General features: G+C 46.8%; 1 protein-coding gene across 3 annotated transcripts; it reads left to right on the top strand.

Moving 5' to 3' along the window:
• The first annotated feature begins 61,171 nt into the window (after positions 1–61,171).
• Positions 61,172–131,270, top strand: csf2rb (colony stimulating factor 2 receptor subunit beta). 3 transcript variants are annotated; one of them, XM_072588640.1, is made up of 15 exons: positions 61,172–61,861; positions 78,938–79,044; positions 84,386–84,534; positions 88,952–89,096; positions 92,325–92,494; positions 92,628–92,785; positions 101,603–101,801; positions 104,627–104,765; positions 109,592–109,749; positions 112,556–112,692; positions 116,721–116,904; positions 119,028–119,112; positions 121,977–122,046; positions 124,952–125,049; positions 127,837–131,270. In XM_072588640.1, the coding sequence occupies exons 3-15, from the start codon at positions 84,456–84,458 to the stop codon at positions 129,128–129,130; spliced, it is 2,916 nt and encodes a 971-aa protein (XP_072444741.1). In that variant the 5' UTR covers positions 61,172–61,861; positions 78,938–79,044; positions 84,386–84,455; the 3' UTR covers positions 129,131–131,270. The 3 variants fall into 3 exon arrangements, with proteins under 3 accessions (XP_072444741.1, XP_072444743.1, XP_072444742.1); XM_072588641.1 differs by lacking the exon at positions 61,172–61,861 and adding an exon at positions 75,822–75,857; XM_072588642.1 differs by lacking the exon at positions 78,938–79,044.
• The last annotated feature ends 12,594 nt before the right edge of the window (positions 131,271–143,864 follow it).

The raw sequence follows: 143,864 nt of genomic DNA, 5'->3' as shown, positions 1-143,864 counted from the left end.
GCCACGGTATCACCCCACATCATAGTGACGTATCATGTGTATCTCGAAATGGTCCACTAAAACTATCGGTGCATTCATTTCCACGTATGACTGTATTATATTTGTCAGTGGTTTCTCTCCAGGTGGCCAGGACACCAGGAGATGGTGATCTTCCGTTTCTATTTCAGTCAGCGAGAGGGCAGACTGAGTTTGGTTTGGCACATCTTATAGGGAAATAAATGGCACTTCTGACAGTGTAGCACTGCATCCCCCCTCCCCTTCCCCTGCACCCCCCCGCCCCGGCACTGTGCTGAGGTGTCAACCTAGATCATTTACAAAGAACATTTCACCATTAGCTTTTAAAGAGATATGGTCACAATTGCAATGTACCTTAATACAAGCAATGGGGCGGACCAAATATCACACTCACTCATCAGTATCACAATGAAAATGGCCGCTGGTATTCTAGAACAGCTCTCCCTCCACAATGGAGATCAATATCTCTGAGGAACTGCAGTTGAGCGGAGATAGTTAAGCTTCCTGAGACACTTCAACTGATCGATGATGTTATCTTCACCAACTCCCTATTGCAGCCTGACTTCCTGAAGAGCTTTTGTTGCCACATCTCCCATTGTTTTCCCCAGTGGGTGTTTGTATAAACTTGAACATTTGCCAACTGAGTGGTACATCAGAGTCAAGGATAGCTTTAGCAGACTAAAAGCGATTTCTGAATAATTCTGTATCCACACTTAGGTGGTTTCTGCATTTACACAGCCATTTTCTCATAGTTTCTCTTCATCTTCAAATTTACCCTTTTCTAACATCGCTTTCTCTCTCTCAACCCTCCTTCTCTGTCTCTGTAATTCTATTCTGAGGCCCCTTCTATTTCTGAAATCTCGCTCCAAACATTCTATATATCAACTGTCTCTCTCTAAACACTTCCTTTCAACTGTATGTACCCCGATCCCCTCTATCTGTTTATGCCTTCACTCACTTAACTCTTTCTCTAAGTTCTCTCAACTCTTTCTCCAAACAGGCTCTATTTCAATCCTCTGCAAACCAAAGTTGAGCAGAATCGGGGGCAACAGTATATCCCCACCAATCAGCTGGCTGAGTTGTGCTCGCTTTGGACAGAAGACAGTGAAACGATGTCACCTATCCCATCAGCCTCAGGTGCACCTGTACCCACAGTCACCGTCGCTGACATTAGATCGGCCATCTTAAGGGTGAACCCCTGCCCATGCACTCAGATCTTGTGCAGAGCAGCTGATGGGAGTATTCGCTGACATCTTCAAGCTTTCCTTACCACGATCTGAAGTCCCCAGCTGCTTCAAGAATTCCTCCGATATCCCAAATACCAAAGAAAATTCATGCAGTGTACCTCAATGACTACTGCCCAGTGGCTCTGATACTTATCAATATGAAGTGCTTTGAGAGGTTAGTCATGGCTCACATCAACTCCAGCTTCCCAGCCTACCTTAATCCCTGGTTAGAGACAAAATAAAACTGTCGATGCTGGAAGCCAAGATGGACAGGCAGGAGGCTGGGGGAACACAGCAAGGCAGGCAGCATCAGGAGGGACAGGCAGGAGGCTGGAGGAACACAGCAAGGCAGGCAGCATCAGGAGGGACAGGCAGGGGGCTGGAGGAACACAGCAAGCCAGGCAGCATCTGGAGGGACAGGCAGGAGGCTGGAGGAACACAGCAAGCCAGGCAGCATCTGGAGGGACAGGCAGGAGGCTGGAGGAACACAGCAAGCCAGGCAGCATCAGGAGGGACAGGCAGGAGGCTGGGAGAACACAGCAAGGCAGGCAGCATCAGGAGGGACAGGCAGGAGGCTGGAAGAACACAGCAAGGCAGGTAGCATCAGGAGGCGGAGAAGTCAACATTTCGGGTGTAACCCTGGTCCTTTGCAATTCACCTACCAACACAACAGGTCCATGTCAGACACCATCTGCCTAGCCCTACCCTCATCCCTGGAACATTTGGATAACAAGGAATCCTAGGTCAGGCTCTAACCTATTGTCTACAGCTCTGCCTTCAACACCATAATTCCGAACGAACACATCTCCAAGATCCGGGACCTAAGTCTCGGCTCCCCACCTCTGAAACTGAATCCTCGACCTCCTGACCCACAGGCAGCAGTCAGTAAGAATAGGCGACAACACCTCCTCCATTATCTTCAACACTGCACGCCTGCATACTCACTGCCTCTCCATACTCCTTATAATCACACAACTGCCTGGCCAAATTCTGCACTGACTCCATTTACAACTTTGCTGATGACACCACCATTGTAGGATGAGATGGAGTGATTAACGGTGTGGTGTAAAGACAACAATCTCTCCCTCAATGTCAGCAAGACGAAGGAGCTGGTCATTGACTTCAGGAAGTGGAGTGGAAGGGCACGCCCCTTTCTGTATCAGTGGTGCAGAGGTGGAGATGGTGGAGAGCATCAAGAAACCAGAAGTGACCATCAGCAACAGTCTGTCCTGGTCCACCCATGTTGATGCTACGGTCAAGAAAGCACAGCAATGTTTCCGATTCCTCAAAGACTAAGGAAATTTGACATGTTCATAAAAACTCTTACCAATTTTTATTGATGCACCATAGAAAGCATCCCACTTATTTGCATCATGGCTGGACATGGTTACTGCTCTGCCCAGGGCTGACGGAAACTAAAAACAGTTTGCAACACAGCCCAGTCCATCATGCAAACCAGCCTCTCATCCATTCGCCTCAGCTGTACTTCCCACTGCCTCGGGAAAGCAACCAATATCATCAAATCCCCTCCCATCTTGAGGTTATACTCTCTTTCACCCTCTTCCATTGGGCAGAAGATACAAAGGTTTGTATACATGTATAAACAGATTCAAGAACAGCTTCTTGCCCACTGTTATCAGATTTTTGATTGGACCTCTCTAATGTTCTCTAATCTCAAACATTTCAACTCCCCCTCCCACTCCACTGAGGACATGCAGGTCCTGGGCCTCCTCCATCACCACTCCCTTACCACCCAACGCCTGGAGGAAGAATGTCTCATCTTCCACCTCGGAACCCTCCAACCACACAGGATCAATGTGGATGTCACCAGTTTCTTCATCTCCCCTCGCCCAACCTTAGCCCAGTTCCAACTTTCCAGCTCAGCACCATCCTCATGACCTGTCCCACATGTCAATCTTCCTTCCCACCTATCTGCTCCACCCTCCCCTCTGACCTATAACCTTCTCCCCCACCTCCATCCACCTATTGTACTCTTAGCTACCTTCTCCCCAGCTCTACCCCCCTCCCATTTACCTCTCCATCCCTGAGGATCCCTGCCTCATTCCCGAGGAAGAGCCCGAAACATCGATTCTCCTGCTCCTCGGATGCTGCCTGACCTGCTGTGCTTTTCCAGCACCACACTCTCGACTCTGATCTCCAGCAGCTGCGGTCCTCACTTTCTCCTATCTCTAATGTTAAGGTTGATCTCTCTCTCTCTGCACCTACTCGGCAGCTGTAACATTATATTTTGCACTCTGCTCTGTTACCCTGATGCACTTGTATAGTACGATCTGCCTGAATAGCACGTAAAACAACACTTTTCACTGTACCCTGGTACACATGACAGTCCTAAATCAAATCCAATCTCTTTATACCTCTCTCTCAGCACTCTTTCTAAACCCTCCTGCTCTCAACCCTCTCCTCAAACCACCTATCTCTCAATCGTCTCTATTTCAATCCTCTCTCTTAAGACCTCTCTCTATCATAATACATTCTCTCATCCTTCTCTGTGTCTCTTAACTTTCTCCCTCTCAACTCTTTCTACCTCAACATTTTATCTCCCTTAACCTTTTCTCATAAATCTCTCTCCATAGCCTTCTCTACTGCACTGTCCCTGTAATCACTCTGTATCTCAATGCTCTTTATCCAAACCGTCGCTATCTCCACACTTTCTGTCTCCCATTTCTTCTCTCTCAAGTGTGCACCTTGAAGCTATCCCCCTGCCTCTTTAATTCCATTTCCCTTCTTTCTCCATTCCCTTCACACCAATCACCCTCTACAGCCAGTTTTTTCCACCTCACTCATGGGGCCCAAACTTCAAAGGGCCATTTACTCTTACTGTCCTAACTTGCTTTACAAAATAAAGAACAACCAACCCCTAATTGAATTCACTTGTCCACCTTTTATGGTTTAAATCTGCTTTTCATATTAACAAGTTACTATAATGTAAACTGTCCATTCATATCCCTGCAGGCTGAAGGATGACCTTATAGAGGTTTATAATACCAAGAGGGGCATGGGTAGGATAATATAGTCAAAGTCTTTTCCTCAGGGTACAGGAGTCCAAAACTAGAGGACATGAGTTTAAGGTGAGAGGGGAAAGATTGAAAAGGGACCTAAAGGGCAACATTTTCACTCAGAGGGTGGTACGTGTATGGAATGAACTGCCAGAGGAAGTGGCGGAGGCTGGTACAATTACAGCATTTAATAGGCATCTGGATAGGTATATGAGTAGGAAGAGTTTAGACGGATATGGGCCAAGAGCTGGCAAATGGGATTATATTCATTTCGGATATCTGGTCAGCATGGAAGAGTTGGACCAAGGGTCTATATCCGTGCTGTATGACTCTATATCCCTTGATCTATTCAATGATCCTCTCCCAGTTAGAGAGTTTGAGTACTAAGGTTTGATTTATTGTAGTCATGTGTACCTAAATACAGTGAAAACTGCTGTTTGTGAGCAGTACAGACTGATCATAGTGAGCAAGGACAGGCATAGCATAGGATGTTTGGATGGAGTGAGACATGCTAAATTACAACCACACAGGAGGTGTGCAAAGCAAGATTAATATTAACAAGATCAATATTACCTGAAGTTGGAGAGGTCCATTCAGCAGTCTAGTAACAGCAAGGAAGAAGCTGATCTTGAATATTGGCAGCACTAGCTTTCGGAGCGCCGCTCCTCCACCAGGTGGTTGTGACAACTAGCTCCGAAAGCTAGTACTTCCAATTAAACCTGTTGGACTATAACCTGGTGTTGTGTGATTTTTAACTTTATCCATCCGAGTCCAACACCGGCATCTCCAAATCAATCTTGAATATAGTGGTGCATGTGTTCAAACTTCTGTATCTTCTGCCTGATGGAAGAGGTTGGTTGTAGGAGATCATTAGCAGGAGGCGATGGCTCTTTGTTGACGTTGGCAACCTTTCCAGGGGCAGTGAAAAGTATAAATGGAGTCCATGGATGGGAGGTTGGGGTTCTGTGTTGGTCTGGGCTGTGCACACCACCCTCTGTAGTTTCTTCCCAGTCCTGGGCAGAGCAGTTGCCGTACCAGACCATTATCCAGCCGAACAGTATGCTTTCAGGTGCATCTGGTGATTGTGCCAGTAATCTATCCACATTACACAGTACAGGAGAGTGGCTACAGCACCAAGGAAGCCATTCGGCCCACCATATCAGTAGCAGCCCTCAGTCGCTTAGTCTCACACTTCCATAGTGTCGCATCCACTGTAGGTAGGGGTCATTTTGACATTAGGGATAATTATTCCATTTCTCCTGTCCTCTTGTGAGTCCAGTGTGTTAATTGAACAAAAGATAAAATATCTCACACTTTTAAAAATATTCCATGCAGTCCAGCTATAAATATCCAGTTAAGAATGATCATGTATATGTTTTCACACAAAGTTGAGTAGGGGCCCTTTACATCACATTTTCTCCTCAGAGTCATTTCTCCGAAACGTTTGTGTGTTTGTTGGCTGACTTTATTGACAGCACTTTGTAGCTGGATGTGGGTTGAAGAGCAGCAGTTGGCAGACCTCCAGTTTACTCTGAGCTAAGTCACAAAAAGCAGTCGACACTGAAACTGGTAACAGGGAGTCTTTGGTGTTGCTACCTTTGACATTGGTGTTTTTGAGCACAGACCTCGGGATTGCGAGATCAAAAATGCAAGAAGTAGGAGGAGGAATGGGCCATTCAGCCCATCAAATCATGCCATTCTATACGGTCATTGGACTTCAACTCCACCCACTGTCGGTCGACTGCACAAGAAACCAAACATCTGTCCAGTCTGAGCCTTAAATGGATTCAATCATGGACTTTGCCCTGTGCTCCGGGGTAGAGAATTGTAAACGTGCATAATACTCAGGACTTCTGCTTATCTCAACCAGCAGCGAGTGACCTTTAACCTGACATTGGGACCCCTACCCCATCACCACCAGCCCCACCCCACACCCCCATGTGTTAGATCCGTGATCTGCAGAAAGAACCTTCCGGAGTTAATCTCATCCAGCTCCTTCACAGCCTTTAATGTCATAGAATGGAAAGAGGCCATTCCACCCATCGAGTCTGCACTGGTCATCTGAAAAGCATCCTACCAGGCCATGTCTCCTCAACAGCTGGCTGTTTCTTTATCGCTGTTGTTTCCCATTGTTATTTCATTCCCAGTATGAGCTGAATCGTTCCCAGTGACACTCACTGAGAAATTCAACTGAGTTCTTCCATCTCTCCAGACAAGAAACCTTTGAACAGTGGATCTTTCTGGAATGATTTGATTTGATTTATTACTGTCATACATACTGAGATAGGTACTGGTATCCAGACAAGCCATACCTGACATAACTACATCAGGGTAATGGAATAGAGTGCAGAAGGTGCAGCTGCAAAGAAGGTGCAGAGAAAGATCAACTCGAACATATGAAGGGTCCGTTCATAAGTCTATGTGGCACGGCAACTCAGTGGTTAGCACCGCTGCCTCACAGTGCAATGGATGTGGATTCGATTCTAACTTCAGGCGAGTGAGTGTGAAGAGTATGCATATTCTCTCCGCCACGCACCCCCCCCCCCCCCCCACCCCCAACCCCCCCTCCAACATCCCCGTCCCCGGGTGCTCTGGTTTCCTCCCACAGTCCAAAGATGGGCAGGTTAGATGGATTGGCCGTGCTAAATTACCCATGGTGTCCAGGGATCTGTAGGTTAGGTGGAATAGCCATGGGAAATGCAGGGTATAGGGTAGGAAGGTGAGTCCGAGTGGAGGGGTGGCATGGATTTGGTGGGCTGAATGGCCTGCTTCCACACTGTAGGGATTCTATGATAAGTCTAATAACAATGGCGAAGAAGCTGTTCTTGAATCTGTTGGTACGTGTTTTCAAACTTCTGTATCTTCTGCCCAATGGAAGAGGGTGGAAGAGATTAGAACCAGGGGAATGGGGTGGGAGGGGTCTCTGATGATGTTGGCTGCCTTCCCGAGGCAGTGGGAAGTGTAGATGAAGTCAATGGATGGAAGGTTGGTTTGTGTGATGGACTGGGCTATGTTCACAGCTCTCTGGAGGTTCTTACAGTCCTGGGCAGAGCAGTTGCCTTACCAAGCCGTGATGTATCCAGACAGAACGCTTTCTGTGGTCATTTATAAAAATCGGTAACGGTCTCCAGGGACATGCCAAATTCTCTACCCCCTAAGGAAGTAGAGACATTGGTGTGCTTTCATAACCATAGCGTTGATGTGGATGGACCAGGACAGATCCTTGGTGAGATTAGCTACTGTTATGTACAGTGATCGTGTGTTAATTATGTATGTCAATTGTATCTCCATGAGTAGCACTTTTTCGTAAACCTGCCAGGATATACAGAATGGATACAGCATGGAAAGGGGACATTCGGCCCATTGTGTCTTTACTGACTCACTGCACATGTATCCCACATCGTCCTAGTCCCTTGCTGTTCTGCTCTGGCCCTGCAAGTTTCTTCTTTATTGAATTTTCTTTTGAAAGTGGTGACTGAGACAGCTTCCCCACATTCCAGATCCTGACCATCCCCCATGTATACAAAACAGTATTCTCTCATTCCAACTATGGCTCTTTTGGCAACCACATTAAGTCGGTCACCGAGTTACAGAGTCACAGGGTTCATATACAGCACAGAAAGAGGCCTTTCTGCCCATTGTGTGCATGCCAGTCATTGAACATCCATCTGTTCCAATTCCATTTTCCAGCACTTTGCTCATTCTCTTGCATTCTATGGCTTTTCAGGCGCGCATTTAATATTTATAGAGTCGTAGAGTCATACTTCAGTCCAGCTCATCCAAACATCATAATCTGACCTAGTCCCATTTGCCAACACTTGACCTATATCCCTACAAACCCTTCCTATTCATACACCCATCCAAATGCCTTTTAAATGGCGTAATTGCACCAGCCTCCACCACTTCCTCTGGCAGCTCATTCCATACACATACCACAATCCGTGTGTAAAAAAGTTGCCTCTTAGATCCTTTTTTAATCTTTCCCCTCTCACCTTAAACTCATGCCCTCTAGTTCTGGACTCCCCTACCCTGGAGAAAAGACCTTGGCTATCCACTCTATCCATGCCCCTCCTGATTTTATCAACTTCTATAAGGTCACCCCCTCAGCCTCCAACTCTTTAAACATCCTGAGGGTTCCTCTTTCTACCACTTGTTTAGGCCAGACTCAGGATGAAAATGTGCATTCCTCACTAAACCTTTTGCTCCTTACCTTAAAATGCCCCTCTGTTATTGACCCTTCCACAAAGGGGAAACGTTTCTCCTTATCTATGCACCTTCAGAACTTTGTTCTCCTCCATCAGGCCTCCTCGGGACCACAACGCCAGTCTATCTCATCTTCTGTAACACTGTCCTCTCACAGAATCCTTACAGTGTGGACTCAGGCTGCTCTGCCCATCGCGTCCACACTGACTTTCTGGAGAGCAGCCCACCCAGACCCAATCCTTTCATTTCCACAGCTAATCCACCTAGCCTCTGCACCGCAAGTAATTTAGCATGGCCAATCCGCCCTAATCTGCACATCTTTGTACTGTGGGAGGAAACCGGAGCACCTGGAGGAAACCAAGCAGGCATAGGGAGAATGTGCAAACTTCGCACAGACAGTCGCCCGAGGGTGGAATCGAACCCAGCTCCCTGGCACTGTGAGGCACAGTGCTAATCATTGGGCCACCATCCATTTGTTGGATATTCAGGCTCTCTCATAGAAATGTAGAAAACAGGAGCAGCAGTAGGCCATTCAGCCCTTCCAGCTTACTCCACCATTCAATATGATTGCCCAGCTGTTCCAAAACCTTTGATCTCTTTCGCACTACCGGCCAGAGCTAACTGCTTCTTGAAAACATTCAATGTGTCGGTCTCAATCACTTTCTGTGGCAGAGTATTCCACAGGATCACAGCTCTCTGGATAAAGATATTTTCCCCACTCTCTATCCACTTTTTCCTTAGGTTGTCGTGACTTTGAACACTGGCATCTAGTCTCCTCTCATCTCTCGCTTCTCCAAGGAGAACCAGTCCAGTTACATCAGTCTATCCACGTGAGTGAAGTTCCTCATCCCCGGAACCATTCCTGACAATTTTTCCTGCACGGTCTCTGATGGCTTCACTTCCCACTCAAGGAGCTTAATAGATGGCAGGGGGCAAAGTTCATCAGTGGTTCTTCCAGCACCATCAGGGCAAAGGCAGACAGGCACTTGGGTCCCTAACCACCACCCTCCTGCCCCGATTAAATACCCCCCAACCCCTGTCCCCCACCCTGTTCTAACAAACTGTTCATGGCGGATAGAAGAAAGTGAGGACTGCAGATGCTGGAGATCAGAGTCGAGAGTGTGGTGCTGGAAAAGCACAGCAGGTCAAGCAGCATCCATGGAAATCGAGGTTACGGACTTAAGCCCTTCATCAGGAATGAGGCTTGTGGGTTGGGGCTGAGAGATATATGGGAGGAGGGGGGGCGGGGTCGGAGCTGGAGGAGGTAACTGGGAAAGCAATAGGTGGATGAAGGTGAGGGAGAAGGTGATAGGTCAGCGGGGTAGTGATGGATGGGTCCGAAGAGCAGTGCCGAGTTGGAGGCTTGCGGCGAGGATAATGTGGGGGGAGGGGAAATGAGGAAGCTGTTGAAATCCACATTGATCCCGTATGGTTGCAGGGTCCCAAGGCAGAATATGAGACGTTCCTCCTCCAGGCGTTGGGTGCTAACTGTTGGGCGGTGGAGGAGGCCCAGGACCTGCATGTCCTTGGTGGGGAGGGAGGGGGAGTTGAAGTATTCAGCCACGGGGTTCATGGGGGATGGAACAAGAGCAGATTCATACTGGACGGCACGGTGGCACAGTGGTTAGTACTGCTACCTCACAGCGCCAGAGACCTGGGTTCAATTCCCACCTCAGGTGACTGACTGTGTGGAGTTTGCACATTCTCCCCGTGTCTGCGTGGGTTTCCTCCCACAGTCCAAAGATGTGCCGGTCAGTTGAATTGGCCCATGCTAAATTGCCTGTAGTGTCAGGTGAAGGGGTAAATGTATCGGTGGGTTGCGCTTCAGCGGGTCGGTGTGGACCTGTTGGGCTGAAGGGCCTGTTTCCACACTGTAAGTAATCTAATCATAATCTCTGACCCACCTGAAGAAGCTCTGAGTATGACATGAGGGGAAAAGGCGAGGTGAGTGGCAGGTTCTAACGAACTGTGCGCCACAAGGGAGTCAAATTTACATCAGAATCGATGGAGTTGCTCAATAGACATTGGGTAACATGCATTTCACCAACAGTTTTAGACTTCCAAGTAACCATGGGAACACAGCTCTTCGAACAAAGCTGACTAAACAGAACTGAACAATAATTCGGAGTGCGGGCAATTGTTACCTGGAGTTTTGGAGGCAAACAGTAATCAAGGCAATGTGCTGTCAGCCTGAAGCAGGGGTTAAGTATAATTCACCAAGGGAGGGCAACGCACTGACCGAGTTTCAGCTTTGAGCTGACTTGGGGAACAAAGCCAACAATATGTTTCCCAATTTGGTGCAGAAATAAGATTAACTGGCAGGATCTTACTGCACGTAGGTTTAAATTCAGGACACTTCTGAACTCATAAGAACTAGGAGCAGGAGTAGGCCATTCGGCCCATCGAGCCTGCTCCACCACTCAATAAGATCATGGCTGACCTTTTCATGGACTCAGCTCCACTTACCCGTCCGCTCACAGTAACCCTTAATTCCTTTATTGGTCAAAAAAATCTATCTATCTCTGCCGTAAAAACATTCAGTGAGGTAGCCTCAACCAGGCAGGGAACCCTTCGGACTGCAGAACCTCCTGGAACCTCGCTTATATTTATATCTAATCTGACAATTTAGACAAGGAGGTTTCCTCAGGGTAATCCAAAATTGGAGGGCATGGGTTTAAGGTGACAGGGGAACGATTTAAAAGGGACCTGAGGGACACCCTTTTCACCCAGAGGGTGGTGCGTGTATGGAATGGTCATTCCTGATGAAGGACCTTTGCCCGAAACATCGATTTTCCTGCTTCTCGGATGCTGCCTGACCTGCTGTGCTTTTCCAGCATCACACTCTCGACTCTGACCTCCAGCATCTGCAGTGCTCACTTTTGCCTGCCAGAGGAAGTGGCAGAGGCTGGTACAAATACAGCATTTAAAAGGTATTTGAACAGGGACATGAGTAAGAAGAGTTTAGAAGGATATGGGCCAAATGGAGACAATTGGAATCATTTCAGTTTGGGAAACCTGATCAGCTTGGACGAGTTGGGCCAAAGGATCTGTTCTCATGCTATATGACTCTATGATAAGTCAGCGAGAAAGAATAAAGCTCCCTTAATCTGAGCCCCACCTTATGCTTCGATCCCTTTACAAAAAGGGTTTTGTATAATTTTTGTTTTGCTTTCATGAAATTCTCTGACAGAGTGACAAATAGCATGGAATTATGAATAATTAAGTCTGTTGGCCAGGTCCCTGATAAGTAATAAGTTAAAACTGGTTAACGTAACTAAGTATAAGCTGAAAGGAAGGCAGTTCCTGGCAATCAGTCTGTACTGTACGTGAACTCTATCCCCTACAGAGCAGAGTCTTATTGTAGCTTTTGTTATGACAAACGTCATTTTGATATCCAGATACTAAAAGATACTCTTTATAAATAGAGTAATCTCATCAAAACAGATTATGAAGCCTTTATGAAGCAAAAGTTTATCTGAGAATCAGTTAAGGAGGAGAAAGTGGGAATGGCAGATGCTGGAGATCAGAGTCAAGATGAGAGTGGTGCTAGAGAAACACAGCAGGTCAGGCAGCATCCGAGGAGCAGGAGAATAGACGTTTTGGGCATAAGCCCTTCATCAGGAATGGATGGATCGGTAAAAGAGTCTGAGTCTGTACTCAATGGAGTTCAGAATGATGAGGAAGGGATTTGATTGAAACTGACAGGAGACTGAGTGACCTCAATAGAGTGGATGTTGAGAAGATATTTCTGTCAGTAGGAGAGACTAGAACCCCAAGGGTGCAGCCTCGGAGTGAAGGGACAACCCTTTAGAACTGAGAGCTTCGAATCGTGGAATCCCGACTGTGTGGAAACAGGCCATTTGGCCCAATAAGTCCACACCGACTCTTCGAAGAACATCCCACCCAGACTCGCCCCCGCTACCCTATCCCTGTAACATTGCACTTCCCATGGCTAACCCACCCTAAGCTGCAATTCCTGGACACCATGGGGCAATTTAGCAAAGGCCAATCCACCCTAACCTGCACACCTTTGGACCGGAAGTCCCAGCCCTTTCCTGTGATGTGGATAAGGATGTTTTTTTTTTCAGTCTGTGCAAGCAGGCAGTTACAGCCTCCGAATAACGCAAGTGCAGAACAGCACTTCCAACAAAACGGCACACCCTCAATACAGCTCGACAGCAGCCGTCATGTTTTGGCACTGGAATTCTGAAGCGGGGTTTGTACCCAGACCCTCAGGACTCAAAGGGGTCTTCTTAACTGAGCTGTAATCCCATGGTGTGATCTGGATAAGCAGATGTGTCACCCATTAAGTTACCTGTTGATGGGTAACGCTCGTCAGCCGGAGGGCGGAGAATCTCTGGAGCTAATTGCCACAGATGGCTTCGGAGACCAAGTCACTGAGTGTCTGTCCGACAGAGATTTTCTTTTCCTTATCATAATAAAGAAATCAAAGCAACATCTACCTGAAACAAGGGGGAGAGACAAAAAGGATAACTCCCCTCCACAGTAGGAAACACCAACAGCAGTAATAAGACACACTGACTGTGTGGAACACTCCTGATATTTTGTTTCCCCTCCCTAACACAAAATGGAGATTCCTTCATCACTGATCCAGCTCCCTCAGTGGCAGCTCTCAGAGTGAACAGGACATCTGATACTCTCGTTCTGTTATTTTCCTGTTGCTTTTTCTTTATCCCCCCAGCCCCCATGTTGTGTGTGTGCAGGTGTGAGACACAGTGAGAGACACAAGGTGCACAAATCTTTATTCAGTTTCTGTCCGATAGAGATAGCCAGCTTCTTGATTGTTAAGCTAATCTATGATAAAGGAGAAGAGGCAGGAGAATGGGGTTGAGAAACATACCAGCCATAATTGAATGATGAAGCAGAACAGATGAGCCGAATGGCCTAATTCTGCTCCTTTATCATAGAATCCCTACAGTGTGGAAACAGGTCATTTAGGGTGTAGGTTTGCTCGCTGAGCTGTAGGTTTGATATCCAGACGTTTCATTACCTGGTTAGGTAACATCATCAGTGGCGACCTCCAAGTGAAGCGAAGCTGTTGTCTCCTGCTTTCTATTTATATCTTTCTCCTGGATGGGGTTCCTGGGGTTTGTGGTGATGTCATTTCCTGTTGGTTTTCTGAGGGGTTGATAGATGGTATCTAGATCTATGTGTTTGTTTATGGTGTTGTGGTTGGAGTGCTAGGCCTCTAGGAATTCTCTGGCATGTCTTTGCTTAGCCTGTCCCAGGATAGATGTGTTGTCCCAGTCGAAATGGTGGGTCTTTTCCCCTCCATGTGTAGGAGGGCTACGGGGGAGAGAGGGTCGTGTCCTTTTGTGGCTAACTGGTGTTCGTGTATCCTGGTGGCTAACTTTCTTCCTGTTTGTCCCTTGCGTAGAATTTTGTAGATGACGTTGATTTTGTCCATGGCTTGCACTGGGTCAAGTCCACATCGATCCTCTGAAGAACATCTCACCCAGACCCATTGCCCTACCCTATTACTCTACATTTCCCCTGACTAATTTGGAGCATGGGAGGAAGCTGGAGCACCCAGAGGAAACCCATGCAGACACGGGGAGATTGTGCAAACTTCCACAGAGACAGTCACCCAAGGCTGGAATTGAACCCAGGCCCCTAGCACTGTGAGGCAGCAGTGCTAACCACTGAGCCACCGTGCTGCCAGACTTTTAGTCCTCTAGTCCGTTATGATCCATAGTTGATATGTTGTGTTCAACTCTGGGGCCTGCAGTTTAAGAAGGATGTCAAAGGCCTCAGAGATGGTGCAGAGGAGCTTCAGACAGCCCTTGACCTCAAGGCAGCATTCACCTGAGAGTGACATCAAGAAGCCCTGGCAAAACTGGAGGCAATGGAAATCAGGCGAAACTCTCCGCTGGCTAGAGACATAACTTGCTCAAACGTTGTTGTTGTGGTTGTTGGAGGTCAGCCACCTCAGCACCAGGTCATCTCTTCAGGAGTTCCTCAGGGTAGGATGCTAGGCCCAACCATCTTCAGTTGCTTCATCAATGACCTTCCCTCCATCATGAGGTCAGAAGTGGGGATGTTCACTGATGATTACACAATGTTCAGCACCATTTGCGACTCCTTACACAGTGAAGGAGTAGACGTCCAAATGCTGCAAGACCTGGACAACAACCAGGCTAGGTTTGATAAGTAACATTTGGGCCACACAAATGCCAGACAATTACCATCTCCAACAAAAGAAAATTTAATCATAGTCCTTTGAAATTTGATGATATTACCATCACTGAATCTCCCACTATCAACATCCTGGGGGATGCCATTCACCAGAAACTCAATAGGACTCATCACATAAACACAGCGGCTACCAGAGCTGGTCAGGGGCTAGGAATATTAAGGTGAGTAACTCACCTCCCAGTCCCCAAAACCTGTCCACCATCTCCAAGACACGAGTCAGGACTGTAATGGAGTATTCCCCTCTCGTCTGGATGGGTTCAGCTTCAACAGCACTCAAGAAGCTTGACACCATCCAGGACATCTGCTTTATTGGCCCAACATCCATTGTCTTCAACATCCACTTCGTCCGTCACCAACACTCAGTGGCAGCAGTATGGACCAGAATTCAGCAGCTTTCAAACAAGATGGTGGCACAGTAACAAAGCTGTGTACAGGTTCCTGAGCCCAGGGCTTGACCACTCCCCCCGCTTTCTTTCTTTTTTAAAATTTTTACGTCTACTTTTCCTTCTCTTTTGTTCTGTTTTTCTCATTTGTCTTTTCTTTGGTGGCGGGTTAATCGGCAGTATTGGCATGGCAGCGAGAGGGGGACATGCACGGAATAGTGGCACCCTCCTGACGGTCGGAGGCAACGGACACAATGGCAAAGCTCCTCCAGTGACTGGTCGCAGCATCGTCAGGGGCAACAAGAACATGGCTCCTCCCAGCAATTGATGCGAGACCCGCAGGCTGACTGAGGCTTCAGGCCTTGGCTAGGCCTGATGTTCCAGGGAAAAAAAGTCCCATCCTGGCCAACTAGTCCCAGTGATATCCTTGTGGGTGGCACGGTGGTTAGCACTGCTGCCTCCTAGCGCCAGAGACCCGGGTTCGATTCCTGCCTCAGGCAACTGTCTGTGTGGAGTTTGCACATTCTCCCCGTGTCTGCGTGGGTTTCTTCTGGGTGCTCCGGTTTCCTCCCACAGTCCAAACATGTGCAGGTCAGGTGAATTGGCCATGCTAAATTGCCTGTAGTGTTAGGTGCATCATTCAGAGGAAAATGGGTCTGGGTGGGTTGCTCTTCAGAGGGTTGGCATGGACTTGTTGGGCCGAAGGGCCTGTTTCCACACTGTAAGTAATTTAATCTAAATCATCTTTGCACTCTTTCCAGTTTAACTATGTATTTCCTATAACAGAGTGGCCAAAACCGTACATAATACTTCAAGTACATGGGACAATAAAATCAACAATGAGATGCTCTGCCATAATTCACACATGCCTTTCCAATAGCACCTCTCAAATCTGCAATATCCACCACTTGGAATGTCAAGGGGCAGAAGACTCATGGGAATATCAACGCCTATAAGTTTCTTCCCCCACTCCCCTCCAGCCACACATCACCCTGACTTGGAAAGACACTGTCACTCCTTCATTGTCAATAGGTCAAAATCCTAGAATTCCAGGCGGCATGATGGCTCAGTAGTTAGCACTGCTGCCTCACAGTGCCAGGGGCCTGGGTTTGATTCCTGTCTCAGGCGACTGTGTGGAGTTTGCACATTCTCCCCGTGTCTGTGTGGGTTTCCTCCGAGTGCTCAGTTTCCTCCCACAGACCAAAGATGTGCAGGTCAGGTGAATTGGCCTGCTGTGCTTTTCATGGACTCAGCACCGCCTTCTTGACCTGCAATCTTCTTCCTGACCTCTCCACCCCCACCCCACCCCGGCCTATCACCCTCACCTTAACCTCCCTCCACCTATCGCATTCCCAACGCCCCCTCCCCCAAGTCCCTCCTCCCTACCTTTTATCTTACCCTGCTTGGCACACTCTCCTCATTCCTGAAGAAGGGCTTATGCCTGAAACGTTGATTCTCCTGCTCCTTTGATGTTGCCTGACCTGCTGCGCTTTTCCAGCAACACATTTTTCAGCTCTGATCTCCAGCAATTGCAGTCCTCACTTTCTCCAAGTTAAATTGTCCATCGTGTTCAGGGTAAATGTAGGGGAATGGTTCTGGGTGGGTTACTCTTCTGAGGGTCAGTGTTGGGCCGAAGGGCCTGTTTCCATACTGTAGGGAATCTAATCTCCAAATTCTCCTCCTAACAGCACCGTGGGTATACCAAAATTCCAAAGTCTGCAAAATGGTTCACCACCACTTTCTCCAGAGTGACTAGGGCAAAAGATACTGGTCCAGCATCGAATGAATTAAACCCATACCCGTACATAGTTGTGTGAAAGTCAAACCTTTTAGACTATTTTTTAAGGTTGAATTTATGGGGTTGACTATTACATGAATGCTACTTTTGAGGAACTGAAATTCATGCTTCAGTCCAAAATACCGTATCATTAGCAGAAGCTCAATTGATCGCTAAACGAATAAAGAAAACACAACAAATTATGGTAATTGCTGGATAAAGACAATAGAAGCAAAAATGAATTAGTAAGCTTTTACTTAACATGCAAAAAGTGAAATAGAAATATAATACGGCTTTAAATTGCAATTACATGGTACATCTTAAATTAAACATGTCAATTACAGAAGTTCATCTTTCTCCAGTCTCTCCCCAGTTTCCCAGAAACACAAAATTTTGCCTTCTCTGCAAATTCAGTAACTTTCAGTTTAAACGTTGCTGAATATTTTTTGTTCTTTTTTTCTGGAGGGCATTTTTACACAACAGAATGAAGAAATTTCAAAACTTCAACTAGGTATAAGACAGCTACAGGGGTGCTGAGCTCAGCTGAGTTGCACACAAAGGGAGGTTTTCACCTGACTCTGACCTGATGCACCTTAAATGTTTGTGCCAAATTGTTGTGAATTGTATATCAAAACACATAATAGCATGAAAAAAAATTAGTTTCTTCCTCATAACATTTATGCAAAGGACAATACCTTGACTCATAGCGTGGCACGGTGGCTCAGTGGTTACCACTGCTACCTCACAGCACCAGGGTCCCAGGTTTGATTCCAACCTTGAACGACTGTCTGTGTGTAGTTTGTACACTCACCCCGTGTCTGCATGGGTTTCCACCAGGTGCTCTGCTTTCCTCTCACAGGCCAGGTGAATTGGCCAGGCTAAATTGCCCATAGTGTTAGGCGCATTAGTCAAAGGGAAATGGGTCTGGGTGGGTTGCTCTTCGGAGGGTCAGTGTGGACTTGTTGGGCCGAAGGGCCTGTTTCCACACTGTAGGGAATCTAATCTAATCATAAGCATTGATTTGTTACCTGTGAAGAACTAAGGTTGACTTTTACATGAGCTTTATGGAAAATTCCAGATTTTCTTGGCCAAAAATAAGGGGTCAACTTTTGCACGAGATCGACTTTTACTCGAGTACTTATGGTATTATCATAACTGAGGCTGGTCGTGAATGAAGGGGACATTTCAGCTGAGCAGGGACACTGGAGAGGCGTTTCTTTATCACTGAGAGAGTTCAAAGGAGATTTGATTTAAAAGTTCAAAATCGTGAGGGGTTTTGCCAGAGTAAGTAAGCCGAAGTAAATTCCAGTAGCAGGAAGTGTGGGCAGCCAAACACAAAAGGAGAAACTCAGGGAGTTGCTGCAACCTGGAAGTTTTCTGATTATTTCTTCACGGGACTTTTTAAAAAATTTATTTGCAGCAGCCAAGTCCCAACTGCTTTGCAGAGCGTCTGGAGTCACATGTAGTCTGGAGTGAGTAAAGATGACAATTCCCTTCCCTAAAGTGAACCAGATAGCTTTTCTGACAATATTTTCATGGTCATCACACAGCACCAGGCTATCGTCCAACAGGTTTATTTGGAAGCACTAGCTTTCTGAGCACTGCTCCTTCATTAGGTGGTTGAGCAGCGCTCTGAAAGCAAGTGCTTGCAAATAAACCTGTTGGACGATGACCTGGTGTTGTGTGATTTTTAACTTTGTACACTCCAGTCCAATACCAGCATCCCCAATTCATGGTCAACATAATCCCAGAGTTCTTTTTATCATTGAATTCAAATTTCACCACATGCCATGCGGGGATTCGTACACAGGTCCCCAAAGTTCTAGCTGTGAGTTAATATTCCAGTGATAACACCAGTGGACCAGTACCTGCAGACTGGGCTCAGATTCTACAGAAACATCTCAAAAAGAATTTAGTAATTGTTTGAGAGGAAACATTTGCAGTGTTATTTTGTGTGAACGTTCAGAATTAATGGACCTTTTAATCCAACCGCAAGCAAAGATGGACACAGATGAACCACACCGTGCCCCTGTCCTCACCCTCTAGCTACCTATTGTAACATCCTGGGTGAAACCAAAAGGTTGAAATGTCCCGGGATTATTCAGGGAAATAAAACTCGAGGAAATTTCTCGCAACTTCCCTCAGTCAATCGAAACCAAGTTTTTTTTTAAAAAAAGGCATATTCATGAATGTCAATTGTCTTATGCGTTAGTTGCTCTCCGCCCTAGTCAAGAACTCCAGACCAAAACAATATGGTGAACTTTTAACTACCCTCTGGCCAGGCTAGTAATCATCCATCCCTAATTGCCCAGTGGGCAGTTAAGAGTTGACCATCTTTTTGTGGGTCTGGAGTCACATGTATCATAGAATCCCTACAATGTGGAAAGAGGCTATTCGGCCCGACAAGTCCACACTGACCCTCCAAAGAGTAACTCACCCAGACTCATTCCCCTACCTTACAGTTATCCCTGATGAATGCACCTAACCTACACATCCCTGTGCACTATGGGCAATTAGTATGGCTGATTCATCTAACCTGCAAATCTTTGGACTGCGGGAGGAAACTGGAGCACCCAGAGGAAACCCACGCAGACATGGGGAGAATGTGCAAACTCCACACAGACGGTCACCTGAGGCTGGAATTGAACCTGGATCCCTGGCATGTGTGAGGCAGCAGTGCTAACCACTGAGCCACCTAGCCAGGTAAGGATGACAGTCCTGTTCCCTCAAGGGAACTAGATGGGTTTTCAAAGAATCATCTGACTTCATGCCCACAACTTCGCTGAGTGCATTCCTCTGTGGAGATTCAATGGCGATAGACTGTGGCTGGGGTACAGCCGTCCATTGGATTGGTGGTATATGGGCAACATATCACATCGGTTTGACGGTGCTTTCTGCACGATGGCTAATCAGGGGACTCTCTCACTTCATCCCCAACCCACCCCCCTATGTGGATTCATGGGCTGACCAACCAAACTATTGGTTTCCATTTTATAACTCAGTTTTGGGCGGTGAATGAGCTGATCAGCACTGACAGGACCGGGAAAAGAACACAGTCACAAACAGTGAGTCCATTGTGAGGCAAGCGTGCACTGTTCAAAATTGCTCTCAAATAATTTTACAGCGCTCTCCTTCATTAACCTTGTCTCTTTTTCTCACCCTTTCAGTCTCTTTGGAAGAATTTGTTATTTACTGAGGAACAACAGTAGGCCATTCAGCCCTTCGAGCCCATTCCAGCCTTCAATGAGATCACAGCTGATCTGATTTTAACCCCAATCCTACATTCCTGCAATTGTTTTTGTTTTATTCATTCACAGGTTGAGGATGTTGTTGGCTGGGCCAGAATTTATTGTCCATCCCTAAGTGCCTAGAGGGCAGTTAAGAATCGGCCATATTGTTTTGGTCTGGAGTCACGAATAGGCCAAACCAGCTGTGGATGACAGTTTTGTTCCTGGAGGGGAACCAGATGGAATTTTCCAACGATGGTTTCATAAAAGCTTGATTCCAGATTTTTTTTTTGAAAAGATGATTCAAGTTCCACCCTGGTGGGGTTTCAACCCCTAATCCCAAGGCCAATGCGCAAGTCTCTAGAGTAAGAGTTAACACATTGCTATGAGCCTGGAGTCACACATAGGCCAGACTGGTACATGCAGCAGATTCCCTTCCCTGTAGAATGTGAGTGAACAGATGAGGTTTTAATGAGATTTGACAATGTCATCATCAAACGCCCGTTTCCAGGTTTTTACCCAATTCAAATCCCCACCACCTGCCATGGACCCAGATAGCCAGACCATTATACAATTATTAAACATTCCTGATAAAGGGCTTATGCCTGAAACGTTGACTCTCCTGCTCCTCGGATGCTACCTGAACAGCTGTGCTTTTCCAGCACCACACTTTTCGACTAGCAATGAAACCAGTCAGCTATCATCTCCCTTAAATGTCCCCCAATCATTTCCATTGATGTGCGGGAGTCATAGAGACGTACAGCACGGAAACAGACCCTTCAGTCCAACTCGTCCATGCTGACCAGATATCTCAACCCAATCTAGTCCCACCTGCACCTGGCCCATATCCCTCCAAACCCTTCCTATTCATATACCCATCCAGATGCCTTTTAAATGTTGTAATTGTACTAGCCTCCACCACTTCCTCTGGCAGCTCATTCCATACACATACCACCTTCTGCATGAAAAAATTGCCCCATAGGTCTCTTTTATATCTTTCCCCTCTCACCCTAAACCCATGCCCTCTAGTTCCCCAGGGAAAATACTTTGTCTGTTTATCCTATCCATGCCCCTCATGATTTTATAAACCTCTATAAGGTCACTCCTCAGCCTCCGACGCTCCAGGGAAAACAGCCCCAGCCTGTTCAGCCTCTCCCTATAGCTCAAATCCTCCAACCCTGGCAGCATCCTTGTAAATCTTTTCTGAACCCTTTCAAGTTTCACAACATCTTTCCGATAGGAAGGAGACCAGAATTGCACACAATATTCCAACAGTGTCAGGTTTCCTCATTGGGTAAATGCACTGCCCAGCCTGGACTGAGTCATAGACACTGTCAGTTGCCCCTCAGTTAAAGGAGGGTGGGAAATCAGGGTAATTGGCTTCTGCCCTGGGTCTTTTACTGACCATGCCAATTCTCGCCCCCCTCAGGGTCAATGGGTACATGGGGCAGGACATTCCCAAGGGATAATTGCGGGTCCTGAGGGCAGGACTTCACTCGTCGCTGCTGTCTACAGCATGAAGACTTGGTTTGGACCAACTCATTGCCGCCATCTTGAACAGCCTGAAGCAAGCTCTGGCTGTGATTCAGTGAAGAAAGAATGGCTGCACTGAAGCCTTTAGATTCAACGGGACGGACATCAGACCTGTAATCATTCTACTCTGGGTTTTCCCACACAAGAGCCTGATCTCTCTACCCCCCTGCATTGGACTCGATCACTCTCTCTCCCCCCGCACTGGGCTCGATCTCTCTCTCCCCCCGCACCGGGCTTAATCTCTCTCTCTCCCCCTGCACTGGGCTCGATCTCTCTCTCCCCCTGCACTGGGCTCGATCTCTCTCTCCCCCAGCACTGGGCTCGATCTCTCTCTCCCCCCGCACGGGGCTCGATCTCTCTCTCCCCCCGCACTGGGCTCGATCTCTCTCTCCCCCCGCACTGGGCTCAATATTCTCTCCCCACGCACTGGGCTCGATCTCTCTCTCCCCCCGCACTGGGCTCGATCTCTCTCTCCCCCCGCACCGGGCTTAATCTCTCTCTCTCCCCCTGCACTGGGCTCGATCTCTCTCTCCCCCTGCACTGGGCTCGATCTCTCTCTCCCCCAGCACTGGGCTCGATCTCTCTCTCCCCCCGCACGGGGCTCGATCTCTCTCTCCCCCCGCACTGGGCTCGATCTCTCTCTCCCCCCGCACTGGGCTCAATATTCTCTCCCCACGCACTGGGCTCGATCTCTCTCCCCCCCGCACTGGGCTCGATCTCTCTCTCCCCCAGCACTGGGCTCGATCTCTCTCTCCCCCTGCACTGGGCTCGATCTCTCTCTCCCCCCGCACGGGGCTCGATCTCTCTCTCCCCCCGCACTGGGCTCAATCTTCTCTCCCCCCGCACTGGGCTCGATCTTTTCTCGCCCCGCACTGGGCTCGATCTCTCTCTCCCCCCGCACTGGGCTCGATCTCTCTCTCCCCCCGCACTGGGCTCGATTTCTCTCTCCCCCCACACTGGGCTCAATCTCACTCTCTCCTCTCTGCACTGGGCTCGATCTCTCTCCCCCCGCACAGGGCTCGATCTCACTCTCTCCCCACACTGGGCTTGATCTCTCTCTCCCCGCACTGGGCTCGATCTCTCTCCCCTCGCACTGGGCTCGATCTCTCTCTCCCCCCACACTGTGCTCGATCTCACTCTCTCCCCTCTGCACTGGGCTCGATCACACTCTCTCCCCTCTGCACTGGGCTTGATCTCTCTCCCCCCGCACTGGGCTCGATCTCACTCTCTCCCCACACTGGGCTCGATCTCACTCTCTCCCCCCGCACTGGGCTCGATCTTTTCTCGCCCCGCACTGGGCTCGATCTCTCTCTCTCCCCCCGCACTGGATTCGATCTCTCTCTCCCCCCGCACTGGGCTCGATCTCTCTCTCCCCCCGCACTGGGCTCGATCTCTCTCCCCCCCCGCACTGGGCTCGATCTCTCTCTCCCCCCGCACTGGGCTCGATCTCTCTCTCCCCCCGCACTGGGCTCGATCTCACTCTCTCCCCTCTGCACTGGGCTCGATCTCTCTCCCCCCGCACGGGGCTCGATCTCACTCTCTCCCCACACTGGGCTCGATCTCACTCTCTCCCCTCTGCACTGGGCTCGATCTCACTCTCTCCACCCGCACGGGGCTCGATTTCTCTCTCCCCCCACACTGGGCTCGATCTCACTCTCTCCCCTCTGCACTGGGCTCGATCTCTCTCCCCCCGCACGGGGCTCGATCTCACTCTCTCCCCTCACTGGGCTTGATCTCTCTCTCCCCGCACTGGGCTCGATCTCTCTCCCCTCGCACTAGGCTCGATCTCTCTCTCCCCCCACACTGGGCTCGATCTCACTCTCTCCCCTCTGCAATGGGCTCGATCTCACTCTCTCCCCTCTGCACTGGGCTTGATCTCTCTCCCCCCGCACTGGGCTCGATCTCACTCTCTCCCCACACTGGGCTCGATCTCACTCTCTCCCCACAATGGGCTCAATCTCACTCTCTCCCCTCTGCACTGGGCTCAATCTTCTCTCCCCCCGCACTGGGCTCGATCTTTTCTCGCCCCGCACTGGGCTCGATCTCTCTCTCTCCGCCCGCACTGGGTTCGATCTCTCTCTCCCCCCGGACTGGGCTTGATCTCTCTCCCCCTGCACTGGGCTCAATCTTCTCTCTCCCCGCACTGGGTTCGATCTCTCTCTACCCCCGCACTGGGCTTGATCTCTCTCCCCCCGCACTGGGCTCGACCTGTCTCTCCCCGCACTGGGCTCGACCTGTCTCTCCCCCCGCACTGGGCTCGATCTCTCTCTCCCCCCGCACTGGGCTCGATCTCTCCCCCCCCGCACTGGGCTCGATCTCTCTCTCTCCCCGCACTGGGCTCGATCTCTCTCTCTCCCCGCACTGGGCTTGATCTCTCTCTCCCCGCACTGGGCTCGATCTCTCTCCCCTCGCACTGGGCTCGATCTCTCTCTCCCCCCACACTGGGCTCGATCTCACTCTCTCCCCTCTGCACTGGGCTCGATCACACTCTCTCCCCTCTGCACTGGGCTTGATCTCTCTCTCCCCCGCACTGGGCTCGATCTCACTCTCTCCCCACACTGGGCTCGACCTGTCTCTCCCCCCGCACTGGGCTCGATCTCTCTCTCCCCCCGCACTGGGCTCGATCTCTCTCCCCCCGCACTGGGCTCGATCTCTCTCTCTCCCCGCACTGGGCTCGATCTCTCTCTCTCCCCGCACTGGGCTCGATCGCTCTCTCCCCCCGCACTGGGCTCGATCTCCCTCCCCCCGCACTGGGCTCGAAATCTCTCTCTCCCCGCACTGGGCTCGATCTCTCTCTCTCCCCGCACTGGGCTCGATCTCTCTCTGCCCCCGCACTGGGCTCGATCTCTCTCCCCCTCCCCGCAATGGGCTCAATCTCTCTCTCCCCCCCCGCAATGGGCTCAATCTCTCTCTCCCCCCACACTGGGCTCGATCTCTCTCCCCCCGCACTGGGCTTGATCTCTCTCTCTGCCCCCGCACTGGGCTCGATCTCTCTCCCCCCCCTCCGCAATGGGCTCAATCTCTCTCTCCCCTCACACTGGGCTCGATCTCTCTCTCTCCCCCAGCACTGGGCTCGATCTCTCTCTCTCCCCCTGCACTGGGCTCGATCTCACTCTCTCCCCGCACTGGGCTCAATCTCTCTCCCCCCGCACTGGGCTCAATCTTCTCTCTCCCCACACTGGGCTCGATCTCTCTCCCCTCTGCACTGGGCTCAATCTTCTCTCCCCCCGCACTGGGCTCGATTTTTTCTTGCCCCCCACACTGGCTCGATCTCTCTCCCCCCCGCACTGGGCTTGATCTCACTCTCTCCCCAAGCTGGGCTTGATCTCTCTCTCCCCCTGCATTGGGCTTGATCTCTCTCCTCCCTGCACTGGGCTTGATCTCTCTCCCCCTGCACTGGGCTCAATCTTCTTTCTCCCCGCACTGGGCTTGATCTCTCTCCCCCTGCACTGGGCTCAATCTTCTCTCTCCCTGCACTGGGCTTGATCTCTCTCCCCCTGCACTGGGCTCAATCTTCTCTCTCCCTGCACTGGGCTTGATCTCTCTCTCCCTGCACTGGGCTTGATCTCTCTCCCCCTGCACTGGGCTCAGTCTTCTCTCTCCCCGCACTGGGCTCGATCTCTTTCCTCCTGCACTCAGCTCAATCTCTCTCTCCTCCTGCACTCGGCTCAATCTCTCTCTCCCCGCTCTAGGCTCTATCTCTCTCTCCTCCTGCACTGGGATTGATGTCCTCTGCACTGCTACATCGCTGCTGACTGCTCTAGAACGTATCCACACCCCTGCACTGCTGCCTCACAGCACCAGAGACCTGGGTTCAATTCCCGCCTCAGGCGACTGACTGTGTGGAGTTTGCACATTCTCCCCGTGTCTGCGTGGGTTTCCTCCGGGTGCTCCGGTTTCCTCCCACAGTCCAAAGATGTGCAGGTCAGGTGAATTGGCCATGCTAAATTGCCCGTAGTGTTAGGTAAGGGGTAGATGTAGGGGTATGGGTGGGTTGCGCTTCGGCGGGGCAGTGTGGACTTGTTGGGCCGAAGGGCCTGTTTCCACACTGTAAGTAATCTAATAAACTGCCCCCCAACTTCCTATGTTCCAGTGAATTAGTTCCAGCCTGACCAGCCTTCATTATAATTCAAACCCTCGGTTCTCTGGAACAGCCATTAAAATCTTTTGTTACGCCCTTTCGAGTTTAATAACGTCCAACAGCAATGAAAACTCTTGAGACTTCAGAGTTCGAATTTTACTCTGCAGGTTAAAAAAATTATGAGGGGCATAGATTTATAGAAATGATTTAGATGAGAATATAGATGATATGGTTAGTGAGTTTGTAGTTGACACCAAAATTAGATATCATCGACAGTGAAGAAGGATATCTAAGATTACAAAGAGATCTTGATCCATTGGGTCAATGGGCTGAGGAAAAATTTCGATGAATGTGAGGTATTGCATTCTAGTAAAACAAACATGGACAGGACTTATACAGCCAAAGGTAGTACTCTGGATTGTGTTGTGGAACAGAGTGAGTTAAGAGTTCAGGTACTTAATTCTTTGAAATTTGCCTCACATGTAGACAGGGTGGTTAAGAAGGCATTTAGCATGCTTGCCTTCATTGCTCAGGCCTTTGAGTACAGGAGTTGGGGCGTCGTGGTGAGGTTGTACAGGACATTGGTGAGGCCTCTTCTGGAGTACTGTGTCCAGTCCTGGTCGCCCTGTTATAGGAAGGACATTATTAAACTGGAGAATCGTCAGAAAGTTTTACGAGGGAATGGAGGGTCTGAGATGTAAAAATAGACTGAAAAGGCTGGGACTTTTTTCACTGGAGTGTAGAAGGTCGAGGGGTGACCTTACAGAGATTTATCCAATCATGAGGGGCATTGTTAAGCTGAATGACAAGATCTTTTCCCTAGGGTACGGGGAGTTCAAAACTAGGAGGCTTATTTTTAAGGTGAGAGGGAGAAAGATATTAAAAGGACATGGGGGGGGGGGGGGGCGATGTTTTTACACAGAGAGGGGTTCTTGTGTGTGGAATGAACTGCCACAGAAAGTGATGGATGTGGTACAGTTACAATGTTTAAAAAACATTTGGATAAATACATGAACAGGAAAAGGTTTGGAGATATGGGCCAGGAGCAGGCAGATGGGACTAGATTAGTTTGGGATTATGGCCGGCATGGACAAGTTGGGCCGAAGGGTCCATTTCCTGTATGACTCTATAAGGTGAATGGCCAAGGTGCTATTGCCAGGCCGAATATTGACTCAGCGACAACTAGCTACAACAGAAGCAGTGTTGCTTGGGGTATGTGTGTTCAAAAGCTCAGCGGGGAATAGGAAGTCAAGTGGAAGGTTTGACTAAAACGGAAAACAAGTATTTCACTGGAATGATCTCAGCATTTCAAAGAACCACAAGCAGAGAGCTGTTTCGAGAGCAGAAGGGAGCTGTCCTATCCATTGTGTCTGCGACAGCCCACTGAAGAGTGATGAGTTTGCACCAGTGTTACCACTACCCCTGCCCTGTAACCCTGGCCATTGTTTCTCTGTCAATAATTGCCCATCTTATACCTTCCTGAATACCTCAATGGTCACACTTCTTCCAGGGCAGTGTGTTCCCAGGCACTGTGTTTTTTTCCTCTCTGACATCCTGTTTGCTTTCTTTTGTGGACCAATCCAATCCCATGCCCCCTCATCCTCGATCCATTCATGGGCTGCCCCCTGTCTACACTTTCCAGACACCACCTGGTTTTGAAACCTTCAATCAAATCTCCTCTCCAACCTTCGCCAACATTCCCAAACTCTGATTGGATCATCCTATGCGATATCCCTGGCCCCTGGGCCATTGGTTTCTGCGCTCTCTCTCTCCCTCTCTCTCCCTCTCTCTCCCTCCCTCTCTCTGTCTCCCTCCTTCTCTCTGTCTCCCTCTCTCCCTCTCTCTCTCTTTCTTGCTCCCTCTCTCTCAGTCTCTCTCTCCCTCTCCTTCCCTCTCCCTGTCTCCCTCCTTCTCTCTGTCTCCCTCCCTCTCTCTCACTCTCTCTCTTCCTCCCTCCCCTCTCTCTTCCCTTCTCTCCCTCTCTCTCCTTCTCTCTCCCTCCCTCCCCCTCGCTCTCTCCCTCTCTCCCTCGCTATCCCTCTCTCTCCCTCTCTCCATCCCTCTCTCTCCCTCGCTCTCACTCTCTCCTCCCTCCCTCTCGCGCTCTCCCTCCCTCACTCTCTCCCTTGCCCTCCCTTCTCTCCCTCCCTCTATCTCCCTCTCTCTCCCTCTCTCTCCCTTGCTCTCTCTCTCCCTTCCTCTCTCTCTCCCTCTCGCTCTCTCCCTCCCTTCCTCTCACTCTCTCCCTCCCTCTCTCTCCCTCTCCCCACTCCCCTGTCTCTCTCTCTCTCCTCATCTCTCTCTCCCTCCCTCCCCCTCTCTCCCTCCCTCTCTCTGTCCCTCTCTCCCCCTCTCTCTCCGTCTCCCCACTCCCCCTATCTCTCTCCCTCTCTCCCTCCCTTTCCCTCTCCCCCTACCCCTCTCTCTCTCCCTCCCTCCCTCCTTCTCTCTCCCCCCTCCCTCTCCCCTCCCTCTCCCCACTCCCCCTCTCTCTCTCTCTCCCCCTCCCTCCCTCTCTCTCTCTTCTCCCCTCTCTCTCTCCCTCCCTCTCTGTCTCCCTCGCTCTTTCCCTCTCCCCCTCTCTCTCCCTCTCCCCCGCTCCCCTCTCACTATCTCCCCATCTCTCTCTCTCCCTCTCTCCCCCTCTCTCCCTCCCTCTCTCTCTCCCTCTCTCCTCCTCTCTCTCCCTCTCCCCATTCCTCTCTCTCTCTCTCCCTCTCTCCCTCCCTCTCTCTCTCTGCTCTCCCTCTCTCTCTTTCTCTCCCTCCCTCCTTCTCTCTCCCTCCCTCCCTCTCTCTCCCTCTCCCCACTCCCCCCTTCTCTCTCTCTCCCTCTCTCCCTCCCTCTCTCTCTCTCCGCTCCCCCCCTCTCTCTTTCTCTCCCTCCCTCCTTCTCTCTCCCTCCCTCCCTCTCCCTCCCTCTCCCCACCCCCCCTTTCTCTCCTCCCTCTCTACCCCCCTCTCTCTCCCTCTCCCCACCCCCCTCTCTCTCTCCCTCTCTACCCCCCTCTCTCTCCCTCTCCCCATTCCCCCTCTCTCCCCCTCCCTCCCTCTCTCTCTCTTTCTCCCCCTCTCTCTCTCCCTCCTTCTCTGTCTCCCTCGCTCTTTCCCTATCTCCCCCTCTCTCTCTCCCTCTCCCCGCTCCCCCTCTCTCACTATCTCCCCATCTCTCTCTCTCCCTCCCTCCCTCTCTCTCCCTCCCTCCCTCTCTCCCTCTCTCCCCCCTCTCCCTCCCTCTCCCCACTCCCCCCCCTCTCTCTCTCTCTCCCCCCCCACTCTCCCTCTCCCCACTCTCCCCCTCTCCCTCTCTCTCTCTCCCCTCCCTCTCCCCACTCCCCCCCTCTCCCTCTCTCCCTCTCTCCCCCCTCCCTCCCTCTCTCCACTCCCCCCTCCTCTCTCTCTCTCTCCCTCTCTCTCCCCCCTCTCTCTCTCCCTCTCCCCCACCTCTTTCTCTCCCTCCCTCCTTCTCTTTCCCTCCCTCCCTCTCTCCCCACTTCCCCCTCTCTCTCCCTCTCTCCCCCCTCTCTCTCTCCCTCTCCCCACTCCCTCTCTCTCTCTCTCTCTCTCTCTCTCTCTCCCTCTCTCCACTCCCCCCCTCTCCCCTCTCTCTCCCTCTCTCTCTCTCTCCCTCTCTCTGCTGAGTTCACATCCTTCTGACTTCACAATTTCTTCACTTTGTTTTGAGGTGTTTGTCTCCCTTCATCACCCACAAGTGAAGTAAAGGAAATCTGAGGTTCTGATAGGACAGTGACAGGTCAAAAAATAAAGTCGAGAAAGGAGAAGTTGAGGTTTCTCGAGTTGGACGCGTTACATCCTTGTGTGTCTTGAAATTTCTGACAAAGTCGGCAGTGGAGGGTCCACAGGAAGTAAACAGACTGTTGTACAAAACTGCAGAACTGCACAAACAAAGCCAAGTCACCAGCTGCTTGAGGAAGGCTTTGTGTCTCATTAATGACACAGAGATGCTATTTGGCCCATCATGGCCAATCTCTCCCTCTCTATCCTTCCAAATGATGGTTTCGAGGGACCTCAGCCAAAGGCAGCTAGTTTAGATTCCCTACAGTGTGGAAACAGGCCCTTCGGCCCAACAAGTCCACACCAACCCTCCAAAGAGTATCCCACCCAGACCCATTCCCCTACCGTATTATTCTACATTTACATCTGACTAATGCAGCTAACCTACACACCCATGGACACTTTGGGCAATTTAGCATGGCCAATCCACCTAACCTGCACATCTTTGGATCATGGGAGGGAGCCGGAGCACTCGGAGGAAACCTATGCAGACACGGGGAGAATGTGCAAACTCCACACAGACAGTCACCCGAGGCTGGATTGAACCCAGGGCCCTGGTGTGGGAAGGCAGCAGTGCTAACCACTGAGCTACCTGTGCCACCACTGTGTTTAGCTTGGGAAACTCGGTTGGTATGAACAGGTTAGACCAAAGGGCCTGTTTCTGTGCTGTGTGACTCCATGAGTCTTATGTCTGTGACAGCCCTGCATCGATTAATCCCAGCCCTTGCTCTTTTCTCATTACCCCATCAACCCTTCTGCCTAAAAACACCAGGCCAAATGGAAACCCTCTACCCAGAGGTCGAAATAGTCTGGATCATGCTTCTGTCTTCCGGTGAGCTCTTTCAACAGATTGAAGAACTTGCCAGACCAAAGGAGGTCAAGTCCAGGCAACACACAAAATCTTTAAAGGTCAAGAGGTCACCTTGTCGTGCATCAATCACAGACCTAATGGGTGGATGATTTTCCTACTGGATGCCAAGAAAAACAGGATTTCGGGATTGCAAACTGGACTAAGTGCAACAGGAAAGCAATGTGAATCAAGAGCCACTGTATGGAAAACTGGAAATCCTACAGGGAGCAGATTGCAGAGGTCACTGGATTAGAGAGAGCCTGACTAGGGAGCTAGCTTATAAACTATACAGTAGGAACAGGAGTAGGCCATTCAACCCTTCAAGTCTGCTCAGTCACTCAATATGATCATGAATGGTCATCCAACTCAGTGACCTCTTTTAGCCCGATATTCATTGATCCTAAAATCTACGTCTAACTCTTTCTTGGAGATGTTCAATGTTTTGGCCTCCATTGTTTTCTGTGGGAAAGAATTACACAGGTTCACCACTCGCTGGTTGAAGAAATTTCTCCTCATCTCAGTCCCAAATGTCTACCCTTTATCCTAAGACTGTGACCCCCCCAGTTCTGGACTCCCTGATCCTTAGGAACATCCTTCCTGCATCTATCCTGTCTGGTCCTGTCAGAGTTTTATTGGTTCCAATCCAGTAGATGTGGAACTGTAAGAGAACATGCTTCTGGTATTATCCACATATCACAGTATGAGATCTAACAGCATAAAACTCTCATCCTCCATCTTACTGAGCCTACTTGAGGCATGTCATGCTGAGTGAAGTGTGCGTCAACACATTGCAGTTGCTTTGATTAAAATTGGACATGAAAGTGCCTGGGATTGTAATGGATGCACACAGATACCATATAATCACAACTTATTGATTATCTCAGCACTATGTTACCCCTGTCACATTCATGTAGAGTTATAGAGATGTACAGCATGGAAGCAGACCCTTGCCAAACAGAAATTCTAAATTAATTTGGTCCCATTTGCCAACATCACTCTAAACCCTTCCTATTCATATACCCATCGAGACAAGACCAAGCAAAGATATCAGATCGCAGCAGCTGAAGATCTCCAATCACTTTGGGGGTAGTAAAGGGTCAACCACATGGTTATAGGAATTGCATGTTGGCTAGACCAAGCAAGGACAGCTGTTTCCTTGACTATATAACATAGGTTTCTCTACCCCTGACAATCACCATTACTCGAATCTTAAATCCAGAACTTCTACCAAGCATGGCAGGGATTTGAACATGGGTCCCCAGAACTTTAAGTGGGTCTCTGGATGAGACAGCAGCTCCCCCAGTGGCTCAAAGGCAAATTGCATTGGGACGAAGCCTGAGAATGAGGCATTTGGATTGCAGTGATACCCAGGTAGTTCCTGAAACAGTAACAAGACAATCCAGGGCTGGGTTGGGGGTAGCTGGAAAGCAAGGGGAAAGGAGCTATCTTGGGTTTTCAACCAATCTCTGATGTAGGGGCCAAGCATCCTGACTTTGAGTTAAGGTGAGGGAAGCTGGGTATCAATGCGCACACACAAATGGTGAGATAGCACTTGTCCTTAGGGTGACTGTAGTAGAATGGAGCAGTGGTAATGAGCTCCCACTGAGCTAGGAGTCCTGCCCCACCTACTCCAGCTGAGTGTCTGCTTCAGTTTGAATCATAGAATCCTTACAGTGTGGAAACAGGCCCTTTGGCCCAGAAGGTCCATACTGACCCTCCGATGAGTATCCCATCCAGACACAGTCTCCTTCCCTGTTATTCTACATTTACCTCCTGACTAATGCGCTAAGCTACACATCCCTAAGGACATTATGGGCAATTGAGCATGGCCAATTTACTTAACCTGCACGTAGGATCTCGACAGTGTGGAGACAGGCAATTCAGCCCAACAACTCCACACTGACCCTCCAAAGAGTAACCCACCCAGACCCATTCCCTTACGTTTACCCCTGACCAATGCCCTAACCTACGCATCCCTGAACACAACAGGCAATTTAGCATGGCCAATTTATCTAACCTGTACAGCTTTGGACTGTGGGAGGAAACCCACGCAGACACAGGGAGAATGTGCAAACTCCACACAGACAGTTGCCCGTGACTGGAATCGAACCTGGATCCCTGGCACTATGAGGCAGCAGTGCTAACCACTGAGCCACCATGCCATCTCATTGATTGAGAATATCGAGAAGGATGGAAAGCCATGAGCTTTGCTGCCTAGAAAGACAAAGGGAGCGCATAAGAAGACCAGCTCCTGCCTTTAGTTGACTTGACCTTAATACATAGTGCTGTTCTCTCACTCCCACTGGGCAAGAATTCTGGAACTTGCCTGGCAACTTGGCAGACCCACAAGGTGGGCTGAATCCCCAGCTCTCCAGCAGTGACCAGGGATAGCCATTAAGTATGAAAATTGCCAACAATGACCAAAACTATTATTAAATTGGAGAGGGTTCAGAAAATATTCACCAGGATAGCGCCAGGACTGGAGGGTTTGAGTTATGAGGGGAGGCTGGGGATGTTTTCCCTGGAGCATCTGAGGGGTGACCCCATAGAGGTTTATAAAATCATGAGGGGCATGGACAAAATGAATAGTCAACATCTTTTTCCCAGGGTAGAGGAGTCCAAAACGAGAGGGCATGAGTTTATGGCGAGAGGGGGAGGGGAGATAGAAAGTTCCGAGGGGCATTGTTTTCACACAGAGGGTGACTCGTGTGTGGAATGAGCTGCTGGAGGAGATGATGGATGTGGGTCCACTCACAATGTTTAAAAGGCATTTAGATTAGTAATGAACAGGAAAGGTTGGGAGAGATTTGGGGCACACATGGGACTAATTTAATTTGGGAACATGATCGACATGGACGAGTTGGACTGAAGGGTCTGTTTCCGTGCTGTATGACTCTGTGAGAAACTGGAAACAAACATATGAACAAAAGTGGAGTGCTGGAAAAGCATAGTAGGAGAATCGACATTTCGAGCATAAGTTCTTCATCAGATTAAATTCCCTACAGTGTGGAAACAGGCCCTTCAATCCAACAGGTCCACACTAATATTTTCCTACATTTTACCTAATACTATGGGCAATTTAACACAGCCAATCCACCGAACCTGCACATCTTTGGACTGTGGGAGGAAACCACAGAATCCAGAGGCAATCCACACAGACCCAGGGAGAATGTGCAAACTCCACACAGATGGTCACCTGAGGCTGGAATCGAAGCCAGGTCTCTGGCGCTGTGAGGCAGCAGTGCTAACCACTGAGCCACCGTGTCACAGGATTGCTCATTCCTGACGAAGAGCTTATGCTCGAAATGTCAACTCTCCTGCTCCTTAATTGATGTCTGACCTGCTGTACCTTTCCAGCACCACACCTTTTGTCTCTGATCTCCAGCATCTGCAGTCCTCACTTTCTCCATATGAACAAAAGTAGATCACAAGGCCCCTTAAGCCGACTAAGTCATTCAATAAGTTCACAGCAAATTGGATTTTAACCTCAACTCTACATTCCTGCATATCCCTGATAGCCTTTCAACCATGAGAAAAGGAGGAAAACTTGAAGGCGGAGTTGATAGTGTTAACTACATTGTCAAGTAGTGCCTTCACTTAATGGGATCAGGAATTTAACACAAGGGTGTTAATCTCATGATGGACCCTCACACCCTTTGCCCACACCTTGATGTTTGGTTTGTTGGGGACTCTACACCATGTGGGAGCAAGAATTATTAGTAATTTTAGCTGTATATTTAGATTTCTCTAATCAGAGGGGTGAGGTCTTCTTATTCGTTAACCACTGTCTAACCCTAAAACACTTCATTATTTTTCTACACCCATTTTGAACAATTGGTCGTGAGCTCTGTTAATGTCAATGGGAGGCAATGGCCTAGGAACATGATCACTCGACTATCAATCCAGTAAGGAGAAAGTGAGGACTGCAGATGCTGGAGATCAGAGCTGAAAATGTGTTGCTGGAAAAGCGCAGCAGGTCAGGCAGCCATCCAAGGAGCAGGAGAATCGACGTTTCGGGCCTTCCTGAAGAAGGGCCCATGCCCGAAACGTCGATTCTCCTGCTCCTTGGATGGCTGCCTGACCTGCTGCGCTTTTCCAGCAGCACATTTTCAGTAGTATCAATCCAGAAACCCAGCTGATGTCCTGGGGACACTAGCTCAAACCTTGCCAGGCAAATTGAGGAATTTGAATTCAGTAAAAAGCCTGGATATAAAAGTCTAATAATGATCATGAATTGATTATTGTAAAAGGTCATCTGGTTCACTAATGCCCTTTAGAGAAGGAAATGTGCCAGTGTTACCTGGTCTGGCCTACATGTGACTCCAGACCCACAGCCAGTTGTTAGATTAGATTAGATTACTTACAGTGTGGAAACAGGCCCTTCGGCCCAACAAGTCCACACCGCCCCGCCGAAGCGTAACCCACCCATACCCCTACATCTACCCCTTACCTAACACTACGGGCAATTTAGCATGGCCAATTCACCTGACCTGCACATCTTTGGACTGTGGGAGGAAACTGGAGCACCCGGAGGAAACCCACGCAGACACGGGGAGAACATGCAAACTCCACACAGTTAGTCACCTGAGGCGGGAATTGAACCCGGGTCTCCGGCGCTGCGAGGCAGCAGTGCTAACAACTGTGCCACCGTGCCGCCCACACTGCCCTCTGGGCAAGAAATGCTGACCTGGTCAGAGCCACCCACATCCCATGAGTATATTTTTAAAAATGCTGTTGCTTTTTAAAGAGGAGTTTTTGACGTGTTTTCTGTGTCTAACCTATCCAGTCTGCTTCCACTAGCCCCAACTCAGTGCTCCAAGCCAATAGGCTACCCAGCAGAAACAGAAATCGCTGGGGAAACTCAACAGAACTGTGGAGAGAGAAGTCAGAGTTAACATTTCGGGTCCAGTGACCTTTTCGCAGAACTGATTGTAGCTGGGAACAGGTTGGTATACTTGCTGAAGATGGGGTTGGGGGAGGGGGGAATGATAGGTGGAGATGAAGTCCAGGGAGAGAGAGCAAGCAATCAGGCTCTTGGGAAAGTCAATAGATGCTAAAGGAGAACATTCAGTTACTCATTGATCACAGAATCCCTACAGTGTGGAAACAGGCCATTTGGGCCAACAAGTCCACACTGACCCTCTGAAGAGTATCCCACCCAAACCCATTCCCCTACCCTATTTCGTTACATTTCTCCGGTCCAATTGCACCTAAACTCCACACCCCTGGACACTGTGGCTGATTCACCTAACCTGCACATCTTTGGACTGTGGGAGGAAACTGAAGTACAGACACAGGGAGAATGTGCAACTCCACACAGACAGTTACCCAAGGAATCAACAATTGCCCCAGGTGCTGTGAGGCAGCAGTGCTAACCACAGAGCCATCATGCCACTGTACTCTATCAATCACAGGAGCAACCAATCAATGGAAAGTCAAGCTCCACCGCCCCCCCTTCCCCCCCCCCCCCCCCTCCCCCCCCGCCCCATAACCCTCCCACCTCCAAGCTAGACAGGGGCTGAAAGCAGGGTTTGGGAGTAAGATCAATGAAGTGTGGAGCTGGAAAAGAATCCTGATGGAAGTTTCCAGCCTGAAACATTGACTATCCTGCTCTTCTGATGCAGCTTGATGTGCTGTGCCATCTCTGGTTCCACTCTTTATCGACTCTGACTCTCCAGCATCTGCAGTCCTCACTATCTCCACGTTTGGGATTAAGATAGACGCTAAAAGCCATGGGCAAAGAATACAGGAAACGAGGGAGAGCTTGGAAAAGCAGGAAGGGGAGATTCCAGGGTCTGGGGGAAGTGGCAGGTCACAACGAGGGTTTGGGGAGAGAGAGCGGCAAAAAGGGGTGGTGAAGGAAGAGGGGGGAGGCTGCAAAGAAGAGAGGGGCAGACTGCAAAGGACAGGAAATAGACAAGTTTCAGGGGGAGTCAGAGGCTACGTAGGACATAGAACCTGCCAACAAAGGGATAAACAGCTAACCAAAAAAGAATGAAATCACTGATCCAATTAATTCCACAAGAATGTACAAACGAGGAACTAGAGGCGGCTACTGGGTCCTTTGTTCAATACGATCATGGTTGATCTGATTTTAACCTCAATTCTATATTGCTGCGTATCCCCAACTAGCCTTTCACCCTTTGGTCAGTTACCACTGCCTTCATACTATTTAAAGGTTCTGCATCCACCATGTTTTGAGGAAGAGAATTGCGAAGACTCACACCCTTTGAGAGAATTTTGCTTTCCCTTCAAATGCTTGACCTCTTCTTTTTAAACTAAGGCCCCTCATTCTCAATTCTCCAACAAGAAGAAACGACCCTTTGGACATCCATCTGGTCAAATCCCTGCGGGATCTCACATGGTTCAATTAAATCACCTCTGACCCTTCTAGACCCCAGAGGACAGAGATCCAGCCTTTTCTCATGAGGCAATCCATTCATTCCAAGTACTAGTTTCGTAAACCTTTTCTGAACTCTATATAAATCCATTAACACCCTCCTGTACGTACAGTCTGATTGTATGTGGAATCTCTCATGTATGAGCAATATAGTATAATGCAGGCATTGTAAAGAAAACTGTGCAAATTGTCAAATTTAAATCTCAGATTGAGAACCGAAGGCAAGGAAAGAAACGACAGCAACTTCCTGATTAAAAACATCCAGCTTTGTAGATGCACATTGTTGCTCATTAGCTGTGACCTCGCTGACGTGTTCAGGACGATGTCCTTTTGTGTGCACAAGTGATGTTTTGTAAAATCATTTTTTGCTAAATTATACCTGTTGTTTTATGATACCTAAGAAATGAATATTCTTCTTGCCTATTGAGACTTAACACTAATGAACTGCTGGTAAATATTGAGGACTGGTGATATCTTTTTGTGTGTAGACATATATCCTCGGTATTTTGTAAAATAACATTTTGCTAAATTACTTCTGCTGTTGCATAATGCTTAAGAAATGAATACTCTTCTTGTCTGCTGTGGTTTAACATGAATGAATTGTTGGCAAATATTGAGGATATGTATAAATTTTTCTAATTCTGTCCGGGTACCACATACATCAACACAAGTACAAAAAGGTATTGTGACTGCAACTCTGCGTCACTTAGTAAATGTGTTAATGAGAGTGAAAAGAGAACCCCTGAGAAACAAAAGGGAGCTCGTGTAAGAGATCATATATTGTTCATTTTTTTGGGACAATAAACTGAAGTGTTGCGTATTGTTGAGCTGCACAGTACAATGTTTCTCTTTGGAAGCAGTAAGAGGAGGAATATGAGATTGAGAATCTTTCAAGTTGAGGAAATTCTACCTGACAACAGGCCTCAGATTGGTTGTCCAAAGTTAAAAATCACACAACACCATGTTATAGTCCAACAGGTTTCGGAGCGCTGCTCCTTCATCAGGTGGTTCATCACAACCACCTGATGAAGGAGCGGTGCTCCGTAAGGTAGTGCTTCCAATTAAACCTGTTGGACTATAACCTGGTGTCGTGTGATTTTAACTTTGTACAACCCAGTCCAACGCCAGCATCTCCAAATCAGATTGGTTGAACTGCAAAGGATGGAAAACATCAAGAGCCTACAGACAGAAAGCCACCATTTCCTTCTCTCTCCTTCTCTCTTTCACTCTCTGTCCCTCTGTCTTTTGCTCTCTCGCTTTATCTGTCTTTCACTCTCTCCGTCTCTCTCTTTCATTCACTAACTTTATCTCTCTTTCGCTCTCTGTCCCTCTCTCTTGTTCTCTCCCTCTCTTTGTGTGTGGATAAAAAGACAACACTTCTGAGAAAGATTCAAAGAAATAATTCCTACAAGGAAAGATCCAATCTCACCTGATAAACCATGGAATTGAAGAAGGAGCAACACTGTACAGACAACAACTTATCATCATTGCAAAAATCACGGAGACCGTGAGGAAAATAACTTTCCACATTAAGCTCTGGACTTTAAATCTTCATAATTTTGTTTACTCTGTGAATATTCCTTTCCACACATAGTATGTGTTCAACTGTCTGTCTTAGCTGTGACTGAGTGAGAGCTTTTCAAGGAATATATTTAACTCGCTTAAATTAGAAATCGTTTTTACGGTTCTTGTTAGAGTTATGTTTTATTACAGTGAAATAACTCCACAGAGGCCAGTATCCCATCATCAATTCAGTCTTTATTTACACATGCACAGTACCTAATACTGACCCAGCTCACTCAGAGCCAGCTCTCAGAGTGAACAGAACCTCTGACACCCCTGTTTTACCCCCACAGTCCCGCCTAACTGTGGTAGTGCTTATTTTCCCCCCAGCACCCATGGTGTGTGTGTGCAGGTGTGAGACACAGTGAGAGACACAAGGTGCACGAATCTTTATTCACATTTTCCACCACCAGGAAGATAGGAAAACACCCGAGTGGCCAGTGACAAGCACTGCCCTTCACACCAAAGGGCAATGCTGTGTGATCAAAACAGTGAAGGGGAAGGTAGGGACTAAATCAAAATAGAGTTGGAGGGGGAAATAATGCACTCCACTCCCTGCGGCACCCACCTCTCCCTGAACAAGTCCAGGGTGTTGGTGGACACCGCGTGCTCCTTCTCCAAGGACACCCGGGCTCTAACGTAACCCTGGAAGAGGGGCAGGCAGTCGGCCCTAACGACCCCCTCCACGACCCGCTGCCTGGACCTGTTGATGGCCAGTTTGGCCAGGCCCAGGAGCAGACCCACGAGGAGGTCTTCAGACCTGCCCTTCCTCCTCCGTACCGGGTGACACTCCTGTTTATATCTGTCAGCCAGGGTTCCCTGATTGGACCAGATTAACAGCCCCAATCAGGGAGCTCAGATCATCTGAGATCCACCTGACTGACCTCGGAACAGTCACTGGAGTATGGATTGCCTTGGTCTTGGGTAGCTGTCATTCAGACCGGTTGCTCACTTTGGGAGTCTTACTGAGGCTTTGGGATTGTATACATTTACACATTTTGTGATGATGAGACACAATGATTGGTGCATTCTCAGTTAAAATGTGACACCCCTGGGAAAAAAAATGCTCTCAATAAAATTCGAAGAACCCTTTGAAAAACAAATCCTGTCCTCTGCTTCTCACTCAACTTCTCATTCATTTTATTGCCTTTGTCCGCCGTACAGAAAAGGAGAAAATGCTACAGTTTATATATTGACGAATATGTCTCCAGGCTGCTTTACGTGCAAAGAATGACTTGAAAAGATGATGGTTTGAGGAGAATCGTCCCCCCCCCTTGAGATCCCACAATGCAATGAGAGCTGACTTGTCATAGCCTGTCTCTGTAATGTCCTCCAACCTCACAACCCTCCAAGATCTCTGCGGGTTCCAATTCTGCTCTCCCATGCATCCCTGATTTTCATCGCTCTGTCACGGGTTGCCATGGTGTCAGCTGCTCAGGAAATTTCTTTCTAAATCTCTCCTGCTCTTGCCTCTGTTTCATAATTCCTGCCTCTTTCAGCAGACCATTTGGTCACCATCAGATATATTGTTTGGAGTCACAGCTGTTTGATAATATTATGGCATCACGGGTGATATACAAATTCATGTTGTTGCTGCTGTTGATGTTGGCTCAGTCCAAGCTGGGGTACAACAACTAGAACTTAATGGGGCGGCATGGTGCCTCAGTGGTTACCATTGCTGCCTCACAGTGGCAGGGTCCCAGGTTCGATTCCAGCCTTAGGCGACTGTCTGTGTGGAGATTGCGCATTCTCTCCGTGTCTGTGTGGGTTTCCTCCTGGTGCTCCAATTCCTGCTACAATCCAAAGATGTGCAGGTTAGATGTATTGGCCATGCTAAGTTGTTCAGGGATGTTAAGGTTAGGTGCATTAGTCAGGGCTAAATATAGGGTAGGGAAATGGGTCTGGGTGAGTTATTCTTCGGAGGGTTGGTGTGGACTTGTTGGGCCGAATGGTCTGTTTCCATACTGTAGGGGTTCTATGAACTGCTGACCTCAGCATGTCTGATTTTAAGAGGGATAAGGTCGCAAAAGAGGTGCCGATCTTAATCGCTACCTAGCAAGTGGGTCCATGCGGAATGTGAATTGAGTACCAAATCAGTTTTCACTTTCCTCCAGACCAGTAACTCAAGGAAGCCATCCATCACAGTCAAAGGAAGTGATAGAGACAGGTCACAGGAAATGGGCAAAAGTTTGGCAGGTTAAGTATAATGTGCGGTTACGCACTCTGGCAAGGAGAATAAACAAGCTGAATATTATTTGAATGGAGAAAGACTGCTTAAATCTGCAGGCACACAGGCATTTGGGATTCCTCATGTATGAATCACAAAATGCGCAAGGTAGTAGGAAAAGCAGATGGAATGTTGGCCTTTATTTCAAAAGGAATGGTACATAAAAGTAGAAAGGTTTTGCTAAAACCGTACCAGAGACTAGTCGGACCACAGTTAGACAGTTTTGGATCCCTTATCGAAGGACAGATATACTCGAACTGGAGGCAGGTCACAGAAGGTTCACTTGGTCTGATCTTGGGTATGGAAGGCCTGCGTTATGAATAGAGGTTGAGTTAGATTGAACCTGTACTCATTAGAATTGAGAAGATGGAGGTCGTAGGAAATTAGCAATAAGTAACGGTAAAATCGCCATCATCTGACCAGGGCTCCTCTGGGATTAGAGAGAGATGACTAATGGTGATATAACATGAGAGCCATCATCGCTCAGGCGAGAGGGGAGAGATTGAGGAGGAGCGTATTTCATGGCCACCTCAAGCAGTGCAGGAATAGAACCCATGCTCTTGGCATCACTCTGCATTGCAAGTCATCCGGCGAACTGAGCTAAACCAATGCCCACTTTTACTGGTCATGGGAGAGACACCAACTCAACCCTGCCACCCAACTGAGGAGAGCTCAGGAGTTCAACTGTCAACAGTCATCTGGTGGCTTTGGTGCTTGCACTAGGAATATCCATTGGAACTAACTTGTTTCTCAGAGTTAGCTTGACCAATAATCTTTATGAAGAGTAGTGTCAGTGGATCCCTCTTTCCTAACCTTCTTGCAGTCCATGTACTTGAATCTCATATTACGCTATATTTCCTGCAATAAAAACCCTCAATGGTTAATTGCAAGTAGCAGAACAGGAAAACACCACTAAAGGCCCATTGCTTTCATTTCTGAGTGAGAATAAAAGAAGCTGATTATAAGACCATAAGACATTGGAAAAGAATTAGGCCATTCGGCCCATCGAGTCTGCTCCCCCATTCAATCATGGCTGATATATTTCACATCCCCATCCTTCTGCCTTCTCCCTGTAACCTTTGATCCCCATACTAATCAATAACCTATCTATCTCTGTTTTAAAGATACTCAATATCTTGGCTTCCATAGCCCTCTGCAGCAATGAGTTCCACAGATTCCCTTCCCTCTGGCTGAAGAAATTCGTCCTCATCTCAGTTCTAAAGGATTGCCTCTTCACTCTGAGGCTGTGTTCCTGGGTCCTATTCTCTCCCACTAGTGGAAACATCTTCTCCACCTCCACTCTCTCCAGGTCTCTCAGTATTCTTCAAGTTTCAATCAGATCCCCCCCTCATCCTTCTGAACTCCAGCGAGTACAGACCCAGAGTCCTCAACTGCTCTTCATACGACAAAGCCCTTCATCCCCAGAATCATTCCCATAAACTTCCTCTGGAACCCCTCCAAGGCCAGCACTTCCTTCCTTAGATACTGCTCACAAATATTCCAAATGCGGTCTGACCCAGAACCTTAAACAGCCTCAGCAGTACATCCCTACTTTTGTAGTCTAGCCCTCTCAAAACATTGCATTGCCTTGGTCATAGAGTCATAGAGCTGTACCACATGAAAACAAACCCTTCAGTCCATTTTTGTCCATGCCAACCAGATATCCTAAATTAATGTTCCATTGAGAAAGAGGAAAAGACTCAATCCAAGTTATTGGGCTGGAATAGACTGAGCCAGGAATATTACAGCACAAACTGCCTAGAGGCTGCTCCTCTCTTAGGTGAGGGCAAGTTAGCTGAAGTCGGTTGGGAGTCAAGGATAGTGGACACGTAACTCAAACTCTCTGTCAATCAACTCACAAAGCATTGGTTTACCGATCTATAAAAATAGTGATCAAGTCTGCAAGGGGAGATCAAGAACATTGTCCCACATATTCCATTGACGGGATATTGCTGGTCACTGATGCCTAGGCCCAAGATGGCGGAGATGGAGGAGGCAATGTCCATGCTCTTGAGCCCAGGTCTCGTCCAATCTGCCCGCGTTTCTTTCTTTCTTTGCTCTTTTTGTTTTGTTTCTCTGTGTTATTTTTTACTTGCGTTCTGAAGAGAACTTGGTTATGGAGGTAGCAGTTGGGACCCAGCATGAGCCAAGATGGCGGTTGGTGGCAAAGTAGGCAAGACTTAGCTTAGTGTGGAGCGACTGCAGGCTCATGGCTTAAGAAAGGGCTGTAATGTTTAACTTCATTTTCTTTTTAATTCATTTATTGCCCATCCTTAATTACCTTAAAAAGGCAGTCAACCCCATTGCTGTGGGTCTGGTGGCCAGATATGGTAAGGATGGCAGTTTCCTTCCCTAAAGGGCATTAGTGAACCAGACGGGTTTTCCAACAATAGATTCATTGTCAACACTTGATTCTTAATTTCAGATTTTTATTTTCCAAACTTAATTCAAACCCAACCATCTGTAGCAGGATTTGAACTCAGGTTCCCAAAGCGTCACTTGAATTAATAGCCCAGTGACAACACCACATGGCCATCACCGCCTTACTAACATGGCTTTATTTTTCGGATTTGTACTAAAACAACCCATAGTGATCGCCAGGATTTGTTGTCTTCAGTATAGATTCCAGCATCTGCAGTATTTTGTTCCTATAATCTGTAGTGATGAACGTTTTAACTGATTTCTTTATTTTTCTATTTTTGTACCTGAGATTTTGTATCCAGGTACCTTTGTACTGAAGGTGGCATTGGGAATAGTGACACTGTACAGGTTTCACTGGACTCCTGGACACGTGACCATAAAAGTTAATTCAAAATCTAAATCTGCTGCACTGTGTTGGGAGACTGAGGCATGTTCTAGACCTGGTAACCATGCATATTACCGGAAAACTTGCCATTACAACTCTCTCTTTGACTGAGCAAGTAAATATGTGACTGGACTGATTTCTTCCCACCTCTAGGATAATAGAGACTTCTCCATGCTGCCAGTCTCACTGAGACCAGGAAATCGTGATTCAACTGCTTAGAGGTTGGACGGGCAGCAAGTTTGTTGTGAGTCGGGACGAGAGGTCATTAACCCAGCATGGTAACTTGTTTTCCCTTCCTGGGGGTGTTCCTGAGAAGGGCGTCACAAGGAAAGGCAGACTGGAAATTGGAACCACAACTGGATCGGCCAGCATCTTCTGCAATGGGGGAGAGAAGCCAAGGGGCTGAATGGCCTACGTTCTCTGTTCCCTCCTCAGTACTTCTGTATTTTTCCATCTTGGTCTGACAGTAGCTTCCAGGAATCTGGAATCCTTCACAATCCCTCTTCCCACATGGAAAGACTTTCTCCACTGCCGCTGTCGTAGAATCATAACAGTATGGTAGCAGGCCATTCGGCCCATCGAGTCTACTCCGGCCATCCGAAAACCATCCCACCCAGGCGTCCACCCTAGCCCAGTAACCCTGCATTTCCCGTGGCCAATCCACCTAATCTTGCACATCCCTGAACACTACACCAAAAGAGGGTTACCTCAGATTACAACAGGATCTGGACCAGATGGGCCAATGGGCTGAGAAATGGCAGATGGAGTTTAATTCAGATAAATGCGAGGTGCTGCATTTTGGGAAAGCAAATCTTAGCAGGACTTCTACAGTTAATGATAAGGTCCTCGGGAGTGTTGCTGAACAAAGAGACCTTGGAGTGCAGGTTCATAGTTCCTTGAAAGTGGAGTCGCAGGTAGATAGGATAGTGAAGAAGGCATTTGGTATGCTTTCCTTTATTGGTCAGAGTATTGAGTACAGGAGTTGGGAGGTCATGTAGCGGCTGTACAGGACATTGGTTAGGCCACTGTTGGAATATTGCATTCAATTCTGGTTTCCTCCCTATCGGAAAAATGTTGTGAAACTTGAAAGAGTTCAGAAAAGATTTACAAGGATGTTGCCAGGGTTGGAGGATCTGAGCTACAGGGAGAGGCTAAACAGGCTGGGGCTGTTTTCCCTGGAGCGTCGGAGGCTGAGAGGTGACCTTATCGAGGTTTACAAAATTGTGAGGGGCATGGATAGGATAAATAGGCAAAGTCTTTTCCCTGGGGTCGGGGAGTCCAGAACTAAAGGGCATAGGTTTAGGGTGAGAGGGGAAAGATACAAAAGAGATCTAAGGGGCAACCTTTTCACGTGTATGGAATGAGCTGCCAGAGGATGTGGTGGAGGCTGGTACAATTGCAACATTTAAGAGGCATTTGGATGGGTATATGAATACAAAGGGTTTGGAGGGATATGGGCCGGGTGCTGGCAGGTGGGACTAAATTGGGTTAGGATATCTGGCTGGCATGGACGTGTTGGACCGAAGGGTCTGTTTCCATGCTGTACACCTCTATGACTCTATGACTACAGGGCAATTTAGCACGGCCAATCCACCTAATCCTGCACATCCCTGAACACTACATGGCAATTTAGCACGGCCAATCCACCTAATCTTGCACATCCCTGAACACTACATGCCAATTTAGCATGGCCAATCCACCTACTCCTGCACATTCCTGAACACTACATGGCAATTTAATGCGGCCAATCCACCTACTCCTGCACATCCCTGAACACTACATGGCAATTTAGCATGGCCTAAGCCTGCACATTGTCAGACTCTCAGCAGGCAGTGGGTACTGAGATATCTCCAGCCGATGTTGAACGACTGAGCCAGTTCCCCAAATGGCGTTTCACTTCAGGCCACTCCTGGCCATTATGGATAAGTAGTGCTACTACCACTCATGGTGTGCACGTCAGTGGACAGAGGCATCTGACAGGGACGTTTGTGGCAATGATTCCTCAGACACACTGCTTCTCCAAGGAAGCAATAACGTTAACCTCTGCTGCACTGGTCTGCCTTTAGGCCCATTCAGTTTGTGACTCTCCTGCATACCTCTGCTCTGAAGGGTCTCACATCCACAAATCGCTCAGAATGCCAACATGTTTCAACATAGCCGAATGTTCTGAAGCCCCTCACGGCAGCAGCGCGATCGAAAAACTTGACAATGAGCCACGTTTTGGGTCAGTCAAAAGGGTAGGTTTTTAAGGGGTTTCTGAAGCATTTTCTGAAGCATTTCTACCCCAGAGATTGACCAGAGTCACAGAGGTCTCAGAGCTGTTTCTAATGGTTCTGACCTAGTTGTTTAGTAGAGAGTGGAAATTCTCCACACATTTTACAATTTACTCGATACATAGAGGCTGGGGGCCAGAGGCACAGTGAACCAGAACAGGAAACCCCTCAGCTGGGATTCCCAATCCCAACCGACAGCCCGTACAATAACAACAACTTACATTCATTTAGCACCACATGCATAGCAACCTACCCCAAGGTGCATCATGGGAGTATAGCCAAACTAAATTTGGCACTGAAACATGCCAGGATCTGTAACGGGAGGGATGACAGTATTGTGGGAGAGTTTCTAAGCTTGTGACCCAGAGGCCCAGGCTAAATCCTACAGGGTTCAAATCCCGAATCCCAAAACAGCAGCTGGTTGGAGTTGAAATTTAACTCATATGTCTAGCATATAATGCAAGCCCTGGTGATGGTGATCATTAAACTATAGTCACAGAATCCCTAAAATGCAAATCGAGGCCATTTGGCCCAACGAATCTGCCTCCAAAGAGCAGCCATCCTATCCCCATAACCCTGCATTTCCCATGAATAACCTACACATCCCTGGATACTGTGGGGCAATTTACCATGGCCAATCCACCCTAACCTGCACATCTTTGGACAGTGGGAGAGTGTGCATTATCCATACAGGCAGGCACCCGAGGCTGGAACCAAACCCAGGTCCTGTGAGGCAGCAGTGTTAACCACTGAGCCACTGGAAATACAGTAAGTAGCAGCAAACCAGGAACTGCTGACCATCTGCTTAAATGTCAACCTACAGAAGCACTGGCTGTTCAGGTGGGAATGTCACCCCTGCAAGCCACTTCCCGTCTTGACTCGGAAATGTCCTGTAGTTCCTTCAGTGTCACTGGGTCAAAATCCTGGAACTCCCTCTCTAACGTTATTGCGGGTGTCTCTACATCACAGGCTGCAACAGTTCAGGAAGGCGGCTCACCCCATCCTCCTCAAGAGAAACTGGCCGTGGGCAATAAATGCTGAGCCAATCAGAGATGCTCTCACGGTAAGATGGCGGAGAAGCAGAGCCAGGTGTGTGACTGCTTTCCTTTTTATTTTTTTCTTCTTTCTATCCCCTCTTTTCTTGTTTCTTCTTTTCCTTTATTTTCTTCTCTTCTGTTTTATTTACCTCTTGTTGAAGATCTCAGTCGCAGTGAGGGCGTTGGGCCCAGCAGCGTTGACTTACGGTTGTGGTATTGGAGATGAGTCTGGATTCATGGAGGCAGGGGGATGGTTTGGGCCCAGTATGAGGCCCAATGGCATTGGCAGTGAGGTGGTGTCCATGGCGACAGCAGAGTCTGGTTTGAACTGGTGCAGTACCTGGCAGTATCCATTGGGGAGGGCATTAGTGGAGGCAAAATGGCAATGAACAGCGGGTGACTTTTATTTCCAGTGACAGGGTGGCGAAGTGGACTTGTGTCTGACCACCACAGCCCATGACGAAACACTTAACAAGAAGGACTGTAAAGCTGAACACTTCATATTCTACACTTTGATTTATTTCTCTGTTTTTAAGATGACGCTGGAAAATAGTGACACTATCCAATACTTTTCGCTGTATCTTGTAACAAACTACACATGCCAATAAATAAATCAAAGCAAATCACGTCCCATGAATGGATATTAAAACAAATTAATCATTGAAGAAATGACCAGAAATCAACACCATCCCTTCAAAAAGAATTTCAACAAACCCTACCTACTCTGTCTGTTCTTTCACTGATCCCTTCAGTAGAGAAGTCTTCTCCTCTCAAACTTTGATTGTCAGATTGAATTAGTTAACGTAGATGAGAGCATCTTTTTATGTAAGCTATAACAAGTCCAAAGATGTGCAGGTCAGGTGACTTGGCCATGCTAAATTGCCCATAGTGTTAGGTGCATTAGTCAGAGGGAAATGGGTCTGGGTGGGTTACTCTTCGGAGGGTCAGTGTGGACTTGTTAGGCCGAAGGGCCTGTTTTCACACTGTAGGGAATCTAATCTAAAATGAGCAATCATACTTTTCTTTAGAATCCCTGATTTCTGCTGCTGAACAATTTCTTGACTTCACATTCAAGGAGTTAAATCAACAGAAAATGAATTCCTATCTTTTCAATTCACTGATAAAGAGCAGTTTGAGAAGGGGATAGAGGTTGCCAGCAGTTTCCTTTCAATATGAGTGGCATGTCTTTTCTTGACTTCCTGTTCATTCACTGTGCCATTTAACCAATTACCTTTTTTTTAATGATTTGGAGATGCCGGTGTTGGACTGGGATGGACAAAGTTAAAAATCGCTTAACACCAGGTTATAGTCCAACAGGTTTATTTGGAAGCACTAGCTTTTGGAGCGCTGCTCCTTCATCAGGTAGCTAGTGGAGAAGGATCATAAGACACAGAATTTATAGCAAAAGATTACAGTGTCATGCAAATGAACGATATATTGAACAATCTGATTTTGTTCAATGATATTGGCACGAGGCAATTATGATCATTGAATGGTGTAGGCACAATGTAATGAAATCTCCTAGGAGAAAATGAGGACTGCAGATGTTGGAGATCAAGAGTCGAGAGTGGGAAGATCCAACCTTCCAACTTGACCTGTCCTACCTGTCCATCTTCCATCCCATCTATCCGCTCCACCCTCCTCTCTGACCTATCACCTTCTCCCTTACTATAATTTACCTATCACATTCCCAGCTACCTTCCCTCCCAGCTCCACCCCCCCTCCCATTTATTTCTCAGCCCCCTTGGGCCATCCCCTCATTCCTGATGAATGGCTTATGCCTGAAACGTCGATTCTCCTGCCCCTCGGATGCTGCCTGACCTGCTGTGCTTTTCCAGCACCACACTCTCGACTCTGATCTCCAGCATCTCCACCTTTCCACCATGGAATGAAATACCTCATTCTGTTCTGTAAAAACTCGGTGATTCCTTGACGGGAGGACAGAAGTTCTGTACACGTGGTGTCTCCACCTGGATCATCTTCTGAAAACATCCGAGGTTAAAATGAGTGAAACCTGAAACTCAGAGAGTTAAATACAAAGAGGGGTTGCGCAAACTAAGGTTATGCTCCATAACATTTCCATGCTTAAGTGGTGTTTGGGTAAAGATTTCCAAGATGTGACAAGGATCAGAAAGGGTAGATTCAGAGAAATTATTTTGAAAGACTGGGGAGTTTAGGACAAGACTATAACTTAGAAACACATCTTCTGTGATGAAATTTAGAAGACAGAGTTATAGAGGATGAAAATAGATCCTTTGGTCCAACTTGTCCATGCCGACCAGATATCCTAAACTGATTTAGCCCCATTTTCCAGCATTTGGCTCATATCCCTCGAAACCTTTCCTATATTGTCCATGGAGATGCCTTTTAAATGTCATAATTGTACCAGCTTCCATCACTGCCTCTGGCAGCTCATTCCATACACACACCACCCTCTGCGTGAAAAGTATGCATTGGGAATGCACCCAATATAATCAAAGGCACCTCCCAAAAAGGTTATACTCTCTTCCACCCTCTTTTGTCAGGCAGAAGATATTAAACGTTTGGATGCACGTATGGGCAAATTCAAGAACAGTTTCTTCTCCACTGCTATCAGACTTTTGAATGGGCCTCTTTTATCTTGATCTCTCTCTGTACCTTCTCGCCAGCTGTAAAGCTGTATTCTGCGCTCTTTCTGTTACCCTGATGTTACTTGTGTGGTCCGATCTGCCTGTAAAGCACGTAACACAACACTTTTCACTGTACGTCGGTACACATGACAGTAATAAATCAAATCAGAAAGTTGCACCTCAGGTTCCTCTTAAATCTTCAGTGTACAAGAGTGGTAGATGTTTGGAATTTTGTTGCACAAATAACAATTAATACTAATTCAAAGAACGAAGAACAGTACGGCACAGAAACAGACCATTCGGCCTACCAAGTCAGCACCTGTGGAGAGAGAAACGCAGAGAGTGGTAAAGGCGTGGAATGCCCTACCTGCTAATTAGGGAGATTTAAACAATCCTTAGATAAGCACATGGATGATGATGGGATAGTGTAGGGGGACAAGCTGAGAATAGTCCACAGGTCGGCCCAACATCGAGGGCCGAAGGGCCTGTTCTGTGCTGTATTGTTCTATGTTCTATGTTCTAAGGCTGTTCTGACGCTTTCGAAACTAAAATCTTTTCTCCTCTACGCAGTCCTATTCCCTCTCTATTCGTGTATCTGTCAAGACGCTTCTTAAAAATTGTTATTGTATCTGCCTCTGACAGCTCAGTCCTGGCACTTGCCATCTATGTGTAAAAAAACCTTGCTATTCCTTTAAACTTTGTCCCTTTCATCTTAAACCAATGTTAATTATAAAATGTGAAGTAAGTTTTGATTACCAATGGTATTGAGATTATTGGGCCACAAGGTGACTTTGTAAAGTTGGGTATTGGGTCAAATCTAATGGAATGGTGGAACAGGTTCAAGAGGCTAACTGACCTCCTCCTGTTCCCCTGTACTGAGTTAGGATCAGCAAGAGACCATTCAGCCCCTTGAGCCTGCTAGCCATTCAATAGGATCATGGTTGATCTTCCACTGAACCCCATCTTGCCTGCCCATCTGGAGAGGCAGTCTCGTGACTTAGTTTTGTTTTGTTCATTGAAGACTGAAGACATCACTGGCCTTAAACTAACCCCAGAAGGCAGCTGAGAATCAACCACATTGGCTGTGGGTCTGGAGTCACATGGAGGCCAGACCAAGTCAGGGTGGCAGCTTCCTTCCCTAAAGGACATTAGTGAACCAGATGGGCTTTTACCCAATAATGGATTCATGGTCCTCATTAGATCCTTAATTCCAGATTTTTTTTTTGGATTCAATTCAAATTCCATCTGCCATGATGAGATTCGAACCTGGGTCACCAGAACATTACCTGGGAACCAGGATTAATAGTCCAGTGTAATACCACAGAGTCATCAACTTTCCTCCAAGTCTAACAGCTGGACTTTTAACCAAGACACCCAGATAATACTCTGGGGACCAGGATTCATGGTAGATGGCAAAAATTGAACTCAAGAGAAGTCTGAAATATAGAGTCTAATGTTTACCATCAAACTATGGTCAGGAAAAACTCATCTTGTTCTTTATTAATTCACTCCTGGGGTATGGGCATCACTGGCTGGGCCAGCATTAATTGCCCATCCATAGTTGCCTCTTGAGAAGGTGTTGGTGAGCTGCCTTCTTGAACCGCTGCAGTCCATTGGCTGCAGGTAGACTCACAATGCAGTTAGAGAGGGAATTCTAGGATTTTGACCAAGTGACACTGAAGGAATATTATATTTCCAGGTCAGGATGGTGAGTGGCTTGGAGGGGAACTTGCAGGGGTTCTGGTTCCCACGTATCTGCTGCCCTTGTCCATTTAGATGGAAGTGGTTGTGGGTTTGGAAGGCGCTGTCTGAGGATCTTTGATGAACTTCTGTGGTGCATCTTGTAGATGGTACAAACTGCTATTCCTGAGCGTCAGTGGTGGAGGGAATGGATCCTTGTGGATGTGGCCTCAATCAAAAGGCTGCTTTGTCCTGGATGGTGTCAAGCTTCTTGCGTGTTGTTGGAGCCGCACTAATCCAGGCAAGTGGGGAGCATTCCATCACCCTCCTGACTTGTGAATCCCAAACTGAATTTGGCCGTCCTGCCTGATCCTGATCCACGTCTCCAAACCTTTCCCATTCATGTACTTATCAAAATATCTTTTAAATATTGCATTTGTACCCAGATCCAGCACTTCCTCAGGATGTTCATTCCACACATGAACCACCCTCTGTGTAAAAAAATTGCCCCCCATGTCTTATTTAAATCTCTCTCCTGTCACCTTAAAAATGTGCCCCCTAGGTGGCACGGTGGCTCAGTGGTTAGCACTGCTGCCTCACAGCACCAGGGTCCCAGGTTTGATTCCAGCTTCAGGCGACTGTCTGTGTGGAGTTTGCACATTCTCCCCTTGTCTGCGTGGGTTTCCTCCAGGTGCTTTGGTCTCCTCCCACAGTCCAAAGATGTGCCGGTCAGGTGAATTGGCTATGCTAAATTGCCCATAGTGTTAGGTGTACTAGTCAGAGGGAAGTGGGTCTGGGTGGGTTACTCTTCAGAGGGTCAGTGTGGACTGGTTGGGCCGAAGAGCCTGTTTCCGCACTGTGGGGAATCTAATCCAATCTCGTCTTGAAGGCCCCATGCCCAGGAAAAGATACCTCCCGTTAACTGTCAATGCCTCTCAATATTTTAGAAACTTTGATCAGGTCATGTCTCCGCCTCCTATGTGCTCTAGTGAGAAAAAGTCCCAGCCTATCCAGTCTTTCATTATAACTCAAACCTTCCATACCCGGCAACATCCTGGAAAATCTCTTCCTATAGCAACAAGGTGCAGGTACAGGAGTTGATGAGGAAAGCAAAAGGAATTAGGGCATTTTTCGCAAGGCGGGATGTGAAACATAAAAGCTGAAAAATCTAGCTACAACTATACATGGACTCCCGCCAGGTCTCATCTGGAGAGGTGCGTGTAATTTTGGTTTCTTTATTTAAGACATAATTGCATTGAAAGCAGTTCAGGGGTAGTTGGCTCATTTAATTCCTGGGACAATGGAGTAATCCCGATCATCCAAAACCAACTCAGAAGAAAGCTCAGAAGAAAGAGAAAACGTTTACTGAGAAATGAATAAGCGCTCAAATGATGACTGAGAGGATGGTTCTCCTTATAAGGACATTTGGATCTGAGGGACACAGTTTAAAAGTCCATTTATAACTGTGATAAGGAGTTTTTATTTGTGTTAAGATGGTGACAAATCTGTCTAACTCTTATCTGCGGGATCTATGTAAGAGGAACAGTAACGTCGAGTTGGGTGAAAATCCAATTGGCTACAAGTTATCTCATTACAGGACGGACTCACAGGACTGAAAGACCCGGCCCACAATTCTAGGCAAGTCCTCAAAAATTACTGGAGGGGGTACTTTGCCACCAAAAATGCCATATGTGTGTATGTGTGTAAGACACACTAAAGTGTGCCAAACTAAACATTGAAGTTGGCAAAGATTGACACATGAACAGCAGGGAAACAGAGGGATAGAAACTGTACATGGGCAATAAGTAGCAGGTCTAAATAGGGAGTAGGAATCGGTGCAGGGCTTGGTGGGCCAAAGGGCCTGTTTGTAATTAACAACTCACTTGTATAGCTCCATTTTGGAATGGGTCAGTTGCCACATTAATTTCATCAGCCAGTTTTGTTTTTGTATTTCAAACTCTAACCGTAACCCTATCAACCGCTCAAGATGTTTTGGTTCACATTGTTTATTTGGATTACTGCATGAACTGATCTCCAATTTTGCTAGGAGCTTTGGAGGGGTCAAAGGTCACCATGACCTGTATGTTTTATTTAAAAATTAATTTTATTAAGTACATCAGCAGCAATGATCTCTGGGATTTAACCTGTGAAATTCCAGAACCTAATTCTGTTTTTGTTCTGTGCGCATCACAGACTAACGTTGATAGTCCGTGAGCATTTTTATAAATACCTGCTGAGGTGCAGCACCGTGGCTCAGTGGTTAGCACAGCTACCTCACAGTGACAGGGACCTGGGTTTGATTCCAGCTTGGGGTGACTGTGTGAAGTTTGCACATTCTCCCTGTGTCTGTGTGGGTTTCCTCTGGGTGTTCTGGTTTCCTCCCACAGTCCAAAGATGTGCAGGTTAGGTGAATTGGCTGTGCTAAATTATCCATAGCGTCCAGGGATGTGTAGGTTTAGGTGCATTAGTCAGGCGTAAATGTAGTGTAGTAGGGTAGGGGAATGGGTCTGGTTGGATTAGTCTTTGGAGGGTTGGTGTGGACTTGTTGGGCCAAATGGCTGGTTTCCACACTGTAGGGGTTCTATGAAAGGTAAACCTGCAGATAGTCAAAAGATAATGCTAGCCCAGGCACTGACTATTAAAAAAATACAGAAATTGCTGGCAAAACTCAGTAGGTCTGACACCATCTGTGGAAAGAAAGCAGTGTTAATATTTTGAATCCAGTGACTTTTCATGAGAACTGTTAGCCGCCTGGAATAGGGGGATATTTATGCGAAGTCTGGATGGGGGAGTAAGGGAGAGGATGGAGTCTGAAGAGAGAGAGAGAGAGAGAGACAGATGAAATGACTAGGCAGATAATACCTTCCAGGTGAAGCAGCACTTCACCTGCAGTTCCTATAATCTCGTGGACTGCATTCGCTGCTCACACTCCTCTACATTGGGGCAACAAAGCTTCACAGAACACCTACGTCCTACCTGCAAAAGCAGACCCTGAGCTCCCAGTTACCTGCAGCTTCAACACACCGCCCTGATGCTTTCCAACATTTCTGCCTCAGGCTTGCTGCAGTGCTCCAGTGAATCTCAGCCCAAGCTGGAGGAACAGCTCCACATTTTCCACTTGGGAACTCTGCAGTCTTCTGCACTCAATATCGAGGTCAACAATTTTAGGGGCTTGAGGCACCTTCTCCCATGTCCTTACCCCCAACCCCCACACAGCAGGCCTTGTTATCCCATGGTCTGCTGTTTCACACAGCCCATTGTTAGCCCCCATTAGCAGCTATTCATCCTCCTAGCCTGATCATTACTCAATCCTTTGTCTGTCCGCCTGTTCTTCTCTCTTTTTGGGCTCTGTCGTGTTTGGAATCAGGGCCAGGTGACTATGAGATCCCTGACTGGGGTGGTTAACCTGGGCCAACCAGGGAACCCTGGCTGACAGATATAAACAGGTGATTCCGAGAATCTCCTCATTCTAAGTGGATATGGACGGGTTGGACCAAAGGGTCTGTTTCCATGCTGTACATCTCTATGACTCTATGACTAGCCCTTGAGCTGGCTGGTCAGAGCCCATGTACTGTGCACGTACAAATAAAGAGTGACTTGATGATGGGATAAACGCGAGGTGCTGCATTTTGGGAAAGCAAATCTTAGCAGGACTTATACACTTAATGGTAAGGTCCTAGGGTGTGTTGCTGAACAAAGACACCGTGGAGTGCAGGTTCATAGCTCCTTGAAAGTGGAGTCGCAGGTAGATAGGATAGTGAAGAAGGCGTTTGGTATGCTTTCCTTTATTGGTCAGAGTATTGAGTACAGGAGTTGGGAGGTCATGTTGTGGCTGTACAGGACATTGGTTAGGCCACTGTTGGAATATTGCGTGCAATTCTGGTCTCCTTCCCATCGGAAAGATGCTGTGAAACTTGAAAGGGTTCAGAAAAGATTTACAAGGGTGTTGCCAGGTTTGGAGGATTTGAAATATAGGGAGAGGCTGAACAGGCTGGGGCTGTTTTCCCTGGAGTGCCAGAGGCTGAGGGGTGACCTTATAGAGGTTTACAAAATGATGAGGGGCATGATTAGGGTAAATAGACAAAGTCTTTTCCCTGGGGTCGGGGAGTCCAGAACTAGAGGGCATAGGCTTAGGGTGAGAGGGGAAAGATATAAAAGAGACCTAAGGGGCAACTTTTTCACGCAGAGGGTGGTACGTGTATGGAATGAGCTGCCAGAGGAAGTGGTGGATGCTGGTACAATTGCAACATCTAAAAGGCATTTGGATGGGGATACGAATAGGAAGGGTTTGGAGGGATATGGGCCGGGTGCTGGCAGGTGGAACTAGATTGGGTTGGGATATCTGGTCGGTATGGATGAGTTGGACCGAAGGGTCTGTTTGCATGCTGTACATCTCTATGACTCTATGAGATACTGGCCTTTGTGCAGTTACTTCAGGCTCTGTCTCTAGTTATCATTTACCTCTTAACCCCTCCTCTCACCCTATCCTCTGCATAAAATCCAACTTTTTCCTAACTGCCATCAGTTCTGAGGAAGGGCCACTCAACCTGAAACGTTAACGCTGATTTCTCTCCACAGATGCTACCAGACCTGCTGAGCTTTTCCAGCAATTTCTGTTCACATTTGTGATTTCCAGCATCTGCAGTTCATTTGGGCTCTGTTTTAGGGAAACGAGGGGAATATGGTGATCCAGCCAGGACAGAAGGGATAATAAGGACAGCTGACAAAGTGCCACCTCAATACACCATTGTGCTCCCATAGGCCTGACGCAGTATCCCAATACAGACTCAAAGGACAATATCTCATTCTCTGCTCAGGGACCTTGCAGCGTCTGGGACCCAACATTGAGTTCAATAACTTAGAATCACAGATTATCTACAGTGTGGAAGCAGGCCATTCAGCCTATCAAGTTCACACTGACCCACCAAAGAGTCTTTCACCCAATCCCACCCCCATCTATCCTATCCCTATAACCCTGCATTTCCCTCACCCTACCTGTATATCCCTAGATACGATGAGGCAATTTAGCATGGCCAATCCACCCTAACCTGCCCATTCCTGGACACTATGGGCAATTTAGCATGGCCTATCCACCCTAGTCTGCACATCCCTGGACACTATGGGCAACTTAGCATGGCCTATCCACCCTAGTCTGCCCATTCCTGGACACTATGGGCAATTTAGCATGGCCTATCCACCCTAGTCTGCACATCCCTGGACACTATGGGCAACTTAGCATGGCCTATCCACCCTAGTCTGCCCATTCCTGGACACTATGGGCAATTTAGCATGGGCAATCTACTCTAACCTGCTCATCCCTGGACACCATGGGCAACTTAGCATGGCCTATCCACCCTAGTCTGCACATCCCTGGACACTATGGGCAACTTAGCATTGCCAATCCACACTAACCTGCACATCTCTGGACACGATGGGCAACTTAGCATAGCCACTGCACACTAACCTTCCCACCCATGGACACTATGAGCAACTTAGCATGGCCAAACCACCCTAACCTGCACGTCTTTGGACTATGGGAGGACACCGGAACATACCCACACAGACAGAGAGAGAATATATCGTGGAATCCCTACATAGTGGAAGCAGGCCATTCTGCCCATCGAGTCCACAATGAACCTCTGAAGAGCAAGCCACCCAGACTCACACCATCTCTGTAACCCTGCGTTCCTGTGGACAATCCACCTAGTCTGCACATCCCTGGATACTATTGGAATTTTAGCTTGACTGATCCACCTAACCTGCACATCTTTAAACTGTGGGAGGAAACCAGAGCACCCAAAGAAAAAAATAAACAGACTCGGGGAGAATGTGTGAACTCCATGCGGTCAATCACCTGAGGGTGGAATCGAACCCAGTGTCTGGCTCTGTGAGGGAGAGCTCAACCCACTCATTCTCACTCACTCTTTGGCCTACTACATGACATGGCTCGCTCCCAGCACAGACTACCCATTCTCTGCTCCCCTCAGTTCTCATTATCAATTATTCAGCTTCACTCCTTTCCTGGTCTGTGATCTCCTTGTTTACCTCTCCCTTTCATATCTCTCTCTCTCTCTCTCTCTCTGTTGCTGGGCTCTATCTCCATCGACCGACTCACCTCTCCCCTTCACCCCCAACCTCACCATCAGCGTAACTACCACTTTATTGCAGCTGCTACACATTCTGATGAGGATTCAATCGACTTGAAATGTTAACTCTGCTTTCTCTCCACAGATGCAACCAGCCCTGTTGAGTTTTGCCAACTGTTTATTAAGGGAATTTAATACTCCTGTAAGCATGGGAGTGGAGTTTGTTTTTCAAAGATTAAGCTTCAGCTGCGTATATGGTTTTGAAATGTCAACTTTCTCATTGTAATTCAGTCACTATTTTAATTCAAACAGTGATTCCAATTTAGTGGAGAGAGGCTGCTAATTTTGAAAGTGCTCAGTTGCTGTGCCTGTGGACTGCTGCATGAAGATAGGATATGACATAAATGTCCTAGGGCGTGTGACCTTCGTGGGAATGATTCAGAGCTAACATTACCCAAATATTATTTAAGTTCCAAGCAAGTTGCTGTGAGTAAACACAGAAAGAGGCCACAAACTTGCCCTAATTAGGAAAATAACATTCCCTATTTCAGGCAACATGGTGGCTCAGTGGTTAGCACCCCTGCCTCGCAATGATCAGAGATCCTGGTTCGATTCCAGCCTTGGGTGACTATCCTGTGTGGAGTTCGCATCTTCTCCGTGTGTCTCCCTGGGTTTGCTCTGGTTTCCTCCCTCAGTTGAAAAGTGTGCAGCTTAAGTGGATTGGCCATGCTAGGTTGCCCATGGTGTGCGGAAACAGGCCCTTAGGCCCAATTAGACCACACCAACCCTCCGAAGAGTAACCCAGCCAGACCCATCCCCCCTAACTAATGCACCTAATTCTACAGGCAATTTTAGCATGACCAATTCACCCATGGAAAATGTGGGGTCTGGGTGGGTGTGCACACAATGGGCTGAATGACCTCTGCCCATACGGTAGGGATTCCCTGAACCTACTGACTTTAAAGTGTTGGTTTAAGCTTGCTGCAATATTGAAAGGGCAACCATTTGAGTGTGGTATTGGCAAGAGGCCAAAACTGCATGATTTGGCAGGGTAATTATGTTACTTCTATCCAGTAAAGATCAACCAATCCATCTCAGTGTTTTCCCCTATAATGACTAAAAAGCTGAAAGACCCAGGGGCAAGGGGTGCAAAATTGATCTAAAAGTTTACTGAAGAGTACAGAAGGGCATGCCAGGAACAGTACCTGGCATACTTAAGAGTGAGGTGCCAACTTGGTGAAGCTACAGCACAGGGTTACTTGACCAAGCAGCTCAAGCAGTAAGTACACAGCCGAGACAAGTGATCCCATAACCAACGGGTCACACCCTATCCACAATCCTATCCCAGTCAGCCATGAGTGGTGGTGGTAAATCAAACAACTGACTGGAGGAGGAGGCTGCACACATATCCCCATCCTCAAAGATGGAAGAAACCACCACATTCGTGCAAATGTTAAGGCGGAGGCAATCTTCAGCCAAAGGTGCCAAATGGATGATCCATCTCAGCTTCCCCCAGTGGTCCCCAGTATCACAGGTACTTCAGCCAATTTGATTTTCTCCACATGATATCAAGAAATGGCTGGAGATATTGGATGCTGCAAAGGCTAGGGGCCCTGACAACATTCCAACTGAAGATTTATATTGCAGAACTAGCTTCCTCAGAATCAAGCTGTTCCAGTACAGTCACAACACTGGCATCTACCTAACCATGTGAAAACGTCATACCTGAGTATGTACCTTTCGCAAAAAGCAGGACAAATCCAACCCAGCCTTATCAATCCTACTCTTAATCATCAGTAAAGTGATGGAAGGTGTCATCCACTGTGCTATCAAGCAGTACCTGCTCAGCAATACCCTGCTCAGTGACGCCCAGTTTGGGTTCCACCAGGGTCACCCAGCTCCAGACCTTATTACAGCCTTGGTTCAAACATGGACAAAAGAGCTGAATTTCAGAGGCTGAGATGAGAGTGACAGCCCTTCACATCAAGGCTGCATTCAACCGAGTGCATCATTAAAGAGCCCTGGTAAAACTGGAATCAATGAGTATGGGGGAGGGGTGCAAATTCTCCACCGCTTGGAGTCATACCTGGCACACAGAAAGATAGCTATGATGATTGGAGATCAGTCATCTCAGTTCCAGGATATCTCTGCAAGAGTTCCTTAGGGTAGTGTCTTATGCCAACCCACCTTCAACTGCTTCATCAATGACCTCCTTCCACAAGAAATGTGATGAAACCAAAACAGAAATTGCTGGTGAAACTTAACAAGTCTGCCAGCATCTGCAGAGAGAAAGCAGTTAATGTTTCGAAGTGTATCAGAGTGTTACAAGAGGACATAAATTTAAGATGACGGGTGGAAGGTATGGGGGGATGTCAGGGGTAGGTTCTTTACCCAGAGAGTGGTGGGGGCATGGAATGCGCTGCCTGTGGGAGTGGCAGAGTCAGAATCATTGGTGACCTTTAAGAGGCAATTGGATAGGTACATGGATAGGTGCTTAAGCTAGGACAAATGTTCGGCACAACATCGTGGGCCAAAGGGCCTGTTCTGAGCTGTATTGTTCTACATTCTATCTATGTTCTATGAATCTGGTGGCTCCTCACTGGAGCTGGGACATTTTTGCTGAAGGTGAGGTTTGGAGGGAGGGGTGAGCAGATCGATGGAAATGGAATTCAGAGACAGAGGGATATATTAGACCGCAAGGTTGGAAGACACAGGAACAGAATTAGACCATTCAGCCCATCGAGTCTGCTCCACCATTTGGCCATGGCTTGTGTGTTCTCCACCCTATGTTTCTGCCTTCTCCCTGCAACCCTTGAAAGGGATAGGTAGATGAGGGAATTATATAAAGCAGGCTAGGATTGAGGAAAAGCTGTAGAAGTGATAAGGAGATTAAGAGTGATGGGTAGGCTGTGCTAAAAGCAACTTGCATAATGTGATAATAGGACAAAGTTAAAAATCACACAACACCAGGTTATAGTCCAACAGGTTTATTTGGAAGCACTAGCTTTCAGAGTGCTGCTCCTTTATCAGGTGGTTGTGGAGCAGAACCATAAGACACAGAATTTATAGCAAAAGCTTAGTGTCATTCAACTAAAGTGGTATATTTAACAATGGTTCAGTGGTCAGCACTGCTACCTCACAGCATTAGGGACCTGGGTTCAATTCCCGCCTTGGGTAACTGTCTGTGTGGAGTTTGCACATTCTCCCCGTGTCTGTGTGGGTTTCCTCCAGGTGCTCTGGTTTCCTCCCACAGTCCAAAGATGTGCAGGTCAGGTGGATTGGCCAGGCTAAATTGCCCGTGGTGTTAGGTGCATTAGTCAGGGGTAAATATAGGGTAATGGGTCAGGGTGGGTTGCTCTTCGGAGGATCGGTGTGGACTTGTTGGGCTGAAGGGTCTGTTTCCACACTGTAGGGAATCTAATCTAAAAGAAAACTGGATTATTGTTAAGTCTTTCATCTTTTAGAATGGGTTACAGGTTTCAGTTCATTAAAAACGCAAAGGCTTTATAAAAATAGGTGACATCTCAGCTCAGACAATGCATTAAAGGTGTGAGGTTTGTTAAACATATCATTTTACTTGCACAACACTCTAACCTTTTGCTATAAATTCTGTGTCTTATGGTCCTGCATCACAGCTACGTGATGAAGGAGCAGCGCTTCCAAAGCTAGTGCTTCCAAATAAACCTGTTGGACTATAACCTGGTGTTGTGTGATTTTTAACTTTGCCCTATTATCACGTTATACTTTTAGCACAGCCTACACATTCTCTCCTACTCTCCTTTTCACTTCTACAGCAACACCGGCTCCTCTTCGTCCTGGCAATAAGACTAAAGTGTATGTGAGAATGGGTGACTGTGTTAAAGACGCATGTAGTAGCAAGTCTGGGGTTTGGGGGTGGATTAAATACAAAACACATGAAAGGATGCAGTAGGGCTGGTAAGTTATTGTACTGATCTTGAGTCCTTGAGGTGCCCAAGCGGAAAGTGAGCTGCAGTTTCTTTCAGATTGTGTGAAAGCTTCGCAGGAGCAAAACTGAGACTGACATGCTGGCGTGGGAACACGCTGGGGCGTGAAAGCGACAGGGAACTTTCCCAGGCACTGTTGGGATGTTCGGTAAAGCCTGCACTTCCCCTCGCCAGTGCAGAGGGGGTCCCAGTGTGAGCAGGCAAAGCTACTGAAGTGAAGTGCAGGTCAATCACTACTTCGCCGTCCTTTGGCGGTTCTTTATTCGTCATTTGAATTAAAGTGCTGATTCGTGTCCCTATGTGTGTGTGTGTGCCTCTCTCAGTTCCTTAGTGTCATCCCATTCCCATTCCTCTTGAGTTTCTTTCCCTGGTGGGTCATGCCCTTTCAGCCTGGTCTGTCTGTGCTCCCTAACTCTGTCCCTTTCACAGGTTATTTCTCTCTCTCTCTCTGGTCCTGAGTGTATGACTCATCCTGGTCCCCCCCTACTCTGTGCATTTTCAGGAATGATATTTGCTCACGTCTAACTGATTCACTTGTCTCGGTGCCAAAACCCCCAATCCATGGAAGTTCCCAACTTCTGAAAAAAAACAGAAGACGTGCAGCCAACTGCGTACAGTAAATTACGCGGCTACTTTTTCACTTTTAACTCTTCCGCGTCTGAGCAACGCTACAAATCGCCGGGACCAAGCCAAGAATTTCAGGAACGTTCTCTCGAAAATCACTGGAGCTGTTGAATCTTAGACGCTGGTAAAGCCTTTTTTTTTCCCCTCTCTGTTTCCCCCCGCCCAAAAGGGTTCCAGCCAGCCAAGAACACGCAGAGGCTGTTACAAAGAGGAAGCTCTCCACTGGCTGCTCACCATCAGTGTCGGAACCACGGACTGTGCCCAGGACGGTAAGCAATTCAATTCAGCTTTCAACCTCAGGGATTTTAAAGAAAACAGACCGTGTTTGGTCTGCTCTCTTGCATGGCATCATTTCCCAAATTTCGATTACTTAAACCCTGTCTCTGTGCTCTTGTGTTAGGAATAAGTGCACTGCCTAAAAGGGAGCGTTTAAATTTAGCTGAGAGGCGCAGATGTTTGAATGTAAGCTGCAGGATAACCAATAAAACGGACACTGACCAAGAAACTGTAAATGTCGGGTGGCCGCTGGTGGATGACACTCAAAGAGTAGGCGAGAATGTGGAGTTTGGTTCCACAGGGAGTTAAGCTAGATTTGGGATCCTCTCACCAGACCTATTGGGACATTAAAGCTATGACAGAAACTTGCCTGGAGGATGGAAAGGACTGCCCAGCTCAGTGTTTCCAAAAGGGATGGAGAGGGTGACAGAAGGGATGGGGGGAGTGGCGAACTTGATTAAGGAAAGCAATTACTGCTGTAATTAGAGAAGATGGTTCTCAACAAAAAAAATCATCCAGTGAAAATATATGGGTTGGAGTTAGAGATAAGGAAGGAGTGATCACCTTGTGGGAATCGTATTCTCACCACCTCCCCCCCCACTCCCCTCCATAGTCAGAGGGAAGTTGAGGAACAAATCTGTAGAGAGACCTTAGATATATGTAAGGATATTCGATTAGATCCCCTACAGTGTGGAAACAGACCCTTCAGCCCAACCAGTCTACACCGACCCTCTTGAAGAGTAACTTACGCAGACCCATTCTCCTCTGACTAATGCACCTAACACTATGGGCAATTTAGCCTGGCCAATTCACCTGACCTGCACATCTTTGGACTGTGGGAGGAAACCGGAGCACCCAGAAGAAACCCACGCAGACACTGGGAGAACGTGCAAACTCCACACAGATAGTTACCCGAGGCTGGAATTGAACCTGGGACCCTGGTGCTGTGATGCAGCAGTGCTAACCTCTGAGCCAGCATGCCACCCCAATTTTTAATTTTTTTTTCTCTATTTTTAAATACTGTTGTAGATTATTAAGTTTGAGATATTAGGTGATTTTAATTTTCCAAATATTGACTGGGACTGCCATACTGTTAACGGTTTGGATGGTGAAGACTTTGTTAAATGCATTCAAGAAAATTTTCTTTATCAATATTTCAATGTTCCTGCTAGAGAAGGAGCAGAATGTGACCTTCTGTTGGGTAATGAGGCAGGGTAAGTGACTGAAGTGAAAGTAGGGGAACACTTTGAGTCTAGTGACCATAATTCTATTTGTTTTAAAGAATAAGCTTTCCATAAATGCTTTTCATCAGAGTAAGGCAAATTTTAATGGTATGAGACAAGTACTTTGAAAAGTTGGTTGGCGTAGACTGTTCATAGGTAAAGGGATGTTTGATAAGTGGAAAACTACAAAAGTATGGTATTGAGAGTTCAGAGACATAATGTTCTTGTTAGAGTGAAAGGTAAGGCTGGTAGGATTAGGGAAAAATGGATGAATAAAGATATTGAGAATCTAGTCAAGAATAAAACAAAATTCATAGGTTAGATACAAACAACTGGGTTCCGATGAATCTCTTGAACAGAATAAAGAGTGTAAGGGCATTCTTAAGAGGGAGATCAGGAAAGCAAAGAGAGGATATGACTCAGCCTTTGCAGATCAGGTTAAGGATAATCCAAAGAGATTCTACAAATACATTAAGCGTAAGTGGGTAACCATAAGACCGGAAGACCATAAGACATAGGAGTGGAAGTAAGGCCATTCGGCCCATCGAGTCCACTCCGCCATTCAATCATGGCTGATGCGCATTTCAGCTCCACTTACCAGCGTTCTCCCCGTAGCCCTTAATTCCTCTAGACAACAAGAACCCACCAATCTCGGCCTTGAAGACAGTTAGCGTCCCGGCTTCCACTGCACTCCGTGGCAATGAATTCCACAGGCCCACCACTCTCTGGCTGAAGAAATGTCTCCGCATTTCTGTTCTGAAATGACCCCCTCTAATTCTAAGGCTGTGTCCACGGGTCCTAGTCTCCTCGTCTAACGGAAACAATTTCCTAGCATCCACCTTTTCCAAGCCATGTATTATTTTGTACGTCTCTATTAAGTCTCCCCTTAATCTTCTAAACTCCAACAAATACAATCCCAGTATCCTCAGCCATTCCTCATATGCTAGACCTGTCATTCCAGGGATCATCCGTGTGAATCTCCGCTGGACACGTTCCAGTGCCAGTATGTCCTTCCTGAGGTGTGGGGACCAAAACTGGACACAGTACTCCAAATGGGGCCTAACCAGAGCTTTATAAAGTCTTAGTAGTACATCTCTGCTTTTATATTCCAACCCTCTTGAGATAAGAGACAACTAGAGGAGTGTAGGGCCCCTTAAAGATCAAAGAGGTTGTCTTTGTGTTGAACCTCAGGAGATGGGAGGGGTATTACACGAATATTTCATGTCAGTTTTTACTGTGGAGAAAGACATGGAGGCTAGAGAATGCAGGGAAATAAATATTGTTGTTTTGACATTACAGAGGTCTTAGAAGCTATAAAAGAGGAAGTAAGGCAAGACGATTGATAAAGACAGAATGGTGGATGTTGTTTACTTGGACTTTAGTAAAGCCTTTTTCAAGGTTCTGCATGGTAGACTAATTAGTAAAGTTAAATCATATGGCATTCAGGGTGAGCTTACCAATTGGATACAAAATTGGCTTGACAGCAGGAGACAGAGAGAGGTGATGGAGGCTGGTTACCAGGGGTTTTCCACGGGGATTGTGTTGGGTCCGCTTTTGTTTATCATTTATACAAATTATTTAGATGAGAATATAGAAGGCATGGTTAGTAAGTTTATGGATGACACTAAAATTGTTGATATGGTGGACAATGAAGAAGGATATCTAAAATCTTGCTCAATCAGGTCAATGGGCTGAGTCGTGGCAGATGGAGCTTAATTTCGATAAATACGAGATATTGCATTTTGGTAAAGCAAACAATGGCAGGGCTTATACAATTAAAAGTAGGTCCCTGGGTATTATTGTAGAACAGAGAGACCTAGGGGTCCAGGTACATAATTCTTTGAGGTTTGTGTCACATATAGACAGAGTGGTTAGGGAGGTGTTTAGCACGCTTGCTTTCATTTCTCAGACCTTTGAGTAGAGGTGTGGGGACGTCATGTTGAAGTTGTACAGGACATTGGTGGGGCCTCTTCTGGAGTACTGTGTCCAGTTCTGGTCACCCTGTTATAGGAAGGATATTATTAAACTGGAGAGGGTTCAGAAAGGACCAACCAGGATTCTGCCAGAATCGAGGGTTTAAATTATTAGAAGAGACTGGATAGACCGGGACTTTATTCACTGGAGTGTAGGACGTTGAGGGGTGATCTTATAGAAGTTTATAAAATCATGAGGGATATAGATAAGGTGAATGGTAATTTCCCTAGGGTGGGGGTTTTCAAGACTAGGGACATATTTTTAAGGGGAGAAGAGAAAGGTTTGAGATAAAGGCATAAAGGGCAACTTTTCTACACATGTATGAAATGAACTTCCAGAGGAAGTAGTGGATGTGGGTACAATTACAACATTTAAGAGACATTTGGATAAGTACACGGATAGGAAAGGTTTGGAGGGATACGCAGGCAGGTGGAGCTAGTTTAGTTTGGGATTATGATCAACATGGACTGGTTGGACTGAAGGGTCTGTTTCCGTGCTGGATGACTGTATGAACCCGTCTCTGTGCTTTGGAGTTATGAACAAGTGCTTTGACTAAAAGTTAGCATCCAAATTTAGCAAATAAAAGCAGTAACAGTGCACGCAGAGTTAGTGCAAATATTTTTGAGACTTTGTTTTAATGTAAGCTAGAGACTATTAAACAAAATGAATACTAAGCTGCAAACTGTACAAAATGGTATCTTATAAATGCCTCAGGGTGTTCTGAAGAAAGGCTTTTCACTCAAAGAGTAGGCGAGGAATGTGGTGTTTGGTTCCACAGAGAGTAAAGCTATGGTGGCTAAGTCATACCAGTCCATTGCACTGCTCTCTCATTAGTGAGAGATGACTGGTTTAAACTGACGGTCACCATGCCTCAGGTAAGGGCAGAGGCTGAGGAGACACGTCTTTTGCAGCAAACTCAGCTGATGCAGAAATTGAACCCACGCTGTCAGTGACCATTCTGCTAACTAGTCAACAGAGCTCACAGACAGCTGCAATGACAGCATGGTTAGAGACAATATAATTGGAATCCAAAGTAGACCAACAGAAGGCTGGAAGAGCACAGCAAGCCAGGCAGCATCAGGAGGGACAGGCAGGAGGCTGGAGGAACACAGCAAGGCAGGCAGCATCAGGAGGGACAGGCAGGAGGCTGGAGGAACACAGCAAGGCAGGCAGCATCAGGAGGGACAGGCAGGAGGCTGGAAGAACACAGCAAGGCAGGCAGCATCAGGAGGGACAGGCAGGAGGTTGGAGGAACACAGCAAGACAGGCAGCATCAGGAGGGACAGGCAGGAGGTTGGAGGAACACAGCAAGACAGGCAGCATCAGGAGGGACAGGCAGGAGGCTGGAAGAACACAGCAAGGCAGGCAGCATCAGGAGGGACAGGCAGGAGGTTGGAGGAACACAGCAAGGCAGGCAGCATCAGGAGGGACAGGCAGGAGGCTGGAGGAACACAGCAAGGCAGGCAGCATCAGGAGGGACAGGCAGGAGGTTGGAGGAACACAGCAAGACAGGCAGCATCAGGAGGGACAGGCAGGAGGTTGGAGGAACACAGCAAGACAGGCAGCATCAGGAGGGACAGGCAGGAGGCTGGAAGAACACAGCAAGGCAGGCAGCATCAGGAGGGACAGGCAGGAGGTTGGAGGAACACAGCAAGGCAGGCAGCATCAGGAGGGACAGGCAGGAGGCTGGGGGAACACAGCAAGGCAGGCAGCATCAGGAGGGACAGGCAGGAGGTTGGAGGAACACAGCAAGTCAGGCAGCATCAGGAGGGACAGACAGGAGGCTGGAGGAACACAGCAAGGCAGGCAGCATCAGGAGGGACAGGCAGGAGGCTGGGGGAACACAGCAAGGCAGGCAGCATCAGGAGGGACAGGCAGGAGGCTGGAGGAACACAGCAAGCCAGGCAGCATCAGGTGGGGGAGAAGTCAACATTTCGGGTGTGACCCTTCTTCAGGATGGTCTTGAAGAAGCGTTACACCCGAAATGTCGACTTCTCCACCTCCTGGTGCTGCCTGCCTTGCTGTGTTCCTCCAGCCTCCTGCCTGTCCCTCCTGATGCTGCCTGCCTTGCTGTGTTCCTCCAGCCTCCTGCCTGTCCCTCCTGATGCTGCCTGCCTTGCTGTGTTCCTCCAACCTCCTGCCTGTCCCTCCTGATGCTGCCTGCCTTGCTGTGTTCCCCCAGCCTCCTGCCTGTCCCTCCTGATGCTGCCTGCCTTGCTGTGTTCTCCCAGCCTCCTGCCTGTCCCTCCTGATGCTGCCTGACTTGCTGTGTTCTCCCAGCCTCCTGCCTGTCCCTCCTGATGCTGCCTGCCTTGCTGTGTTCCTCCTGCCTGTCTGCTGTGCATTGCATGGCCTCCTTTAAGGGCAAGGAGAGATCCCCACCAACAGGAAGAAGGAATAAAAAAATACACTTGATAAGTGCATCGGAGAAAGAAGGGAGAAGGGTAGAGTGGAGCATTGAAACCTGCATGGACCAAATGGGCTGAAACCTTGCTTCTGAGCTGTATATTCTCTGTAACCTGATGTAACGCTCCGATTCGGGGATATGGGCCAAAGACAGCTATCTAGAGTTAGGCCAGAGATTAACCACGATCTCACTGAGGAGCTAAATGGATGAATCCTGTTTCTGACGTTAAGCTGTTCCTCTTGGAGGCTGTAAAATGAACCCTTATTTTTATCTCCACCTTTATTACTGCGTTAAGTTGATGCAAAGCACAGCGAGAAGATGTGGAACTTTCACAGGGCCGGTGCTGTCAGAGTCCCTCAGGCCCAGGGACAGAAATGCAACCACCTGACAGCGTGTAGGCAAGCGTGGCACAGCAAGATCCCACCAGCAGGCGGGTTAATGTAGTCAGGTTGATTTGGCTGAGTTGGTGGTCAGATCACTTGCCGTTTCTATGGGAGGGCTGGTTGCTCAGTCGGTGACCTTTTGTTCAAGCAGTAGGCTGCTGTAAACACTGGGCAGCCAGGATGGAAAAGAGAAACAGAACCATAGAATCCTTACAGTGTGGAAACAGGCCCTTCGGCCCAGCAAGTCCACACCGACCCTCTGAAGAGTAACCCACCCAGACTCATTCCCCTACCCTGTTACACTACTTTTGCCTCACTGCTCCAGGGACCCGGATTCAATTCCTGCCTCAGGCAACTGTGTGGAGTTTGCACATTCTCCCTGTGTCTACATGAGTTTCCTCCGGGTACTCCAGTTTCCACCCACAATCCAAAGATGTGCAGGTCAGTTGAATTGGCCGTGCTAAATTGCCCATAGTGTAGGTTATTTGTCAGGGGTAAATGTAGGTGAATGGGTCTGGGTGGGTTACGCTTTGGAGGGTCAGTGTGGACTTGTTGGGCCGAAGGGCCTGTTTCCACACTGTCGGAATTCTTAAAAAAAATTTTACCCCGACTAATGCACCTATCCTACACATCCATGGACTCTGTGGACAATTTAGCATGGCCAATCCACCCTAACCTGCACATCTTTGGACTGTGGGAGGAAACCGGAGCACCCAGAGGAAACCCACTCAGACACGGGGGGAATGTGCAAACTCCACACAGACAGTCACCTGCGGCTGGAATCGAACCCAGGGCCCTGGTGCTGTGCCAGCTAAAATTAAATTTAGCAAATAAGAGTGCACCCAGAGTTAGTGCACACATTTTTGAGATTTTGCTTTCATGCATCAATCAGCAAGGGTAAGGGTCATTTCAACGGTCACAATTAGAGTGGTGCTGGAAAAGCACAGCAGGTCAGGCAGCATCCGCGGAGCAGGAAAATCGACATTTCGGGCAAAAGCCCTTCATCAGGAAGGGTCATTTCAGCGGTGCGTCAGGAGCAGAATCGAAGTCTGAATAGGACTGGCGGTACTTTACATAGCAAGATCCCATGGACTCATGGGAGCGGGTTCCATGTTTTTTGGGGAGGGGCTTGCCGTTTTCCTGATTATTCCAGGGTGCAGGCAATGAGACACCTATGCGAGAGTGGGAAAGTCGAGCCGATTCTTTCTCCCGGATTGTAGCCTGCAGGTGGCAGAGTCTGGAAAACCATTCAACCTTCGGGAGAAATAGAAAGCAAGCTGGTCACTCACCATCCCTCATGTTACACAAGCCCGCAAAATCACAATGGGCTTGTCCGGGTGCAACAACAACTTGCATTTGCACAGAGCCCTTTCATGACCACTGAATATCTCTGAAGTGCATGACAGCCGACGAAGCTCACTATTATCGTGGTAGAAAATGGCAATTTCGACACAGTTAAAAATCACACAACACTAGGTTATAGTCCAACAGGTTTATTTTGCTCCAAAAGCTAGTGCTTCCAAATAAACCGGTTGAACTACAACCAGGTGTGTGATTCTTAACTTTGACCATCCCAGTCCAACACCGGCACCTCATCGTCAATTTGCCACAAGTAATAGTGTGGTGGGGCAGGTGGAAGTAAACATTGGCCAAGCCATAGAATCCCCCCAGTGCAGACAGAGGCCACTCAGCCCATCAAGTCTGCACTGACTCTCTCAAGAACAACCCACCATTCCCCACCCATAATCCAGCATTGGCCTTGGCTAACCCACCTACACACAACAGGGCAATTTAGCACAGCCAGTCTGCCTAACCCACGCACCTTTGGATTGTGGGAGGAAACCAGAGCATCCACAGGAAACCCACGCAGATTCAGGGAGAAAGTGCCAACTTGTCTGAGGCTGGAATCGAACCTGGGTCCCTGGCAATGGAAAGCAGCAGTGCCAACCACTGAGCCACCATGCGACTATCTTGCCGTTCTTCAAAATAGTACCTAGGGATCTTTAACAGCCAAATGAGCAGGCAGGCCACAGTTTAATATCTCAACCACAAAACAGTCCCACCAATAGTGAGTGATGCACTGGATCATAGAACCTCGATGGTAGAGCTTGAGCCCTGGAATAGAACCTGATCAAAGACTCAGAGACACTGTGTCCACTGAGGCTCAAGACAATCGAAGGATAAACAATGTGCAAATCTTGGGAGCAACATTGCTTCTACTGTCCAGGTGTCATTTATTGATAGAAGCATTTAATATTTAACTATAAAGAAGGCTAATGAATGTTAATCTTTACCACAATGTAAATGGTGCAATTTGATTAGATTCCCTACAGTATGGGAACAGACCCTTCAGCCCAACAAGTCCATACCGACCCTCTGCAGAGTAACCCACCCAGACCCTAACTAATGCACCAAATACTACGGGCAATTTAGCATGGCCAATCCACCCTAACCTGCACATCTTTGGATTGTGGGAGGAAACCCATGCAGACACAGGGAGAATGTATAAACTCCACACAGACAGTTCCCTGAGGTTGGAATCAAACCTGGGGCATTGGTGCTGTGAGGCAGCAGTGCTAACCACTGAGCCCCCGTGCCACCCAATACAAAACAATCTGGAATTAGGAGTCTAATTGTTGGGTAAACCCCATCTGGTTCACTAATGCCCTTGGGGGAAGGAAACTGCCATCCTTACCTGGTCTGGCCTACATATGATACAGCAATGTGATTGACTCGTGGTAATTAGGAATGTGCAATAAATGCTGGCCAAGCCAATGACACCCTGATCCTGTGGATGAATAAAAAAGAGATTTGAGTACAGGAGACCCTGCTTCAGTTAGACCAAACTTGCAGTTTTGGTTTCTCGCAGGAAATAAATTATTGCTGTGCAGAGAGTGTATCAAAAGTTCATCAGACTTGTTCCCCAGATGGCCACACTGTCCTTGGACAGGGAGATTGGACAAGTGGGATCCAAATTCTCTGGAGCTTCAAAGGTCGAGAGGAAATCTCATTGAAACCTACAAAATATGTCTAGACAGGATAGATGTAGGTAAGGCTGGTGGATCCCACTGGTGGATAAGGTGGTCACTGGTGGATAAGGTGGTCACTGGTGGATAAGGTGGTCACTGGTGGATAAGGTGGTTACAGGTGGATAAGGTGGTCACAGGTGGATAAGGTGGTCCCTGGTGGATAAGGTGGTCCCTGGTGGATAAGGTGGTCACTGGTGGATAAGGTGGTCACTGGTGGATAAAGTGGTCACAGGTGGATAAGGTGGTCACAGGTGGATAAGGTGGTCCCTGGTGGATAAGGTGGTCACTGGTGGATAAAGTTGTCACTGGTGGATAAGGTGGTCACTGGTGGATAAAGTGGTCACTGGTGGATAAGGTGGTCACTGGTGGATAAGGTGGTCACTGGTGGATAAAGTGGTCACTGGTGGATAAGGTGGTCACTGGTGGATAAGGTGGTTACAGGTGGATAAGGTGGTCACTGGTGGATACGGTGGTCACTGGTGGATAAAGTGGTCACTGGTGGATAAGGTGGTCACTGGTGGATACGGTGGTCACTGGTGGATAAAGTGGTCACTGGTGGATAAGGTGGTCACAGGTGGATAAGGTGGTTATAGGTTTATAAGGTGGTCACAGGTGGATAAGGTGGTCACTGGTGGATAAGGTGGTCACTGGTGGATAAGGTGGTCACTGGTGGATAAGGTGGTTACAGGTGGATAAAGTGGTCACTGGTGGATAAGGTGGTCACAGGTGGATAAGGTGGTTACAGGTGGATAAAGTGGTCACTGGTGGATAAAGTGGTTACAGGTGGATAAGGTGGTCACTGGTGGATAAGGTGGTTACAGGTGGATAAAGTGGTCACTGGTGGATAAAGTGGTCACTGGTTGATAAGGTGGTCACTGGTGGATAAGGTGGTCACTGGTGGATAAAGTGGTCCCTGGTGGATAAGGTGGTCACTGGTGGATAAGGTGGTTACAGGTGGATAAGGTGGTTACAGGTGGATAAAGTGGTCACTGGTGGATAAGGTGGTTACAGGTGGATAAGGTGGTCACTGGTGGATAAGGTGGTTACTGGTGGATAAGGTGGTTACAGGTGGATAAGGTGGTCACTGGTGGATAAAGTGGTCACTGGTGGATAAAGTGGTCACTGGTTGATAAGGTGGTCACTGGTGGATAAAGTGGTCACAGGTGGATAAGGTGGTCACTGGTGGATAAACTGGTCAAGAAGGCACACAGCACGCTTGCGTTCCTCAGCCTGACCATTGAATATAAAAGTTGGCAAGTTATGTTACAGCTGTAAAAAACTTTACTTTGGCCACGTTTGGAATATTACCTGCAACTCTGGCCGTCACACCAGCAGAAGGACGTGGATGCTTAGGAGAGGGTGCAGAGAAGGTTTACCAGGATGTTGCTTGGTCCGGAGGGTTTTAGTTATGAGGAGAGGTTGGATAAACTCGGATTTGTTTTCACTGGAAAGACGGAGGCTGAGGGCCTGATAGAGGTTTACAAAATAATGAGAGACAGAGATAGGGTGGATAGTCAGACGCCTTTTCCCAGGATGGGAAGGTCAACTACAGGAAGTGTACAGGTTCATGGTGAGAGGGTGAAGGTTAAGGGGAGAAGTGCAGGGAAAATCTTTCACACAGAGGGTGGTGGGTGCCTGGAACACACTGCCAATGGAGGTGTTGGAAGCAGGCATGTACACAACGTTTAAGGTATATCTTGATCGATACATGAAGGGGAGGTGAATAGAGGGACAAAGACCACCTACAGGCATTAAGTAGCAGGTTTAACTAAGGATTAGGAATCGGTGCAGGCTTGGTGTGCTGAAGGGCCTGTTCCTGTGCTGAAAACCAAGGGCACAATTAAAAAACAAAAGGGATGCCACTTAGAACCAAGAAAAGGAGAAATTCTTTTACTTAGAGAGTGTGTGTTCTCTACCATAGAGTGCTGTGGAGGTTCAGTCTATGAGTCTGTTTAAGGTAGACCTTGATAAATTGCTGGTTATCAGTTGGTATAAAGGGTTTTGGGGATGGAGTGAGTCAAAGAATTGAAGCGTTCAATAAACTATGCTCATACTGAATGGTGAGGTAGGCTCAGTGGACTGAATGGCCTGCTCCTGTTTTGAAGATACATGAACATCTCTTGTTGTAAACACCTCGATATCGGACACAATTGCCAAGAAGCAGCCTTGTGGACGTGGCAGGATTCTCTTCCAACAAAGTGAAGACCATCCCTGAAATAGCTTCACAGTATCCCATCACCAAGTCACCCTTCATTGACACTGATCCAGCTCCCTCAGAGCCAGCTCTCAGAGTGAACAGAACCTCTGACACTCCTGTTTATACCTGTCAGCCAGGGCTCCCTGATTGGACCAGATTAACAGCCTCAGTCAGGGAACTTATATTCCATGAGGTCTGCCTGGCTGACCTCACTGTGCAGAGCTTCTGGATTCACGCCTCCAACACCATTTTTATAATGTCCAGAAATTCAGGGCATACTGTCTTCTCCTGGTGGCTGGACAGTGATTATTGAAGAGTTACATGTTACCACCACGAACATCACTGTCAAAACCACCAGTCATTGCTCCTGAGGAGGTGGGGGTGAATCATTGCACTCTTGTCCAGATACAGCCACCATGCTGTTGGTGAAGGAAGTCCGGGAATCAGAACTATGGTAGGGAAGGAAGTGCATTATATTTCCACATCAGGATGTTGGGAGGTTCCCATGTATCGGCCGATGGTAACATTTCCAATTTTGGAAGGTGCTGTCAAAGAAGTCTTGATAAGTAGCTACAATGCTACGCATTGTAGTTTGTACACCCTGTTCCCACTGCAGTGATAGAGGGAACACGTGTTAGAAGTGCTGGGGATGGATGTATATCAAACAATGTGTTTGTCCTGGATGGTGTTGAGCTTCTTGAGTGTTGTTGGAGTTGCACCCAACTAAGTAAGTAAGGAGCACCCCTTTTGTAGATAGTAAACAGGCAACTGGGAGTCAGGAGGCCAGTTACTCGCTGTGGGATTCCTAGCCTTTGACCTGCTTTTATTGAGTCATAGAATCATACAGCACAGGAACAGATCTTTTGGTCCAACCTGTCTATGCCAAACATAATTCCAAGCTTAACCTGCATGTACTTGACCCATATCCCTCCAAACATCTCTTATCCATGTACTTATCCAAATGTCTTTTAAACATTGTAACCGTACCTATATCCAACACTTCCTCAGGCAGTTCATTCCACATGCAAACCACCCGCTGTATAAAAACCTTCGCCCTTTGTGTCTTTTATAAATCTCTCTCCTCTCACCTTAAAAATATTCTCTAGTCTTGAAATCCCCCACAATAGAGGAAAGACACCTACCCTATCTCTACCCCTCATGATTTTTATAAACCTCTATAAGGTCACCCCTCAACCTCCGACACTCCAGTGATAAAAAGTCCCAGCTCATCCAGCCTCTCCATGTAACTCAACCCTTCCATTTCTGGCAATATCCTGGTAAATCTCTTCTGAACCCTCTCAAGCTTAATAATATCCTTCCTAATGACAGGGCAATTAGAACTGGGCACAGTACTCCAGAAGAGGGCTCACCAGTGACCTGTGCAACCTCAAAATGGCGTCCCAACTCCTATATTCCAAACGTCTGAGCAATAAAGGCAAGCATGCTAATTGCCTTCCTAACAACAGTCTGGATGTGACACAGCCTTCCAAGAATTATGCATATTACAGCCACTGTGTTTATATGGCTGGCCTCAGAGCAACTTCTAGTTTAGGTTAGATTACATTACATTACAGTGTGGAAACAGGCCCTTCGGCCCAACAAGTCCACACCGACCTGCCGAAGCGCAACCCACCCATACCCCTACATTTACCCCGTACCTAACACTACGGGCAATTTAGCACGGCCAATTCACCTGACTTGCACATCTTTGGACTGTGGGAGGAAACCGGAGCACCCGGAGGAAACCCACACAGACACGGGGAGAACGTACAAACTCCACACAGTCAGTCGCCTGAGGCGGGAATTGAACCCAGGTCTGTGAGGCAGCAGTGCTAACCACCGTGCCGCCCACTACTGAACGGAATTGAAATGAATAATTTATTGTCACTTGTATTTAACAAATAAATACAGTAAAAAATGTAATAGACGAAGTGTACAGAGAACTCATTTGTGTTGGAGCTGGCACATGAAAAGAATAAGAGGTGTGGGTTCGAATCCCACCACTGCCATTTCTGCTGATCAACTCTAACACTGCAGCATGCTAAAATGCTGTGTTGAGCACCACTGTATTTATAAAAAAGGTATTCCTGATGAAGGGCTTTCGCCCATAACGTCAACTTTACTGCTTCTTGGATGCTGCCTGAACTGCTGTGCTTATCCAGCACCACTCTAATCTAGACTCTGGTTTCCATCGTCTGCAGTCATTGTTTTTACCTACATGAAAAGAATAAGGGGAAGTTTGGGTGAGACAAAAATTTGGTTTTGTTGTTTCAGTAATATAACACTCAGTACAGACTCCTCCAGATAGGAGATAATCACTTAGAAACACTTTTTTTTTAAAAAGAACCAGTTACTCTTAAACTATGTCATGAGGCAACAGTAAACGTCGAGATTTGAGATAATGGGTCAATAAGGATTGTGGCACATAGATTCAAGAGTAGTAAATGTTCAACCGAGAGTGTCAGAACTGGAACAGCATTCATGTTGGATTAATGCCAGCTTCCAGTGGGATGATATCATAATTTTGCTTGACTCATTAACCCCTCCCACTCCCTGCGGTCTACTTCCTTGGAAGTCAAAACCAACAGTGCGCTGTGAGTAAATATGCATGATGTCGCTTTCAACTCCTCCCTCCAGATAAAGATATCTCTCTCTAGCAAACATGTGTCAATGGGTTATTTGCAATAGACCTTTGAGAGGAGCTGGTGAAACAGTGCCTCAGAATCCACTTTGGAAATTGAAACTTCTCCTGCCCCTGTTCAGAGTGACAGGAATGGTAAGGATAGCGACTTTCTTATGTTTGTGTATGTGAAGCTGGAGATGATGCAACAATTTTAAATGTGTTCGGGATGGGGGGGAAAAGGGGGTTTGGATTCTTGGTGTTAACATACTGTAATTCCCATTATCCTGGTCAATGCTGTGCCCCATTGTCCCACTGGAGAGTCCCCTTTGAACCCTCTTTATGAAGGCAAGGTGGATGCAAAACCCCTTTCAGTCTATTCAATTCTTCCAAGAGTTACCATGAAGGGCTCTCCTTCTTAAACCCTTCCCTTGGTAACTGAGGTATGGTGACCCTCAGGTAAAATGCCACCAGCCATCTCCCTGCATACTGAAAGAGCAGCTGTCTGGTCTGACAACACTATAATGACCTTACCTTTAATCTAAATCCCCATCCAAGCAATATCTGCATGGAAATTGCAATCTGGAAGACATCTCAGGAGGAAGAGAGGAAAAGATGGGGGTCAAATGAAAAGGAGTGAGATGTAAGAAGGTGTGTGGAGGCTGCACAAACTTTATGGGCCACATAGCTTGTGAAATTTTCAGTATTCTTCATTGTTTGATGTCTTTTATCTATTTGACCCTTACTGTGGGGTGATTAACATCAACTTTGGAACCGTAGGAGCCTTCAAGGCGAAACGAGAAGATAATTCCTAACTAACCTGTTGGGACACACTTCTGGAGTAGGTATTACTTGAATTCAGGACTCCTGGTTCAGAGATAAAGACATTACCACAAACCAAAGGGAGATGTCGCCCTTAGCAACCGGCTCAAAGATATTCTGTCACTCTTCTGGAGTAGGTGGGACTTGAACCCAGGTCCGTAGGTGAGCAGTAGGTCACTACCACTGTGCCACAAGAGCTCATAGTAGCTAACATTTTAATTGTTTTGACTTTAAATTAAGTAGCTGCCCTTAAATTAAGTGATCCTCAAGGCATTAGCTTGGACTGTAGGCCCAGTGACCTTAACACAACACCACAACCTCCCCCAGGTTAAGGCTAAGACAGAATAGATCCAGAGTTGATTGAGAATGGATGATTGGGTTCTGGAGCTTTGACACCAAACAGGATGAAGTGCTGCTTCATGTCTCCTCTCAACTCCGTTTTGATTTAGTCCCCTCCCTATCTCCCTCCCTCTCCCTCACCTTTGATGCTGTGCATTGCCTTTAACGTAAATGGATTGAGTGAGAAACGCGGTTAAACGCGGGAAACACTGGTTTAGTCAATGAAAATCGCCGTAGGGGTGATTTGGTGACGGGGAAAACAAATGTTGGAGCACTTCAGGATATTGAAAAGTAAAGGTGGCGAGGTGGTAGTGTCTGAACCAGGAGTTCAGAGTTTGCCTGAAGTATGCCTGAGCATGTTGCTTTTTGTTTAAAAAAATGAATTATGAAATACCGTGTTGTTCAGAAGCTGTCCTGGAGCAGAGACCTAATAATGACACGTCTGAGCAGTTTGATTAGAAAATGTCCCCTGCTGGAAGTGCTGGAATAAGCAAGAACCCAAATCAAAAGGATCTCTGGAAAGACATTAAGGGTGTGTTTGGAGTATAGAGTCGTAGAGGTGTACAGCTGACCAGATATCCCAACCCAATCTAGTCCCACCTGCCAGCACCCGGCCCATATCCCTCCAAACCCTTCCTATTCATATACCCATCCAAATGCCTCTTAAATGTTGCAATTGTACCAGCCTCCACCACTTCCTCTGGCAGCTCATTCCATACACGTACCGCCCTCTGCGTGAAAAAGCTGCCCCATAGGTCTCTTTTATATCTTTCCCCTCTCACCCTAAACCTCTGCTGTCTCGTTCTGGATTCCCCAACCCCAGAGAAAAGACTTTGTCTATTTATCCTATCCATGCCCCTCATAATTTTGTAAACCTCTGTAAGGTCACCCCTCAGCCTCCGACGCTCCAGGGAAAACAGCCCCAGCCTGTTCAGCCTCTCCCTGTAGCATAGATTGAGAAATGGCAGCATTTTAAAAAAAAAGCTTCATTATTGTGATAGAGTCGCAATGCCTTTCCCTCTGGGCTAGGAGGCCAGGGTTCAGATTTCGCTTTCTCCAGAGACGTGTGCAGTCACACGTCAGAACAAGTTAATTCATGGTTTCTTAGGAAGAGCTGTAATCCTGTCCAGGCAGCGTGCCAAGGACAGGGGCTGGTAATTCCCACGTGCCTGCTTCTTTTCCATAGCTACGTTCATTCCCCACTGTCCTTGCCAGAGGGAGTGCACTGGCTCCACCAACCCTCTCAATAACTTTCCAAAAGACATACAGTCATAGAGATGTACAGCACGGAAACAGACCCTACAGTCCATCTCGTCCATGCTGGCCAAATATCCTAAATTAATCTAGTCCCATTTGCCAGCACTTGGCCCATATCCCTCTAAACCTTTCCTATTCATATACCCATCCAGATGCCTTTTAGAGGCTGTAATTGTACCAGCCTCCACCACTTCCTCTGGCAGCTCATTCCATCCACGCACCACCCTCTGTGTGAAAAAGTTGCCCTTTCCGTCCATTTTAAATTTTCCCCCTCTCACTTTAAAAAAAAATTATATTCAAATTCCACTCTCTCTCCTCTGGTGGGGTCTGAACCCCAGGTCCTCCAGAATATTACCTGGATTAACAGTCCAGTGGTAATGGGCACCATGGGGACTGGAGTGCATTACCACCCTGTTTGCAATGCAGAGTGATGCCAACAGCTGGGGTTCAATTCCTAGGCCGTCCCTGCTACCATGAAAGAGCCTCCTTTTCGACCTCTGGCCTGACCTGAGGCAAGGTGACCCTCACCAGTCATCTCTCTCTAATGAGAAAGTAGCCCTACAATCTGGTCAGAGTGTAATGACTTTACCTTTACCTCACCAAAAGTCAACAGATTTTCCATCAGATCCAGTATTGGTTTGTATATCACCTCAGGTTTTCCAGTTCAGTGAGTGATTAGGTAACAAATGGTGGCCTCTCAGAAATCACATTATATAAGAAAAAAACGGTTGTCTAATTTTATGGAATAAATGACAAAAATCTCACAACATTAGGAGGTTTGGATTTTCACGTCTTCATTATCCATATTCTTTGCACAGGCTCGTGGTGTCAGGGGTGCCTGTACATTTTGAGGTGAATTTTGAAGGAGATTGCCATTAGAAGTCTAGGAAGTCCCTGCGTGACTATTGGTGATTCATCAATACATGTATGTAACCCCTTATTTGCATAACCATTGAAGCTTGAATTTAGAAATGTCAATAAAGCACAGGGAAACCTGACTTACACTCATTTGTTTATCCAAGTTATGAATAGCTGAACTTTGTAATTAGTTCCAACAAACAGCAACACGGCTCAGTCCTATCACTTTCTGCTCTTACTGCTATCCCAACTACCCTTTCCAGCCTTCCCAACCTGTCCCAAATGTGATCCATAACCAAATACGGGGAGGCTTGTTTTTTCCAGCCTGTTATTAGCAGCAAAGGGAGAATTGAAATGTAGGTCCATTTTATGCCTTTGTTATAGCTTTAACATTATAGAATGATTAAGATTATTTTAATTACAAGCTAAGACTAGTGAAAACAACTTAAAGACTCGCATTTATATCAAGCCTTTCTCAACTTTAGAACATTCCGAAGTGATTTGTAACAAATTAAGAATGTTTTAAACCTCAATGGCTGCCGTTATGTGAGGAAACAAGACCAACGTTCCATAATATCATACACGGAAGTAGGCCATTCAGCCCATCAATTCTCCTTCACCATTCAATGAGATCATGGCTGATGTGATCCTCCTCAACTTCACTTTACTGCATTTTCCCAGGAGCCCTTGATTCCTTCCCTGATTAAGAATCTGCCTGAGCCTTGCATTTACTTAATGACCCGGCCTTGCCAGCTCTCTGTGATGAAGAATTACTCAGATTCACCCTACCCTGAGAGAAGGAATTCCTCCTCATTGTTGTCCCAAATGAGTGACCCTGTTGTTCTGAGATTACGCCCTGTGATGCTGGAGTCCCCCACAAGAGGAAAACAGCTGTTCAGTTGCCTGAGAATCTTAAATATGTCAACAAGATGGTCTCCTAATTCTTCTAAACTCCAATGACTACAGGTCCAATCCACTCAATCTCTTATTGTAAGATAATTCTTCCATATCTGGTATCAACTTTCCCTGCTCAGCCTCTAACACCAATATATCTTTCCTGAAACAAGGGACCCATAAAATAATTCATAGTATTCCAGCTGTGGCTACCCAGAAACAACAACTGGATGTTGGTCAGATAATCTACTTCTGCGAATGTTATTAAGAAACGGATGTTGGCCAAGTCACTGGGGATAACTGCCTGGCCTTCTCCCAATATGGACCCCCCCACAGACTGTAGTCACACATGGACAGCACCTGGGACCCTGTGACGCTTCACCTGGTGGGCCGTCAAAATTGACCTTCTCTCAAAACCTTTGAGTTTTATTTGAATCCACAATCCTCTGACTCAGAGGCTTCTGAGCCACAATGATAAGTAAGCCATCGGTCAGAAGGGTGGGTCGATGCAAACTCTCCAGAGACAAATACGGCATGCCCCTTCATCAATCTGAGAACAGAAATGTAACGTTATTAATTCTGGCGGAGGAAAGTTCCATAAATACCCAAAAGTATCAACTCCAGATCTATGTCAAATTTCCCTCACAGACGTGTTGTGCCTTGAGTCAAGCTAACTCACAGTAGGCAAGATTATCGAATTAATCTTTAACTTCACATCTCCCACTGAGAGGGCAACAGAACAGTAAGTTCATATCTCGCAATCTACTACAACATTACGACAAAAGAAATGGTAGGATCATGCAGCAATTGGTGCAATGTCAGCCAGTTGGGCCTCATAGCATATGAGTTCCCTGACTGGGGCCATTAGTCTGGTCCAATCAGGGAGTTCTGGCTGACAGATATAAATAGGAGCGTCGGAGGTTCTGTTCACTCTGGGAGCTGGCTCTGAGGGAGCCGGATCAGTGTCATGTACCATGCACATGTAAATAAAGGGTGACTTGGTGATGGGATACCGGCCGCTGTGGAGTTATTTCAATCTAACCACGTGAATAACCGTAAATCCTCACCAAATGGTGCAGAAGATCATTGGGTGATGTAGTCTGATCTGCTTAACTGTCCCTGAAAGATGGCCCCTTGGATTGTGTGGCACTTTACCCAGTGTACCATCAACATTGACCTCTTCTCAAAAATATTAGGGGGGGGGCCAGAGTCCCACTGGAGAAATGGAGAAAAGTCTTGTATGGGAACAGGAAGAGACCATTCAGCCCCTCAAGCCTCTTCTGCTATATATTTACTTCATGGCAGATTCAGAACTTAATCCTATCCGGCCACTTTGTCTTGTAAGAACTTAAAGCCTGGTCTAACACAACAGAAACCGTTTTATGTGTAAAACAAAGTAACATAGAATTCATCAAAATGTGAAATGATCAATAGAAAATACTAGAAATATCCCATGGTACTATTTTCAAGATGAGCAGAAGAGATGCTAACAGTTTATGTTCAATCAACAGAGCAAAACAAATTATTTTATATAGTTGTTTCTGAGAACTTTAACACCTAATTTGCGCTGTTGCATTTCCCACATCACAACATATTACACTTCACTGAGGTATGCTGGAATAACCAAAGGGGATCAAACGCATTGCTGAAAGTCAACTACTTCCTTTCAATGGTCAAAGTGAGCAGGGCAACAGGCTTGAAGTTCAAAATAGCCAACCCCAGTTCCTACGTCTGGATTGTTCAAGCTGCCACAGGGTTATCTGTTATCTCTGCCAGCCTTGGGCGACTCCCTGTGTGGAGTTTGCACATTCTCCCCGTGTCTGCGTGGGTTTCCTCCGGGTGCTCCAGTTTCCTCCCACAGTTCAAAGATATGCAGGTCAGGGTGAATTGGCCATGGGAAATTGTCCAGAGTGTTCAGGGATGTGTGGGTTAGATCCATTAGTCAGGGTAAATGGAGAGTTATAGGGTAGGGGAATGGGTCTGGGTGGGTTACTCTTTGGAGGGTCGATGTGGACTTGTTGGACTGAAGGGCATGTTTCCACACTGTATGGATTCAAAGAACAATCTATGAACAATCCATGCATTACACCCACAACCAGAGACTTCCGCAAGATGACAAAGCATTCATCAGACATACCGCAACGATTGTTCTATGTTTTATCAAGGCTTGACTTCTGCCCATTTTCAAGGGGCCAGACCTTGCACTGCAAACTTATCTCTGATCACTTGCCTCAAACTGCTCTTTGAGAGATTAATTGCTATTGTTAACTTCAACAAAGCTATTTCAATCCCTTTCTGTAATATTCAGATAAACAGGGCAACTGTTTGCAATTTATCATGGTTTTGTTTAGCACTTTCAAGGAGATAGGCTTCATTTCTCAATATTATTACATTCACGTGACTATGGATATCTATCCATGTTCTCAAGCTGAGAACAAAAAATGATTACACCTAAATATACACCGTATGTATGTGAGTGTTTATCCTCATTTGTGCATAGACATGCATCTCACACCATGGCCCTAGAGGACTTCTCTCTCATTATGGAGAGATAACTGGTGGTGGCTTTAACCTGAGGCTCACCACATCTTGTGATGGAGTATCCTTTATGCTTAGCCTGTGCAGGAATTGAACCCCCACACTGTTAGCAATACACTGCATTGCAAACCAACCAACTAAGCTAACCAACATCTTCTTGTACAGAAAGACAGATAAGTGACAAGATTGACATTCTTACAAAGATACATATGTCCACACATGCTTACACACAGATATACACACAAAAACATATACAAGCAGGGGCAATGATAAGTGCACAGACATGGACATGCAAGTACAACACATGCACATATACATACACACACAAACAGGCATGCGCACGTGCACACGCACACGCAGAAACATTGACATGCGGACAACATTACAATCCCCAGAAAGGGTCTAGAACAAGTGTAAAAATTGAAAGAACTGTGGAAGCTGTAAATCAGAGACAAAAACAGAAAGTGCTGGAAAAGCTCAGCAGGTCTGTGGAGTGAAATGAGAGTTTATGTTTTAGGTCCAGTGACCCTTCCACAGACCTGCTGAACTTTTCCAGCACTTTTTGTGTCTGGAACAAACATTTTCAGTTTGATCCTTTGTGAATGTTCAGTCTGTTTGTGTGAATAATCACACTTTCTTTTAGGCTTCTGCCAGCGTGATGTTGCGCAAAAGCCCTATAGGCCGAAGCAAGCTCATCCACACCTATTCCAAATATACTCTGACGCGCCTGCAACCTCATTCCCTTTTTGTTTTTCTCTCTCTTTCTCTGTCGCACACACACACACACGCACACACACTCACACACACACACACTCACACACACTACACACACAAACACACACACACTCACACACACTACACTCACACACTCACACACACAAACACACACACACTCACACTCACTACACACACACAAACACACTCACACGCACACACACTCACACTCACACACACTACACACACAAACACACACACACTCACACACACTACACTCACACACACACACACCACACACACAAACACACTCACACACACTACACACACACAAACACACACACACTCACACACACTACACACACAAACACGCACACACTCACACACACTACACACACAAACACATACACACACAAACTCAAACACACCTACAGATACACACACACATATGCACACAAACTTGTACAGACTCAGACACGTACAAACATACACGGAGACATACAAACACACTTAGACACATGCACACACTACACACATACAAACACACAAACACAGACACACACACAGACACATGCACACACACTACATACACACAAACACAGACACACACACATACATACATACAGACATACACATACACACAGACACATGTACACAAAAACATACACCGACACTCACACACACTCACACATACACACACACACCCCCACACTCACACACACACAGACACACACACATGCACAGACACAACACACACACACCCACTCACACACACACAGGCACTCACACATACACAGACACAACATACACACCCACATACACACGCACCCACACACACACACAGAGTAGAGATACAAAGACCTTCAAACCAAATACAGAGCTTCCCCAACCCCAGAACGAACACACAAACCCTCTGAATCTAAGAACATGTGGAGGCTGGCCCCTGTTCTATAGATGATGTCGTGAAGCATTGACATTGTATGAATGAGAAACAGGGGCTGAGGACACACTATTATTGTCTCTGGAGGTAGCCGTACAGGGATGGGAAGAGAGGCTGTAGCCATGATGGAACAGGTAAGGGAGGAGCAAATTGAAGCAAGTTCCATTGAGCTAGGGAGAAGTACTGGGGGAGGAAGATGTCAAGGGCTGAAAAGAGGCAAGAAAGGATTATTAAATGCCCTGGTCACAGTCAACACAGAGTGACTCAGGTCCCACTGATCTCTGATGTGGTATATTCTTAATAATTCTCTTTTTTTATTAAGATAATGAGGAGGTGAAAGCAAACGCTGGAACCCTTTCAGAAAAAAAGATCTGTGGCAAAGAAGTTTCAACATGCTCGGAAAAGAAAGAATGAGTTTTTTGTGGCTGATTTTCACTTTGATCCTCACCACTGCTCAGTGTGCCACAGAAGGTAAGCCATTTCTCCTTTTTTAGAAATATTCCTGAGTTTCCTGAACATGGATTTGAGTTTACATTGAGGCAGATTACGTAATCTGTATGCCACTTATTGTTCCACTGTGCTCCACCAACGCCATCTGACACAGAATGTTTGGTGCAGAAAGAGACCATTCGGCCCTAATTGGCCATGATCGTGCTAATGTTCCATGTAAACCTTCCTTTGTCCTATTCAATCGACATATCCTTTCCTTCCTCATGCATGTACCTAGATTGCCTTTAGATGGACCTAGCCTTTTCTCTCTGCCATCGCTTTGCACCATACTCTTGGTAAAGAACATTCCTTAGAATTCGTCATTGACCCCACAAGCACACACACGTTAGAGGTCATAGAGTCATAGAGGTTTACCATGTGGAAGCAGGCCCTTCATTCCAACTTGTCCATGCTGCCTAGTTTTCACAGCTGATCTAGTCCCATTTGCCTTCCTTTTGTGCATATCCCTCCATACCTATCCCATCCATATACCTGCGCAAATGTTCCGTAAATGACAAAACTGTATACTCACCTCCACCACTACCTCTGGCAACCTGTTCCAAATACACACCACCCTCTGTGTGAAACATTTGCTCCTCTGGACCCTTCTGTATCTCTCCCCTCTCACCTTAAACCCATGCCATCTAGTTTTAGACTCCCCTACCATGGGGAGAAACTGTCAGCTCTCTACCATTATCTATGCCTCTTGTGATTTTATGGACCTCTATAAGGTCACCCCTCAGTCTCGTACGCTCCAGGGAGAAAAGTCCCAGCCTATTCAGCCTCCCCTTATAACTCTGGTTAAGCGTTTGGAGAAGGGTAGTCATTGTCATCATCACCTCTCATTTCCTCTGTTCCCCAGCTACTAATTCCAAACCATTCCCAGCTACTGGCCCAGGTAGAATCATAGAATGCGTACAGTGTGGAAATAGGCCCTTCGGCCCAACAAGTCCACACTCTTAAGAGTAACCCACCCAGTCCCCAACCCAGAGAGAGATTGTCATTACAAAAGACATAGTGCTAGAAAAGCTAAAAAGTCTTAAAATTGATAAATCTCCTGGCCCCAATGGGATACATCCTAGAGTTCTGAGAGAGGTGGCTGAGGAAATAGCAGAGGCATTGGTTGAGATCTTTCAAGAGTCACTGGAGTCATGGAAGATCACAGTTGTAACCCCATTGTTCAAGAAAGGATCAAGACAAAAGATGGAAAATTATAGGCCAATTAGCCTAACCTCGGTTGTTGGTAAAATTCTAGAATCCATCATTAAGGATGAGGTTTCTAAATTCTGAGAAGAGCAGAGTCTGATTAGAACAAGTCAACATGGATTTAGTAAGGGGAGGTCATGCCTGACAAACCTGTTGGAGTTCTTTGAAGAGGTGACAAGTAGGTTAGACCAGGGAAACCCAGTGGATGTGGTCTATCTAGACTTCCAAAAGGCCTTTGATAAGGTGCCACACAGGAGGCTGCTGAGCAAGGTGAGCGCCCATGGTGTTCGAGGTGAGCTAATGGGATGGATTGAGGATTGGCTGTCTAACAGAAGGCAGAGAGTTGGGATAAAAGGTTCTTTTTCAGATTGGCAGCTGGTGACGAGCGGTGTCCCGCAGGGTTCAGTGTTGGGGCCACAGCTGTTTGCATTATATATTAATGATCTGGATGAAGGGACTGGGGAAATTCTAGCAAAGTTTGCAGATGATACGAAGTTAGGTGGACAGGCAGGTAGTACTGAGGAAGTGGGGAGGCTGCAGAAGGATCTAGACAGTTTGGGAGAGTGGTCCAGGAAATGGCTGATGGAATTCAACGTGAACAAATAGGAGGTCTTGCACTTTGGCAAAAAGAATAAAAGCACAGACTACTTTCTAAACGGTGAGAAAATTCGTAAAGCCAAAGTACAAAGGGATCTGGGAGTACTAGTCGAGGATTCTCTAAAGGTCAACATGCAGGTTGAGTCTGTGATTAAGAAAGCGAATGCAATGTTGTCACTTATCTCAAGAGGGTTGGAATATAAAAGCACCATTGTGCTACTGAGACTTTATAAAGCTCTCGTTAGGACCCATTTGGAGTACTGTGTCCAGTTTTGGTCCCCACACCTCAGGAAGGACATACTGGCACTGGAACGTGTCCAGCGGAGATTCACATAGATGATCCCTGGAATGGTAGGTCTAACATATGAGGAACGGCTGAGGATCCTGGGATTGTATTCATTGGAGTTTAGAAGATTAAGGGGAGACTTAATAGAGACGTACAAGATAATACATGGCTTGGAAAGGGTGGATGCTAGGAAATTGTTTCCGTTAGGTGAGGAGACTAGGACCCGTGGACACAGCCTTAGAATTAGAGGGGGTAAATTCAGAACAGAAATGCGGAGACATTTCTTCAGCCAGAGAGTGGTGGGCCTGTGGAATTCATTGCCGCAGATTGCAGTGGAGGCCGGGACGCTAAATGTCTTCAAGGCAGAGATTGATAGATTCTTGTTGTCTCGGGGAAAATGCAGGTAAGTGGAGTTGAAGTGCCCATCAGCCATGATTGAATGGCGGAGTGGACTCGGTGGGCCGAATGGCCTTACTTCCACTCCTATGTCTTATGGTCTAAACCTATTGTCCCATATTTACCCCTGACCAATACATCTAATCATCCCTGAATACTATGGGCAATTTAGCACAATCAATTCACCTCAACTGCACTTCTTTGGACTGTGGGAGGAAACCCACGCAGACCCAGGGAGAATGCGCAAACTCCACACAGTCGCCCGAGGCTAGAATCGAACCCAAGTCCCTGGTGCTATGAGGCAGCAGTGCTAACCACTGAGCCACCATGTCACCCAAGCATGTTGAGGTTCAAACATCCTATTCATCCCATGAGATCGCTTGATCTCTTATGAGTTCCCCATTGGTATCACCAGCAGCGTCTATCTCTGCCTCAGCCCATCTGATGTGCAAGCCCTCATTTATGTGTTTTTCACCTCCAGACCTACACAGCTCATTGACTCCTGGCTGACCTCCATCTCTTCCCTCTTCCTAGGTTCTATTCAATCCTGAAACTGAGTCTGCTCTCATTGACCAACATTGGCCCGTGCTCTCCCAATGACTTAGTAAGACGTATTGACTCCTGCAGTTGGAGATATAGGAGGCCGACACAGCACTCCTGTCCATGGCCAAGATTCTCACCTTGCTTCCATTTCCAGTAACCAATTGGAAAACTCTACTCAGCTGTCTTCTTTTTCTGCATTGAGTAGGGAGCCCACATTATGAACAGGCAACAATGATCGAAGCCGTTAATACGCTGCCTTTCTGAGATGATTTTAACCTGAACACCCACCATGCAGAAAGTCAAGAGGACGTTTGAGAAGGAGAGACATTCATAATAACTTCAGCTACTTTGTGAATTAAATCTACATTGCTGGTCTTACCCTGCATTAGCAAAGCAGCTGTGCAGTAAACTGAGCTAGCCACACACCCCACCACCATACCAAAGTTTTATGCACCCTGTTTTAAGCCTTAGTTGAGGCTCAGTGGCAACACTCAAACCAATGTTAGAAGTATCTATTCTTCACACCAAGAATGCAATTGAACTGTATCGAACGATTCCTTTGGAGTGGATATCAAACCTTCTCTTGCGTAAAATAAAAAATCTGAAATTCAGAGGCTAATAATGACCATGAAATTGTTATTGATTGTCAGGAAAAACCCATCTGCTTCATTAACGTCCTTTAGGGAAGGAAACAGCCATCCTTACCCAGTCTGGCCTACACATGACTCCATACTCACAGCAATGTGAATGGTGCTGAACTGCCCTCTGGGCAGTTAGGGACTGGCAATAAATGGTGGCCCAGCCAGCGACACCCTCAATCCATAAATTAATTTGTAAAAATCTTGAAGGAGTTTGCTGGTCAGTATTTATCCCTCATTACAGGCATCACTCAAAATTCAGGTCGTTCTGGCTTTGTTGTTTGTGGGAACTTGCTGCCCACAGATTAGCTGCTGGGTTTTCTGTATTTGAAAATTTGGAGGTGCCAGTGTTGGACTGGGGGGTACAAAGTTAAAAATCATGCAACACCAGGTTATGGTCCAACAGGTTGATTTGGAAAGCTTTTCACTGTGCCTCGGTACACGTGGTAATCAATTCAATTGGATTCAAGCAATAGCTTTCGGAGTGTCGCTCCTTAACCACCTGATGAAGGAGCAGCACTCTGAAAGCTAGTGCTTCCAAATAAACCTGTTGGACTATAATCTGGTGTTGTGTGACTTTTAACTCTGCATTTCAAAAGTTGTGACATTTTCAAAGTTACTTGATTGGCTGTGGTCATGAAAGGTGCTATAGAAACACAAGCTCTTTTTTGACAAGACAGCGCATCAAAAGATTTCCTGCTTCTTTCTGATATTTGATTTTTTTTTATTTCAGCCTACAATATTACCAGAAGTTTGAAATGCTACACTGACTATATGACAGAGATAGACTGCAAATGGGTGGAAAATGCAAAGGCAAGGGAATACATTCCAATGGAATTACATTACATGAAGGTGACGGAAGCCAAGAAAAAATACCTGTTAGTATTCCAAAATTCTTTTGTACAAAGTGCTCTAATTCCTGGACAAGAAAGAAAACTTGCTTGATGGATCATTTTGTTTTTATTTTTGTTAACATGGTGATCGGTCACTGAAACATAATCACAGGCTGCTCCAGACTATCTTTTACAATGTAACAGAAGCTGTTGCGCTACAGGTGAAACCAAAAAGAAAACAAATTAACCTACCACATATAGAATACAGTTTAGATGCATCTTTAATCTATAATACAAAGCTTTCAATGCACTTCCAAACATGATTCATTTCCTGAAATTCAGGGCTGGAGAAATTAATCCTCTGCATAACATTTTTAGGAGTCATATGACACTATGTTATAGTCCAACAGGTTTATTTGAAATCATAAGCTTTCAGAGCATTGCTCAGGTCACCTGATGAACGAGCAGCGCACCAAAATAAACCTGTTCGACTATAACCTGGCATCATGTGACCTCTGACTTTGTCATCCCCATCCAACACTGGCACCTCCACATCATAAGATCTTTATGTTCTAATTAATTGGTGCCCCTTGTTGCTTTGCTGTGAACTGTGGAGTCTTTTTACATGACTATCCATAAACTGAGAACTTAGACTTTCTCAGCTTCTAATAAACTGCCAATTTCCGACCAAACTCTTCTGGTTTGGAAACTATGCAAACTAAACATTTCGATTGAGGTAACTACATTTTTCCTGAACTGTCCTGCCCTCCTGTAAGGAGAGAAAATTGATTTGATTTGATTTAATATTATCATGATCCATTTAAGACTTCTGTCAACTGCCCTAAAACCTTTCAATTTCTGGATTTTCTAAACTTAAATCAACTTTTGATTATTCTGAAGTAGAGAAAAGCCTTATAAGTTGTAAACCCCACAACATAAGCATCCAATTCCATTACACTCCTGGAGTTTGCAATCACCTCCTCTGATACATATTGGATAGATTACTGCTCTAAAAAGGATTGTCTAGTGGTACTTTTCTTTTTAAAAAATTCACAAAAATAACCTCCACCCATATGCCACTATTTTGAAATCCAAACTGTAAAGGATATATATACAGATATGTATAAAACACTTTTCACCATGCAAGATAAATCAAGATTCATTTTTGTTTTCTCCTGAAGTTACCATCACCCACTGATATATCATCCACGTTACAGCAATAGGCAACACTTTTGCCTTTGGGTCAGAAGGTTCAATGTCTTTTTTGGAGGTTTGAACACGGAACTCTAGTCCGGCATTCTACATGTGAAGCATTTCAGGGCATCCCAAGTTGTGAAGGGCGCTATACAAATGCATGTTCGCTGTTAAGGGCCAAAACACTGCGCGGGCAATCGACGATGGTTTCAAGGTCATGATTAGAATTCCGGTGTTTTTGATTTCAAATTCCAACATCTGCTATGGCAGAATTTGGAACTTTTAAAGATGAACACATTAGATGCCTAAAAGCAAGTGACTTGCTTTTTCAGTTCCTTTCAAGAAAATCAGAGGGGAAAGACAAATGGAAAGGAATTAGACGTAATGAAGGTGACAAGGGGAGCTGGGGGGAGGTGATGGCCTAGTGGTATTATCACTAGATAGCTAAACTAGTGACTCTGAGGATGAATGTTCAAAACCTGCCATGGATGGTAGAATTTGAAACCTTTTAAACTGGAATTCTACTGATGACCATCCTCAGGGAGGGGGGAAGAAGATCCATCTAGTTCACTGAGGAAGGGGACTGCAGTCGTTACCTGGTCTGGCCTTCATGTAACTCCAGATCCATAACAATGTGATTGTTTCTTTGCTACCTTATGGGCAATGATGTTAGCCTGGCCAGTGACTCACATCCTGGGAATGAGTGTAAAAATGAAGGGGGCTCTGTATCAGAACGCTGGCTGTGATCTGGAAATTCACTCTCTGGTTTGAGGCAGCTATAGTAATGAGGAAAAAAAACCACCCTTTTGTGTAGATGGCCCCACGGAGCGTCATGCTTCCTAGTCCAAGGAAACTCCTCATGAGTGTCAACCAGGTATTGGCATTGAATAGGAAAGGTCCAGAGACTGGAAGGGGAATTTTGGGTAGGGTGCATGCTAGGCAATACAAGGCTGGGAATGAAGCTAACGCACAAGGACTTTTTTGTTAATTTTTTTTCTTTTTTTGTTCTATATTCCCACACTACCACCTAACAGAGGTAATGCTTATTTTTCCCCAAAGCACAAGGATATCTATTCAAGTAGGAATCTAGCCCAATAACTGTCCAAGTGGGATCATAGCGTCACAAAATCCCAACAGTGTGGGAAGGCACCAGACCTGCACAGCTTTGGACTGTAGGACAAAATCAGAGCACCCAGCAGAAACCCAGACAGAGATGGGGACAATGTGCAAACTCAATACAGTCAGTCACCTGAGGGTGGAAGTGGACCCTATTCGCTGGTACTGTAAGACAGCAGTGCTAACCACTGAGCCACACAAGCAGAAGTGATGCAATTTCTTTTAGCAATTCATGGAACTGAGCATTCCTGACTAGGCCAGCTTTTATGGCTCATCCTTAATTGCCCATCTTTGTAGTTAAGAGGCGACCACAGTACTGTAGGTCTGGATCCACATGTAGGCCCGACCTGGTATTCATGTCCTAAATGACGTTAGTGAAGCAGATGGGTTTTTACAATGGCTTCAAGGTACCTTTTAGACTCTTAATTCCAGATTTTTATTGAATTCAAATCCAACAATCATTGTATGACAAAATTCAATCCTGGATGTCTGGCACATTACCTCTATCTTTGGATTGAAGTAATGTCACCACAGCCTTACCAAACCATGTAGCTGCTCTGTCATTGGAAAGAGATGACTGCTAGTGGTTTCACCTGAGGGTCACCATGCCTCAGGTGAGGGGGAGAGGTTGAGAAGGAGAGTCCTTTCAGGATAGCTAGGCAGAAGTGGGTACTGCAGATGCTGGAGATTAGAGTCAAGATTAGAGTGGTGCTGGAAAAGCACAGCAGGTCAGGCAGCATCCGAGGAGCAGGAAAATCGACGTTTCGGGCGAAAGCCCTTCAACGGGAATGAGGAATTATCTCCTTCAGGATAACCTCAGCTGGTGATGGGAATTGAATCCGCATTATTGGCATCACTCACCAACCATCCAGCCAACTGAGCTAAGGAAGAAGCTTGAGAACCATTTTGTTCAGGCCTGTAGGGACAAAGCATAATGGTAACAAGGTACTTCTCTGTTTTCAGGCAGAAGAAATGCGACTTGACCAAATTGCCAGGGAACACGTTCAGCTCTGATATTAACTGGAGGTGTACCATTGAGGATAACAGTTACGCTGTCTCATTTCAATATAACTATGTTTTTAAACCGGAAAGGCCCATCCACCTGAGCAAATCCTTCAGACCTTTGGAAAACAGTAAGTTGAGCTTAGACATCAACAAAGCTCTGAGACTGTCTCGTCTGGTGACCTTCCTCATTCAACAGGGGAAACACGCCCTTCAGTTGCTCAGGATTAACCTTCTGTTTTTGTTTGTCCCTTCAATTCTCAGTCAAACCCCAACCTCCATTTAACCTGAGTGTTACCAACACCATGGAAGGGGATTACTTACTGTCCTGGCAGACAATCTACACAAGAAATTCATCCAATCGGCTCTTTGGAAGGTTACAGTACGAAATCAACTACAAGCGAAGCTGGGATTCATGGGAGGTACAGAATAGATTTGATTTGATTTATTATTGTCACATCTACCAAGATACAGTGAAAAGTATTGTTTTACATGCTTTCAAGACAAACGTTACCTAAATACAGCAGGGTCATAGCACAGAATGCAGAAGATAGTGTTCCAGCTAGAGAGAAAGATCAACTCTAACTATGAGAGGTCTGTTCATAAGTCTGATTTAAAAATCACACAACACCAGGTTATAGTCCAACAGGTTTGTTTGGAAACACTAGCTTTCAGAGCGTTGCGCCTTCAGCAGGTAGCTAGTGGGGCAGGATCATAAGACACAGAATTTATAGCAAAAGACCCTGCTCCATTAGCCACCCGATGAAGGAGCAGTGCTCCGAAAGCTAGTGCTTTCAAATAAACCTGTTAGACTATAACCTGGTGTTGTGTGATTTTTAACTTTGTGCACCCCAGTTGACACCGGTATGTCCATATCATAAATCTGATAACCGCGGGGGAAAAAAGCTGTTCTTGAATCTGTAAATGATACAATCATGATTTCAAGTTAATGGTGAAGAAGTCACAAAAGTGATTCAGTAGACTGATTCCTGAGGTAATAGGGTTGACGTACTAACAACAGCTAAACAGGCTATGTCGTAATTCAGCACAGTTCAGAAGAACAAAGGGTGATTATGTTCCTATTGTGTTGAAACAGGAAGATGGGGGGAAGGGAACAGTTTCACAGAGTAAGTGTTGAGAAGATGTGATTGGGGAAACTTGAACTAGGTGACTCATTTAAAACTGAGATACACAGGACTTTTGTCTCCCAGTTGGTACTGAATGTCTGGAATTCTCTACCCCAGACAGTTGTGGAGGCTAGATCAATGAAAATACTTACAGAGGAGGGAGATAGACTTTGGAAATATCAAGCTGAGGGCTGTGATGGGCTGGCATGAAAAAAGTTGAGGCCCCAGGATATATCACTCATGACTTGATTGGCGGGATAGGCTTGAGAGGCCAAATGGCCTACCCCACTCCTTCTATTTCTCATTTTTGTATGATTCTCAAATGAAAGGTAGCAGTTGTCAGGAAACTCTCTTGAGGGCTGGATAATAACCTCTTTCAGTGCTGTCAGCTCTCAGTAATGCTGAGAGTCCAAAACATCAGGCAGCCATATTGAATTGAATTGAATAATTTATTGTCACTTGTATTTCACAAATAAACACAGTAAATGTGTAATATGGTGCCACGCTCCAGGGCCATTTTGAGTTACAGAAGATATTAAGGTTACAAATAATACAGAGTTCTTCCTTCCTTCGTGTGCTCAGCGTGACATCAGGAGTGAGGGGGTTGTTCTCAAAAATGGGCTTCAGGCCCACACCCCCCCTCCATGTCATGGACCGTTCCAGGGGACCCGCTCCAGGGCTGCCACCACTCTGCCAGCAGGAGTACCACCCTGGGTCTACCACGCCACCACCAATGTAACCACTGTTCCCATCAATTCGCTGGGAATACTGATTCCGGCCTACTACATCGCCACAGCTGACCAACACCCCCACAGATTCTGTCTTCGCTGCCGCCCCTCCTCAGATCCTCTGATGTCACGGCGCCATCTTTCATCACTGGGCCCACAGTTGCTGCCGTCACCAGCTGTTGGAGGGTTCACCCGCCCTGCGCCCCCCCCACCCCCAACCCCTCACTGTGCTAGCTCTCCCACACCCCCAGTCACGCGCTGGGTTCATTCTTGCCCATCCCCTACCCACCCAACCCCACACTGAGCTCACTCTCCCTACCCCCTTGATCCCGCACTGGGCTCATTCTCCCACCCTCCCCCCATCCATGCATTGGGTTCACTCTTCGTGCCCCCCACCCCCGACCCCCCACACTGAGCTCACTCTACCCTCCCTCCACACTTGGCTCACTCTACCCTCCACCACACTGAGCTCATTCTCCCCTCCCCCACACTGAGCTCACTCTCCTCACCCCCACACTGAGCTCACTCTCCCCTCCCCCACACTGGGCTTGCTCTCCCCTCCCCCACACTGGGCTCGCTCTCCCCTCCCCCACACTGGGCTCACCCTCCCCTCCCCCAAACTTGGCTTACTCTCCCCTCCCCCACATTGAGCTCACTCTCCTCCCTCCCCCACACTGAGCTCACTCTCCCCTCCTCCACACTGAGCTCACTCTCCCCTCCTCCACACTGAGCTCACTCTCCTCACCCCCACACTGGGCTCACTCTCCCCTCTCCCACACTGAGCTCACTCTCCCCTCCCCCACATTGAGCTCACTCTCCTCACCCCCACACTGGGCTCACTCTCCCCTCCCCCACACTGAGCTCACTCTACCCTCTCTCACACTGAGCTCACTCTCCTCCCTCCCCCACACTGAGCTCACTCTCCCCTCCCCCACATTGAGCTCACTCTCCTCACCCCCACACTGGGCTCACTCTCCTCCCTCCCCCACACTGAGCTCACTCTACCCTCTCCCACACTGAGCTCACTCTCCCCTCCCCCACATTGAGCTCACTCTCCTCACCCCCACACTGGGCTCACTCTCCTCACCCCCACACTGAGCTCACTCTCCCCTCCCCCACATTGAGCTCACTCTCCTCACCCCCACACTGGGCTCACTCTCCTCCCTCCCCCACACTGAGCTCACTCTCCCCTCCTCCACACTGAGCTCACTCTCCCCTCCCCCACATTGAGCTCACTCTCCTCACCCCCACACTGGGCTCACTCTCCTCACCCCCACACTGGGCTCACTCTCCCCTCCCCCACACTGAGCTCACTCTCCCCTGCCCCTTCCCCGTGCTGGGCTCGCTCTCCCTGAGAGGCCTACTCTTGCTGCCATTGCGGCATATGCTCAGGGACAGGGCCTGCTCTCACCCTGCTGAAGACGCCGAAGAAACCCATCAAGAGAAAAAAAAAGCGAACAAGAACAAAAGTCAAAAGGAGAAAGAAACAAAGAAAGCAGGCGGATGTGGATGAGCTCTGGGCCTGGTGCTCAGATGCACAGGCCCTACCTCTGCCGCCATCTTGCATAAACGTGGGGCACATGTCAATGCAGTAGACCACTTGGATGAACTAGTGTGAAGCCCTGGGAAGCAGTTGGAGCCACTACATCAGGCATCGCCACAGACGGCTATTTCTCTATGACAACCTCCCGACCCGTCCCACTGACCTATCCCTATCACCTCCCACCTTCACCCATCTAGGGTCTACCTTGCTCCCAGAGCCATTCCCACCCTTTCCCCCATTTATCTGTCAACCCCCTTCCCCCTCCCCAGTCCTGTCGAAGGGTCCTGCCTGAAACGCCGACTCCCTTGCTCCTTGGATGCTGCCACCCTTTATCGCCTCTGAGTTCTCCAGCATCTGCAGCCCCCATTGGCTCCTAACACAAGCAACATAGTGCAGAGGCTGAAAAGCTGGGATTTAACCAGGATGTGCTGGAACCACTGGAGACAGAGAAACAGTTAAACATTTCAGGTCATTGACCCTTCATCCGAACAGGAACTAACTAGAGATTTAACCAAAACAAAGGAACACGGCTAGGCCCCAGGCTTTTCAGCCTGTTCCAACCCTGAGAGGGATTGAGTCGGGTCTGCAAAATGACTCCAGATACAATCAACGTTTCCAATTTAACTGCAGGGGCAGAGGCAGGGAAAGGGGGAAGAAGAAAGTAAAGAGCTAAAGGTATTTATTCTGAAATAGGGCAGAGGGCAGGAGTGATGTAAATGAATGCAAAAGTGCCAAAAGAGGAGCAGAGATGAACAGGAATGACAACAGCAGAACCATCAGCAATAAAAACAGTCATAATGGCTATCGCAGAATCCCTACAGTGTGGAAGCAGGCCATTCAGCCCATCGAGTCCACACCGACCCTCTGAAGAGCAGGCCACCCAGACTCACCCCCACCCCTGCATTTCCCATGGCCAGTCCACCTAAACTGCACATCTTTGAACTGTGGGAGGAAACTGGAGCACCCAGAGGAAACCCACCCGGAGACGGGGAGAATGTGCAAGCTCCACATAGTCATAGAGACAGAAACAGACAGTCATAGAGTCATAGTGATGTACAGCACGGAAACAGACCCCTCGTTCCAACTCGTCCATGCCGAGCAGATATCCCAACTTAATCTAATCCCATTTGCCAACACCTGGCCCATATCCCTCTAAACCTTTTCTATTCATATACCCATCTAGATATCTTTTAAATGTTGCAATTATACTAGCCTCCACCTCTTCCTCTGGCAGCTCATTCCATACATGTACCCGAGGTGGAATTGAACCTGGGTCGCTGGGGCTTTGAAGCACCATGCCATCCAGTTATCATCGGAAATTGTTGGACTGCTTTTATTCCAAGAGGCTGTGAGGCGTCCAACCAAGAAATGAGGTCCTGTTCCTGTTGAGGAACATCTGTTAAGCTCATCGAGATAGCATAGGAAGGACAAAGACTTTCATTCCATGGGCATAATGAATGGGGCAAAAGTGAGGACTGCAGATGATGGAGCTCAGATTCGAAAAGCGTGGTGCTGGAAAAGCACAGCAGGTCAGGTAGCCTCTGAGGAGCAGGAGAGTCGAAGTTTCGGGCATAAGCCCTTCTTCAGGAATATGCCTGAAACATCGATTCTCCTGCTCCTCAGATGCTGCCTGACCTGCTGTGCTTTTCCAGCACCAATCTTTTCGACAGCAATAATGAGCTGAGCCTGTGTACTAGCTGACACTTATAAGAATGAGAGATGATCTTATTGAAATGTTCATGATTCTGAAGGGGCAAGACAGTATCAAAATCGGCAGGAGATGGGGCAGCGGTAATGTCACTGTGGTAATCCAAAACCCCAGGCCAATGTTTTAGAGACATGGGTTCGAAACCCTCAGTGGCAGGTGAGGAAAGTTGAATTCCTTAACCATTCGGCTTAGTAACCTCCATGGAGATTGTCATTAAAAGCCCATCTGGTTCACTAATGTCCTTTTTGGGAAGGAAACTGCTGTCCTCACCTTGTCTGGTCGACAGGTGACTCCAGACCTACAGCAACGTAGCTGACTCTTAATTGCCATCTGGACAATTATGAGCGGGCAATAAATGCCACCCCAGCCAGCGATGCCCACATCCCGTGAACGATTATGTTCACGAAAAGCTGAGAGGATGTTTCCCTTGGCTCGTGAATCTGGAACATGAAGGTACAGTGGTAAAAACAGAAATTGCTGGAAAAACTCAGCAGGTCTGGCAGCATCCGCAGAGAGAGGGAAACAGAGATAATGTTTCAGAAGACCACCCTTCTTCTCTGAACCCGAAACGTTACCTCCACAGATGCGGCCAGACCTGCTGAGATTTTCCAGCAATTTCTGCTTTTGTCTCTAACTTCCAGCAGTTCTGTGGTGTTTATGGAGGTACAGTGTGAGAGAACCTCTACATCTGAGATGAAGAGAAATGACTTCTCTCAAAAATAAAGCAATGCATTGAATTCTAGACCCTCTGCATTGGTGGACGGTCCATCACTGAGGGTTTGATAGTCAGATGTTTATACTATTGCCTGAAAAGGAGTATTCAAACCTTTTACCCAACTATTCTTCCCCGTGTGATAGACAAAAGCCAGGAATCTGACTCAGAACTTAACTAAACAGACCTTTCGTTATTTAACCCTTTAAGGAGCAATGGTCAATATAAAAGAAACATTCATTGGAATATTTGTTTCTTATTTCATCTACCTTAACTCACTTCAATTAACTTCAGTTTCTTCTACTTTAACTTAATAACCCTAATTCTAATATTAACTCATTGAGTTTGGCTTGAATCAAATACTACTCTGATTCGAACGAAGTGGCCAACTTTGTCCTCTGAGCAGATCTCTGTTCTTTCTGAAAAAGTAACTTCAGGGCAATTGCTTTCCCATTGGGGCTGGAGGCTTCTTTGAGAGAGAGAGAGAGAAAAAAAATCCTTTGTTCTGTAAAATGGACTCCTTTCCAAGAGACCTCTGGCACTCAGCCAATGAATTGACCAAAGCCTGATGTGAAGGAGCCAGTGTTGGACTGGGATGGACAAAGTTAGAAATCACACAAACTTGAAAGGGTTCGGAAAAGAGTTACAAGGATGTTGCCAGGGTTGGAGGATTTGAGCTATAGGGAGAGGCTAAACAGGCTGGGGTTGTTTTCCCTGGAGCGTCGGAGGCTGAGGAGTGAGCTTATAGAGGGTTACAAAATTATGAGGGGCATGGATAGGATAAATAGACAAAGTCTTTTCCCTGGGGTCGGGGAGTCCAGAATTAGAGGGCATTGGTTTAGGGTGAGAGGGGAAAGATATAAAAGAGACCTACGGGGCAACTTTTTCACGCAGAGGGTGGTACGTGTATGGAATGAGCTGCCAGAGGAAGTGGTGGAGGCTGGTACAATTGCGACATTTAAGAGGCATTTGGATGTGTACATGAATAGAAAAGGTTCGGAGGGATAAGGGCCAGGTGCTGGAAGGTGGGACTAGATTGGTTTGGGATATTTGGTCGGCATGGACGGGTTGAACCGAAGGGCCTGTTTCCATGCTGTACATCTCTATGATTCTATGACTCAATGACACAACGCCAGGATATAGTCCAACAGGTTTATTTGGAAGCACTAGCTTTCGCAGCGCTGCTCCTTCATCAGGTGGTTGTGAAGCAGGACCATAAGACACAGAATTTAGAGCAAAAGATTAGTGTCACAGAAGTGGTATATTGAACAAACCTAGATTGTTGCTAACTCTTTCATCTTTTAGAATGGGTTGCAGGTTTCGGTTCATTAGTATGTAAATCCCAGAACTTCTTTTAAGTCACATTCTCAAGATAAGTTAAGGTTTTATGAAAATAGGTGACATCTCAGCTCAGAAAATGCATTAAAGGTGTGAGGTTTGTTAAATATATCATTTTACTTGCATGACACTGTAACCTTTTGGATAAATTCTGTGTCTTGTGGTCCTGCTGCACAACCACCTGATGAAGGAGCAGCGCTCCAAAAGCTAGTGCTTCCAAATAAACCTGTTGGACTATAACCTGGTGTTGTGTGATTCTTAACTTTATCCTACCCATTCCAACACTGGCTCCTCCATATCATGTTTCCCAATGTGGGCTGGAGGCTTCTGTGAGACAGAGAAAACAACTCCTTTGTTCTATAAAATGTGCTACTTTCCAGAAAGATCTCTGGTGCTCAGCCAATTGATCAAAGCCTGATCACACGGTTCCATCCCAGCCAATAGAGATTTACTGGTAAATAACTCCCAAATGTTTACATTTCAGCAAGCCGTAAACAGTGTCATTCCATTCTCCAGACGCACCAGTGGATCTAGAGATCACCAAGCCAACTTGCCTTCTTTGGTCAGTACTGGAAACTGCAGGCCACAGTAGGTCCAATTTAACTGAGGTCAGAGTTTAAATTAGCTTGACCAAAATTTCCAGCATGGTTGATTGTGGCCAGTCTCGCGGCCACTTCGGCTGCTGGCCACCTGACCAGAGCCGTAGAGACATAGAGATGTACAAGATCTTTTCCTGAGTTGAGGGGAGTTCAGAACTATAGGGCACAGGTTCAGGGGTGAGAGGGGAAATATTTAAAAGGGACCTAAGGGGCAACATTTTCATGCAGAGGGTGGTGCGTGTATGGAATGATCTACCAGAGGAAGTGGTGGAAACAGCACGGAAACCCGTCCATGCTGACCAGGTATCCGAACCTAATTTAGTCCCATGTGTCAGCATTTCGCCCCATCCCCCAAACCCTCCTATTCATATTCCCATCCTTTTAAATGTTGTAATTGTACCAGCCTCCACCACCCCCTCTGGCAGCTCATTCCATACAAGCACCACCCTCTGTGTGAAAGCATTGCCCCTTAGGTCCTTTTTAAATATTTCCCCTCTCACCCTAAACCTATGCCCTCTAGTTCTGGACTCCCCCACTCCAGCGAAAAGACTTTGTCTATTTACCCTATCCATGCCCCTCATGAATCTATAAACCTTTATAAGGTCACCCTCAGCCTCCGACGCTCCAGGGAAAACAGCCCCAGCCTATTCAGCCTCTCCCGATAGTTCAAATCCTCCAACCCTGGCAACATCCTTGTAAATCTTTTCTGAACCTGTTCAAGGTTCACAACATCTTTCCGATAGGAAGGAGACCAGAATTACACACGATTCTCTCAGGGAACTGAAGGACTATGGGAAATGGACAGGATAGGCGAGTTGAGTCTGACAATCAGCTATGATCATATTGAGTAGGAGAAAGGTAGGACTGCAGATGCTGGAGATCGGAGTCAAAAGGCGTGGTGCTGGAAAAGCACAGCAGGTCAGGCAGCATCCGAGGAGCAGGGAAGTCGATGTTTTGAGCATAAGCTCTTTATTCGCACTGCCTGATGAAGCACAGTGGCTCAGTGGTTAGTACTGCTGCCTCACAGCACCAGGCTCCCAGGTTCGATTCCAGCCTTGGGTAACGGTCTGTGTGGAGTTTGCACATTCTCCCCGTGTCTGCGTGGGTTTCCTCTGGGTGCTCCGGTTTCCTCCCACAGTCCAAAGATGTGCAGGGCAGTTGAATTGGCCATGCTAAATTGCCCCATAGTGTTAGGTGCATTAGTCAGAGGGGAAATGGATCTGGGTGGTTGTTCTTTGGAGGGTTGGTATGGACTGGTTGGGCCAAAGGGCCTGTTTCCACACTGTAGGGAATCTAATCAAAAAGTGTCATCTCTCCTGCTCCTGTAGAAAGTTGCAGGGGCTACTCTTGTGCATGTTTCTAATCTCTTATAAAATTTACACAAAATAGACAACGCGGGTTTTGTCAGAGATTTCCCCGACACTGGACTGGATCGCAGGCATATAAACTGACCGTGTGAGCTGAAGAATTGTCTTTCCCTGCAGAATTCAGCAATAGAAACTGTGCAGAAAAGCAGCCAGCAGTTTCAAATCAACAGATTGTCGCTGGCGGCGGGTTCAGAAACCTACGTCGCCCGTGTGAGAGCAAAACCACAGCAGCAGGAGGGTTCCAGAGGCCACTGGAGTGAGTGGAGCTCCGAGATCCAGTGGGAGACAAGTCCAAGCACCTATAACCTCCAAACAGGTAAACAGCTTTGTGACCTTCACTCGATGCAGCAGATCAGAGCAGACGCCAATCTCCAAAGGTAGCTTGCATTTAAAAGGCATGTTTGGAATCGTAGGAATAAAAGAAACGAAACTTGCCTCATGGTTTACCAAACAACATCGGAACAAAATGAAGAAATATCAGGCTCCAAAACCTTGACAGAAGAGGTAGATTTTAAGGATTCTCTTCAAAGGCAAATTATTTGATTTGGTTTGATTTACTGCAGTCACATGTACCTAAGTACAGTGAAAAGTTCTGTTTTGCGAGCAGTGCAGGCAGATCATAGCAAACAAGGACATACAGATCAGAGGGTGCTTAGACAGAACGGGGTTAGAACTGCACAGGAAGTGGGCAAAGCAAGATCGGCATTAACAAAATCAGCATTAGCCGACATTAGAGAAGTCCATTCATCAGCCTAGGAATGGCCAGGAAGATGCCTGAACCATTGATGCATCTGTTCAAGCTTCTGTATTTTCTGCCTAGTGGAAAAGGTCGGAAGAGAGCAGTACCAGGGTGGGAGGGGTCTTTGATGGTATTGGCAACTTTCCATGGCAACAAGATGCGTAAAGGGAGTTCGTGGATGGGAGGCTGGCTTCTGTGATGGTCTGGGGCTGTGCATACCACCGTCTGTACCTTCCGAGAGAAAGAGTTTGGAGCGGGAATTCCTGATCTAAGGCTGCAGCAATCTAAGGCACACCATTAAAAAGAGGCTGATGAACACTGCACTTGCTAAGAATGTTCGTACTTTAGAGCCAAAGATAAAATATGATGCCGTTTCCTGGTGTTACAGCCAACATCCTGCTGTTGCCCAAGTGCTGCGTCACTGGTAATTTATCTCATAGCGGGGTGTGCTGAAGGATTCGTTGTCTTTTTTTATTTGTACCAAATGTTTACCAGCAATGCAATGCTGACCACAATCGGAAGGAGCTGACTTTGTTTGAAGGGCTTTGAGACGTTCCTGAGAGGTCTCGATAAGTTGTTACATAAGTGCAGGCATTTATTTGGCAGTGACAGTGGAACAGGAATAGGTTGGTCATTTCCCCCCAAGCCTGCTTCACTGTCCTATTTGATCAAGGCTGTTCCTGATCCCAAGGTTGACTTGCTCAGTTAGGAGAGTGTTGGGGTGGCAGGGTGGCTCAGTGGTTAGCAGCACCAGGGACGCAGGTTTGACTCTCAACTTCGGTGACTGTCCATGTGGATTAGATTCTCTACAGTGTGGAAACAGGCCATTTGGCCCAACAAGTCCACACTGACCCTCCAAACAGTAACCCACCCAGACCCATTCCCCTACCCTATATTTACCCCTGACTAGTACATCTAACACTATGGGCAAGTTAGCATGGCCATGGGAAATGCAGGCTGATAGCACAGGGGAATGGCTCTAGGTGGGCTGCTGTCTACAGGGTTGGTGTGGACCTGATGAGCAGAATGGCCTGCTTCCACACTACAGTGTAGGGATTCTATGGTTAGGATAGGCCCTGCACAACTTAAAGGATAATTTCGTGAAGTCTCCCCTATTCAGTCAGTAGAGCATTTGACTTGTGGCGTGGTGGTAGTGTCCCTACCTCAGGAATGGGAGGCCATGGTTCAAGCCCCACCTGCTCCAGAGAGGTGAAATAGTACCTGCTGGGGGCGGCACAGTGGCACAGTGCTCAGCACTTCTGCCTCACAGCGCCAGGGACCCAGGTTCAATTCCCACCTTGAGCGACTGTCTGTCTGGAGTTTGCACATTCTCCCCGTGTCTGAGTGGGTTTCCTCCGGGTGCTCCGGTTTCCTCCCACAATCCAAAGGCGTGCAGGTCAGGTGAATTGGCCAGGCTAAATTGCCCCACAGTGTTAGATGCATTAGTCAGGGGTAAATATAGTGTGAGGGAATGGGTCTGGGTGGGTTACTCTTCAAAAGGTCAGTGTAGGACTTGGTGGGCCAAATCAAATGTTTCCACACTGTAGGGAACGAAATCGTCCACATGGACAGTCACCAAAGTCTAGAATCGAACCTGCATCCTTGGCGCTGTGAGGCAGCAGTGCTAACCACTGAGCCACTCTAACACACTCTTAACTACAAACAGGTTGACTAGAAAAATAGGTTTTAAAAAAATTAGCTTTAGCCCAGTGGGACTCCTGCGGTGCTGTGTTTAGTGTCCATATACCTGAGCCAGAAGGCAAGGGTTCAAGTCCCTCCTGCACCAGAGGTGTGTGTATAACATCCTCATGTAGTTCAGTAGAAAATGTCTGCTTTGCTCTGTATCTCCTGTTACTTTAAAGAAGAATGTCCCAACTCAGTCTTGAAAGCTTAACCCGTCCCAGCAACCACAGCCTTTTACCAGGGAGAGAGGTTGATACCTGCCACTCAGAGCTTCGTGAGATTGATCTTAAATGACTTTGCTGTCATTTTGAGACCATATCCCAACCCAAAATCTCAGCAAGGAGTTCCGGAGGTTGGAATGTGTGGAACTTCGGAGTAGTTGGAAAGATGAGCTTTGAAAGTGATGCCAATCAGGTAGACAAGGCATACGGATTGGAAGGATGCATTCATGGAGTTACGAAAAGGTGGAGGAAGAGGTTTATGTGGGGAATGTACCATCAGACCTGATCCATCTGGGCCGAATGGCCTACTTCAATGCTGTAAATTCTACGCAACCTTTCCCGAAAGCCAGTCGCTTGGTTTCCACTCTGTTCATCCCTATTCTGCAAATACAGACTAGTGTGGATGAGGGGGGAAGTAATCCCATTTAGCTGCATTTGCAGTGTTGTGAGTTAAGACTCTGTATTTCAGTCCTGACTGTCTGCCTTGATTGTTCACAGCTAAAGCAAATATAATGCCTCGGAATCTGATGTGCTTCTACGATGGTATCCAGGAGATCAAATGTACTTGGGAAGTGACAAGTGAGTCCAGCAAATATTTCCAGTTTGGCCTGCACTTTGGAAGAGCCAATAGCTCTGAGTAAGTAAGCCAGCTGAAATGTTCCTGTAACCCAGCCCTGACTGTTGATCCAAAGAGCAGTAGACATGAGAAGATTCAGCCCACCTCAGCTCATCCATCCTTAACTTAAAGATATAAGAAATAGGAGCAGGAGTACGCCCTGGATGTAGGTTTGCTCACTGAGCTGGAAGGTTCATTTTCAGATGTTCCGTCACCATACTAGGTAACATCTTCAGTGAGCCTCCAGACAAAGCCTGCTGGTGTTTCCTGCTTTCTATTTATATGTTTGGGTTTCCTTGGGTTGGTGATGCAATTTCTTGTGGTGATGTCATTTCCTGTCCTTTTTTTCAGGGGGGTGGTAAATGGGATCCAAGTCAATGTGTTTGTTGATAGAGTTCTGGTTGGAGTAGGCCATTTGGCCCAGCAAGCCTGTTCTGCCATGCAATAAGATCATTACCGATCTTTATTGTGGACTCAGCTCCATTTACCCACCCGTGCACCATAGCCCTTACTTCCTTTACTGCTCAAAAAGCTATCTATAGTTGCCTTAGAAACATGCAAATAAGCAGCCTCGACTGCTTCACTGGGCTGAGTCTAAAGTATTGAAGCGACCCAATTGTTCTTAAGAAAGAAGAATATTGGCTGAATTGTCCAATCCCTTTTTCGAGATGTTGATCACTAGGGAGGGTAATTTTAACATCTGCAAATGGCATTTTGTGAATGACCTATCCAAAATTGCCCATTTCTAACTATCAGCACTTGTTATGATCCCCACTCTCAAGAAAGAGAAAGATCCCTATGTTAATCCTAAATTTATCATTGAACATATGACCCCCTTGTCCTACTCTCACAACATCCAACCTTCAACATTAACCATTTCCACGCTGCCCATGATTGTACTCATCTGGTGTAAAATCAACTCTCGGATGGCTCCTTGCAAAGGCAGAAGGTCCAATTCTCTTCTGATCTTCTCGTTATTAAGACCTCTGACAGAGAAAAAATTCCCGATGAAGACCTTATGCTCGAAACGTCGACTCTCCTGCTCCTCAGATGCTGCCTGACCGGCTGTGCTTTTCCAGCACCGCACGTTTCAACTCTGATCTCCAGCATCTGCAGCCCTCACTTTCTCTCGGACAGAGGGCTGCCGTACTTATGCCTCTGTCCTCCAAGGCTTGTCATTAATCAAGGGCCAGAACTTCAGGTGGACTCAGCAATAACAGGACCCAAATGCATTTGTGCCTTCTGAAATATATGCCTAACGCATGTGTGACTGCCTGGGAGTATTATCTGTTCAAACAGGGTTGGGAGCTGTAATTGAGGACATGAAGACGTGAAGGTGGATTGGAGACAAAACACACTTCAGGTCTCCATCACACAGCAACCCAACTCTCATTACAGGAAGACCTCCTAAACCTCATCCAAATTCACTCACCTATGCCCCCCCTCCACTACCACTTCCTCCATAATAGTTGATCTGGATACCATCTTCACAGCCATGCATTGGCATAATTTTAACATCAATAGGGAAGAATTAAACGTCTAATGACTGAATTAAACTCTGAGCTCCAATACGCCACCATTAAAGAAACACGCCAGTGTAAAACACAATGTAATCAATTAAGCTCTAATGAGGCCTGTTACCAAAATGATATGCCAAGGCAGTGTCTTAAAAGTGTCAGTTATTCTTGAATTACTAGGCCCCCTGATGATCTGAAGCTGTTATTTGCATCTGAAACCCAACCAAACATTTATAATGGTTACAACTGTCACAAGAAATGCTTGCAGCTACATAGTCTAAACTGACAGAGCAGAAAAGTGTCCCAGCAATGCATTAATTAATAAATACATTAGGAGGTCCACAAACCTTTTTTCTCTACCTTTTATTTTTTGCAATTGTTAACAAATCTCAGCCTAAAGTTCCTTTCAGCATTATGGGACAAGTAACACTAAGCATTGGAGATTCATTGGTTTTGAATTGAATTAGCTTTATTACCACGGGTCCTCAAATAAATACAGTGAAAAGTTTATAAGTCTCCACTCACAGCGTCATCTTAGGTACAAAAATACCTAGCTACGGATTCTCCAGATAAAAGATTACTTACAGGATAACAATGCAGCCCTATTAACCTCTTTCAATTCAAAGCACTTTTAAAATGCTTTCATGGGACAAGCCAACATTTACTCTTCCTGAATTGCTCTCCTGAAAGACGGCAATTTCCTGTGGCATCATCTAGGCAGCACCTATACTGCTATTAGCTTTTTGCTAGCAGTTTCACACAACTGTGTGACTTGCTACTTCAGGGGGCAGCCAAATTGCTGTGGAACAGGACTCACATGTGGACCAGACCAGATGAGAAGGTAAATTTCCTCCCCTGCTCATTATTAATGGGCCAGATGGGTGTTTGTAACAGCTTGTATTGGGCATTATTACTGAGTCTGGCTTTTCATTCCAGTTTTAGTTATGCTTCCATTGGATTTGAACTCAGATCCCTGCGTAGGCCTTAGCCAGGACCTCAAGAGGACTGGTCCATTAGTGCCACTGCATTACGATATAGATCAAAACAGGAAGCTGGTACAATTACAACACTTAAAAGGCATCTGGGTGGGTATATGGATAGGAAGAGTGGAGAGGGATATGGGCCAAGTGCTGGCAAATGGGATTAGATTAGGTTAGGATATCAGGTCGGCATAGACTAAATGGTCTGTTTCTGTGCTGTACATCTCTCTGCCTCTATTTGTGCATGTGACATAGGTGACCCTGAACAGGTGTAGCATTTATTATCCATCTCTAATTGCCCAGATGGCAGCTTAAGAGTCAACCACATTGCTGTGGGCCTGGAGTCACATGTAGGCCATATCAGGTAAGGATGGCATATTCATTCCTCAAAAAGGTGTGGTCATAGACTCATAGAGATGTACAGCATTGAAACACACCCTTCAGTCTAATGTGTCCATGCCAGCCAGATATCCTAAATTAATCTAGTCCCATTTGACAGTATTTGACCCATATCCCTCCAAACCCTTCCTATTCATATACCCATCCAGATGCCTTTTAAATGTTGATTGTATTCACCTCCCACACTTCCTCTGGCAGCTCATTCCATATATGTACCATCCTCTGAGTGAAAAAGTTGCCTCTTGGGTCTCTTTCATATCTTTCCCCTCTCACCCTAAACCTATGCCCTCTAGTTCTGGACTCCCCCACCCCAGGGAAAAGACTTTGTCTATTTATTCTATCCATGTCCCTCATGATTTTATAAACCTCTATAAGGTCACCCCTCACCTCCAACACGCCAGGGAAAATAGCCACAGCCTATTCAGCTTCTCCCGTTAGATCAAACCCTCCAACCGTGGCAACATCCTTGTGATCCAAATGGGTTTTAATGACAATTGTTACCATTAGGTGTTTTGTTTAGAACTCCAGATTTCAAAAGTCACCATCTACCATGGCAGGATTTGAACCCATGACCCTCAGAACATTAGATTGGGATTCAGGGCTGCAGGCCAAGTGATGTTATCACTACACTACTGTCACACCCACTGATTCTACTTTCCCTGGGGAATTCTTGAAGGAAGTAGACATTCAGAAATTAGTAAACTTAGCACAGTCCAGGAACTGAAACTGTACGCTTCTTGCTCTGTTTGATATATTTGGACTTGAACAGGGGCCGCAGTGTAAGTTGAATGGGTTAAACCATTTGTGTAAATCCTTGCTGAAATAACTCCACAGCGGCTGGTCTCCCGTCACCACATCACCCTTTATTTACACATTGGCAGTCCTTGACACAGATCCAGCTTCCTCAGAGCCAGCTCTCAGAGTGAACAGAACCTTTGACACTCCTGTCAATCAGGGCTCCTTGATCAGACCAGGTTAACAACCCCAATAAGAGAACACAGATTCCATGAGGTCCACATGGCAGACCTTGTTACAATCTCTGCACCCATCCTCCAGCTCTCCGACCTTACAGAATGACAGATCTAGCTCATTGGGTAGCTTTCTCATCTGTGTGTCAGAAGGTCATAAGTTCAATTATTTCCCCAGGGGCTTGAATGCAACATCTAAGCTGAAGCTCTGGAGCACCCCTGAGGGAGTGTCGAACTATCAAGTGCCCTGTTTTTCGATTATCACTCCGAGACACACTCTGTCCGCTGCTCTTTGACTTCAGAACAGACCTCTCAAATTTCAAATCGAAGCTTGGTCTTGCTTCCTGAGCACCCTCTCTGCAGCTGTAACTTTGTATCTCTCGCTCTGTTGAATCACTCTGTGATCTTTGGATGTGAACTGCACGCAAAACAAAACTTTTCACTGTACTTAGGTACATGTGACAATAATCAAATCAGATCAAATCACTAGTTGGAAAAGGGACATGACTTTTCACAAATCCTTGGTAATATTTATCCCTCAGTCTTGTCTGAAACAGACTATTCAGTCATGAACACATTACTGCTTGCGGTTGTAGACATCAGTCATGTTTTGTGCAGCACACTAGAGTCTACCCTTCAACAGTACCCAAACTCTCAAACCAGAAAGTACTGGAGAAACTCAGCAGGTCTGGCAGCATCTTTGAGAGAGAGAGAGCAACAGAGTTAATGTTCTGAGTCCAGTTCTGACTGGACTCAAAACGTTAACTGTGCTTTCTCCTCACAGACCTGCTGAGTTTCTCCAGCACTTCCTGTTTTTGTTTGTATCAGGTGTCCAGGCATCCACAGATTTACTTCAAAAGTCTTCCACTGACTGCAAATTGCTTTGGGCTGTCCTGGAAAGCGCGACACAAATGCAAGTTGTTTTGTTTTTGTCGCCGTGCGAGTCTCTCAAATCGCGCTGACCAACCTCTCTTAATTTGCAGGACCAAGGAGTGTGAGAATCCAGAGATATTCCAGACATTTAAAGATCTCACTGTTCACCGCTGTAGCATTCCTGTGAACGACGAGGAGGTCATGGATGACTATGAGGTGATGCTGAAGATTGTTGAGCCAACAGTGGTATTTTACCCCTATAAAAACAGTGAGTTCGCTCTTTCACCTTCACTTTGACTGTGCAGTTAATTTGTCAACAAGGGTTACCTGAAATGCCACTGAGAGCAGAGCCTCCGAATTTCCTGGGGTAATAGGAGATGTTCAGCCTGTTGCAAAAACAGAAATTGCTGGAAAAGCTCAGCAGGACTGGCAGCATCTGTGGAGAGAAATCAGAGTTAACGTTTCGGGTTCAGTGACCCTTCCTCAGAACCGCAGCATCAAGTCAGTTCCCTGGATCTACCTGGATGTTTTCCCGAGTGATGACCCAGACTAAAATTCCAGTTTGATTCTTCTCTGCCCCATGTAGTAGCGTCCCACAGTGGCTCAGTGGTTAGCGCTGCTGCCTCACAGTGCCAGGGACCCAGGTTCTGGACTGTCTGTGTGGAGTTTGCACATCTGACCCATGTCTGCATGGGTTTCCCCTGGGTGCTCAGGTATCTTCCCACAATCCAAAGATGTGCAGGTTAGGATGAATTGCCCATAATGTTCAGGGGATGTGAAGTTTAGGTGCATTAGTCAGGGGGAATGTCCAGTGATAGGGTGGGAGAATGGGTCTGGATGGGTTACTCTTCAGAGGTTCGGTGTGGACCTTTTGGGCGAAATGGCCTGTTTCCCCACTGCAGGGATTCAATGATTTTCCAGCTAAGGTTACAAAGAGATTTGGGTCTCTTTGCTGAGGAGAGGCAAATGGAGTTTAATTTGGATAAATGTGAAATATTACATTTTGGTAAAACAACCATGGACAGGACTTACACAATTATTGGTAGGGCCCTGGGTAGTGCTGTAGAACAGAAGGACCTAGGAGTTCAGGTACATAGTTCTCTGAAATTTGCATCACAGGTGGGCAAGGTGGTTAAGAGGGTGTTTAGCACACTTGCCTTCATCGCTCAGACCTTTGAGTACAGGAGTTAGGATGTAATGGTGAGGTTGGACAGGACATTGGTGAGGCCTCTTCTGGAGTACTGTGTCCTTGTTATAGGAAGGATATTATTAAGCTGGAAAGGGTTCATACGAGATTCACCAGGATGTTGCTGGGAATAGAGGATCTGAGATATAAAAATAGACTGGAAATGCTGGGACTTATTTTTACTGGAGTGTAGCAGGCTGAGGGGTGACCTTATAGAGGTTTATAAAATCATGAGGGGTATAGATGAGGTGAATAGCAAGGTCTTTTCCGCAGGGTGCCGCGCTGTGCAGATTTGACGGCTGTGGGCTAGGAAAGTGGTGGAGGGGAGGGGGGACGGGGAAGTGGGATGGTGTTCCTTGCATTATTTAGTCCCAACTGTGTGCCAGACCTGATGGAACAGTAGTCTTTTCCTCACTGCCATTTCTTATTTGTCACATATACCTAGTGCCATTTGGCCCTTCGGAGAACATGCTGTTGATAGCTGCTGCAATTGCCAACCTGGGCATTAAGGATCAGGAAGAGCACAAGTGGCCGATTCCAGAGGGGATTTGTGGCTGGCTTTGCTGCTTCCCAAGCCAGAACCTGTAATCTTTCGCCCTGTAAGGAGCTCTTGATGTCCATCCACCCCAACTGCGTGGTGCTCCAATTTTGAGAAACGTCCACAGAAGGCCCTCATTGTCAGTGGCCGAGCGGGTATCTCTGAATTTCTGGCCCCATTTCCTTCCCTTTCTTGCCCCCTGCACTTTTCCTGAAGTATTTCCAGCTGATGGAATTACAGTGACTCTCACAGCCCTTTGTTTGTCAAGGAGATAAACTCAGCAGTGTTTAGCACTGATGCCTCACAGCGCTCGGGACATGGGTTCAATTCCTCGGGTGACTGTCTGTGTGGAGTTTGCACATTCTCCCCATGTCCTTGTGGATTTCCTCCCACAGTCTAGAGATGTGCAGGCTAGGTGGATTGGCCATGCTAAATTATCATGTAATGTGCAAGTAAATGTGGGGTTAAAGGAATATGGTTGAGGGTTAGTATGTACTTGAAGGGCTGAATGATCTGTACCTGTGCTGCAGGGATTCTATGAGTTTTCAATCAATAAGATCCCAAATCCAGAAGTAAATGATTAGTTAATCTATCGTGGAGGTCTACAGCCTACCCTATGACTCTGGAAGGAGCTGGTCCTCCAATCAGAGTCCCTTTCTCTCCTGAAGATTTGCACTGTCTGGTTGGCCAACAGCTCTCAGGGTCCTTCATCCCAGGATAGCTCATTGTTGACCTCTCAAGGTGCCTGATTACAGTTACAAAACTTAGTACAGTGCTCTTTCCCCAAAGTGAGGCCTCAGCTGCCTCTCCAATCTTATGGAGCCAAGACACCCCCCTTCACCCAAATTAGGTTCCACTTGAAGTCTCGGGATAGAGTACAGGTAAAGTCACCACTGCCTGGCCAGACCGTAGGGCTGCTCTCTCCTTAGAGATAGAGGTGATTGATGACGGTTTAACCTGAGGGTTCATCATGCCTCAGGTGAGGGGAGAGGTTGAGAAGGAAGCTCCATTCATGGTTATCTTAACTGCTGCAGGAGTTGAACCCACACCAATGGTGTCACTCTGCATAGCAAACTAGCTCTCCACCCAACTGTGCTAACCAACCCTACTCTCAGGACATTCAAGAAAGGATTCCACATCTTTGATAGGACAAAAAGGGGGGAGCTTACTCCATAGGGTAACCTCTATACTTAATTGCCATATCGAGGAACAAATTGTCCAAAATACAATGAGGAATATTGGGGAATGTTCTGATTCATAGTGCGCCACTATCTATCACAACTGTTCCGTTATAAATCAAAGTCTCAATATACAGTGAAATCTTGTCTTTTTTTTGTCTTTTATTATTAGTAAAACCAAAGGATCCTTTCAACTTGACCATAAAACAGCTGCCCGATGAGAGATATCAATTGGACTGGCTCACTGTGCCAGCTAGTTATAGTTCCGAATATGAAATTCATTACAAGAAGGCTGAAGATTCTTGGGAGGTCAGTTGAGATTGCACATCAGTGAAGGGGACAGGTCTTCAGGACTGTCTTCCTTGTGTGTCTGTGTCTCTGCTTCTGTGTAACATATCCTTGTGTGTGCCTGTTTGAATCAACTAGGATCAAACAGCCATGTGCCTGTTTGAAGGATGGTTATGATCCCGAGAGAGACCAATAACTTCAAAGGTGAGGAAATCCCCACAAAGATGACAGAAAGAAAACCCATGGACAGGATTTCATTTAGAGTCATAGAGTCATAGAGATGTACAGCATGGAAACAGACCCTTCGGTCCAACCCGTTCATGCCGACCAGATATTCCAAACTAATCTAGTCCCACCTGCCAGCACCCGGCCCATATCCCTCCAAACCCTTCCTATTCCGATCCAAATGCCTTTTAAATGTTGCAATTGTACCAGCCTCCACCACTTCCTTTGGCAGCTCATTCCATACACATACCACCCTCTGCATGAAAAAGTTGCCCCTTAGGTCTCTTTTATATCTTTCCCCTCTCACCCTAAACTTCTAGATCTGGACTCCCCGACCCCAGAAAGGCGACTTTGTCTATTTACCCTATCCATGCCCCTTATGATTTTATAAACCTTTATAAGGTCACCCCCTCAGCCTCCGCACACCAGGGAAAACAGCCCCAGCCTGTTCAGCCTCTCCCTATAACTCAAATCCTCCAACCCTGGCAACATCCTTGTAAATCTTTTCTGAACCCTTTCAAGTTTCACAACATCTTTCCGATAGGAAGGAGACCAGGATTGCTTGCAATATTCCAACAGCGGCCTAACCAATGTCCTGTACAGCTGCAAGATGACCTCCCAACCCCTGTACTCAATACTGTGACCAATAAAGAAAGCATACCAAACGCCTTCTTCACTATCCTATCTACCTGTGACTCTACTTTCAAGGAGCTATTTCTTCAAGCCTTGACTGTAATAAATTAATTGAAATCAACGTAACACAAACATTAGTTAATAGTTGAAGGATATTGCAAACATAAATGCACATTGCATTCCAAATACACAAGATGCCTCACTTTACTTCTCATTCAAGTCTAGGGCCACATGTCATCTCAATAAGCCGTTGCTTTGTTCACCCTCTCTCACTTCCCATTCAAACATTTCAGGCCTTGAGGAAAAAGTAAGGCCAGCAGATGCTGGAGATCAGAGTCGAGAGTGTGGTGCTGGAAAAGCACAACAGGCAGCATCTGAGGAGCAGGAGAATCGACGTTTTGGGCATAAGCCCTTCATCAAGCCTTGAGTTGCATACATCCAACATCCCCCGACGCAGTAAACAAGGGTGAAGCACATGTCCGCCAACCTTCTTTCGCTTGTCTCACAACAGTCCCAAAGGAATAAAATAATTAGAGATTCCCTTCTCCAACCCCTTTAAATACTCTGGTGGGCTCTGTCGATACCGCAATCACAGCAATGGGAAGTTGTCCAATCCACAGACCCTTGCTCTTGTCTATGTCTCACTCCCTGCTCTTTGCAACTGTTTATCACACACAGTAACACAGTCCCTGCTCCATTCTTAGGAACCCTGCTTCAACACCAGGATTTGTTCATTTGGAGGAAACCTTGTTTGTTCCCTCATTGTGCGAATGCTCGGTGTATTCTAAAATGTCAAACACAAAAATGTTGGCTGAACCAATATTGCTGCAAGGATCCTTCTGGTCTCCAATTTCAAATCACCTTCTTCTTCGGCAACCTACAGCCCGGAAGACTTAACATTGAGTTCTCCAATTTCAAAGCCTTCCCACTCCCTTTCCGAAATGACCATCCTTGGCCTCCCCCATTGCCACTGCAAATCAGACTACTAACGGGAGGAACAGCACCGCATCTTCTGCCTGGCCCGCCTGCAGTCCGGAGGACTCAACAATGAGTTCTCCAATTTCAAATAACCTTCCTTCCTATCCCCGACTCCCTTTCCAGCCCCTCCCCCTCCCTTCCATTGCTCTGACCAACTCTTCCTTGCAGCCACCAACTGGATTCATTCTTCCCATTGACCAACCAGGTCGTACCCTCTGCCTGTGTTCACCTATCCCTACCTCGCCACTCCATGCCCTCCCCCACCCAAAACCCTCCACCACCCCTCCCCACTCCTTTATCTGCAGCTCCCCTTACACACACACACACACACACACACACACAGTCCTGAAGAAGGGTTATGCCTGAAACATTGACTTCTGCACCTCCTGCCTTGCTGTGTTCTCCCAGCCTCCTGCCTGTCCCTCCTGATGCTGCCTGCCTTGCTGTGTTCTTCCAGCCTCCTGCCTGTCCCTCCTGATGCTGCCTGGCTTGCTGTGTTCTCCCAGCCTCCTGCCTGTCCCTCCTGCTGCTGCCTGCCTTGCTGTGTTCCTCCAGCCTCCTGCCTGTCCCTCCTGATGCTGCCTGCCTTGCTGTGTTCCTCCAGCCTCCTGCCTGTCCCTCCTGATGCTGCCTGCCTTGCTGTGTTCCTCCAGCCTCCTGTCTGTCTACTTCAGATTCCAGTACCTGCAGTTTTTGCTTTGTCTCTAACCTCACTGTTGACATAGTACATAAGCTTTTCTTGGAGTTATGCCATGATGAGGAAACAAATTTCAGAATTCTCTCCAGCCAATTTTGGTCTTAAAGGGACATTGTAGAAGAGTAAACAAAGGCTTTTGCCAGCAACTAGATCAGCACAAGTATGTACGTACATGTGAGAGCTGTCTGAACCACAAGTTTAATTAGTAAATGAAGTGTGCGTGATTGAGACCGAGTGGCTAATTGTGAGATGCATGTATGTAAAGTTGCCAATGGAAGATGTTTATGTAAGATACATGTGTGTGCACATATATATGTGGTGTGTGTGTGTGTGTGTAGTTGAGCTGTTAAGGTTGCATGTCAGTGAGTTTATGAGGAGAATATTAGAAAGGAAGAAGGTTAAATACTAACACAACATTTTTCCCTGGTTTTGGATGGAATAATTGGGTGGCAGTTTAAATCATACAATCTCAACAATGCAGAAAGAAGCCATTCGGTCCATTGAGTGTGCAACCTCTGAAGAGCATCCTGCTCAGATCCACTTCCACCCTATCCCCATGACCCTGTATTAGCCATGGCTAATCGCCCTAGCCACTATGGGCAACTTAGCCTGGCCAATCCATCTACCCTTGACAGCTTTGGACTGTGGGAAGAAACTGGAGTACCCAGTGGAAACCCACACAGACATGGGGAGAACATGCAAACTCCACGTGGATATGATTCGGAGATGCTGGTGTTGGACTGGGGTGGACAAAGTTAAAAGTCACACAACACCAGGTTATAGTCCAACAGGTTTCTTCGGAAGCACTAGCTTTCAAAGCAATGCAGAAACAGCGCTCGGAAAGCTAGTGCCTCCAAATAAACTTGTTGTACTATAACCTGGTGTTGTGTGACTTTTAACTTTACCCACACAGACAGTTGCCTAAGGCCTGAATCGAACCTGGGTCCCTGGCACTGTGAGGCAGCAGTGCTAACTGCTGAGCCACGATGCCATACCAAATAACAAATTAACGACATAATTAGGCTGATTAAATTTCAAGTGTAATAATACCATGATGGAAGCCAGAAGAGGCATAGGGGCAGGCTGCCTTAGAATGGCTGGAAGGTGGGAGGGACGGGGGTGGGGGTGGGGGTTGTGGGGGGGGGGGGGGAGGGGGAGGTGGGGGCTTGCTGGGGATCTGTATTTTATGCACTATTACTGTTTTTGTGATGACTGAGACTGGAATTTGAGGTTGTCCTCATTTCCCTGAAAACTGGTTGAACGGTAGGGTTTGGGGCCTAGCTTTGCTGTTCCTCTCCCTTGTAAAATTGCTGTTACTCTGTATGCAGCTATTAGTGTTTCATAAACTGTGTATTGTTTAATAAAATTTTTTTAAAAACCATGGCGGACGACCCATAATTGATCTAAACGTCACTGCGCCATTATTCCTCACTAAAATATTGGTGGTGGATTCAGATGGTACTTCAAAGCTAGAGAATATTGCAACATAGAATAACACATCATTGTCTTCTGCCAGAATGCCAAAGGGCGGAAAATTCCTCAAGATATCAAATCCTTCCAAATCCAAAAGAATTCATTGGAGGCATCCAGTCGCTATGTTGTCAGAGTGAGAGCGAAGGTGAAATGTCGAAAGGATAATTATTCCTACTGTGGACCGTGGAGTGACTGGAGCCATGAAGTTTCATTTCAAACAGACCCTGGTATGTCGGCAGAATCCAACTGTATTCTCATAGGGTTTCTTCACGCATTGTTTGCACCAGCAACAACAACCGCTACTTATCAGTAGACTGTCAATGGCAACTTCCAAATGCATACCCTTTACCCACTTGGGAGGACACGGTGGCTCACACTTAGCACTGCTATCTCACAGTGCTAGGCATCCAGGTTCAAGTCCAACCTTGGGCAACTGTTTGCGTGAGGTTTGTGCGTTCTCCCCGTGTCTGTGTGGGTTTCGGGTGCTCTGGTTTCCTCCCAGAATCCAAAGATGTGCCTGTTGGGGTGGATTGGCCATGGGAAATTGCTCCATGGTGTCCAGGGATGTGATCAGAGATCTCAAAAGCTTGAAGAGGTTACAGAGGTAAAGAGGGGTGAAATTCTGGAGGGATGCAAGTTTTCATGTGGAGGCCAGTGAACAGCACTCAGTGTCATTTAGATTCCAAGTAGCAGAGATTAAACAGAGGGCAAAAGGAAATTGCCAGAAGTTAAACCGATCCTTCCCCATCTCTATTGCATGTAAACCACCACAATACCATCCCAATGAATAGACTATTCCCACATAGAACTGTAAATCATTTAATCATAGAATCCCTACAGTGTGGAAACAGGTCCATCAAGTCCACACCGACCCTCTGAAGAGTAGCCCACCCAGACCCATTCCCCTATCCTATTACTCTACATTTCTCCCTGACTAATGCACCTAACTGGCAAGGTGGCTCAGTGGTTAGGACTGCTGCTGCATAGCACCAGGATCGATTCTAGCCTCAGGCGACTGTCTGTGTGGAGTTTGCACATTCTCTCCGTGTCTGCGTGGGTTTGCTCCGGTTTTGTCCCACAGTCCAAAGATGTGTAGGTCATGTTAAGTTGCCCAGAATGTTTGGTGCATTAGTCAGAGGGAAATGAGTCTGGATGGGTTACTTTTCAGAGGGTCGGTATGGACTGGTTGGCCTGAAGGGCCTGTTTCCACAGTGTAGGGAACCTAATCTAATCAAACCTACACATCCATGAACATTATGGACAATTCAGCATGGCCAATTCACCCTAACCTGCACATCTTTGGGCTCTAGGAGGAAACTGATGTTTTTCACTTTGTCATATTATGGTGGAAGCACAGCTATTCTGAACTGCTCATGTCTTTATTTTTCTCATTTATTCCTGTGATTTTGTACTTTTGAAGGTCTGGAATGCTGAACTTTTTAATTCCTTTTTTATTCCAATTTTTATTTCTAAGAATTTGTCCTTAAGAATCTGCACCTGGGTACCTTTGTACCGAGGATGGCACTGTAGGTGGTGGCTTGAAAACGTTTCACTGCACTCATGTGGGTACATGTGACACATTTAGAATATTGTGAGCAATTCTGGGCCCTTTATCTCAGGAAGGATGGACTGGCCCTGGAGCGGGTCCAGAGGAGGTTCGCGAGAATGGTCCCAGGAATGAAAAGCTTAACATATGAGGAATGTTTGAGGACTCTGGGTCTATATAGAGTTTAGAAGGATGGGGGGGCATCTAATTGAAACTTACAGAATGCTGAACAGCCTGGATAGAGTGGACGTTGGGAAGATGTTCCCATTGGTGGGAGACAACAGGACCCTCGGTCACAGCCTTAGAGTAAAGGGAAGACCTTTAGAATGGAGATAAGGAGAAACTTCTTCAGCCTGAGAGTGGGGGAATCTATGGAATCCACTGCCACAGAAGGCTGTAGGGGCCAGGTCAGTGAGTATATTTAAGACAGAGGTAGATAGGTTCTTGACTGTTAAGGGGATCAAAGGTCACAGGGAGAAAGTGGGAGAATGGGGTTGAGAAAAATATCAGCCATGATTGAATGGCGGAGCAGACTCCATGGGCCGAATGGCCTAATTTTGGCGCCTATTTGTGATGGTCTTATGGACTAATAAAGCTAATTCAATGCAATTCAATTCAAATTGATCATTAACATGTAGACTATGTTCCTTAAAGCATAGTGCAGTAAAATTGAGCACACAATAAACAGGCTACAGTCAGTACGGTAAGGAGCACACCACAGTGCAACATTCTTACAAGTCATTAAAATCACAATCCAATTAATGTTTCTTTCAATGTCCTTTCTTTTGTTTATGTTTCATTTAGATAACAAGATAGTCATCATCGTGGCAGTTATAATTCTGATGGTTTTAACCCTATTTATTCGTCCCTTTCTCTGCCTGATACAAAGGTAAAATATCTTGTTCTTCTGCTTTGTGTTAATGATCTGAATCCACTCAGTTAGACTGCTGGCTGATAGCCATTGGATCTCTGGGATTTAACCCAGGAAATTCCAAACCCTAATTCTGCCTTTGTTCTGTGAGCATCAGACTAACATTGATAGTCCATGAGCGTTTTTATAAATGTCTACTGAGGTGCAGCACAGTGGCCCGGTGGTTAGCACTACTGCCTCGTAGCGACAGGGATCTGGGTTTGATTCCAGCTTTGGGGGACTGCCAGTGTCTGGACTTTGCACGTGCTTCCCCGTGTCTGTGTGGGGTTTCCCTTGGGTGTTCCAGTTTCCTCCCAAAGATGAGTAGGTTAGGTGAATTGCCCCATGGGGATGGGTTGACCATGGGCAAATGGAGGATACACTGTGTTGGAGGCTCAATATGGGCTGAATGGCCTGCTTCCACACTGAAAGCATTCTATGAGGTGGTAAGCCTTGATAATGAAAGCTTTTAAATGGGAATGATTGGCAGATGAGTCATCAGGATTTCAAGCCCTCCATCTTTCTCCACCTCCTTCTCATTCCACACTCATTATTCTGTCTTCCCTCTCTCCTTTCAGCCTTATTTTCCCTTCAATGATAGTCACCGTCCACCGTTCCTTGGGTTCCACCTTAGGGATATAGGAACATAGCAGAAAGGCGCCATTCAGCCCCTCCCATCCTAGATCATCTACCTCACTACCATATTCACACACCGTCTCCAAAAGCATTGCTACCACCAGTACCTGGGAATCAATTACGCAAGTTGAGGCTGAATTTATTCAATGACTCAGCCTCCAACAGCCCTCTGTGTGAGTATATTCCAAACAGTCACTACCCTCTACGTGAAAACATTCCCTCATTTCAGTCTGATATGGCTGTGTTCCTTGGTTCCGGCACACTACCAGGGAAACATCATTTTTGTTTTACAAATCCTTATTTTTATAAATAAACCATCCAAAGTCTTCACTTAGATTCCAGGCAGAGCATCCTCTGTTCCATACTTGTGAGCTCTCAGTTAACGTTTGTCTTACAAACTCTCAGGAAACCAACCCCTTTACCGACAAACTCCTGAGCTCAGAAATGAGACAAGAATGCCTTGCGAGTATTTTTGACAAACGTTTTTTGAGTCTCTGCTGTTCACTTTCACTGGCCACTCCTTGATGGTCACTCTAGAAGCTTGACACCGTCCAGGACAAAGGAGCCCGCTTGATTGGCACCACATCCACAATTATCACTCCCTCCACCACCAGTGCTCAGTAGCAGCAGTGTGTACCATCTATAAGATGCACTGCAGAAATTCGTCAATGATCATTAGACAGCACGTTCTGAACTCACTTCCATCTAGAAGGACACAGACAACAGATACATGGGAAAACCACCACCTCCAAATTCCCCTCCAAAACTCACCATCCTGACTTAGCAGTATATCTCCATTCCTGTTGTTGGGTCAAAATCCTAGAATTCCCTCCCTAAGGGCACATGGACAGTAACGAGTCAAGAAGGCAGCTCACCACCACCTTCTGAAGGACAACTAGGGATGGGCAATAAATGTTGGCCCAGCCAATGATGCCCATATCCCAGACATGAATAGGAAAGAATATTCAAACCGACATTGATTGACCTTCAGTACAAATACCATGAAATGACAACACAGTAACTGATCAGATTAGATTACTTACAGTGTGGAAACAGGCCCTTTGGCCCAACAAGTTCATACCGACCCTCTGAAGAGTAACCCACCCAGACCCATTCCCTCTGAATGATGCACCTAACACTATGGGCAATTTCCCATGGCCAATTCACCTGACCTGCACATCTTTGGACTGTGGGAAGAAATCGGAGCACCCGGAGGAAACCCACGCAGACACGGGGAGAATACACAAAGACAGTCACCCAAGGCTGGAATCAAACCTGGGACCCTGGTGCTGTGAGGCAGCAGTGCTAACCACTGAGCCACTGATTAGGATAGGAAAGCAAATTGAAGGGACTGAATGGCCCACCCCAGCTCCAATATTCCTCTGTCACTATGGTAGAACTCATTACCACAAGGAACAGTAGAGGTGAATAACATTAATTCTCTCAGGGGGGTTGACAGTCTGAGAGTCTCTCTTCCTCAAAAGGTAGTGGATGCATAATTTTTAAATATCTTTAAGGCGGACTTCAATAGATTCTTGGGAGAAAGGGAGGACTGCTGATGCTAGAGATCAGAGTCAAAACGTGCGGCGCTGGAAAAGCACAGCCGGTCAGGCAGCACCTGAGGAGCAGGAGAGTCGACATTTCAGGCATAAGCTCTTCATCAGGAATGAGGGGCTTATGCCCGAAACATCGACTCTCCTGCTCCTGGGATACTGCCTGACCGGCTGTGCTTTTCCAGCGCCACACGTTTTGACTTCAATAGATTCTTGATGGACCAAGCGGATGAAAGCTTATCGGGGGTGCGCAGGAATAGAGAAGTTGATAGACTTCTGCTTACTGGTGACATCAAGGGATACAGGATAGTATGGGAAAATGATGATGAGGTAGACGGATCAGTCATGTTCTAGAATGGCAATGAAAGGCCTCATCCAGCTCTGAGGTTCTTACATCCTAATGTGCAACATGTTACCTCATGGTACAGCACAGGTGAAGGACACCTATGCATAAAACTGCTGAAGTGCCTGATGGGAAAGAAATAGAAGGATAGGAGTGAGATAAGGTGGGGAGGGTGTTGCATGGCACATAACGACCGAGATAGAGATATTGGGCCACGTGGCCTGAACTTCATTCAGTACAATTTTCTGTATGACTACCTCAAGTCTTTTGAGTTCAGTAATGATGATTGTATGTTTGTCTGCATGTTAAAGAAAAAAGAAATCCTGGTTGGAGAGCATCCCTGACCCAGCAAAGAGCAAGCTGTTCCTGAAACACAGCCAGGTAACAGCACTTCACTTGAAAGCAGATGCCGGCAATCTATCCATGATCTAGGATGAGAAAATGGGGGTGAATGGTCCATTCCAGACCCTACGTGGGCCATTCACAACACAGAAGGTGCTGGGGAAACTCAACAGGCCTGGCTGCAGCTGTTGGTAAAAACAATGACTGCAGATGCTGGAAACCAATTTCTAGATTAGTGGTGCTGGAAGAGCACAGCAGTTCAGGCAGCGTCCAAGTAGCTTCGAGATCGACGTTTCGGGAAAAAGCTGCAGCTGTTGACAGAGTCAATGTTTCAAGTCACAAATTTCGGATGTCTGGTCAGCATGGGCGAGTCGGACCGAAGGGTCTGCTTCTGTGCTGTCCATCTCCACGACTCTATGATTCTGAGTCTTGTGGCTTCTTTCCAAACTGGAGATGTTCTGGACATGTTCTGAAGGAGACTCATGTTGGAGTGGAAATGTTAATTCTGTTTCCCTCGCTGCAAATGCTGACAGACAAATACTGTTTCATTCTTGTGGTGTGACCTAGAGTCATAGAGTTGTACAGCACGGGAACAGACCCTTCAGTCCAACTCATCCATGCCGACCAGATATCCTATATAAAACTAGTCCCATTTGCCAGCATTTGGCCCATATCCCTCTCAACCCTTCCTATTCATATACCCATCCAGATGCCTTTTAAATATTGCAATTGTATCGGGTTCCACCACTTCCTCTGGCAGCTTGTTCCATCCTCTGTGTGGAAAAGTTGCCTCTTAGGTGCTTTTTATATCTTTCCCCTCTCATCCTAAACCTATGCCCTCCAGTTCTGGACACCCCCATCCCAGGGAAAAGACCTTGTCTATTTACCCTATCCATGCCTGTCATGATTTTATAAACCTCTATAAGGTCACCAGGGAAAACAGCTTCCACCTATTCAGCCTCTCCCTATAGCTCATACCCTCAAACCCTGGCAACATAAACCTTTTCTGAACCTTCAAGTTTCACAGCATTCTTCCTATAGATGGGAGACCAGAACTGACCTTGATTGGTTTGGTTTTTAATTCATTCATGTGACTTGGGCATTGTTGGCTGGCCAGCATTTATCACCTGTCTCTAGCTACCCTTGAACAGAGTGGCTGCTAAGCCCCTTAAGAGGCCAATTAAGAGTCAATCATATTGATGTCGGTCTGGAGTCACATGGAGGCCAGACTATGTAAGGATGGCAGTTTCCTTCCCTGAAGGACATTAGTGAACCAGATACATTTTCCAACATCAACAATGGTTTCTTAGTCATCATTGGATTTTTAATTCCAGATTTCATTTTCACTGTATTCAAATTCCACGATCTGCCATGGGAGGATTCGAACATGGGTTCCCAGAACATTTTTGGATACAATCTAGTGATAATACTATAGGGGTATTTATGATATAAAGCTATAAGTCATTCACATTCTGTACCTTGTGGTACAGCCTGATCTGTTTCATGCATTTAAAATGCTTGCATGTCTTATTCATTCATCCGACACATCTTCCAGTTTGCATAGTCAATATATTTAGATCCTGTAATCTAATGATTATTGGGAAACTTCTTAATTTAAAGGTTTAGAATTAGAATAATTGGCAATAGTTCAATTGGGGAATTTCTTCCAGTTAATTAAATAAACCTAAAACAGTCTGGTATCCCTAGTAGCGACAATGACGCGATCAGATTGTCGTGAAGGTCCATTTGGTTTACAATTGTCCTTTAATGAAGGACATTTCCCATCCATGTGGAGTTTTCCTTACATGGGTATTGAGGTCCATGGCTGTGGAGTTGTTTGGTAGCTTCCCAATAGAATAGGTGCATGGGACACTGGTATTTCAAGAGAGTGGGTCAGCCCCACCTTCTCAAGGGAGGTTTGGAATTAACAATACGAGTTGGCCTTGTCAGTGACATCTCATGAAGGAATGTCTCAAAAACAATTGATAATCTTCCCTAACCCACACTTTTTAAAATTTGTTCATGGGATGTGTGTGTCACAGGCCAGGCCAACATTTATTGTCCATTTATGGGGCAGTTGAGAGTCACCCACATTGCTGTGGGTCTGGAGTCATACGTAGGCCAGACTGGGTAAGGACAGCAGATTTCCTTCCCTAAAAGATATCAGAGAACCCAATGGGTTGATGTCAGCAATCGACATTACAGTAGCATTTACTTTTTTAAAAGTTTCAGATTTTCAATGTTAATATCTGCTGCAGTGTGGATTTGAACCCATACACCCAGAGCATGATCCTAGGGTTGCTTACTGAGTGACATTGCCACTACACCATTTCCCCAACAGTAGCATCATGAAGACCAATTGTATCATTCCAAATGCTGTCAACTGACTTGTTCCTGTAAGTGAGAAACACCACTAGGTTTCAAAGGATCTAACTTGTTCAGGACACGTGGGAACACTGTGATTTATTATCTGCACCGTGTCACGTTGGCAGACCCCAATGGCACATTGGCAGTACCAGCTCAGTCAGTCGGGGTCTCATTCCTTTTGAGTCTCTGATGGGATTGTATTGGTTATCTATCCACATTGCCCCGAACCCATTGGCTGACAAGTCTATTTCAGAGGGCAGTTCAGAGCCAACCACATTGCTATGGATCTGGAGTCACATGTCAGCCACACCAGGTGAGGATGGCAGATTTCCTTCCCTAAAGGACATTGGCGAACTGAATGGATATTTAATGAGAATTGATAATAGTGTCTTGGCCAATGACAACAGTTTTCAATTCCATACTTTATTAATTGAATTTAAACTTGACCAGCTATCACAGTGTGACTTGGATCCATGTTCCTCTAGAGTATTAGTCTGCATTGTCGGATTGCTAGTGAGATAGCCCATCCCCCACTGCCTCCTTGTGCTGATCTGTATCTGCTTCCTTCTCTTTACAGAGAGGCATTCTGGGATATGTGGTCCCCCTGGAAGAAGGCAACATCTGCCAAGTGGTACCTGATGAAACAGGAGATACAAATCCTCAGGTCATTTCTAAGTAAGTCCTCTTCTTTAATACAGGGCTCCTGCTATGGCTTTGCATTCATTCGTTCACTGGGAATTAGTACAAGGGACAGATCACATTTGATATACACCACTCACACTGTCCCCTCCCCACTAAGATGTCATTCTCACTGAACCAGTGAGAATGTCAAGGTGAGTAGATTGAGGTCTGTGGATCTCCCCTCCATATGGCTTCTTGTGGGATCACAGCAGTGAACCTGGGTGTGCTAGGACACCTCACTCTGCTATGCTATTCTTCCTGATCGATTGTTCTTAGCTTGGGGTACAGGGCTGAAAAATGTGTTGCTGGAAAAGCGCAGCAGGTCAGGCAGCATCCAAGGAGCAGGAGAATCAACATTTCGGGCATAAGCCCTTCTTCAGGAATCTTGGGGTACAGGGCACAGTTTCAAAGTCTGCAGCTGGCACTAAACTTGGAAGATTTGTAAACTATGGAGGAGGGCAATGTGGGATCACCGACAGGGCACTGACACATCGGTGGAGTGGGCGGATAAGTGGCAGATGAGATTCAATGCAGAGAAATGGGAGGTGATGCATTTTGATAGGAAAAACATTGAAAGACAATATAATTGTGGAATTCCTATAAGGTGGAAGCAGGCCATTCGGTCCACACCGATTCTCTGGGGACCATCGCAACACAGCCCATCCCATCCCTGTAATCCCACATATCTCATGGTGAATCCTCCTAGCCTAGATACCATTGGGCAACTTAGCATGGCCAGTCCACCTAAGCTGCACATCTCTGGGCTGTAGGAGGGAACTGGAGCAGCTGGAGGAAACCCATGCAGACATACAGGGAGAATGTGCAAACTCCACACAAACAATTGGGAATGAACCCAGATCCCTGGTGCTGTGAGGCAGCAGTATTAACCACTAAGCCAGTATAATTCTAAAGGGAGTGCAGGAGCAGAGGATGTATGTGCATACAGATCGTTAATGGTGGTAGGACTGGTGGAGAGAGCAGTTAATAAAGCAGGCAGTACTCTCAGTGTCGTAGTAGAGTTAAAAGTCACAAAACACCAGGTTACAGACCAACAGGTTTATTTGGAACCGCTAGTTTTCAGAGCACTGATGACCACCTGATGAAGGGGCAGCGTTCCGAAAGCTAGTGCTTCCAAATGAACCTGTTGGACTATAACCTGGTGTTGTGTGATTTTTAACTTTGTCCACTCCAGTCCAACACCGGCATCTCCAAATTGTGACTTCATCAGGTGGAGCAGGATCATAAGACACAGAATTTATAGCAAAAGATGACAGTGTCACACAACTGAAACGATATATTGAACAAACCCAGATTGCTGCTAGACTTGTAACAGGGGCAGAGAGTACAAGCAGTTGATGTTGGACTCATACAAGACACTTGTTAGACCTCAACTGAGGTACTGTTTACAATGCGAAATATGTAAATACATTGGAGGGAGAGAGAGAGAGAGCGAGAAGAGAATTACAAAGATGGTTCCTGGAGTGAGAAGCTTCAGTCATGGAGATAGATTCTCCTTAGAGTGAAGAAGGCTGGAGAGGTCATCTGACAGAGGCTTTCAAAATCATGAGCGGGGCTGGGAGGAGCAGACAGAGATTAGCTGTTCCCACTTCAAAATGAGAGAGGCATAGATTTTAAAGTGATCTGCAGAGGATGATGTGAGAACAAACACACTCTCGGGAGGGCAGGAGAGACTAAATGGCAGAGGCATTATGGAAGAAAAGGCAAAGTGTGTTGGGAATAGTTGTCAAATGCCTTTTGATTGAACTTAACTCATCTTTGATTCTGAGATCTACGCCAGGTTGTGAGAGCAGAGCTATTTTATCTTACTTAGACCAGCTCTAACCCCGAGCATGGTCCTCAGCTGATTACTCACTAACATTTGCAGAAATGAACGCAGCATCAGAGCTCAGCCAGAAGACGCACTCGATGTCTGAGCCTCAATGTTACTTGTTCAACGTCATAGTTCTTAAAGGTAACTTTTACAGATGCAGAGCTCACTCAGCAACAACAACTCCATGGCATTTACATAGCACCATTCATGTGGTTAAACATTGCAAGGGAGCAAAACGCAGCAAAAGGTGACACCAAGCCGCATGAGGAGATATGACCAAAAACATCCACAGAGAGGTCAATTTTGAGTAGCATCTATAAGGGTGGGGGGGAAGGTGGGGGTGAGGAGGGGTAGAGAGATACAGGAACTTAGGACAGGGAATTCCAAAGCTTCAGGAAGAAAGAAGGACTTGCATTCATGTAGTGCCTTTCACAACCAGCAAATGTCTCAAAGCACCCTACAGCCAATGAAGTCCTTCCAAAACAATCTCGATGGCAACATAGGGAACACACAACTGTCAACATGCACAGAACAAACCTGCAGCAAAGAGCAGGCAGGCAGTCTGTGGGTCGGGGGGGTACATTTTGGAGAGAACTCCCCCGATCCCCCTTGAAATAATTCCTCAAGTACTTTACATCTCAACCACAAGAGGGCACATGCAGCAGTGCCGCACTCCCTCAGTAGTGTCCTTGAGGGAAGCTTGTCATTTAAAGGTAAGGTTAACCTCAGCGGGCATTTTAAAATCTGAGTTGTGAACAATGGAGTATAGGGGAATGAGCTGAGACTGATATTGTCATGCATTTCACAATTGGCCCCTGTGTTCAAACGAATGGGCAGACAGTGACAGGTGCGTATATTTGTAAAACTTGCCCTTGTGCGTGATCCGACTGTATTTTAAGTCTCAGGAATTAACAGCAGCCTTGTAACCTTTTACTTTGTTCCTATAACAGGGAGGAAGCAGCATCTGTCCAGATGGAAAGGCAGAAAGCCGTCTCGTCCCCTCTGCTGACTCAAGGTCGAGTTGGCCAAGAGCAATTGTATCCTGCAATTGGAGCCGACGCACCTTCTGGCGAAGGCTTTCCTAACCCTCTGATGTTACCGAGTGACCCGGCAGATTACGATGGCCCGTATTTGTTCAATTACCAAACGATACCTTCAGGGCCTGAGTTCCATTCAGAATTTAATCACGGATGCAAGAAAGGTTTCGAGTGTGTCACGGGGGCTCCCGGATATGTGAAACTCCCAGAGGACCCCTCTGAGACGCCACATTTGGATCAGGCAAATGACAGACCAACACTGCCTTCACCATCTTCTGCTTATGTTCTCAACACTCCACAACCCACCCCGGACGTGCCGAGTTCAGTTGGTTACCATGTTGGCGTTGACCAAGCCACAGACACAGGTTTGAGCCAAAGGGCGTTGGGACAGCAACCGCCCATTTCCAGTTATGTCCTGAGCCCCCCAGCGACCAGCGCCAGCCCAGCGTTCCCAGGAGATGCTCACTCCGGCTACGTTCATGACAATGGTCATTCCAGTTCAAGCCAGGCCCTTCCGTGGCCGGACGCCATTGCATACCCACTGGCCAGTCAGCAGCCAACAGGCCCTGACGGGGTGTCAGAGACGTGGCGCTCTATTCCCACGGCGGGCGATGAAACCACTTGGGGATCATGGGGCTGCCCCAAAAGCTCTCGGGAAAATCCCCCAGTCACACCTTGGCAACCGCCTGACAACGTTAACTATGTGTGCATTCCGCCCAACGATCAAACAGGGCCCTCGCCCGTTCCTCCCGAGCAGGGCACAGGTGAAGATCCGAGTCTGTCAAATGACCACCAACCGGGCGTAGACTTTATTCGGGCAGCTGCCATTAACAACGGCCTGGACTTTAATTCTCCATCGAAGCACCAAGACGACCCACAGAAACCTTCATCCAAAGAGGAAGCACTGTCACTTACTAACGAGGCTCCCAATGTAATCCTTTACCAACAAGGAGGTAAACCACTAATCCTGAAGCAGATTGGGGATTATTGCTTCATTCCAGGATCCCGTCCAACAAGTCCAAAAGAATCCATCAAATGCTGCCCAGAGACGGCTAATGAGCCAGATAAAAAACCTTCTGTTTGGCACGAGGGTTCCGATGCAATGCCTTCATTTCATTCTCCCATAATTACAAGCAACAAGGTGGGTCCACCTCAGTCTACACCTCCATGTTTCTTCAGGAACCATCTTGAGGAAACAATTGCGTAGCATTTACTGAGTGAAAGGGGAGCTGCAGCAGTTTCTGGCAGCCACCAGAACTAGTGGCCCCGCAGAGCCAGCACAAGCACTGATGGGCTGAGTGGCCACTTCCCATCTACCATTCTCTGATGCTAACTCCATTCGACCACGTCAAAGCAGATACGCTCAAGCGTCCTACATTTTCTCATCCTCCTTCTCCAAAAGGCTCTGGTCAGGAACTGTCTGGACCGACACGCTAATCTTACCTGTTGTTAGCGCGATACCCAGTTTATTGGCACCGGGGGTCCATGGGTGGTCATTTCTGACACTCTGCTGGTGATAACAACCAAACGTTTACATTTTACCTGCCTTATGTGAAATCTTGTGTGAGTTTTATCTCCCAACAAGCTAGTTGGACAAAAATGGCATTGACCATCAATTGGAAGCCAAAGAATTGATGTCATGCTCAGCAATGAACAAGCTCCCATAGTGGTGACATTGCTCGATGGTTATTGTCTTCACTTGTCTGAGTGTTTGCCAATCGAGGGCATCTCCTTGATTTTCAACGCCCGCCCTTCCGAAAGAAGAGAGGCCGTGGAGGAAAGGAAATGGTTGGCAAAGTCTTTCTTCACAAGTTGAAACGATGGAGGCAGCTGGGAAGTGACAAATCAGCAAAAATAAAGAAGTGGAGTGGAGCTATAATGGATGCCATCTCCTACAGGCAATCTAAAAGAAACTATTTATCGAGCAACTTCCATGACCTCAGGGTGTGCCAGAGTATTTCCCATTCAGTAGAGTACTTCGTGAAATGTTGGCGTCATCGTCATGTACTTGTTTGGCTCAGTTGGCAGGGCAACTGCAGGATGATGCCAATCAATTCCTGCAGTGGCTGAGGTTGCCACAAAGGCTTTGCCATCTCAAGATTGCCAACAATGGCATTCAGCAGGTTAAACCTGCCATCGGTCCTCTTTTTCTCTCTCTCTCTCTCTCTCTCTAATGAGAGAGCAGCCAATGGTCATTGTAAGCATTCCAGGCAAGAAACATGGCAGCTAATCTCCACACAATAAACTCCTGCAGGCAGCAATGTGATAGATAAATCTGCTTTTAAGGTTATTGATTGAGGGATGAGTCTTGGCCAAGACACCAAAGAGAATTCTTCTTGAAAATAACACCAAGTGACCTTGACCATCTGTCTCAAAGACCAAGAGACAGCACCGCCAAACAGAGTACTTTCTCTGCTCCAGAGATTTGCAGTCCCTGGACTTCTGTCTCTGAAGTGAGAGTTTGTAGGGGAAGAAGTACAGGGAAACAATGGTTCTACAAATGGCCTTAAACAGATTGAAATTGTGAGGTCTCACGGTTTTTGGTAGACACTAAACTATCTGATAAATAAGGAGAAAGTGTTTCTAGTGGCAGGAAGATTAGTCGTACAGGAATTGCTGTGTTCTGGAATACTGGAAACATGAGGGGATCAAGTTCAGTAGTAACTTTCAAAAGGGAGTTGGATAAGTACGTAAATGGGAAAGGGGTGAAAGGGGAAAGATTAAGAGTGTGGAAGTTTATTCTTCCATGGGGTGAGGGCACCACTGCCAAGATTTGATGCCCATTTCATGACTTCCCTTGAACTACGGACAGTCAGGAGTCATAGAAACATAAAACCCAGCAGCAGGAGTAGGCCATTCAGCCCTTCGAGCCTACTCTGCCATTCAGTAAGATCGCGGCTGATCCTCTATCGCAATGCTGTATCCCAATCGCCCTCACTGCCTTTAATATCAACGGAATCAAAGGGTCAATGCTACTGCTGTGGGTCTGGATTCAAATGTAGGCCAGACTGGGTAAAGATGGCAGATTTCCTTCCCTGAAGGACATTGATGAAATAGTTGGGTCTTTATGACAATTTATGATTATTATCACGCTTACAGTTATTGAGACTAGCACTTAAGTCCAGATGTATTAATTGAATGTGAATTTCATGAGCTTGGTTAAACTTTGTCTCTGACTTATTTGTGTCATTAATAAAGTTTGTACTGTACATATATTTAATGATGGAACCTTGATTTCTACATATTTTTGGGGATGGTTAAAAGAAATGTTAACTTACAGATTTTTGCAGTGTTGAATGCTGTGGTGCAGTTTTAAAGGGTTTTAATAAAACATAGGCGTGAATCGAGATTGACGTCCAGATAACTTTTTTTTGGGTTTCAGTCTGTCTGGCATTAGCAATAAAGGGAAGGAAAATACTGTGATACTGGAATAAAGGTCTGTGGGCATCAGGGTGCGAATGAATAACATTCTTAGAACATAGAATAGTACAGGCCCTTCAGCACTCAATGTTGTACAAACCTTTTATCCTACTCTAAGATCAGACTAACTATATACCCTACATTGTACTATCTTCCATGTGCCTATCCAAGGGTCATTTAAATGTCCCTAATGTATCTGACTCTACTACCACCGCGGGCAGTGCATTCCACACACCCACCACTCTCTGAGTAAAGAACCTACCTCTGACATCTCCCCTAAACCTTCCTCCAATCAACTTAAAATCATGCCCCCTTGTGATAGACATTTTCACCCTTGGAAAAAGTCTCTGGCTATCTCTGCCTCTCATCATCTTGTACACCTCTTTCAAGTCACCTCTCATCCTTCTTCGGTCCAATGAGAAAAGCCCTAGCTCCCTCAACCTTTCTTCGTAAGACATGTCCTCCAGTCCAGGCAGCATCCTGGTAAATCTCCTCTGCACTTGTGTAGAGGCCATATGTACTCCCTTTGGTCAAGAATTAGAGTCATAGAGTCATAGAGATGTACAGTATGGAAACAGACCCTTTGGTCCAACCCGTCCATGCCAACCAGGTATCCCAACCCAATCTAGTCCCACCTGCCAGCACCTGGCCCATATCCCTCCAAACCCTTCCTATTCATATACCCATCCAAATACCTCTTAAATGTTGCAATTGTACCAGCCTCCACCACATCCTCTGGCAGCTCATTCCGTCCACGTACCACCCTCTGTGTGAAAAAGTTGCCCCTTAGGTCTCTTTTATATCTTTCTCCTCTCACCCTAAACCTATGCCCTCTAGTTCTGGACTCCCCAACCCCAGGGAAAAGACTTTGTCTATTTATCCTATCCATACCCCTCATAGTTTTGTAAACCTCTTAGCCTCCGATGCTCCAGGGAAAACAGTCCCAGCCTGTTCAGCCTCTCCCTGTAGCTCAAATCTTCCAACCCTGGCAACATCCTTGTAAATCTTTTCTGAACCCTTTCAACTTTCACAACATCTTTCCAATGGGAAGGAGACCAGAATTGCACGCAATATTCTAACAGTGGTCTAACCAATGTCCTATACAGCCGCAACATGACCTCCCAACTCCTGCACTCAATACTCTGACCAATAAAGGAAAGCATACCAAACGCCTTCTTCACTATCCTATCTACCTGCGAGTCCACTTGCAAGGAGCTATGAACATGCACTCCAAGGTCTCTTTGTTCAGCAACACTCCCTAGGATCTTACCATTAAGTGCATAAGTCCTGCTAAGATTTGCTTTCCCAAAATGCAGCACCTCGCATTTATCTGAATTAAAATCAATCTGCCACTTCTCAGCCCATTGGCCTATCTGGTTCAGATCCTGTTGTAATCTGAGGTAACCCTCTTCGCTGTCCACTACACCTCTAATTTTGGTGTCATCTGCAAACTTACTAACTGTACCTCTTATGCTCGCATCCAGAGCATTTATGTAAATGACAAAAAGTAGAGGACCCAGTACTGATTCTCGTGGCACTCCACTGGTCACAGGCCTCCAGTCTGAAAAACAACCCTCCACCACCACCCTCTGTCTTCTACCTTTGAACCAGTTCTGTATCCAAATGGCTAGTTCTCCCTGTATTCCATGAGATCTAACCTTGCTAATCAGTCTCCCATCGGGAACCTTGTCGAACGCCTTACTGAAGTCCATACAGATCACATCTACTGCTCTGCCCTCATCAATCATCTTTGTTACTTCTTCAAAAACTCAATCGAGTTTGTGAGACATGTACTGTGTCTTTTAAGTTTGTTAGTTTTTGTTTGAGAGTGTTGGTGGGTTTGTGTGCTACTAGGATTCCGAGGGGTCTTAGTAGTCTGGCTGTCATTTCTGAAACTTATTTGATGTATGGTAAGGTGATTTGGGTTTCTGGCTGTGTTTGGTCTGTTTGTTGTGGTTTGTTCTTGAGGAATCTGCGGACTGTATTTTTTGAGTATCCGTTCTTCTTGAATACATTGTATCGGTGGTTCTCCTCTGTTTTCCGAAGTTCGTCTGTGCTGCATCTATCCTGGGACAGGCTAAGCAAAGACTGCCAGAGAATTCCTAGAGGCCTGGCACTCCAACCACAACACCATAAACAAACACATAGATCTAGATACCATCTATCAACCCCTCAGAAAACGAACAGGAAATGACATCACCACAAACCCCAGGAACCCCATCTAGGACAAACATATAAATAGAAAGCAGAAGACAACAGCTTTGCTTCACTTGGAGGTCGCCACTGATGATGTTACCTAACCAGGTAATGAAACGTCTGGATATCAAACCTACAGCTCAGCGAGCAAACCTACACCCTAAAGTTCTAGCAAATTTACCTGCCAGTATATGAGTCCCCTTCCAATTTAGGTGCAATCCGTCCTTCTTGTACAGGTCACTTCTACCCCAAAAGAGATTCCAATGATCCAGAAATGTGAATCCTTCTTCCATACACCAGCTCCTCAGCCATGCATTCATCTGCTCTATCCTCCTATTCCTGCCCTCACTAACTCGTAGCACTGGGAGTAATCCAGATATTACTACCTTTGAGGACCTCCTTTTTAAATTTCTGCCTAACTCTCTGTAATCTCCCTTCAGAATCTCAACCTTTTCCCTTCCAATGTTGTTGGTTCCAATGTGGACAATGACCTCCTGCTGGCCCCTCTCCCCCATGAGAACATTCTGCACCCTCTCTGAGACATCCTTGATCCTGGCACCAGGGAAACAACACACCATTCTGCTTTTTCTCTGCTGGCCACAGAAACATCTGTCTGTACCTCTGACTACAGAATCCCCTCACACAATTGATCTCTTGGAAGCCGACGTATCCCTCATTGCATTAGAGCCAGTCTCAATACCAGAAACTTGGCTGTTTGTGTTACGTTCCCCTGAGCATCCATCACCCCCTACATTTTCCAAAACAGCATACTTGTTTGAAATGGGTATATCCACAAAAGACTCCTGCTCTAGCTGCCTACCTCCCTTGCCCTTCCTGGAATTAACCCATCTATGTGACTCTATCTGAGACTTTCCCCCCCTTCCTATAACTGCCATCCATCACATACTGTTGCTGTTGCAAATTCCTCATCGCTTCTATCTGTCTCTCCAACCGATCCACTCAATCTGATAAGATTCGCATCCAACAGCATTTATGGCAGATATAATCCGCAGTAACCCTTAAACTCTCTTTAAACTCCCACATCTGACAAGAAGTACATCTCACTGCAAAGGCCATTTTTGCTCCTTCACAATCTACAGACCCAGAAAATAACACCGTCTTATTCCTCTACAAACACTGCCCCAGGTTAAATTAATAGCTATGGCTTATATTTTAAGTTTAATCAAGAGACTTATCTCCAAAAACATATAATCAAGAAGAACCCACTGTACTCACTACTGCAGCCTTTCTCTTGGACAGACTTAAAACAACAATTAACTTATCTGATTCTGTGCTGTGAACTTCACCCAAACCGGTTCCTCCAAGATTAGTTGTGAATTTCACTGTTTGTTAATTTTCCCAGATGCACTCCGATGTCCAGTGACACATGAATTCAAAAACAGCAAAGGCGGTAACTGTGCAGGTTCTCTCTTTCTCTCTCTCTCTCTCCTGCACTGTCCTCACCATGTGCTTCCTTTGTCTGCTCTTCTCCCTTTTAAAACTGCTGTTGTCTTGACTTCTTTTCCCAAAGTTCCAAAACAATGCAACAGCATATAAAACAGTAACTGTTGCTCCTGGAATTCGAGGAAATCACCTCCAACACCTAAAATACCTCAAAAAAAGGTGCAGCTCTTACAGCCAGAAATCTTTCCCAACTCCATCTTGGATTACCCAGAATCCATTGTCAATAAAGGAAGTAATAGGTTATCTCATTGTATGAGAGCCCTATAGGGTAATAGGGTAGGGGAATGGGTCTGGGTGGGTTAATCTTCAGAGGGTTTCTGTGGACTTGTTGGGCCAAAAGGCCTGTTTCCACACTGTAGGGATTCTATGAAGATATATCTCATACAACATAAGAGCCATAAGGTTTTGGAGCAGTAGTAGGCCATTCAGCCCATCGAGTCTGCTCCTCCATTAATGAGACCATGGCTGATATGACAATCCACAAATCCACTTTCCTGCCTTTCACCCATAATCCTTCTTTCCCTTACTGATTAAACATCTGTCCCTCTCAGCCTTGAATATACTTACCAAACCAGCCTCGACAGCTCTCTGCGGTAAAGAATTCCAGTGATTCACGACCCTCTGAGAGAAGGAATGCCTCCTCATCTCTGGCTTAAATGGGTGACCCTGCACTGTGAGATCACACCCTCTGGCCCTAGAATCTCCTACACTGGGAACCAACCTTTCCACATCTACCCTGCCAACAACCCCAAGAATTTTATATAAGGTCTCCTCTCATTTGTCTAGACTCTAATGGGTACAGGCACAACTTACTCAATCTATCTTAAGAAAATCCCTCCATACCTGCTCCCAGCCAAGTGAACCTTCTCTGGACTGCTTTCAATGCTGGGGTAGCTTTTCTTAGATAAAAGGAGCAAAGCTGTTGACAATATTGCAGCTGAGGCCTGACTAGCGCCTTGTATAGGGTGTCAGTTAGCTCAGTTGCCTGCAGAAGGGTGGCAACAGCGTGGGTTCGATTCCGACACCAACTGAAGATAGCGTGAGGGACTTTCCTTCTCAATTTCTCCCCTCACCTGAGGCAGGTGACCCGCAGATAAAACCAACCCCCTAGAATCATACAGTGGGGAAACAGGCCCTTCAATCCACCAATTCCACACCGACCCTCTGAAGAGTAACCCACCCAGATCCACTCCCCCTACCCTATTATCCTATATTTACCCCTGACCAATGCACCTAACTTATACATCCCTGGACACTATGGGCAATTTAGCCTGGCCAATTCACCTGACCTGCACATCTTTGGACTGCGGGAGGAAACCCACGCAGACAGGGGGAGAATGTGCAAACTCCACACAGATAGTTGCCCGAAGCTGGAATCGAACCCGGGTCCCTAGCGCTGTGAGGCAGCAGTGCTAACCACTGAGCCAACATGCCACCCAGTCATCTCTCTCTAATGGGAGAGTGGCCCAATGGGTCTGAACAGACAAGGGTAACTTGGACCTCTGTACCAAAGGTTTTGGTCAGACTTCGCTTTGTTTATATGCTGTTCCCTTTGAAATAAAGGCCAATATTCTATTTGACTTTCCTATTACCTGCTGAGCTCAGATGCTGGTTTTCTGTAATTCATGGTCAGGAGTTATAAATACTTGAGGGTAAGTTACTTAGTAGCATAACTTGGGATGAAAATTGCTTACAAAGAGGGTGTGTCAATAGGGCTTTTGCCAAGGGATTTTTCACAAGTTGGGTGCAGCACTTGTCAAAAGGACTCAACAAAAAAACCCAAAACAACTGTGGTTGTTAAAAATTAAAAACAAAAATGCAGGTCTGGAAGCATCAGTGGAGAGAAAGCAGAACTAACATTATGGGTCCAGTAACCTTTCTTCAGAACTTATAGGGTGACCTTATAAAGATTTATAAGATCATGAAAGGCATGGATAGGATAAAGAGACAAAGTCTTTTTCCTGGGGTGGGGGAGTCCAGAACTAGAGGGCATAGGTTTAAGGGTGAGAGGGGAAAGATATAAAAGAGACCTAAGGGGCAACCTTTTCATGCAGACGGTGGTACAGGTATGGAATGAGCTGCCAGAGGAAGTGGTGGAGGCTGGTACAATTGCAACATTTCAAAGCCATCTGGATGGGTATATGAATAGGAAGGGTTTGGAGGGATATGGGCCGGGTGCTGGCAGGTGGGACTAGATTGGGTTGGGATATCTGGTTGGCATGGACGGGTTGGACCGAAGGACAAGTTGTTTCCGTACTGGACATCTCCTTGACTCTATGACTCTAACTGACAGTGGCTGGGAAAACATTGGGATTTGTACAGAAGATGGGGTTGGGGGAGGGGCAGGAGTAAACGATAGGTGGAAGTAGAGCCTAAAGAGAGCGCGAGAGAGACAGTTGGAGAGACATGGGAGAGGTTAACGGTCAGTTTGGGAAATTGTCAAAAGAGTGTTTGTTAAAAGGGGGATTTTGCCAGGAAAGTTAGGAATTAGTGGTGGATGTGTGGTTGAGGCATCAACAGTCAATAGGTAACTGTCATAATTGCAGATGATTGTCAGAACTGAGTGCAGGGATGAGATCCATATTAGAATCCACCAGTTGGCTGAAGGCAGTTGTAGACAGAGTGAAGGAAAAGGCATTCTGCTCAGTGTTGTGACTACAGCAGAAGCTTCTGAAAAAGCTCGGCAGGTCTGGCAGCATCTGTGCAGAGAAATCCGAGTTAATGTTTCGGGTCCGGTGACCCTCTCTCAGAGGATTTCTCTTCACAGGTGCTACCAGACCTGCAGAGCTTTTCCAGAAACTTCTGTTTTTGTTCCTGATTTACAGCATCCGCAGTTCTTTTGGTTTTTATATTGTGACGACAGCAGCTCGGTGAGACTGTGAAGTTCGAGGTGAAGACTTAAAGCTGCAAAGGTTGTTGCGTCTTGGGATTCCCTTAGTTAAGCTAAAACATCGTGAGACAAGAGACCAGCTTGAAGGAATCAAGAGTCCAGGAGTTGACAAAGAGCAGACTGACACCTATTGAACATCCTGTACCATTGTGTAATGTTAAGTATTAATCACTGTTGTCCAATAAATGCTGTTCATTTGCGTTCTAAATGAATGATTGTCCTTTTGTGTCAGTTATGATATTCCCTAACTCGAATTTTCTGAGCACGGAGTAGAAAGGCCAACATTGTGTCAATAGACCACAGTGCAGCTGCGGTGTTTTAGTGGTGGAGAATGGCAGATGGTTAAGGTGCTGGGTACAGGGTTAAGTATCTCAATAATCTAACAACAGCATGGAGGGTAAAGAGCTCTATCATGACAAGATTCCACAGGACTGAGGTCTGGTGGAGGAACACACTAGTGAAACCTTGTTTCGCTCTGCTCTTTAGCTCGTAACTGTCCCCAACTTACACTAGCATTGTGTTCATTTCTCATCTGCCCCACACTCTCAGAAGCTGTGACTGATGCGCAGTGGATGGGATGCCTATAAAATGGGCTGCTTTGACCTTGGTATTCGAACAGATACATGGATGGGAAAAGTTTGGAGAAATATGGTCTAAACGCATGCAAATGGGATGAGGGCGTCACTGGCTAGGCCCAAGCATTTATTGCCCATCCCTAATAGCCCAGAGGTCAGTTAAGAGTCAACCACATTGCTGTGGGTCTGAAGTCACATGTAGGCCAGACCATGATTTGGAGATGCCGGTTTTGGACCGGGTGGACAAATTTAAAAATCACACAACACCAGGTTATAGTCCAACTGGTTTAATTGGAAGCACTAGCTTTCAGAGCGCTGCTCCTTCATCAGGTAGTTGTGGAGAATAAGGTTGTAAGACACAGAATTTATAGCAAAAGTTTACAGTGTGATGTAACTGAAAGTATACGTTGAAAAATACCTTGATTGTTTATTAAGTCTCTCATCTGTTAGAATGACCATGTTAGTTTCACTTTTTTCATATGTAAATCACAAAACTTTTTTTTAAAAGTTACATTCTCAGGTGAACTTTAACAGTCAGCCCAGATAATGTGTTGAAGGTGTTAGCCCCCTGTGTGCTGCTGTCTGTGCCGTAATGTTTAGACTGAATCTAATCTAAAAAAGGAATTAATAGAATCTTACATGAATTCATGCAGTTTTTGAGCAAAGTACAATGTAACTCTGCAAGTACATATTCACCCCACAAACATATATATGTATGTAATGCATGTGGGTTTGTGTGTGTGTCTGGGGTAGGGGATTGTGAGTCTCTGTGAGAGAGTGTATATGTGTGTGTGAGTGTAAAGGGATCGAAGTCTGTGAGAGGGTGCGTGTGTGAGTGTGGGAGTGTCTGTGTCTGTAGGGGTGTGTGTGTATGTGTGTGTGTGTCTGGGGTGGGGCGTTGTGAGTGTCTATGAGAGAGAATGTATATGTGTGTGTGTGAGTGTAAAGGGGTCTAAGTCTGTGAGAGGGTGTAGCTGTGATTTTGGGAGTGTGTGTGTCTTTAGGAGTGTCTGTATATAGGAGTGCCTGTGTGTGTGTGTGTGTGTGTGTGTGTGTGTGTCTGGGGTGGGGGATTGTGAGTGTCTGTGAGAGAGAATGTATAGGTGTGTTTGAGTATAAAGAGGTCTAGTTCTGTGAGAGGGTGCGTGTGTGAATGTGGGAGTTTGTGGGAATGTCTGTGTGTGTGTCTGTGTACAGGAGTGCCTGTGTGCGCGTTTGTGTGTGTGTGTAGGAGTGCCTGTGAATGTGTATGTGGCAGGTACTCATGCGACTCATCCAACGTTGTCTATCTCATTCGCTGTCGGTCATTTTAAACACATGACTTAAACAATCCAGGTCTTTTTCAATCTATAATTTCAGTTACATCACACTGTAAACTTTTGCTATAAATTCTGTGTCTTACGCTCTTATTCTCTACAACCACCCGATAAAGGAGCAACGCTCCGAAAGCTAGTGCTTCCAAATAAACCTGTTGGACTATAACCTGGTGTTGTGTGATTTTTAACTTCTTAAGTGTTGTTAGAGCTACACTCATCCAGGCAGGTGGATGGAGACTCAATCTATCGGGAGAAGACAAGAGGAACATGAGTGAGGAATCATAAAGAGAGGTCGTGCTCTCTCTCTCTCGGTACCAAAATCGATAAAACATTGGGTCATATATACGACTGACCCGTCTTCGAATGGAATGATAATAGAGGGTACATTTATTGGATAAACCACAAAAGATAAACACTATTCCTTTTCAAACATATATTCATACAGAAAGGAGGAGGCTGGAGGTGAGGGGGAGGTGAGTGGAGGAGGCTGGAGGTGAGGATGACGAGAAGTTTGGGGTGAGAGGGAGAGGGTTGAGGTGAGAGGGGAGGGGATTCGGGAGGGGGGTGGGAATGACAAGGAGAAGTGGAGTGGGAAGGAGGAGATTTGAGTTAGGGGCTCGGGGAGAGGGTTGAGATGATGGGAAGAAAGGAATGGGCTGAGGAGGAGTTGGGGGAGGAGGTTTGGATAAGGGAGGAGGGGGTTGGAGTGGGGTTTAAGGTGAGGGGGAGGAGGGAGTTGGGATGATGGGGAAAAGGGAGTGGGCTGAGGGGGAGTTGGGGAAGGAGGTTTGGGTGAGGGAGGAGGGGGTTGGGATGAGGAGCTTGGGAGTGGGAGGAGGTGATTGGGGTGAGGGGTTTTGCGGTGAGAGGGAGGACATTGGGGTGAGGGGTTTGGGGAGTGGTAGGTGTGCATTGGGTGAGAGGGAGGAAGAGGAGGTTGTGGTGAACAGATTTGGAATTGGGAGGAGGGGCAATTAGGTTGAGGACGCGGTTGGGGTGAGGGGATTGGGGAATGGGGAGGGGCATCGGGGTGAGGACAGGTTTGGGATATCGTGGTTGGGGAGGGTGAGGGGGTTTGCGGTGAGGGAGAGGAGGGCATTGGAGTGAGGGATGAGGGGCTTGGGGAGTGGGAGGTGCAGGTTGGGGTGAGGGGGCGGAGGAGGAGGTTGGGGAATGGAGGAGGGAAATTGGGGTGAGGGGTTTGGGAAGTAGCAGGAGGGGGTTGGGATGAGGGGAAGACAGAAGAGGGCACTGAGGTGAGGGGGTTTGGGGTGAGGGATTGAGGTGAGGGGGAGGTGGGATATGGTGGGGGTGCCCAGGAGACTGCAGCTGAAGGGGAGGAAGAGGCTTAAGAGGCTGAGCATTCCCTCCAGGGCGGATGTCTGGAGGGTGAGTCTCCTCAAACTCCATTCCTTCACCCCGCTCATGTCCTTTATTCACATATGAGATGTGGGCATCGCCGGCTGGGCCCAGTATTTATTGCCCTTCCCTAGTTGCCCCTTGAGAAGGTGGGGGAGAGCTGCCATCTTGAACCGCTGCAGTCCACCTGCTGTGGGTTGACCCACAATGCCCTTAGGGAGGGAATTCCAGGATTGTGACCCAGCGACAGTGAGGGAATGGCGGGCCAGGAGGGCACGGGGCTTGGAGGGGAAGCCCCACTTTAGCGAACGGCCCTCTCCAGCACCATGTGGCTGAAGCTGGGTGTTGGAGAGGCTACGGTGGAGGGCAGGAGGTAGAGGCTTCACCTTGAAACTCTCCCCCATGCCGTACCCCTGCACCCTCCTTCCACCTCTGCTCCTCTCTCCCTCCCCAGCTTTTTTTAAATTTCAAAATATACTTTATTCATGTAAATAAATCTTTAGTACTTGTACAATTTTCCATGTTGTTCATAGTTATATACATTGCATGTCTTAACATTACAAAGAACAAATTTAATTAATCAAATTCACAGTTATCCTATTAACAGTTACCTTTATTAACTATCCAGTCTCTTGGTATTTGGCTGTGGCTTCAGCGGAACCCACCTACTGAGTGGGTGCCCTGTTATATGATAGCAAATGAAACTTCTTTAACCCCCAGTTTATGGGGTTACCATTGTCCATTTGACTGTCCTATCTCTGGGGTGGCTGTCTACATCCCCAACATAAGCACGAACTGCTGGACCTTCGCTGGGCTGAGGTAGCTATCCAGCTCCTCACTGGGGTCATTTACCCGCTCTGGTGTCATTGAGCCAAGGCAAGGGTCCTCACTGTCCAGTTCTGTGTCTGACAGTGGGACTGTCAGAGGATCACAGTTCTCGGTTGCCTGTAGTTGTGGGGCAGTGGGTACCTCTTGGTTCTCACTGGGTGGAGGGTGGACTTCGGAGGGTCCGTTGTTTCCTGGTTGGGAGGAAATGCCCTCCTCTTTACCGACGGCGCTCTGTCTCTTCTTCTGGTGGTGATGGCCTTCTTTGCGTCCATCTTCCCCCTCCGAAGAGCTGGCCGTCCCTCCCTCGTGCAGCTGTCTTTTCCCCCTTTGCTGGGAGGCTTTGGGGGCCTGGCAAGATTTCCTCTTCCTGTTTTTAACAGGTATCCACTCCTCCACCTGCTTGATTACCTCCTCCTCCATTTCTTCCATCTGCCCAGCTAGAGCTAGGATCAGCTGCTGTGTCTCTCCGCTGGCTGCCGCCTCCTCCACTCCAGCCTGTTCTTCTTTCTGGGTGCCACCAGACTCCGTTTCCCTGCTGTCCGGGTGGACCTTACTGGTCTTTGGGGGTCCACGGCTCACATTGCCACCTCCCGCCATCTGTGCGTAAGTGGGGCCCCCACGTCTTGGGCAGGTCTTATACATGTGGCCCGCCTCTCCGCACAGGTTGCAGCTCATTTCTTCCTGACAGTCCTTAGTCAAGTGACCCTCCTGTTTGCAGTTCCTGCAGATGGTTACTTTGCAATCCGCCACCACGTGTCCCGACTTCCCGCAGGTTCGGCACACTTTCGGCTGCCCTGCATATGTCAGGTAGCCTCTGCTCCCTCCGATTGCGAAGCTCGAGGGTGGGTGGAAGATGTTCCCTCAGAGTTACCCTGACCTGCCGCTTACTGGTCCAGATCCCAAAGGGGTCGATCACATCAGTGGCTTCTCCCTCAACTTGGACATACCTTCCCAGGAAGGTCAGGACATCAGCCGCTGGAACATAGGGGTTGTACATATGGATTGTAACAACCCGGTTCCTCTGTGCAGGAAGCACACACAATGGGGTCGCCGACAAGATGGAGAACAGCGGCTCCCCTTCCTTCTCCTTGAAGACCTTCAGGAGCTGTTCACACTGCTTCACGCTTCTGAAGGTCACATTGAAGTAGCCTGCTCCAGGGAAATCCTGCAGGCAGTACACGTCCACTGCAGCCAACCCACAGCATCCCAACAGTACCTTCTTAATAAACAGGGTGCGGTCGAGCGGTGTATGATCCTCAATCTTCTTCACAGTCACCCTGACTGTGTTCCAAACCCCCTGCCCAGGGCTGCGGGCAGCTGTCGAGGCCATAGCTCTGAGGTTGGCTGGTCCCTGAATTGGCGTTAGGCCGAAGCCAGCATGAAGATCCACCAAGAGCAGGTCAGCACAACCAAACGATCCTCCAACGTCCAATTATGATCCAACGATGATCTCTTCACTAGCTCTGATGACTCGCAACCTGTTCTGATAAGAACAGATACTTGATCCTAACCTCGTCCTGGGAGAACCACCTTGGTGATCATGGTATCTCCCCTGCCAGGTAACTTGATCTTAGCCAAAAGGCCGAGAAGCCTCTCCATCCCCAGCTATTCACCCCCTTGCTGAACCTGTTGGTAAGAGGGTGATCCACATGCTCCAGTTAGAGACTGCCTTGGGCTTTCTCCAGTGCCCATTCTAGTGGCAGTGACTGTGCAGTCAGGGTCTGGATAGTGCTCGGCTGTCACTGTGAACCTACCCATCAGTGAGTATGCCCCAGCCTTCCCTTTCTCTCTGTGTGCCCCAAGTGCCACCTAGAGGTGATGTGTTATACAACTCACAGTCTTTCAATGAATCATTGACCTCACATGAATTTGCCATTTGTGGAACAGCTTTGC

The sequence above is a fragment of the Chiloscyllium punctatum genome, chromosome 18 (assembly GCF_047496795.1).
Source record: "Chiloscyllium punctatum isolate Juve2018m chromosome 18, sChiPun1.3, whole genome shotgun sequence".
Lineage (NCBI taxonomy): Eukaryota > Metazoa > Chordata > Chondrichthyes > Orectolobiformes > Hemiscylliidae > Chiloscyllium > Chiloscyllium punctatum.
Note: the sequence above shows the minus strand (reverse complement) of the source record. Positions and strands in the feature narration are given on the sequence as shown.

Excerpts from the sequence above, each read along its gene's own strand:
- csf2rb (XM_072588642.1), top strand. The coding sequence starts at position 84,456 with ATGCTCGGAAAAGAAAGAATGAGTTTTTTGTGGCTGATTTTCACTTTG. Across the intron at positions 101,802-104,626 it reads CACCTATAACCTCCAAACAG|CTAAAGCAAATATAATGCCT; the intron begins GTAAACAGCTTT and ends GATTGTTCACAG. Across the intron at positions 125,050-127,836 it reads AATCCTCAGGTCATTTCTAA|GGAGGAAGCAGCATCTGTCC; the intron begins GTAAGTCCTCTT and ends TTCCTATAACAG.